The following is a 121,896-nucleotide window of genomic DNA, read 5'->3' as shown; positions in this document are numbered from 1 at the left end:
CAGACAGCTTCCGGGAAAAGGCTACTCCACGCCCCCAGTAGCCACCACAGACCTGCTCTGGCCCGTTCTTCTGGAGCATCCACGGCAGCAATCAAGCTCTGCGCAATGGCTCCTGTTCTGTTGCTGACAACGAGCTACTGCGCAGAGCTTGAATGCTGCCAGAGACGGGTCAGAGTGGGTAGAGGCAGGTTTGTACGTTGCGAGTCATGGAATAGCCATCGCCCTCAGAGCGGTCTTAGAAATTCATTTGCATATTTAAGCATTAAAACTTTATTTCTGCAGCAGCTGCATCCCTAAATTAGTAAACAAACCACAAATAAAAAGAGATGCTGCTGCTGCCCGGACAGGGAATCTCTCAGAAAGTAGATTTCCTTTTAAAGGAAATCTACCATTGGTAATCTACCACCAAGGATCTACCTATTAAGGTAGATCCAGTGGCAGGTTCCCTTTTGAGGGCCAATTCTTTTGTGGCCCAGAACTTCTATAAATTTTAATACCCCCAATATGCAAATATCCTGAAGAGGCTAGTGGGGCATGGAGTAACTGGAACTGAGGCTACACCACACCCCAGTAGTGTCCTGCGCTATGCCTACCAATCCATCTTCAGTGCGCAGCTACGAGGACCTGCGGGCGCACTTCTGTGGAGCTGGGTTCTGCGCATGTGCAGAACGCAGGCCGCCAGCACAGTCTCTGCTCTGAAGCCGGAGCTACTACACAAGCGTAGTACCCAGCTTCGCAGACGAGTGTGGGCAGTTCCTCGTAGCTGCGCACGGCTACTCCATGCCCTAAGTAGCCTCTTTAGGAAGTTTGCATATTGAGGGAATTAACCCTAGAATTAGCCCTAAAAACTTGTATACTGCTATACATTAGACGAACATGCCACCAGATCTACCTTGATAGGTAGATCCTTGGTGGTAAGTTTCCTTTAAGCAGTAACTATTGCTCCCTGCTTAGTTAAAGCTTTCAATTTAAAAATTCCTGCCTTAAGAAAGAAGATTACAATTGGTTGCTCAAAAGACTTTGCAACTTTTGTGCAATTCCCCATTGTCACTCAAATAAATAGACATAGTAACACATTGCTTTAAAAGGATCATTTTTTTTTTTAAGTTTCTTTAATTAACCAAAAGCAGAAATAAGGATACATACCGGATCAAAAGTCAGACAAATGACTTCAAACCAAATTTCTCAAAAGACAACTATTAGTAACCAATCACAAATGCAAACCAGATCAATTTAACAAATGTTCAAAAAAAAAATAAAAATAAAAAATTGTAATGTTACAAAGGCCTATAGGAAAAAAAAAAAAAAAAAAAAAAAGGTCTTTGAAATTGAGAATTCTAAATAAAAAGATTTAATTTCTATATTTTGTAAATATTATGGAGGTTTCATCCTTCACATTCACAATAACTAATGAAGCTGAGAATGCGACTAGTCAAAAAAAAAAACTAAGCAGTGGCTGTAAATAAAGGACCTCGATCTGTAACAATGACACCTAGCGGATGTAACATGCTCTATTATACACAAATTATTCTTTTTCATATATTCACTGAAACGTACATTTCTCTGGCAATAAACGCTTATTATAAAGAATAGGGCAGTGTGTGAGGTCAATGGATAGAGGAACTCGTAAATCTACATACATTTCTTAACTTAATTTATAAACAAGTCAGAAAAAAAATAAAAATAAAAAACAAAATAGACAAGTTTCACTCATCTACACAGTGAAATTCATGTCGACTAGGAAGGGTCACATTACTCCTGCCGATCTCTGGTCTAGGCAGAAGAGCCAGATCGCATATTTACAAAAAAAACAAAGCATTAGGCCACCTTTTTTTTTATGCCAGATTATTTTACAGGCGCTTTGGTTACATAAAACTGTGAAAACCTTTCAACCCCAGCAATAATCTTCTTCTTGGGGCACATAGCCTTCATTCATCATTTCTACATGTTACAGGTGACTTCTTAACCGCGGCTCTCTGCAGAACTGGATCGGGACTGGCGTTTGGGGGAGCTCTGGGAAGGTTCACCACTGCCAGATTTCTGACTGTATTTCTTCTCAGGTGTACGACTAGGAGAGCGGGACCTGCTTGCAGACCGGGAAGATCCGCGAGACTTGGACTTACTGCGGGATCTGGAGTAGCTTCTTGACCTGGACCTACTACAAGGAAGAAACCATACCAAATCACATCATGTTATACAGACATGCTTTGGCTGTGAGCTAGGCGTACAAACTTGCAGGTACAGACCCCTTGTCGCTCTGTCAGACTAATGGAGTAGGGCCTAACTTTAGTTAGTGGGAAAACCCTTTAAACCATTGCAATTTTGCCCATATCAATATTTTTCAGTTTAGATCTTCCAACACAGCAACATCTGCTGCCAAACACTGTTTATCCATGGACAATGGTCTTTTACAGATATATGATGTGTTGTCCACAGTGTGTTGTCTGTATACATACACGTCCTAATGTGGATGACAGCGCAGTGCTAGAACATTGTAGTGTGTATACATACACGTCCTAATATGGATGACAGCGCAGTCATAGAACATTGTGTGTGCACTGACCGGAACGTATTAAGTAAAAAAAACTTCACGGCTAATGCACAAATTAACATGTGAATGTTGTCTCTTCCATAAACAAAGATTGTGACAAAACTGCTGTCCCGCAGAGCACGTGTCACGTACCTGTGCTTTTTGCGATCCTCAATCAGCTTTATTTTTCGCCCGCTAAGTTCCATGCCGTCCAACTTCTCTAAAGCGCTCTTCATGTCACTGTAGGATGCAAATTCCACGACCCTTAAACATGGAAGAAAAAGATTAGCGCATCTTTAATACTTGGCTTGTTTAGGCTCCATTGTCAAGTTTTTTCCCCCATCAAGTTACAACCACGAGCTAAATGTCCCTTTCAGGCCTGAAGTTGGTTACGTGTCCCCAGTGTGTGCGGTTCGCTCATGCACAGATGATGGTAGAAAAGAATGGCTGAACACCAAACTTGACAATAGAACCTGCTCTGAATCTGGTGGCTCGGGCATTGGGATTGTGTGCAAGCCATAGAAACAATAGCTAGCACACGTCTCCTTACAGCATTTGTGTGCTTTACTGCGAGTGCTTACCCTTCATTCCTGTTACTCCTGTGTGCATCCACATAGGTCACCTCTCCGGCTTTTCTCATAAAGTCCTTCAGATCCTGAAACAAGTGACGTTGGTTAGCTCTTCACCAACACAGCTCTTTACACTGGGTGTAATTGTGCATAAAAGTATAACATATCGATACTGCCCTGAAAAGACCTGTGGCTTCGCTAAAAACTTATGATAAATCAGTGTTAGTGTCATGTATGGAAGCTGAGCTACGCAATATGCAGATACATTACGTGTGTAGACATGTTAAACGTTTCTTAGGCAAATCTACTTATGTTGCTGTCACATTAAGAACATAAGCATTTATGGTTATAGGATGCAAAATGGTATTACTCTATATGCAACATCTTCACTGCTACATATACTTAACTAGTCTGCGTTTATTACTTGGTGTTATATTATTTCAAACCCAAGTTACTTACCACGATATATAACCAGTGGTCGGAGGTACCTTAAGCAAACAGTCGCTGGTCCATAACCTAGATGACCTTGTGAGCAACTCACTTACATGACAAGGGTGGAAGGCGGCAGGGGAGCACCAGAGTCTCAGTAAGTGAGTGACGTTTAACCTGAAACCACTGGATGCAATCACTGGAAGTGGCTAGAGAACCTGAGGCTGACCTGAGCTAGCCACTCTTGCTCAAATCTGGGCAAACCAAGATCTACATCGGCAAAGCGGGAGGGTGATAGGAACCAAAAGGAAACTTCAGAACAGGCCCAGCCCTAGAATTTCAGCCATTAGCAAACCAAAAATTCTTGGGCTCTCCTCCACACAAGAGAAACGAGGCTTAACCCAAAGAAAGGCTGTTAAAAGAGGTTCAAAATGCACGTGGTTAGATATATGTCTGTGAAAAAAAATATTTACTACAACACAGGATGGAGCAATATCAGTTTAGTTCTAAATAATAATAATAATAAAAAAATAAAAAAAATAGATGTGCAACTTAAACACAAAAATATATATATAAAAAAACAGGCTTAAGATGTGTAACATTTCTGTACAGATCTCACACTGCGACAATCCTCAGGTCGCACTCTCTCTACTGTGATTTATAGTCATTTGTCAAACATTGGCACATTTTACAGTATAGGATTAAAAAAGCTAAAGAAAATAACGAAAAAAATAAAAAATTCCAGAGCTTATTCACTGAACATTTCCAAACCTCAGTGGACCGACAGACGCGGTCACGTTCTGACGTCTATGATCTGTCCGGGTATGTTCAGAGCACAGTATCAGTAAGAGTGAAAGAGGATTTTTATAAATGTGCACAATCCTGCAAATGAAACCGACAACTGCACGTAATATGTCATGCGTTTTATTGTACACCCCATGTACCAACTGGAAAACTGGCTCTGATAACCTACCTGCACTCACCTCTGACCTACCCAAGCTGGACACACAGCCCCATGCCTGGAAAAGCTGCCACAGCCATGACGCCATCACACTGAGGGATTCAGTAAGTGACAATACTAAATTGTGCCGGAAAGTGCATAAAGGACCAGTCTGGCCCTTTAAACACAAGTTCTACTGAATCCTTAAAACTATGAGAAGCGCTCAGTCCCTGGCTTCTCAGTAGGTCCTCTACCCCTACAGCAATAGCTACATTCAGACAGACTGTACCCCAATAGCTGCTCTGCTCTAAGAAAGAACTAAAAAAATAAATAAATAAAACACAAGAAAATAAAATTACGGTGATGTGTTTAGCAGCACGTTTTTAAAACAATGCAAAAAGCAGCTTCCCATTACCGGGTTAAAGCAATGAATGGTACCAGTCCCTGTGGTCCTTCCCGGTGCATTCCAAAAAGCAGGAATGGATTGGTAAATAATAGAGATATAGATATATATATTATATATATATCTATCTATCTATCTCTCTCTATCTTATTATCCATACCTGGTTTGGGTTTAAAAAATAATAATACTGCATGCACAGTTTCTAATGTGTAAATGCATCAGGATAGTGGTAACCATTCATTCACAAACTCCTTAATATTGCTCCACTACAACACAAAGCAGGAGACAGACCACAAAAAATTAGGGTATAGATTACATGTCCTTACACTTAGCAGTACAGTTACTTGTTGACCCACTAGCCAGGTAAAATGTCGGAGGCTGGCTGTATACTTTACCAGCTAACCATCATTAAAAACACCCTTGGCTGAGGGTGCATGTGTTCTGATAAAGGATCTCCGGAGACTGCTTACATTCCCTGGAATAACGATTCTGATGGGGGAAGAGCGATTGTCGGCTGATCCCACTCTAATTCCCAGTTCTGGAGGGCTACTAGCTTTGTGTGATATTAGGAGATCTAATAGATACCGTAATTTAGAGGGGTCTCTCCGTGTCAGATTCTCTACATGATAATCATCACATTAGCTTTACATAACGTTAGACACAGCCATGGAAAGGTATAACAAATAGATAGTTGAACCAATGCACATGTTACTGATGCTTTACTTAAAAAAAACATAGTAAATACCATCCTGCTGAATGACTGGGCGCATGGACTTAGATTACAGAGTACAATGGAAGCACTTTGTGAACGGGATGTGAATTATCAGGTACCAGAGTGACGGCACCCACTGTAGTAGTGACCATTTACAACATTAAAAAAAAAAACCAAAAACTAATCCTGCAGCAATGTAAGTAAGAACGAGAGATGCTCACCTGCCAGCTAACCCGTGACGAGAGGTTTTCCACTATTATTCTATGCTCGGTGCGTACTGGGGGTCCATACCTACTGCCAAAACAAACAGCCGAGTGACAACATGTTTGAAAAAAACATGACGGCAGAAACATAAGAAAGCCGCACAGACTAGTATTATGGTAAGAAGGGTACATCATTCATGTACACAGCAAAATCTGACTACGAGAAAGAATAAGAAAAATTGGCCAAAGGAAAAAAAAAAAAATTCTACAAATTATGCATGTCTAATAGCTATGAGCTTCATTTGTATGGAATATAAAGGTTACATGGTGGAACCCTCAGATATCAGACACGTATAACCTCTCTATCAGTATCTTTTCTCTCCAATGAAATCACACAGACTGAATGGGTGCAGCCAAGCTTTCACATACAACGGTGACCCAGAACGGAATTGCTGTTGGCCAAATAAACAATGAGCCAGTAACAATGAAATTTTATAATGTCCATATATTGTATAGAATGGTGGTCTGAGGTCAAATACATCTCCAATGTGAGGAAAAGAAAAAAGAGAATCCAAAGAGAATTTTGGGCAAATACACCAAGAAAATACACAGATTAAGAATATCATTACCTAGGTCCACCACTGTTTGACTGACGATAGCCAAAGCGCATTGGGTAACGGCCTCCGCCACCCATCATTCCGCCTCCTCTGCCTCTGCGGTTTCTTGCATGTTCAATTGTGACCCTGAATCAATAGGAATAAATACATTTTCTGTCTTTACCTTTTATAAAAAAAAAAAAAGTTCTGGCCGACTATCCTATTTTCATATACAGATTAAAAAAAATGTAATAAAAAAAAAATAAAAAATAGTATTTTGATGATTATTCTGTATATAAATAGTTCTCATTGGGATTTTCCCACGAACTTAAGTTAAGGCCTATCCTGTGGATAGGCCCTATCTTGCTGATCATTGGGGGTGCTCAGTGCGGAGACTCCCTCAGATTGCGAGAACGAGGGGTCCGTTAGAACCATATTTTGTGGGAAAACCCCCTTAAAGTTTTCTTATTTATACTATTAATAGCCAACGTAACTTCTGGAGCTCAGCTTTTCTGTCTTACAGATTTATGTTAAGAACGTGATCCTTTACCTTTCGTTACAAAGTTCTTTTCCATTCAGTTCATACACGGCATCATCTGCGTCTCTGTGGTCTTCAAATTCCTATAGCAAACAAAGTCAGGTAAGTGGATCATCATTGTGCACTGGTTATGCCCCTGGACATCTCAGAACCCCTTTGCGTCTCCCTATTGTCTAAGGCTACCCTGTAATCAGCATCGGTCATCTATTTGTTAGAACATTAGCCAAAAACACATCACCCAGCTGTTGCACCTTCAAAACAAATGTCCCCTACGATTATCAATAGTCATGGCAATCCTTCTTCACATGGTCTTTGGCCACCAATTGGGTTCCCATACTAAACGTTTTTCGTTTATGACTAAGGGCCTTTCAGACATCTGAGTTCACAAAGTAACTATTTTATACAGTGCAGAGACCCCCCACCAAGCAAAGTGCACTGTATAACAGCAAGTAATACTGGAGAGTTCATACCAACAGCCAGATAATGAGGAAATAAACTAAGCGTATCTCTAGAGCAGCCACAGGGAACCCGAATTCCCCTTAGTCAGCCAATCCTCTAGACAAGTAGCGGCAGTGCATGCCCCTTGCTCTCTTCTTACAAGTCTCTGCAGGTTACAGGTTAACAGTAATTGTTCCACTGCAGATTAACCTGCTGAGCTACACGACTGTTAACAAATAACAAGAAAAAGCGTAAAAAGAGAAAAACGCGGCAGCTAACAAGCTGTTCTATGGTGCCCTGACGTGAACCTTTGTTCTTGCTGCGGGCACATCTTCAGTGCGCTTGGCAGACAGTCCGGTAATGGATTATACAGGACAGAATGATCCTATTTGTTGTGTACACAAGGCAGAGCCTTCTTGGAGGTGCTGGAACAGCTGATCAATGCAAGGTCACCATCATCAAAAACGCATATAGTGCAAGAAAACCCCTTGTTATATGTGGAGCTAATAAAGATAACCAGCCACCAGAGAACCACTAAGACAAGAAGTTTGGACTATGTGATCTGATCTAACAATCTCGATAAAATATGCCCCCGACCCATAAGCACAAATCTTCTCCCATGTAGTGGAATCCCAATGACTGCATAAACCCTCCTATAATGTGATATAACAGACCATGAATCCCCCACAAGCAGGCGCTAGTACAGGCGAGGCTGTTGTTCTGATAACAAGTCTATTTTCCCTTCTCTCCTGGGAGCGTGGTCTATCATGGGGGACAATTATTCTACAAGACAGACAAGCAGGGATGATTCTTACCACAAAGCCAAAGCCACTTTTAAGGTTTATCTCGCGGATACGTCCGTACCCCTTGAAGAACTTCTCCACGTCTCTTTCACGAGCATGAGGACTAAGCCTCCCGATAAATACTCTGCAGCCGCTCATCTTATCTGGGGAGAAGAAACAGAAACGCCATGAATAAATGTGTAACTTTCTAGGGGACATCAGGCACATTAGAAATCTTTCTATGGCGCCATCATATTCCTCAGCGCGTTACAGATCATGGGGGAAATGTACCGACATAAGACTTCACAGGGTCAGAAAATGAAACAATACGAATGAGGTCCCTGCCCACAAGAGCTTACAATCTATGTGGCTCCTGGGCTTCCTCTACATGATGTACACCTTCTAGATCATCTATGTGTGCGGAAATGCCTGTGTATTTCATCTACCTTGATACTTTGCAGGTTTCCAGTGCCAGGCAGAATAATCCATGTCTTCTCTGCTCAGTGCCAAGGCCAGGAATAACCTGGTGTACTCCCAGTCTTGCCACAAAGGGGCTGCTAAGGAGGAGACAGAAACCCCAGGAGCTTTGCCTCTGCACATCAGGTATAAGCATCAGGAGCTACATCCAAGATGGCAGAGGGTTATTTTACATATTGTTCTTTCCATAGTAGTATATACAAGCGGAGAGAAGACCTGGCACGTAAATAGTCCTTCTTATGGTCTGAAGGCCTGCTCAGGTGGCTTAAAGGGAACCGGTCAGCAGAAATATACCTAAAAACCACTACCATTAATGTTGTCAAGCAGCTGAACGCCTTCCAGATGTTTCTTTCAAGGTGGTGGAATCATCTAGAAAATCAACTTTGAAGTGAGGTGTAAACTTGTTGTATAAAATCAAGAAGACGGAGAGTGTAGTACTGAAGTCAAGCTCTCCCTGCCTCAGAAAGCCCCCTATATTGTAATTAATGGTCCCTCACAGAGGAGAAATCACTAGCCAGATCTCCTTAAGTCTGGTACATGATGTAAGTCATGGAGGGAGAGTCTGACTTCACCGTTAAACTCTCCGCCTCCTTGACTATATACTACCAGTTTACATTTCACTTCACAGTTGATTTTCTGGGTGATGAAACCATGAGGGGCAGTAAAACAAGTAAAGCTGCTAGACAACATACTGGTAGTAGTTTTTGATGACAGGTTCCCTTTAAGGCTGGGAGCAGCAGATGCAGATGGCAAGACAAAGGGCCTAGGACCAGGCACACACAAAGCTGCACTAGAAGTGTGGACTAGTTTTTGCATCTAACCCACACAATTTGCATTTTTCCAAAACACACGCACAAATTTCCATAAACCACAATACATACAGCCTCAGCAAGGACAGAGCTTACTTAAAGGGAACCTGTCATCAGATTTTACCCCCCTCAGGTAGGAAGATGAAATGTTCTTTCTAGAATTCCCTCTAGAAGACAAGCATCTCCAGGTCTATAGCTCACAGCACTACAAGCCTGGGGCGATTCTTATCTTTACTATAACACCAAAAGCACATGGACAACAACTATGGGGGGCACGGATCATAGGCTGATGTATGATGAAACTCCAGCCCCTCCGGAAACCTAGTGCAGCATTAGAGGTCCTGCTGTCAGTGTACATTTCTATACCGGGTCCTACCTGCTGTAGAAATGCTCAATCAGGGAGCATTCAGCTTGAACGGTTGCTAATTGTAGCGAGTGCACAGGTCCTCTCCGCCGCCCCTTGGCATGGGGATGGGGGGAATAACTGTAATTGTTGGCAGTTCAATAGCGATTACAATTATTTTGGGACTTATATGGCAGCTTTCTGCCCTAGATTGTTTGTGTGCAGGGAGTCCAAGACCCTCTCAACCAACTTCTGCATTGCATCTAGCATCCGATTCATACAGTGTAAAACAGCGCCAGTGTCCTAATCCCGAATATGCCCTTGTAATTGGTTTTTTTAGGGTCTCCTTTTCCTAAAAATGACATTTAAAAATATGATAATGATCTGCAAGCGCTCCAGGGGTGTGTTAAACGACATGTGCCACCAGAATGAAGGGGGCTCCATAGGAGTTGGTGGAGCCCCTCAAGCTCAATTGCATACAGTCTCATCTTGGTGGTACTTGTCCTTTAAGGCCTGTACAGACAGAGCACTTCTTGTGACATCCCCTGGAGCACTTGCAGCTCATAAACATTTTTAGGAAAAAACTGAAAAAAAAAAAAAGACATAAAATACTAATACAAGGCCATTAGGGCGTAAAGAGGATTTGGTCAGTGATGCTACTTAATAGGATACCAATCAGAATGTAGATTTTCTATAAACAATTTCACAGGATTCTCTTTTTATGAGCAACCTACCCCATGTTAAAAATGGTGGACTATGACAGAAGCCCACGGGTCCAGCCTCGGATTTCTGACAGGACAGGTTTTCCTTCCATGTGAACATTTATTAGGAAGCAGAGTAGGGGTAATAAATGAGCAGAAACAGCAGTGGAGTCACAGAGGCCTAGAAGAGCGCAATAGCGGGAAGTTCTGGCCACATGTACACCAGACTGGAGAAACCTTACATTTCCCTATTTACTAATAGACAGTAATGTGTTTATAAGACTTTTCCGTGAAGGATGGGACGGCTGCAGGACATCACCCTCTTCACTTATCCCAGAAAAAAAATGGCTTCTGATTATAGGACCGGTAGCTCCGTAGCCGGTGCGGTGACACCCCCTATGGCACAGTCTGGCACGGCCGTCATATATTTATATCTCTGCTTGGCAAGTCTCTATTCACCCTTCCAGAAAGTTTTATGTTTTACTATGGTAACATGATCGATCATATGACGGACATCAACAGCATCTGACTGACTACAGGCACCGCTGGGCCCGGTCATAAGAAGACAGAATCTCAGCTGATACTGGACAGAGCCCAAACAGCCCAGCCTCACAATGTCTGTGGTACCGACCCCCTGAGCTACAGCTAATATTTACTAGCATCCCGCCTGTGTAACCCTGCAATCCTACGGTCCTGTATATCATCTGTCCACAGCCTCCATTAAAGGAAATCTACCATCAGAATCCATCATGATAAACCAGGCACACTTCCACATAGATCCAGGCCCTGTGACTGTGGTAATCTTCTTATATTTGTTATACATGACCTCCTGCCTTCTAAAATCAACTCTGGTGGGGCATTAAATCGCCTCCATGCCGCAGCTTCACGTGTTGTTACACTGTTCCCCCTCCCCACTGAAATGCTGAAGGAGCAGGGTAAGACACTGCAATAGCCTGTAGAGCTACAGCATAGAGGGGTTCTGGTAACACTCCCAGAGCTTTCAGTCAATTTTTATAAGGAAGGAGGCCATGGATAACATATATAAGACGATTACCACAGCCCCACTAGCTGGATGTATGAGTAATGTCCCTGGTTTATCATGATGGAAGATTTCCTATGAATAATAGAGGCTGAGCACATGCACCACATTTCCCCATATAACACATGAGCCTCCAGTGGCGGCCATATTGCTACCACAGCGCCGCACACTGGTCTAGTGGTTACACGCGGTATTGCATGGCAACAAATGAGCTTTTTCAGTTGCACACAATAATAATATTAATGTCGTCATGCAGACCCCAGCTCATACACAGAAGATATGGACAGATATATATCTGTGTGTGTATATATAAGACTAGATTGGTGTTTGCCATAGGCCCGGCCATGGAGGAGGCGGCGGCCTGGTGGTGCACATCCTGTATGGCGGCCTCCATACTGCACAATGGCCTCATACACTATACCTGCCGTGTTATGTCACCTGCACACCGGACTAACCATAACCTGCGCTCGGACTACAACTCCCAGCATGCACGGACAATCCCTCCACCTGAGTGCACGCTGGGAGTCGTAGTGTGTGCAGCCCCCTCTCCCATATGTTCCCGGGTCCCTCCATTACTACACACAGTAATGTCCCCGGCACAGCCCCGGAGCCGTGTCCTCCCCCCAGACATCGCCCAGGCTGAGGGAAGCTCCCGCCGACACCAACTCACCAACGCGATCGCTGTTTCCCGAGAATGAAATGGCGACCGAGAATCTCCGGATATGACTCCAAACAAGATGGCGGCGAGGGGGAGAGGCGTGTAGTCATGGGAACACTTGGCCTCTGGTGTCCGCTGAGTGTGTGTATTGTGTCACTATGGCGCCCCCTGCTGCTCCTGCTGCAGCTCCTCCTGTCCTGCACCAGTGTCTCTCCACTGGAGATGCCAGAATGTCCACCTACCTACAGGGGATACAGGTGTCATTATCTTTAAATAAAAGACTGACCTACAGTACCTGAGACTGAGGGCGCATTCACTCGATGCTTCACGTTTTTTGATGCGTTTTTGACGCATTCCAAAGGCTTCAGCCTTGATCACATACTGAGGTGACATTGCGTTTTAGCAGACGCAGTGCATCAAAAAACGTGACGCAACGCATCGTGTGAAAGCGTCCTGAATCTTAAATAACACCCCAAGGCTGCACACGTTGAAATGCGATGTGGGGACGCAGCCACCTGCAGACAACGTCTCAGTATTCGCGTTCTGTATGTGTTCAGTATCCAATCAGTAACCTATCCGTATGGATGGAAACACGTTCCGTGTAGCATCTGTATACTATCCGTTGTTACGGCTCTGCAAAAAAATTTAAAAAAGGCTGGTCAACCATGTAATTGGATAAAAATGTAGGCCTAGAAATTGGTCATGATATTTCCTAGCAACAGAGCGCAAAATCGGATTGCACACGGATTACACAGGCTTCGCAACTGAGTGCAGCCCGTATTCTACGGATTTCAATTAATTCCAATAGGACTGAACATGAAGACATCCATGTCTCATATCTGACGTTGCGTCAGAATGCGAAATAAAGATACGGTTGGCACCAGTTTAGGACATCTGTCAAATGTAAACAAAGCCCTTGACATCTGTCCCGAAAATCCCGGCATGTGCAGGAGGTCTTAGGACAGTGCAGACTGAGGAACCTGCTCCGTGCACTGAAGGGATTTCCCGTACTGAATCGCATATCACTGGTTCAGTCCAGCGGTTCATAGTTCGGTCCGGAAAATCCCTCCAGCGCATGGATTGAGATTGTCGGACCTGACTTGCTCATGGGCAACCAGCCGTAGGGCATAATCACACGTGGCGTAATCACATGCGTTTTCAAACGCATCACAACAGGGGAGAGATTTGCTTCATTACATTGCTGTCAACATTGTGTTAACACGTGTTAACATGACATTAATGCAGGCATATTTTTTAAGCCAGCACACCTCCTCATTTTCTTCTATAGGCACATGCACACATCTGTAAATTTCAGCCATGTGCATGAGGCGACTGCCCGAGACACAAAAGACAGAGCAGGTTCTATTCTTGCTCGTATTTGCGTCCCATTTTCATTGGTCATCGGTGCGTGAGAAGAACTCATGAATCTGTGTGAAAACTCAGCAGGTAATTTTCCTGAGGTCTATGCAGAGGTGTCGAATTCGACGGGACAGTTCCGTTTTTTGTGCGATTTCACACTGTCCCGGGCAGTTGGGAGAATGTCCTGGGTTGCCCCTCACTGCCTTGGGTTGTCCCACCTCCTGGTCCCCACTCCTGGACTCACCAGAGCTGCAGAGCTGAGACCGGAAGGCGGGATCAGCTGCTGCTGCTTCCACACATCTCTGCTCTATAGCAGAAATGTGTGGAGGTAGCTCCTCCCCTGGTTGGCTCCACCCCTTTCTCCGCCATCTGAGAGCCCCGGGGAGAGGAGGAAGCAGAACTGCGGGGGAATGAGGCAAAGGTAAGTATCAAAGTTTTTTTTTTAATACCCAGGAACAGTGGAGGACAGGGGGCACAATATAAGAGGGATAGAGGTCAGGAGTCTGCCTGAATAGGAATGTTAAAATATTGACCAATCTAATGTAATGTTTATCCCCTCTGTTACCAGGGCCGCATCTGCCATAAGGTGGGATGAAGTCCCGACCTCAGGTGTCAGATTGTGGACCCTTTTACAGGCACCTTTAAGGCTCCAATGTAATTGATAGGCACAGTGCGCCTGTGTGCACCTCTCTACAGTACACAGGCTGGTGGGCATGATGACGTCATCAGGCACACCGGCCTGTGTCACTATACAGGCAGGAGAACAAGAGGTAGCTGTGTGGAAGAGCCGGGGCTCTGAAGGTGAGTACAAGATTTTATTTGGAGTGTCAAGTCTGTGTATACTGGGGAGGCTGTGTATGCTTGGGGGAGGCTGTGTATGCTTGGGGGAGGCTGTGTATTACTATAATTTATCAGGGTGACTATATAAAGTATATTTAATGCGGGGAATAGTGTGTTCAGTCGTGTTGTGAGGATAATATATATTAAGAACACGCTCCATTATATTGTGAGTCACTGTGATATTTTTAGGGGCGCAGTGTGGAGTTGTGCTGCATAGAGCTGAAGACATTTGACTGTGAATTCAGCAGAGAAAAACTATGGCCGTGAGTAAATAGTAAAGAAGGCCTCTTCCTGATGGAGCGTCCGCACGGGTGAAGGAACAAGTGAGCACACGTTCTTGTGCAAGGGGCCTTATATGAAACAACAGTAGTGAGGTTTCTGCTCACAAGCACAAGCGAGGATGAGGGGGTGACACTAGAGGTATCATATAAATCCGGTGTATTAGGGTGATGTCAGACGTGGCGCTTTGTCTGCGCTTGCAAACGCAGACAAAGCCACGCCCGCGGGCCGATCGCATCAGCGTTTCTATGGAAACGCCTGCGATCGGTAATGAGCCGCCGGTGTTTTGCGTTAATTTTCCATAGAGACGCCGATGCAATCGGGCCGCGGCCCGCCCCGTGGGCAAGGCTTTGTCTGCGTTTGCAAGCGCAGACAAAGCGCCACGTCTGACATCACCCTTATATGTTAGTGTGAAAGATCCTGTCATCAGCCAACCTATAATTGAACACTTAATTTATGCAGCAGCAAATTACCATGAAAGATTCTTTATTTCCGCAATTTAGGTAACAAGGTGAGTAAGGTAATCGCTAACCAACTAAAGAGGAGAGTTGCGCGAAAAAGAATACCTTTCATTTTAAATGATAAGAATGAAAAAGTGTACGACCCCCAGAGTGTGGCTGAGGTTACGGCCAATTATTATTCACTTTACTACCTTAATAGAGATAATGACAAGACACAATCTTTAGCTTATGACATCATATGGTTGAGCCACCTTCACTGTCAGAGGAACAATCAGACTTCCTAGCAACCCCTATTACACCAGGTGAAGTATCAATGACTATTACGTTGCTGAAAACCAATAAAGCCCCTGGAACGGACAGGTTAACCAATGATTATTATAAAACCCATTGGTCCCATACCTGGTTGCAGGCTACATTCCAGATGAGATGCTGTTGGCTTCCATAACCACTCTTCAAAAACCAGGAAATACCCCTGACAGGTTGTCTAACTTTCAACCAATATCATTGTTGAATACAGATTTGAAATGGTATTCCAAGATCATGGCTGATCGTTTGGCTCTTCTCCTGCTGAAGCTCATACACCAAGATCAGGTGGGCTTCATCAGGGGAGGGTCTCACCAGATGGTGCCTGTAGATTTATAAACCTGCTGGATGTTGTGGGGCGAACTCGAGAGCCTTCTCTGCTCTTTCTTTGGATGCAGAGAAGACGTTCAACCACTGTTCCTTCAGAATTTGAGTTCTGGTTACTCTTCTCAACACCATAAGATTACAAAAGGAACCAGGCAGGGGTGCCCTCTGTCACCCCTAATATTTAAGCTAATTGTGGAACCCCTGGTGGAAGCAATTACAGTGTCCGATGACACTGCGATTTTAGAACAGCTGAAGTCGTGGCTTATTTTTGCAGGAGCAAAACACTTGGTATCTCCAAAAGAGTTGGTTACAGCAAAGCTTTGGGCTTCGGCCTTGGGTAAAACTGTTACACCCCCTCACTGATGGCAGCACAGGCCAGATACTGTGGGGGACATTTACTATGGTGTTTCCGCCAGTTTTGTGGCGCTCTCACCACATGTCCTGCTCTCCTACCTATTTATTAGCTGGCGGTGCCAGAAAAAATGACTTTTTCCGTCTGCTCCGACTCTTCTCCGAAAAGGGGCGTGGCTTTGGCGGAGTGGAAACTCAGACACAATTAATATGTGTCGCAGCCCTTTTTGGGCGCTGTAAACTGGCGTACAGTAGACCAAAAGAAAACTGGTCTAGCAGGGACTGTTGGACACATTTCTGGTGCTCGGGACAGATTTTGGTCCCAGGGACAGAAAATGGTCTCGGTGTCAGAAATGTCTCTGCACAGCTCCACAATATTAAATGTGTATCTTCTTTCCGAGAGCAGGTCGGTAACAAAGCCAATGCAGACACCGACACTTTAAGTAAATGTCCCCCTGTGTCTTGGTTAGAAATATGGTCACACCACCAATCTTCCAAAATCTTCCTAACTAGTTGGTCAACTTTGGGTATCCATTTAGTTGCAGATATATGGCAAAAAGACCATCTAATAGCATTCAAATAAATTTGCCATAAATTTAAGGTTTCTTACAGGGACTTTTATAACTATTTGAGGCCCAGACATTTTATGGCAGCGATTCCTAAATAAAAAGGTCCATTACTAAAACTGCTTTTGAACTGGCCTTTTTGCACCCTTCCCTTGTATATAGGGCAATTGAGCTATCCTTGGCAGTGGATACGGTATTTTTCAGACTATAAGGTGCACAAAAAATCCTTTGATTTTCTCAGAAATCAAAGGTGCGCCTTATAGTCCAGTGCGCCTTATATATGAACCGTACTTACAGACAACAGCTGCCTTGAACTGTGTACAGGTCTCCTGGTCATTCATCCCTAGAATCAGGTGCGCCTTATAATCCAATGCGCCTTATATATGAACCTAGACGTTTTAACAGGCATTTATTGATGGTGCGTCTTATAGTCCGAAAAATACTGTAAGTTACCTTGTGCTAAACATTGGGAAAAAGATTTAGGATTACATCCGGACACAGCAGAATGGGAGTTTATTTATGGAACCCAAATTGTCTTGTCTAAGTGTGCACTTCACTTGGAGACCAGGTGTAAACTATTGTACCACTGGTGTCACACCCCGTGTTGCCTATGTCTAGATATTTGTTACAGCTTTTGGTTATTCAATACTTACCATGCCCCTGATTTCGGGTTTTGTTATTGCCTGCTATATGGTTTTGTATGTTAGTATGTTACTGTAGCTTACTGATCTCTGTATATGTTTTTGTGGACATGTACTTTATTTACACTCACCGGCCACTTTATTAGGTACACCTGTCCAACTGCTCGTTAACACTTAATTTCTAATCAGCCAATCACATGGCGGCAACTCAGGGCATTTAGGCATGTAGACATGGTCAAGACAATCTCCTGCAGTTTAAACCGAGCATCAGTATGGGGAAGAAAGGTGATTTGAGTGCCTTTGAACGTGGCATGGTTGTTGGTGCCAGAAGGGCTGGTCTGAGTATTTCAGAAACTGCTGATCTACTGGGATTTTCACGCACAACCATCTCTAGGGTTTACAGAGAATGGTCCGAAAAAGAAAAAACATCCAGTGAGCGGCAGTTCTGTGGGCGGAAATGCCTTGTTGATGCCAGAGGTCAGAGGAGAATGGGCAGACTGGTTCGAGCTGATAGAAAGGCAACAGTGACTCAAATCGCCACCCGTTACAACCAAGGTAGGCAGAAGAGCATCTCTGAACGCACAGTACGTCGAACTTTGAGGCAGATGGGCTACAGCAGCAGAAGACCACACCGGGTGCCACTCCTTTCAGCTAAGAACAGGAAACTGAGGCTACAATTTGCACAAGCTCATCGAAATTGGACAGTAGAAGATTGGAAAAACGTTGCCTGGTCTGATGAGTCTCGATTTCTGCTGCGACATTCGGATGGTAGGGTCAGAATTTGGCGTCAACAACATGAAAACATGGATCCATCCTGCCTTGTATCAACGGTTCAGGCTGGTGGTGGTGGTGTCATGGTGTGGGGAATATTTTCTTGGCACTCTTTGGGTCCCTTGGTACCAATTGAGCATCGTTGCAACGCCACAGCCTACCTGAGTATTGTTGCTGACCATGTCCATCCCTTTATGACCACAATGTACCCAACATCTGATGGCTACTTTCAGCAGGATAATGCGCCATGTCATAAAGCTGGAAGCATCTCAGACTGGTTTCTTGAACATCACAATGAGGTCACTGTACTCAAATGGCCTCCACAGTCACCAGATCTCAATCCAATAGAGCATCTTTGGGATGTGGTGGAACGGGAGATTCGCATCATGGATGTGCAGCCGACAAATCTGCGGCAACTGTGTGATGCCATCATGTCAATATGGACCAAAATCTCTGAGGAGCTTCCAGCACCTTGTTGTATCTATGCCACGAAGAATTGAGGCAGTTCTGAAGGCAAAAGGGGGTCCAACCCGTTACTAGCATGGTGTACCTAATAAAGTGGCCAGTGAGTGTATATGTGCTTTTGTGGCCCTAATAAAAATTATGTTTTATTCCCATATGGATTTTCATTGGACCATGCTATGGACCTCAATAAGTGCTTATTGACTTCTATCATCGATCAGCAATCACTCCAGACCGAATTTAGGAGAGATCCCTACACAATACTCTATGCTTATTGACATTCATTTAAAACATATATGGCCAAGTTCACATTTCTATGGGACTTTCTGTTTTCTTCTTCTAAAAAGAAACTAAAATTTGAAAGTGAATGAAAGGTTTTCTGAACACCTTCCATTCCTTGCAGGAAAAAAAGGAAAGGGCTGCTGTGCTTTTCATCCGACTATTAAAGCACTTCATGATGTGCGCTGTAATGGTACGGGCAGGCGTTGGGAGCTAATGGATGGAGAGATCTCATGGGCTGAGCCCTCTCCATACCAGTTGGGTGTTTGCTGCATATTATAGCAAACACCCACCGGTAAAAGCCACAGTCGGTGGTTACTATGGCAGGCAGTCAGTCTATACTAGCCTGATCTTTAGGATCACTAACAGATCACCAGCAAAGCTGCCATATACTGCAAATTTGCAGTATTGCAGTATATGGTAGAATCGATAAAGCACCCAAGGGTTAAAGTACCCCTGGAGGTCTAGAAAAAAACCCCAAAACTGATAAAAAAAAAATAGAATCATATACATGTTAGGTATTGCCGCGTCCCAAAATGTCTATCAAACTATAAACCTATATAAGTTTGATATCCCCGTGGTTGTACGGACCCAAATAATAAAGAAGACATATCCTCTGGGGCGCACAGTGGTCTAATTTTATCTTCATGTTCAATACGGCATCTCATCGAGGTTGTGCCATCAGGGTACTGGAGACTAAGGTGCTGGAGACTAAGGTACCTCAAATGCTTTCTCCTAAACTGAACCCCATTGAAAACCTATGGCATTGCCTGAGTCACCATGTAGAGGATTATAACTCTGTAACCCCAGAACCTCAAGACCCAAGGGCCACATTTCAAGACGAGTGAGATATCTCCTCAACAGAGAATTAGTCTACTTGTAGGCAGCATGTAATAATCCTGAAGACCACATGACAAGTTATTGAGACGTAGACATGTTTGTTGGCTTTTGTTTCAATAAACAGTTTGAAAATTATCTTCTTTCTTTAGAGGTCAATGTAACATGAGCTTTTTACAAAAAGTATGGAATATTTGACTTTTGGGTAATATTTATGAAAATTGTAACTAGTGTATTGTGAGTTTGTTGGGTTTGATGCCTCCTTAGTTTTATATTTTGATTTACTCTATTGCCTGGTTTGCCTTATGGGTAAATCTTGGTATGACTGTAAGTAGCTGATGTAGCGCATATGTTACTAATGTTGGGGTTTTATCTCTCCTCCCCACCTTTAAAACTCCTGGCCCCTCAGCTGGGAGCAGCAGTCATAACATCTAGTCACCTACTGATAAAGCCTGTAGCCAGCGAGAGAAGAGAGTATAGACCTTTGCTGCTGGATAGTTTAAGTTTTTTTTTCATTCAACAACATCTCTATATATTATTTTTATAATTTTTCTTAATATGTGCTAACTTATCACATTGTGACTCTTTTTAATACAACTCCTGACAAAATTATATTTCTACTTCTTGAATTGCAGAATATATGTACAGTTGAATATCTACCATTGGGAAACAACTTTCTTAACGAGCACCTGTCACCAGACCCTGACCAACAGTGCCTGCTTATAAAGGGTTACAAGTCCTCCCCATATCACCTGAAAACAGTGAGCCACGCCCCATTATTCTGCCTGACAGCTCTGTGTCTCTTCAAATCCCTGCTCTGCCTCCTTGTACTTAGGGACCGTCTGTTAATATTCAACTACAGACATATAAAGCTCTATGTACAGATAGGAAATATTGTGTCCATTTTTTTTACACGGTGCTGTATATTACATTCATGGCATGTGACCAGTCACATCATCGCAGGTCCTTTAGCCTTCTAAGAATAGCAAACTGTACACAATGTATGTGATCACATGAAATCACAGCAGGCTACATGGAGGATGGAGTGAGGTAGAGGTCCATGGAGGCTGCTGTGACTTCATGAAATCACAGCAGACTCCATGGAGGATGGAGTAGAGTAGAGGTCCATGGAGGTTGCTTTGACTTCATGTGGTCAGATACATGTATGGGGCACAGTTTGCTATTTTTAAGAGGTTAAAGGACCTGAGATGTCACTGTGGTCAAATGACATGAACCGCTAAATAGTAAAGAGGCATAAGGCATTGGGAGGAGTAGATGGGAGTGGTCAGCAGAGCAAGACACGCCTATTCTGATGCCTGGTAATATAAGAGAAAAGGTTTTTTCTGTGGATGTAAGAGAAACTATTTTTAGCTAAAAGATGGGTGTTAGTAAGTGATTAGAGCTCTAAATGAACCTGTCACTGGCTGTATATGTGCAAATGTGATGACAGGTTCCCTTTAAGAAGGTTGTTTCCCAATGGTAGATTTCCTTTAGGTATCCAAATTATTCTTTGAATTCCCAACGGGAACGTTTACACTGATAAACATTGTCCCGATTAAGGCTTTGTTAACATATACAGAATGTTATAAAGGATTCTATTATGTTCTCGGTAGGAATAATCACAGTGGAAGGTTCCAGAACTGCTGATGGAGGAAACCCCTGAGGCAGATGTGAACATTCACTACCTGCCAATTGTGGTGGACCATAACATCCATATTATACATGACCAGAAGAAATGTCTGTCTGATTGTGTTTGTCAGGAGTTTTCCAAAGCGCAAATAATCCTTATCCTGCAAGTAATAAATGGGGACACTTCAATAATTACAACCCCCAAGTTTACTGTATTCTCCAACATAACACCAAGATCTACCTAGTCCGCTGCATCTTGAGTCACAGATTATTTTCTGCAGCTTTCATTGTGACAATTTGGCTTATATAAGACAGCATAGTCAAATATTATTGCTGCATTCTTGCTTTAGGAATAGATTCAATATAATTATGATATTCCCATTGTGTTGATACATGATGAGCACCATGCCTTTAAAGGGCATCTACCACCAGGATACTGTATGCAAATGAGCCTGAGGGGCTCCAGGCGGCTCCATTAACACCTATGAGCCCCTCAGGCTCATTTGCATACAACCTTGGTCCTGGTGGTAGATGCCCTTTAAATGCTGAATCCTGTCTCTCGCATTGTCTACCAACACTCCATGCTGGACTATTATTATCAGGGACCATGAAACCTGCTGCCACCATTGATACTTTTGGGACAGTTGAGCTTACAGACACTCGCCAGAGGACCCCTTTAATTAGAAAGGCTTCACCAAGCACAATATTTCATATAATACAAACATTGCATGCCCCAAGGATCTGTTCAAAATATTGATGACTGATAATGTTTATTAAACCTCAACATTAATTATTCCATATTTGGACTGCCATAATACAAAAAAAATTACAATTTCCATTGTAGACATTGTATTCTTTTTAAAAGGATACATAAGGGAGGAGTAGAAACTTGTGAATTAGAAAGGTATTCTCTGAACCTATGTAGCCGGGGCATATGACAGCAAATTATTTGGACTGGGCTACACTCCTGAAAACCTAAACATTTAAAAAAATATATCAAGCAATTTAAATAATTACCCCGAGGGAAAAATTTTGCATCTGTGTTGTGGTACAATGGGCCAAATATATCAAGTGCCACACAATAGTTGATCTTAAAGGGAACCAGTCAGCAGATTTTACCCCATTGCACACTCTTGAGGCAGGATATGAAATTCCCTCTTGTATGTGAACTCTTATCTATAAAAAATATCCTTCAAAGTCATTTGAAAATGAGCAGAGAAGAGTCATATTTGACCGAGATGTGTGAAGTTTAGAGGCTGCTGGGGAAGTGTCACATCATACATCCCCATCTTCAGTTCTATACAACCTAGAATCATGCTCGTGTCTCATCATTTAGACTGCATCAGACTTGTGGTTCTGTGATAATAACCTGATGGAGTGACTGATGGAGCGGCAGTATGAGCATGTGTCCCGCCAATCCATTCAATAGTATTCAAGCGTCAGGAATTGCTAAGCAAAACGCTGGGGTATCTCCGACACTCCATGCACTGTGAATGGGAGCGCAGGAGTTGAGATATCAGAATGTAGCAATTTCAAATGCTCCCATGGCATTGAATTGAACGGCAAACTGGGTACAACCCAGTAGCACTTCTGCCTTGCAGCGCTGGAGTCCTGGGTTCGAGCCCCACCCAGGACAACATCTGCAAAGAGTTTGTATGTTCTTTCCGTGTGGCTTCCACCGGGTACTCCGGCTTCATCCCACACTTCAAAACATACTGGTAGGTTGATTAGATTGTGAGCCCCATTGGGGACAGGGACTGATCTGACAAGCTCTGTGCAGCGCTGTGTAATCTGTGTGCACTATATAAATAAAGAATTATTATTATTATTATAGCTCTGATACATCTACTAATAAATAATTCCAAGCAACCAATAGAATAAATTGTATTATTAAATGTCATTTATTCGAAAGTAACCAATAACACAGATGATTAAAATTCAAAGAAGAATCTCTTTAATAAGATTTGTGACAAGCAGATATTGAGGACAACGTATTATCGAAGCTTCAGGTCTCAAAACAAACCGAGTTTTAGCGACATTAAAAATACGAGCTGGTGACGGGACGCTGCATTCCTTATATTACATTAAATATCGAAAACCATACTTAAATGTTCTTGCTTAGAAAAATATGGACACTTTCCATGAGGTCGTATTTTCCACCTTGATATACTTCACTTTAATGCAGTTTGTCAAAAAAATAGCATTCGGTGGATTGGGGGAAAAAAAAAAAAAAAATTCTGGCTATGCCACAGCTACTAAACAGTCATCGCTCCCAAAAAGAAGACGGGTGAAGGACCTTCACCTATACTTATCAGACAAAACTACAAAAGAAAAGGTAATTGCTCATTTGTGTTGGCAGAAAAATACATTTCACCTTTTTTTTTTCTTTTTTTAACTCTCATAATAAAATATGCATTTAAAGGTCTTTAGTAAAAACTTTATGTGTAAACCATTGCTTTAAGGTCAAAGATGGTTACCCTTCCTGCAGCAGCAGAGCGACCGCGGCTCTGAGCGCTAGAGGGGTGAAAGAGTGACTTTCATCTGGTGAGCTATGGAGACACAGAAAAGGCGTGAAAGCTGAAACCACATTGCGTACAGGAGTGGTGGACAGTCAGCGCTGCAGTGACATCGAGGTGAGGAGTGAGGGGTTAAAGGTCACTTTCACCATACAGCGCTGTAGAGAATGACATATAGTCCAGGGCTCCTGGGACGGCATCGTGTCCTATGTAGGGGGCCATCCTGGCAATGCAATACTCGGCTTGGTCTGGAGGAAGTTCCCGGCGCAGCTCATCTGCAGTAATGTAGTTCTGGAAGAAAATATTCAATAAAAACAATTATTAAAATACATAATCTTTTATTTTTCCAGTAGGTTTAGGGTTCACAACACAGACCGAATGCACACGCATGTTGGCCCGATCCCACGCACAGAACATCTTTGTACAGACTGGGGAGTCCTTGCATTATGCCAAAATATGATGCAAGGACTTTGTGTCTGCTGGCCAGACTTCAGTGCCAGCAATGCAACAGTTAATAGGGTTTTTCCACTAAACAAGTTAGGCCCTATACACAGATCCCGGGAACCTCCATCGGACCCCTCGTCGCTCCCCGAGATGAGCGGAGCAGTGAGCTATGCATGTCCGTTCTGCTCCATTCATCTCTATGGAGTTCGGCAATCTCTGTCAGCTTCATAGAGATGAATGGAGCAGAATGGACATGTGCGGCCTTCTTCTACGCATTTCTCGTGATCTGTGGGGGTCTCATCACCAAGACCCCAACCAATCAGAAAGTTTGACCCTATCTACAGGATGGAGCCTAACTTTTTTGGTAGGAAAAACCCTTTAAACACAGTGCCGACAGGAGGTCCTTGCATCGTATTTTGTATGTAGAATGCAATAACTCCCCTTCGATACAAGATTACAGACCGCAGGATTGGGCAGACATACAGGCCTGCTTCCATTGGCTGCACAGGATTGTGTGCATGCGGCCTAATGAAAGGGAATTCCTATATTCCAGCATATCCATTTTGCTAGAGAACTCCTGGTAAATGTAGCAGGCCAGACCATAATCCTTTCTCCAGGAATGTGTATGTAGAGGGGGACTGTTGGAAAGCCTTCTGGAAGTCTAAAAGAGGATATTTCACTACCTAGAACAGTGATGGCAAACCTTTTAGAGACCAAAACCCAATTATTTTTCACAAAGTGCCAAGACGGCATTTTAAGCAGGAGCTCCTATGCCATCTTCGCTCTTCCTGCAGTTCCATACAGTCCAGGAAGTGTTGCTTTAAAATGGTGCTGAATACAGCACATCCTGGGCTGCCTGGGACTGCACGAGGAGGCCTAAAGATCTATCTGGCGAACTCTACGCTGTGGTGACAGCCTGAGTGCACACGGAGAGGGCTGGGAGTGCCACCTCTGCAACCTGTGCCATTGGTTTGGCACCACTGACCTAGACCAACCCTAAGTTCTTGCATACTTCAATGGATTCTGGTATAGTTGGAAATATTCCTCTAGTCCCCTCAATTCCCGAGAAGTCAACGTTAATATTTCTGTCTTTCTATTGTCAAAGTAGGTGGCCTGCTACAGCCCTGGACTACTCATCTGAAAAAAAAAATTCTAATTTGCATAGTTCCAGGGAAGTTTATTTTCCAAATATGCTAACTAGCCTCTCTGTCACATGGATGGTTTTGGACCGAAGCTGACGGTCTGCTAATGCTCAGCTGACAGTAGAGAGGCAACAATAATGAAACGTCAGGGATAGGAAGTGGTGAAAGATCCTCTTTTACCCCTTCATGACTGCCATACAGCTATATACGCTATAATTTCGCATACTGCAGATAACATGAAGCACATACCAAAAACAGAGTTCTGGTGTCATATTAAAGAGGAGAACCTCCCCTTTAATTTTGGTTACTAGATGACACAGAACTGGAGTTTTCTACTTTAAAGTTGCAGCGTGAGAGAGGTAAAGGACCACATATATATTAAATGATAATACATATCAGTCCCATTCGGTGGATTCGGCAGGCCATCTTGAGTGTATGGGGCCAATTCTCATCCTAGGTCAGATCGGGGGAGATACCACAATAGGGTAAGTTGTCATTCAACTACTCGATCCTTTGCTTGGAGGAGACAAGTCCTTGCCCTTTGGCTTTCTTTATTCATTACACATGCACTTTCAGCCAAGCCACTAGTGTATGTCAATGAGGAAACTGGAAATTTTTAGGCATGTTCCTGTACCATGTGTCACCGACCCTAAAAGGTCTGCAATAAAATAACCATTGATCCCTTGTAAAACCAGTTTATGGACTTCATAATGTTAGTTCTATAGCACCTAGAAACATGATGCACGTGTCATGGAAAGCTCATCTTTCAGAGTGCATAAGGTTTCTGGTTCTGTGATATTTAGATATCTACACACTTATGCTACATTCACACTGGTGCATGGTGGATGTATATATGGCTGATATACGTCCCCCATAGACGGCAATGGGCGCCCGGTGCTCAACGGGAGCGGTACGGTGCCACACACGTGCAGCACCATACCCCGTAGAAAGATAGGACACGTCCTATCTTTCAATGGAATACGGCGCCGTGCGCCATATATTCCTATGGAGAGGGGCGGGGGTGAGCGGCGCTCTTTCCCCAGGCACTGCCGTGTGCCCGCCGTGCTACGGTACGGCGGGCAACGATAGTGTGAATGTAGATTTCGTTAGTTCTTGTGAGCAGGGCCCTCACTATTGTTCCATATGACTCAGTAATGTAATATTATATTTGTATATGTCCCCTATGATTTGTAAAGCGCTACGGATTATGATGGCACCATATAAATAAAGATCATTATGATTATTAGTGACCACAAAACACCAGGGAATTTAATATAATTTCCTACAAACCTTATCACCAGCAAGGACCTTGAAAGAAGCCATAACTTGGTCAGCGGTGTCTGTATCTGCAGTCTCACGGGACATGAAGTCAATGAAGGCTTGGAAGGTCACCACTCCTAGCCTGTTGGGATCCACAATTCCCATAATGCGGGCAAATTCTGCTTCACCCTAGAAAGTAATATAATAAGGATTAATGAATGCTGCAGATTTTAATAGGTCCAAAGAAGGACATTTACCCCGAAAGCACATGACCATGCTTGAGTTGTGAAAAAACAGCCTGTGTGCTGGTCATATTTCCATACGGAACAGGGACTCCTTGCATCATAGTGATATATAATATAAGGAGTCCCTTCTTCCCGGCTGAACAGCAGGTCCGAACTGTAATCATGGCTGTGTGCTGCCAGACTTACACTGGAGCTGCCCATACGATTAGATGAACATGTGTAGTACAGCAGATCAATAATACATTCAATCACAGGCCACCGATTTAAAGGCCGCCATAAGCAGATTATTCCATACAGGTAATGAATGTTCAGAAACAGAACCACATGGCCGATTACCTTCACAGCCGCCGCTATTGCAATCTGTAATAGTTTGGCCACTTCAGACAATTTCCATCTTATGTGTATGGGCAGTTCAAGATTGTAAACTGTTATGCATCGTTATTGTATTTGCAACATGTGTCATCTTATATGTTTTACCAAATACTTGCAATTCCCATAATATAAAAACGGTGAGACTGTCTGGATTGTGCTGTTCCACTGTAACCTCTCCTGTAAATGTATGTAAACTGGATGTATTTGTTAAAGCGGTCAATGCTGATCATGAAAGTAGAGGAAAATATTACGGAAATGCAAGATTTGAATAAAACAAATATAAGAAAAGAGCTTATGTGGATTACAGTTGAATGGATGTACATTTTTCTAGCTAGTTTATGGTAAATTACAGTACAAATAAAATGTAGTAGTCCCTTTTCAACTATTTTTGTTGCCATATATTCATTATTTGTAGGCTGATAATAGCAATTCTACTGTCCTTACAAATCTTCTGGCTGAGCATGCAAGTGTTCTTTATGGATAATTCACAATTAATAACCCAGGCCAAACAGATTGTAACTTTCTGTACATTGAAGTAATGGAGAATGAAAGACCTTCATCTTGCATTTTTAGTTTTTGTTAAGTTTCCCCAAAATGGAGATTGTAACAAAGTCAACGCAAGTATGAATGGAGCCTAAATTAGTTAGCTGGTTCTAGTGAAATCAGTGGGTTTGGGTCAACGGGGCTTTTTTACTATGAGAACTGTCAATCTGTGGAATAGCCTGCCTCAGGTGCTGGTCACAGCAGGGACAGCAGAGAGCTTCAAGAAGGGTTTAGATGCCTTTTTAAATTTAAATAACATTGATGGTTATGTTGTATAGAATTGTTTCCCCTAAATCCATTCCTCTTCCAATCCCTTCCCTTCCTCGGTTAAACTTGATGGACATTTGTGTCCTTTTTCAACCATATAAACTATGTAACTTCACTGAGGCTCTGGGGGTCAACAACTAAACCCAGCAATGATTTACTGTTCTTAGCAGGTGGCAGAACTTGGAAGCAGTAGTCACTCTCCACTGAACATTTGTGCCGGCCACTGAACCTTAGCCCTTATTCAGGTGGTCGGGAACAGGTCTTATTCCCACTGAGCAGCCATATACAATATCTAATGTACAGGCAGTCCCCTACTTAAGATCACCCGACTTACAGATGACCCCTAGATTTTGGCAATTTAATGTACTTTAGCCTTCGGCTACAATAAACAGCTAAAACAGTAATCAATGGTGTCTGCAATGAAGCTTTGGTGTTTACCCTGGTTCTTACGACAATCCAACATTTTTCAAATCCAATGGACACAGAAACCAAAATAATTTTGACTGGGATTACAATTATAAAATATACATTTCCGACTTACATACAAATTCAACTTAAGAACAAACCTACAGAACCTATCTTGTACGTAATACGGGGACCGCCCTTACAGTGCCCCCAGTTGACACATCCACCCACCACAGAATTGGGCAAAGCCAAGTTAGTAAAATACTTAGAAGCTCTGCCCTTTCTACCAAGTTTTAGATTCCTGTCAGCCTTCATGGCACCTTACAGGGGTTTTCCCACAAACTAAAGTTAGGCCCTATCCCGTGGTGCTGTGCATGAACGTTCTGCTCCATTTATTTCTATGTAGCTGATGGAGATCGGTGAGCGCGGCGCTCAGCAATTTCCTTCAGCTCCATATAGATTAATGGAGCAGAACGGTCATGCGCGGCCGTATGCTCCATTAGTCTGATGGAGCAGCAAAGGGTCCGATGGACCCTTGTTTTCCCTATCTATGGGGGTCTCTGCTATCTATAGGGCCTAGCTTCAGTTCGTGGGAAAACCCCTTTAAGCAGTTTCCTACTCTGTCTACTCATGTACCTGGGCATGGTTAATATACATTGATAAAAAATCATGTGGTTTTAATACAATTTTTCTCATGGCTTCCAACACTTTGAGCTGATGAGTGCACATCTGTCCAGTAGAATTTTTACACTATTGTAATTTTGCTCTATAATTACAGGAGCCAAAATTCCTTAAAGGGAAGCTGTCATCAGGTTTCACATTTTGACCTAATGACAGGTCATAGGCTGTTTAAAACAAATCACAAGAGACCCTGCCAGCAAACTGCATCGAGTCACAGAGGTGTCTGTCCCTGTGTCATCCCCGCTCTCCCCTTCAACCTCATGCAGATGTACAGCTCACCTCTGCAAGAGGGAACGGGAAAGCTACTAGAGCAATGATGATCAGGGACTTGATCGTCTTCGACAGCAGGGAGACAGGCATACAATTATTTACTTTCAAAACTGAACAGAACTAACAATGTTTATGATCATTAAGTAGATTTGTATTAAACAGCCTAAGGGAACCTGTCATTAGGAGGACATAATGTGAAATCTTGATGACGGTTTCCCATTAAAAACAAGCATCATTAATAAGTTGTAGCAAGGTTAACTATGTTCTTGGAGGAGGTCATACATTACCATGTTGTACCCCATGGAGATAAGACAGGCTCGGAAATCATCGCTATCCAGCATACCAGTCTTCTTCTGCAAAGTATCCAGTGAAGGGAAGGACAGAATACAGGAAAGTGCAGATCAGGACAGTCAGAGGAGCAAAGAAGGAAGAAGAACATAGTAAATACATAAAGGAATAAGTTTTAAGAGTTTCGAAAGTGAAATGAAGAGGAATTAGTGGAAAAGTGCAAGATGAGAGGAAGACACAACACAAAAAAATCAAGAAAAACAGACATTATTTTTTCTCAAAATTAAGAAACCCAATACTAGTCCGAAGTTCCTGGAAAGGGAATGCACAGTGTTATTCATCATTACAACACAGGAGAGTTTCAGTACCTGAGGATCGTTTCCAATATCGTAGCCCAAGCTGATGAGGCAGGCCTTAAACTCCTCTGGGCCAAGCGTGCCGGAGTGCTCCTTGTTATAGTAAGTGATAGTTCAGGTGTCCGGGACATGCCATGCCAGTGGTGGGCGACAGGGTGAAAGCACAGGGGTAAGGAGGGGGAGGGGGGTTGTGAATGGAAGGTCATGCAGAATAAGCAGAGGAAGACATGCACAGGGCAGAGAAGAAAAAAAGAACACAATTAATATTAATATTTGTGATCAGGATGCATTTTTACAGTGACTGTTTAAAAGGTTCATGCACATTGTGTAAATTCATCCCCCACGTACACACCGCGACTGTATAGACTCCTGTACAAGATCAATACACCGAGTAGATAACCTGTTATATTCTACAACATATAAAGTAGCAATAGTCAATATTTCCTAGACAGACTTTATTTGGGTGTTACTATTGTCCCTTTGCCACAACTGGCAACACCCAGTTGTCAATTAATTTGTAAAGGACGTCACATGCTGAAGGATTGTACAAGTCTGCAGAGGTGATGGTTCCCCTAAGCAGAGTCTGGTCATGGTTTCACCATTAAAGAACCAGTTATTTAGGGGTTTTGCGATTCCAATTTTCATACCCCTCCTTCCAGAAGACATAACTATTTTGATCGCTTTTATTAACAGGACAAATTGCACTTCAGAGCAGCACCATGTAAGTCAGTACGTACAGTCACGGATACCAAATTTATATAGTTGGTCTTAAAAACTAAAAAACAATTAAAAAATGTAGCAAATTCTGACGCCCATAAGTTTTTCATCTTTTGGTTTAGAGAGCAGGGTAAGATGTTTATTTGATAAGCCTACATTTAGTGTTCAAAAAAATGTGAATTTTCGTGGAATGTACCACGATGTTATGATAGAATTTTGGGAACCGCACGCCCTTTTGTTCACTTTTTACTCAAATTTTTATGGATGGCAAAATGGTGACTTTTTTATGATATAGTGTTCACTTCATGATAATTGTATTAACTTTTAATAGATTGGACATTTTGGGATTGGGGGGAGGGGGAGGGGGAGATATCCAACATTTTTATACATACATTTACAATAGAGAAATATGATGACTTTTAATATTTTTTTTTAATACTGTTTAGTAAAATCCTTTTTTTTTTATTTCAGACCCCCTAAGGTGCTTTAATTACTGTATTGCAGTGTATTGTGACTATACAATATTACAAAATTGGCAAATGAGGGCTTTGGGAGCTTCCTACAGGGAACCCAACAGCATCCTCCAATGTCATGGGTGGAGTCAGTATGGCAGCACCAGCACCGATTTAATGCAGACACCCGCTCTGTATGGGGAGGGCTCGATCTCCATATATACCTTGATGATCAGATGATGCAAGTTTACGTTGATCGGTCGTGAAAGGTTTAAAGTAATTTGTAAAGGTGCTGACTGATGGCAGATGTATTGTGACGTATTATATAGCGACTGTTCTTCCCAATACTACACTTTCAGTCCCTGCTGCCATGTCATTAGTCTCCATGCACTTACAGATAAACGTGTGCTGATTATAGGGGGCTCTTTCTTCTAACCTCTTGGTTGTGAGACGTTAAGTGCACTCCCGCTTTATATAGAGTTTCATGGGGATATAATAACCTCTCTCCTGTACATGGAAAGTGACTACACTCCCTAAAAATGTTCCTGGCATCAAGAAATTGGTTTTTACTTCAACTACATGTTAACAAAGTAACCAAGAATCCTTCCTATTCCATTCCAAAATACAAGACGGATTGAGTTTATCATGGATAATGTCTCTAATGTGAATAACTCACATTATTTTTTTTACACAAAAGAGCTGGAATTTCCTTAAAGCCACAAGTGGACATATAAAATATTGTGTATCAATACACCAGTGCAAATCATGGGAGAGAGAATTAGGACAGTGGTGTGGAGCTGCATGCACACTGTATGTGACACTTGGGATGCATGCATGTATCCTGCTCCCATGCACGCTTATCCTACATCACAGCCTATATACGGGCAGATGTGTGATAAGTAAGTCTGTATCCATCTAGCTCTACCTACAGCTCTAATTTTTACAGTAATTGATTGGGACCACATGGACCTAATTGCAGTGACCCTCCACCAGAAGACAGAATTTGACTACCTGTTAGCCATATATTGTCAATATAACCTTCGGATTATCCTCACTGCTTATAGGGCCACTTCATTATAGTCGGTCTTTGAAGTAACTGAACACTTCTAAGAGGAAGACATTTGTAAGTCATAGGGGGAGATTTATACATGACTGGGTGTAGGATGCACCTGTCTTGATATTCTCCAACCCAACACACAATGTGCCCCAATATACCAAGAGGCTCCGGCACCTGGGTGAAGCTATAGCACATATTCCAAGCTGGGGGCTCCTAGCCCTCTCCTTAACTACTTTGCGATGAGGAGGCTTGTACGTCAGAAAACAAGGGTACAAGCCATGATAGATAGCCCACCGCCGATAGACATATCATCCTCCATAATCTTGGGTCAGGGCATCTATGACTTGTAAATCACCATCCATCTCATCAAAGATCTGACAGAGGAGCAGCAGCTGTGTTGACTAATATTGTCAAATATTGTCTTCTGGGTGGCGAGTCACTAAGTCAATTGAGTCCATCAGGCTCCAATTGTGTTCATCACTTGACAGATCCAGGAGAGCTTGAATTCAGTATTTCTGCTCCGATGGAACAGGAAAGAAGACTTCCTGACATATACATGAGCTTGAAATCCAACATGGTCTGGGTATCCTTTGTATACTGTATTGCTACAGTCATTTTTACAATGGCAAAGTCTTATGCAATTCATAATTCTTATACACAAGTCTTATAGGTCAATTCATACACCTTAAAAGGGAAGCCGTCACCACAGATCCCCCCGATAAACCACAAACAGCACCTATATGTAGAGAACAATTGTGTTCCAATGATGCCCTTATGCATATTATTGCAGCCACCATTTGTAAAAAATAACATTTATTCCATCTCATTGTGTTCTGAAGATCCAGTGAAGGAGGCGGGGGAGCTCTGCCATGAAGTCAAGCTGCCCCGCCTCCCTTACCTTCAATGTACTCAAGTGACGCATGCGCAGTGTGCCCGTGAAGCAGGCCGGTAGCAAGCTAATGGGCAAACTGCGATACACTGAAGTGGCGCATATGCAGTGCGCCCAAGGTGAAGGCCAGCGCCAGCCATCCACGTCCTTGGACGGCAACATGCAGAGATGTGAATGACATGGCCGAAGAGTGGGTTGAGTAAGGATTGTGAGCGGATGAGAGGAGGTGGGGAAGCTTCACTTTATGGCGTAGCTGCCCTGCCTCCATGACTAGATCTTCAGGACGCAATGTGGGGAATTTATGAAGACACTTTGGACAGACGTCTGGAATAATTTGTGCCAAAAGACGCCTTCTGACACATTTATGAAGGCTTTTAGACCATTTTTTTTCACTTTCCCGACTTGTCTGACAAAGGGGGCATAGTTGGACAGAAAATAGTATATTAGGAGGACCAGCTAAAAGCAGGTCTAAAAGTAGAACTCAACAGTCTTAAACTGCGACAGATTAATCTCAATGATGAATCTCTAGCAGAAACCACATTAATGAATTTCACCCAATGAGATGCAATAAAAGTTGCTCCCCGAGTAGTGGAAGCAATAATATACATAAGGGCATCATTGGAACGCTATTAGACCCAACCACTGTTTGTGGTTTATGGGGGCGACCTTGGGTGAAAGGTTCCCTTTACCTTCTCAATATGCTGGTAAAATAATGAAACAAAATGGAATATCTAAAACATCTAGTAAAACTTTTAATATCGTACATGACTATTTTGGAGCAATTAAAAAAATGTCCGTTTAGTTTTAATTTAAAATTTTAATCTATTAAAAGAAACTCAAATTAAAAATCAAAAAGTATACACAGACTGCTTCCTTTATACAGGTGACCTAGCAATAAGTAGGTGAACTGAGTAAATTTGTCAGCAATAAAAATTATGACATGCCCATATGCTGCTGTTTTTGGGACCAGCTACTACATATGGTAAACTCGGCTGTACCAAAGAAATTTGCCCAAAAAATAATGTGCTCAGTTTGAAGTCACCTCTATAGAAGAATAGTATCTGATATAACACCACAAGACGATGAATTGTGAAGCAATTTGCTAATGTTCTTACCCGGTCAAAGTGGTTGAACGAGTTCCTGAATTCATTCATCTGCTCCTGGCTGATTCCTTTGGCGTCTCGTGTGAGAATCTGGTTTTCTACTTCATTGATGGTTCTGGCAATGGTGGTGAGGAGTTGTTCCCAGCCCACACGAATGTGCTAGAATAATGAATATGCATAAAATTACATCAAAATTCTCTGTAGGATAATTAACAAATGTGATGTTCCATTAAGAGAACCTTAAAGGCACAATACGACATATCCTTAATACACAGGATCATAGATAAATATATGACCACTGATGGTCCAACTGATGAGAATGAGACCCTTAAAATCTACTTCTGCTCCATTCACATCTATGAGGCTTTCAGGCTATCTGACCTGGACATGTAGACCTCTGCTCCGTTCCATGTGGGGTACTTCAGGAGACTTTCATTTCCATATTCTCTTGATCGCTATTGATCAGACCCTTATCTGTCAAAACTTGCAAGAACTTATTGTAACATAAAACTCAATGGAATTTGAATCAGACTTTCCAACTATCCATGTCAAAATTTGCAGTTGGAGAATTCATCTTCCATGCCCTATACTTATGGTGGGATCTGTCAAAATCTACTCAAAAATTGGGGCACTCACAAACCTGATCACAGGTGTGTTAAGTTTTTTAAGTTATCCACTATTAACAGGATAGGGAATAACAAGGTGATCAGTGAGGGTCTAACTGCGGGGACCCCACCAATCACAAGACCCCAAGCAGTCAATAATGAGCAGAGTTGCAGGACAAGTCTGTATCCTGTTGCTTCATTAAATACCACTGAAGGGTTGGAAATTGCTGAGCCGAGTGCTCGGCTATCTCCAGAACTCACATGGATAAGAATGGGAGAGCCGGAGATAGGCAAACACTGTGCTCAGCAATTTCCGTCACTCCCATGCTCTTCCTGCCTCTCCATCCATTAGTGATAATGGAGGTCTCATTCTCAATATGAATGGAGATCCCAGATGTTGGACCCTTACCGATCAGATTTTTATCCCCAATATACAGTAATAGACTTACCTCCATGGTGTAGTTGGTGTGCTTGTTATCAAATATAAGTGCCTCCTGTATCTGCTGGTGATCACTTTCCAACTGGTCAATCTTTGGTTTGTAGTTCACAATACTCTTCTCATACTGTCGCAGATGATTGATCTGATCTTCTAGCGTGCCATGCATTTCTATAGCAATGCGGCCAATTTCCTATGGAGAACCAACCACACAAATTAAATTTTTTTTTGCTTTGCTCCTTAAAACCTTCATCCATATTTTGTAGGTGGCAAAATTCAGTACCTGCATCTTAGTTTGTATCCAAGGACCAATGACATTAGCCTGCGCTGCAAACTGCTTCCTCAGCCGCTCGTTCTGCTGCTGTCGCGCATGTTCCTCCATTAACGCTTGGTCTCGCTTGGGAACCAGTTGTCTTACCTGTACAGGACAAACACATAATAATGGCTGGTTTATCTATGGTGACAAAACTATTGGTTTTACAAGACTGCATCTAAGATAGCTTCAATAGTACTGCACCCGACAATCTCCGTCATAGGAATGAATAGAGCAGCCGACACTGCTCTCTTCATCTCGGGCCACGAAGAGGGTACAACGTGTTCTCGTGATCTGTGGTCCCAGCACTGAGGCCCCCCCACCACCGATCAGCAAGTTAGCTCCTGCATAGTATGCAACCAATATCCTGCTACAGCTTCTATTCCTAGCAGAGGGGAGGGGCTTTAAAGCAGAAAGCTCTTCAGGCTGATAGACCCGCCCAGAGCCCTTGCAGGAGCTACAAATATGAATTTTAGCTTCACTTTTCACAGTCCTGTTACTATTAACAAGACACACAAAAAGTATGGCTACACAAAGATCTCCAATACTGAACACTGTCAGCAGTTTTGTATGGAGAAAACTGCTGAAAGATTCTTATTAAGTAGCTGCAATAATATTTATATAATGCCATTGTCTAAAAAGCCAGTTTTTGGAAACATGTAGATGAATTAATAGAATGCATAACTCTGAATGGAAAAATACATGAAGTGAATTAAACTCACACGATCCCACTTGCTGTTGATTTCTTGAGTTGAAATAGTAGAGTAGGGGTTGGTTCCAGACATGTTGACATGGTAGGTCTGAGCGATCTTCATCACCTCATTATGTATTCCAAGGATTGCTTGCCGTTCCTTATCCGCTTCTGGAAGCGTGGCTTTAAACTGTTCATGTGCCATGCTCAGTCCCTGGAAAGAGACGCGATAGCTTAGCGAAATGTTATATCAATTTTATTTATCAGCAATTTAAGAAATCCTGAGCTGCTCAAAAGGTACATGGCTAATACCTGAAGTGGGTGTATAAAAACACTCTAATTCTATATATTGGGGGTAATGTATTGTTAGGTAGGCTCCTTGCGACAGTTCTATGTCTGCCTTTGGAGCTCTGTTGCTGTTAGATTTACTAACGTGGCTTTGGCCCTTGATAAATCTGCTGGCAGTGGCTTATGCAACAGCAGTTGTCTGCAACAGTCGCATAAAAAGTCGCAGGACACACACCGGATGGGTGTGGGATATTGGGCTGGAGTTTGCACCACAACTTCCAACCAAACGGAAAGTCACAATTCATGAACTGTCAAAGCGACTTTGCACAGTCCTATGTTCATTTGGCGCAATCAAAAGTTGCAAAACGGCAACTGCACTATAACAAAGCCACACATGGACAAAAAACAATGATACATCACCCCCTGCTGTACATTAGTCAACAAAACAATGTGCATACCTGGATCTCCTCAATGGTGTGAACAATGAAGGTGTCCTGTAGATCTTCCATGGCTCCTTCCATCCAGTTGTTAAATGGTGCAGCTCTTTTGGCATATTCCAGGTAAAGCTGGTCAATGGTTTCCAATAACTTCTCGGTTTTCTGTGGCATTAACAGACAATGCAGCCATTAAATATAGAAAGGACTTTGCTTTCTTGAAGTCCTCAATTCCTTATAAATAATTTTCTGAAAATGTATGGCAGGAGGATAATCTTATGTGTTGAAGGTGGACTACCTTCACATGTTATTTTGGTGATACATTTTTTAAATTAATTCTGCAAAGAAAAAGTTTCCAGCCTATCCATAGAGAATTGCATGATAATTTAATCAAACCCATATAAAGTGACTAGATGTGTGCACAGATCAGTATGGAGGGGAATACAGATTACTACATTTTTGTTATCCAAGTTGCCTCAGTAATTGACAGAACAATCCTTTGGTTGGTGTACACCAGTATGAACAATGGTGGGGTACTCCTGCAAAATACAGGGTAAAAATACCCATTTTCCTGTACAACAATAAAGAAGGACTGTCATGCAAGGAGAAATAGGAGACCGATGAGGTGAAAATACGGTGATATGCTTTCTATGGCATCAATAAATCGCAGAGAGAAATCAGTTATACAGCAAGAATATTTACTCCTACAAATAAAAGTGTCTGATTTTATTGACTATATTAGACAAATGCACCAAAGTCCTACCTCCAAAGCTTCTCTACGCTTCTGGGTGAGTACACCGAGGTTATCCCACTGGTCACAGATTTTTTGGCACCTAGCATTCACACTTGGAGAGTCGTAGTAATCCAGCTCACTGCAAGAAAAAGAGCAGAGTTCAGAGCGTTCCGAAAAAAAAAAAAAAATCAATACAACATGAAACCACTAGAGCCCAGCACCGGCGAGCGACAAGCGGAGCAGATTACTGGGATTGTTTATTGACTTTTCCATTGACACATTTCTCTCCCACTACAACAATTCAATAAGTGCTGCCAGATAGGGACCATCAATTACCCCATAAACTCTGCAGATAGTCAGCACCTCGATTATTAGCAAATATCCTTCATTGTTAATACAATGTGGCATAAGAGAAAGATGGCACATACAGAACAGGTGCTAACTAATAATAATAATAATAATAGCGTGCATGATAATACATCACTTTATGCCTTCACCATACTACACAGAGCACATGAAGATTATTAACCCAGCTCTAGCCTGCGCTATGGAGAGAGAATTGGGATTTGTTAGGTTCAAAGCAATTTTCCCCCATAAATAGTGAATGGATGTTTGAATAAAGCGGTTGCACAGGATCAGAAAGTCTGTCCTCTGGATGGGTCTGTTTTTGCAGTTGAGCACCACTTCAATGAAAAGTTCTGACCTGCAATAACAGGGAGCGGAGAGGAGTATGCGGGGAGTGGGGGAAACTGGAACGGACAGGTGGGGATGCAATTTGGGCTTGGGCGGGAGGATGGACGTGACGGCCGGTGGGAGGGTGGATGACGCCGCCCCCTCGTCCACCAGGAGGCGCGCCGCCTGAGTCGAGATTCTCAACTCGCCTCGTGGCAGGTGCGCCCCTGCATGTACCTCACACGTGCTACATTGCATCTACAAGAAAAAAAAAGAAATTTTGAATAGTAAAGAAAGTGCCAGTCATACTTGAGTTCCTGGGCAATGGCAGCTATCTGCTCCACACGGTCTTGATGCGCTGCCAAATCGCTTTCAAAGGCCTCATGTTTCTTCAGCAAAGCCTTGATTTCTGACAGACTTGCCGTCTCATAGTCTCTCTTCTGCAGCATGCTTTCCTTTCCTGTTGACAAAGTAGAGGACATAAGTGCTAGCCCTGACAAACATAATGTCGGCCATTGGGTGGGGGTGGGGGTGGGGAAACCCTTCTTCCTATCCGGTCTTTTATTCCAACCGTAAAAGTTTAGCTTTAAACTTTATTGGTGTCCCGTGGATGCCTGATACAACTTTAAGGGGACCTGTAATCAGATTTTCACCATCAAACCTAATGACCGGTTTCCACAGTGGTCTTCTTATGTTTTCCATTCAGTTTTTCTTATAAAAATCCAAAGCTTAAATGTCTGTTTTAAAGGAGTTTTAAAAAAAAGTAGCCGGTACCTTGCCAGTAGACTCAACAAGTCACAAGGAGTGTTTCTCTTTAGAGTCTCCCTGAACTCGCTAATTTCCCCCTTCCTTAGTAATATTTCTTCAGCGGAGTCACTGTGTGACACAGCCAACATCTCCCTCAACACCCTCATTATCTCCTCCCTCATTTCTGGGGGATAGGGAATTGAAGGAGCTGAGGGAGAAGATTCCTGATGGAGGGGGATAAGGTGCTGAGGAAGACATTCACTGAATTACATGGCAACTCGGCCAAATAGAAAATATGTCTCTTGTGACTCGGTGAATCTGTTGAAAAGGTGGCAGCTACTTTTTTTGAACAATTTATTTTATAATAATAACTGAATGGGAAACCGTAAGAAACTTCCATAGAACAGGACATTAGGTTTAATTGTGAAAACCCTGATGACAGGTTCCCTTTAAAGCAGTCATGGAGAATGTGTTAGCATCTTGCTTCTCCCTTGTCCCCCGTTCCTCAGGAATTTCTCTTCAGCGGAGTCACTGTGTGACACAGCCAGCATGTCCCTCAGCGCCCTTATTTTCTTCTCACTCATTTCTGAGGGTTAGGGGATTGAAGGAGCTGTGGGAGACATTGGCAGAGTCACACAGGGACTCCACTGAATCGAATTCCTGATGTAGGGGGGGATGAGGGCGCTGAGGGAGACATTGCCCAAATTACATGGTGACTCGGCTGAAGAGAAGACATGCCTCTTGTGGCTCGGAGTCTGCTGGAAAGGTGGCGGCAACTTTTTTTATGATATATTTTATAATAATAACTGAAAGGGAAACCGTAAGAAAACATCTGTGGAACCTGACATTAGGTTTAATGGTGAAAACCTAATGACAGGTTTCCTTTAAAGCAGGCAGGCAGAATATTGCTTTTCCCTTGCCCCCCCCCCCCCTTCCTTCAACCCATTTGGGAAAATCTGTGTATCTCATCAATGTGTGGGGCACCCCTGATATATCTTATCGCTCCACAACAGCATACATATATTTCTAAACCTGCCCTCAGAGACAGACATACAGGGGTTTACAACAAACAAAACCTATGCGTAGCAGATATATATATATATATATATATTTATATTATGGTAAATAGCCTCACAATCTGCTCAATTTTATTTTGCAGACTTAGTACATAGCAAGTTGTAGGGCGTCTATCAGCTCCAAAGTTCCCCCACAACCGAAACCAGCATTGTAGATTTTATAAGCTTTGTAGCTTTAGAATTCCTATTTCATCTGACATTTCTATGCAAATTAGGCTGTCGGTGGTCCCATAGCGAGGTTGTAAATGCTGGAGCCCCTGTTAGCAATAGTCCATTGGGAAAAATATATGTAAATTAGGTAGTCAGCCACACCACAGTGGGTTCTCTTTCTTATGAAGGAGACTCTGGTTTGGCTGGCATAGTAAGCAGCCATTCTGTATGTAGATTCCCCTGATATGTTAGCTATAGTTCTACATCTCTGTAGATGCATGGTTGCTTCATCCTCTTCAAGAGCAGTAAACTAACCCAAAATATGAAAAATATGCAACAAGTCTGAGAAGAACCAGTGACAAGTCAGCGCTGGGATAGACAGTACGATCATATTACCATCAGTCCAGGATTCATGAATAGAGGCCTTTTGCCGAAACTTTTCCGCCAAGTGGTCTAGTCTTTCCAACCTCCGGATCTCATTCAGCAGCCACTCCTCATAGCCCTTCTCCGCTTGCTCCAAACCACCCCATGCATTGTTTATATCCTGGGAAGGAATGAAGAACACTATCAATCTTCCAGCAAAAGAATGAGAAAGGCTGCAAGCAATTAGAAGGAGAGAAAATACCGACAATGCACACAGTGATACATCCAAAGTATTATAGAAAGAGATCCCAGGACACAAACTATATCATTAATCATCCCAATTGTTGCATTGGTTCAAAAGTTATTGGAGAGGTTGCAATTGTTTTTCTACACAGAATGTTATTGGTTGGTGACAATTGGTTGGTAACAATCTGCTAATATTCTGTATGTGTTACCAGTGTTCCTAATGTTGGGATTTAGCACCAGCTAGAATTGAACAAAGATTTTCTTCTTTCCAAATCACTATGTCTAACTATATATTCAAAGTTTTAAAAAATCCTCTGCCCTTCTTTTGGCTCTGCCTTTCTTTCTTATTTAACCCCTTTGTGTAAATCAGCTTTCTATCCTGTATCCACCGACAGCTGATAGATAAAGAAACTAGATGAAGTGTCTAATGAGACATTTTTTCAGACATGCTAATGAGATATAAAAAAAAAAATAAAGGAGCCCTCTTATATATAAAATAATGCATCTAATGGCTGTATTGGATTTTTAAACTCTACAAAGCACTGGTGGTTAAGTTTAGCTGTCCATTTGGTATAACTCCTTCCACTGGATAGTCTAATCTCAGGGAGTGGAATTATCAAAGAAAAATCAGCAAGTATGGAAAGAGTTAATCATTAGCCTCCTTCTCTGTCTGAGGTGGATGGACTTCTGAATGCTTATATGCAAATACACTGCTCACTACAAAAGAAGTAAGCAGAAACCAGGCACAGAGGAGCGGTAATAAAAAAATTACATTTTTTCTCTTTTTTGTTGGTCCGAGTTTTACTCAATGGGGGTCATTTACTAAGGGCCTGATTCGCGTTTTCCCGACGTGTTACCCGAATATTTCCGATTTGCGCCGATTTTTCCTGTATTGCCCCGGGTTTTTGGTGCACGTGATCGGATTGTGGCGCATCGGCACTGGCATGCACGTGACGGAAATGGGGGGGGGGGGGCGCGTGGCCGAATGGAAACCCGACGGATTCAGAAAAATCGGCACATTTAAAAAACAAAAACTGTCGCGGAGCTTGCACTTACCTTCACCAGGAATAGGCCGGTGTACTTGAGTGCGTTCCGATGCTCTTCACCTGGTGGACGTCGGAGGAACTACCTTAATGAATCCCGGCCGGACCCGAATCCACCGCAGAGAACGCGTCGCTGCATCGCGAACGGACCGGGTAAGTAAATCTGCCCATTGTGTCATCCATGTCAAAGCTTCTCATCCTTCTTTCTATGCAAATTAAAACAAGTGTCTCCCCCTCCAGCCATAACTGCAGTTTATCAAACCATTCTTCTGCAATATGGTTTCACACATGATGCAAACATTATAACACATCACTTTGATACTGGAGGTCAAAAAGCAGAATTTCAGATGTAAATTTATTATAAAGTTTGATATTTTTGTGTATGAAAAATATCCAGCAACTGGAAAAAATTCCCAAATTACCATTTATATAATGGCACACTGCTGCAAACATCCATAAAACATTACTTTAATGTAGCTGGAGTGGCATTTTATGATGTGACAGGGGAGTGAGCACAACTCATGTTTATCTATGGTGTGGAGTATTATAGCACAATTTTTACAGGCCTGTCAAACACCTTCTTATTATAGTACATTACTGTGACCAGCAGGTGTTTATATCAACTAGATCGGAATAGAAAACTCCACCTTCAAACAAGATATATTTCACAGAATAAACTTGTAATGACCACTATCTTTCCAACAAATTTTGCACAAATCAATAGCATGTGAGTTCTTTCTCCATGCAACATGTTTTACGTGGCTCTGACCTGCCTGGTGTAGAATAGCGCTATAACCTGCACCAGGAGCTTGGAATAGGCTTTAGTTAAAGTGCCGGATCATCCCGGTCTCGGCAAACACCATGCCCACTTGGCATGGAGATGGCATAGGGGGGAGAAAAGTCACAATTCCTGGCTGTGGTGTGACAAATGCCTCCTATAGACTGCAAAAAGTGGTTAGAAAATGAAGATTACAAGTCACATATTGGTCACAAATTGGCCTGGTCCCACAAACTGCTCACATTAAACAGGAGTTCTCGCATTATACAGGAATATGCTGCAAGGACTCCCTGTCTGCCGGCCTAACTACAGCGCCATGAAAGTGTTACAGTTCCTACAGTATTTGTGCTGCATTTTGGCCGCCAGACAGGGAGTCCTTGCATCATATCTGGTGGAAGGTGTACAGTACGTGGGATCAGACCAATATACAGACCCGTTTCCATGGGCTGAACATGTTTATACGCAGGTAGCCTTACTATGGCTCTTATTATCTTCCAAGATGTATATACGGTAAGTTCACTGAGGTGGCAGATTACATAATAGCTCTAAGCAGCAGTGAGTAACAGCAGCTAGATCTTCATCCAACAGCTTTGAAAGAATTTATATACATAGAATTGGCGTTTATTATGCGACTATACCACTGCCACACCATGTGGGCGTAAAGGGGCATGGGCGCCGGTGGAGTGGGCGGGAACGGGTGTTCCTGCCCTGGGCCTGTGTAGGGTGTTGCATATCGAGTTGGTGGGGGGTGGTGGACGTGGACCCGGTCAGACACACAATGCACATGAGAGACAAGAGAGGCAAGTGCGCAGGGGCGAAAATTAGGCCAGCCGGCCTGGTGACGTAGTTGGGGAGGCGGTGGCTTACTACTACGGGAGTTGAGTAGGGAGCCGCTCAACTTGCCTGCGGAGGCCTAAAGCCACATTTTGGTTTTCTGTTGGCAAAAATCTATCTATTCTAGATTCTATAATAGGTTAAAACAAAAATGTATTGTGTTTTTTTAAATGGGTTTAATTACCGGTAGTCAAAAATACAAGTAGCAAAGTAACTGGAATTGTGCTTTTATAATGAAATTTCTAGAAAGTGTCTGTAAAACTGCAAACATACAAGAAAACGATTAGGCTCTTCATTCAGATGAAGCTTATGTAATGTAGTTTGTGTTCAGCATAATTACTTCTCTCTTGCTGTCTGCCCAGTAGGATTCAGCAATGTTCTGCACAATGTATATATTTAATTACACAGAGAATAGAGAATTATTTTATGGATATGTTCACTTCACTGTGCTGCATGTATAGGATTATATACATATTTTATGGACCATTACTCACCGAGACCATCTTTCCTTCGGACGGCATGAATGCTGGCCTGTTGCTAAGCCTTAGCTTGGTCTGCAGAGTATTAAAGTTGATCTCTAGCTGGCACTTTTCTTGGACCTTAGGGGGTTTGTGAAGACGTCTATAGTCTCTGAAGTCCTCAAGCTTCTGCTGCATGGCCTGCATAGTATTCTCGGGTGCACGGTTCTCCAGCCAAGGAATAGTCCGTCGGATCCATTCTAACAGCTACCGGAACAGAACAATGATCACGCACTGTACATTGTACATATGTAAGGACAAAAATCAGCTTGTTCCCAAAATGTATCAGAGGGTATTACCCAAGTCACTAAAGAAAGAGATTTCTGCAATATTAATATTTCTTATTTTATCATACACTGTGCTGCCATCATTATGTCACAGGTTTCCCAATTATATTTCTGCTTTTAACTTCCTACATTCGAAAAATGATAAGTGTAAAACATTAAATGTATAGATTTAAAGGAGCAGGGCCATCCATATGCCTAATGTGGGTAACACAGGGAAGGCAGATATGGCACAGCAATGATGTGGATCTCATTGATATAGAAAGAAACCTTATTTGAGGTCCCATAACATATACTAGGAATATAATAAAGGGGCTGGACAGGGGTTAACTTGCTGATCGGTGGGGGTCTCAGTAATTACACCCCCATGGATCACGAGAATGGGGGTCACGCATGGCACTGACGGAGATAGCCGAGGCTGTACTCTCTATCTCCACCAGTGCCATAGACCGTGAATGGAGCAGCAGTGCGCATGTGCGATTGACCGCTCCGTTCTATTGGGGTGCAACAGACCACAGGTCTAGTGATTCATAGAGGTCCCATCATGGAGACCCCCACCTATCAGCAAGTTATCCTGCGAATTGAGGCCAACTAATTGTGACCTCTTTAATAATATACTATGTTAACAATGGGTGACAAGGAGTTTATGGAGTCTTATGCCACGAGTATACATTTCTGGCCAACCCCTTTAAAAACTATTTTCAAGCCATAAAATAAGTTAGCTCTAGTTAAAATGTGAAATGAGGAGGCTACATCACTGAGACTCCCACCAATCAACAAGTTACCCCTTATACTGCAAATAAAGGCAAACTTGTTTTGACTGGACAATCCCTTTAATTATACACTACATTAACACTACATAATATTTAGAATGGGTGGCAGAGAGTTTATGGAGTTTTATGCCAGGAGTATAAATTCCTGGCCAACCCCTTTAAAGGTATCACTAATATTGTAAAATAAATGTATTCGTTGGAGCTTTACTGCAATTCCCTGCAGAACTGGGGGCCCCACGATGCAAGGAATGACTGAATGTCAGGGAGCCACATCACTGAATCAGTCTCAGGATCAGTAGAGGTCCAAGTGCCACCCCAAAACAGTTCATCTGTAAATGGCATAACCGATTAAATTAAGTCCCAAACACTACAAGTTTTCCCATTTCCACAACAAGGTTCCATCATTTGTCCCAAGACTTACATCACTTGCTAGTCTTTCATAGTCTTCCATAAGCTGCTCATTCTCCTGATTGACAGCTAGCACTTTACAGATACGATTGGCTGCCGTCTCCGCCTGCACAAAAAATAGTAAGAAAATCAAAATTGTAGAACAGTAGCATAAAACATTGTTAATATGGCCGAGAAAAAGCTATTTTCAAGCCATAGAATAAGTTAGTTACAGTTAAAATGTGAGAGGAGGGGGTTAGATCCCCCAAAATTAACAAAAGAATAAAAACCAATGACATGCTATACGGATTCCACCCTTCTACTCAGCACTTACTGGCACAAATGAGACTGTGGTTCTCTGCTAACTCGAATTCAATTTTGCTGTGTACAATTTTTTTCTAAAGCTTAGAGACTTATGCGGTTCTGAAAATGTACACACCAGGAAGTCTTGACATCCAAAAATCTCCACCACCACCATAAAGAATGAGGTGACTGGCAATTTCTAAAATTCCTTTAGATTCCATGCTCAACCTGCCTCTACTTTGGAGAAACCCCATTTCCACGACCGGTGGGGATTCCTATTGGTTGGCCCCCACCAATCACATGGAAGTGTACAAATGCATGGGGGTGTCAGGGAAATTATCTGACAGTTGTCTACCTTCTTACCGGTAGTATTTTATGGCCAAAATCTGCATGTTCGGTAGATCAGGACACCACGCTAGAAGTAAATTAAAGGGGCGAGATATTGCTGAAGACGACAACAGCAATATCATAGATCTGATCTATTATTGTCAAACCTAGATAACATCTACCATTGCTTGGATGTAACCTAAAAAGATAACTTTATCCAAAATAGCACTGCATTACACAACCGTCTAAATCGCCTGCATATGACGTGGCCAGTAATGCAGTATACGATAATATGGTTAAGAGACACCAACCCAGTGCAGCCAAATTACTGTTGCATATGGATAGGAAATGGAAAAATCATGCTCAGGTTCCATCAATATTAACAATAAGTATTCTCACACTGACTGCAAACCACACACATACATTAGTTTGGATTAATGTCAGATATATAAGATGTGAAGGAGGACAAGAATTAGTATACACAAGTCTATAAGGACTTAGCCTATACCTTTAACACTTAGAAGAGACAGGGTTGGTCAAGAGCCTGTAACCAGCATGAGAAAGTACAGGTATGAAAATGAATAGTATCTGCACGAGAAAGACATATTGGAAAACAGTCTTTAATGATGAATGCAAAAATACAAGAAGGATGATCAGGCTAGACGTTTATATAGAGGATCTCTGCCCAGCAATGGACTATGGAAACGCTGCATGGAGTACTACCAAGAATCCTGTCCCATTGTCTGCTTAAAATGGAATCCAGTTTGGACCATGCTAAACTGCAGACAGTTATAGGAATAGGCACTAGAGATCGGTCTACTCATACTTTTGAGTGTACAGAAAGTATCAGTAGGTTGGGAAAAGTCAACTCTTAATCCAGGTTTGAAGTTCCTCCAGTTCTCTAGACAAGTTTTTCAGCCTGAAGAGCTTTCTGCTCTTTGCAATGTACTGTTCCACAACTCCTCCACTCTGCTCTGACTGGCTGCTATAAGTATCCAACCAAAATTCATACCTCCTTCTGGTAGCAGAGGGGAGGTACTAGTGCAGAAAGCTCTTCAGGCTGAAAAACCTATGCAAAGCCATTGTTGGCCTGGATTATAATTACACTTTTCATAGTCCTGCCACTACTAACCACATTCACAACAATAAGGTTACACAGATCTCCAGGGCCAATAGCTTGCATTGTCTGCAGCTTTGTATTGTCACAACTGCTGGTAGATTCCATTTAAGCATTGAACAGTGCACAGAGCCTTCTATATGTCATAAGATATGGCTGCTGGGAGAGTGCATCTCTACATAGATCTCATCCACATGAACAGGATATATGTACTTAGATTCCGGGGTGTGAATCCCACATCCACAGACAAACGTATGTAAAGAAGATATACCAAACTTTTACAAATTGCCTTAGTATGTGAAGCCTAAGAGAATGATGCCCCATTATGGTTACGTTTCACACAAAGTCATGAACTTGTAAAACAAAGGAGAAGACTAATGACGGGTCATCATGTTACAAGGCATGGGGAATGTCTAAATCACTGGCAAATATTTGGACATCTTCACACATTCAATGTCACAACCTAGTGAGGGCCTTGATAAACACTGGAGCCATCAAGCTGGGGATTCAGTCCGCAGCATTGCTCCTTTTTAAGTTGTATTTTTTTTTTATTTCGTCCTTTCTATTTTACTAAATAAATAAAAAATAAGTAATTTTAACCAGGATAAAATAGAGCAACAAAAATTCCAAAATAACAATAAATTAAAAAAAAAATTAAAAAAATGAGTATGAGGATAGTAGTTTATTCTTCCAAGGAATACAAAGTAGGAGGGGGACAGGAGGGGGGGCGGCTAGGATTGTAGGCAAGACGGCAAAAAACTACAATAGGCACAGTTTTGCTATAGAACCAAAAAAAACTTTAGAATGGAATTTTTAAATTTTAATAACTCAACAGAAGAGGAAGTCAAATGACATGTATTGCTCAGTGAACTAGGGTGTTGCCTTAAAACTCAGTTGTGTTTTTAGTAAGTTTACTTATATACTACTGATACTGCAGTTGCCTGGTAACTATCACCTAAAATACATACTGGTATAATAGAAGCTGATAACGTGTGTAAATACAGTCTTGAATTTCAGTTCAGATTGTAAGAGGGCATATCATAAATATGATTGAGTTACTATTCAGAGATGTCAGTATTAGGGGCAGGGCTGTGACCACCTCTAACCGTTGCCTTTAGGCTACATGGACATGAATGTAGAATCTGTTTTGATTTGATTCAATTAATAGCAGATGGAAAAATGATTCCCATGGGCTGAATGCCCAAATTATAGAGTCCTATGGTCCGTGTTTGCAGCAGTCCTTTCTACTATCACCGAGCGTGAGACGACCTTACACACTGTAAAAACATAGGCCGCAAATAACGGAGAACAGGTTCTATAATACCTCAAAAGGCTTAGACCTCCTGGCATAACCGGTGGGTGGCTGTGGCTCTAGCCAAAACTACGCCAGCTGCTAGCTGGTGTATTTTTGAGCGCAACCCATGCTAACGTTCATATGGTCTAGGTATCGCACAGACTCGCCCCTTTCATGCCCACCTGCTGCGGAGAAAGCATGAAGAGGAAAATAATCACAATTATTTCAGGGCTTTCACTCCAGTTTTCTGGCATAGAAACCCTGATAAATATCCCCCTGTAGGTATGTGAACAAGAGCATATTAAAAAAATTAAAGCCATTAGGGCGTCCACACACATAGAAGATGTGCCGTGAGGCATAAATAAATCTGCAGCATAATACATAAGCAGTGCAGAAAAAAAATAAATAACAAAAAAAGAAAAAAATCAAACTTTATGATAGATGTCATCTAATTGCTATGGATTGGGGCGAGGAAATCAAAGTTTCGAAGAAAAATAAAGGTGTGCACTACACCTCTGATGCCCGTGAAATGGCCGCAAAATTAGCATGGAGGTAAATTCCACTGTCATTACACTACGTGTGCAGATACACTTAAACATTCTTCAGGGGTAGACTAGTCCCCGGGTTAGGTACATGATAGGGTCCTTAGGTTTGTACTTAAGTTGAATTTGTATGTAAGTCGGAACTGTATATTTTATAATTGTAGCTCCAGACAAAATGTTATTTTAGCCCCAGTAACAATTGGATTTTCTAATTTTTTTGCTGTAATGAGACCAAGAATTATCAATAAAGCTTCATTACAGGCACCTTACAGCTGATCATTACATCCTGGGACTAAAGTAACATCCAGAGACTTCACCAGAGGTCACAGTGGGCAGAGGGGTCCATCTGTACCTAGGGGTCGTCTGTAAGTCGGGTGTCCTTAAGTAGGGGACCACCTGTACTAGACAACACCTCCAAACCTGCACTGTAGATGTGGGCATAGCCTTACAGGTCACTGTTGCATCCTTTGTGTTGGTTTGATACAAGGTAAACTGGCAGAATATGTGATAAAGACGTTATATACTGAGATTAAAATATAACCTCTGCTATAAGTGATATATATAGAGAAGGAATTGCAAAGCTGATCTGAAGCAGCAGAAAATATGGAATGGACTAAAGCAGGAAGAAAGGGAAAGACTGATCATGAGGACCATAATATAATATTGGTAGTAATCCCGGTCAGTGTGATATGTACCATGTAATATGTAATATTGTAATATGTATATGTTTTAATGAATATCCTATACTGAAAGGAAATCTCAAAATATACAGTTTTAATATACAGACGGATTCTCCAGTAATACATCAATGAGGCTCATCCTTTGCCCTAAAGAATTAAATAGCTTTTTCTGGACCATTGACTTAGCATGCCATAAGAGTCAGGAGTACAGTAGATGGTGGCCAATGTAACCTCATGTGGATAATATAAGTAAGACCGCACTGGCTCTCACATATTCAACTGCATTATTTAGATACATTTATGATTGGGAATGGTGTAGGTGGGACATGTGGCCATCTCTAGAACTAAATGACCACTGCTAGTCCACCACCAACCAAGGGACTTCCAGGTTCCCTCTCGGCCAATGGATGATGGACAATGTCAGTGCAAAACAAATGCATTGACCTTAGTGATATCAGATAGGAAAGTGTCTTCCTTGTAACTACTATGGCATGCTGTAAAGCTATATGTCGGAAAACCCCTGCTTTTTTTTACTAATGGCCCCAAAGAACGTCACATTGTTGATTGAGCCTTATTTATGTATGCCTGGATAAATCCTTAATTTCCAATGGTGAACATGAGTGAGCACATAGTCCCAGTCTGCCGTTTAAGGCCAAATTATATAAAAATGGAAGCTTACGTGTACATAAGATATTGATATACCATATTTTTCGGACTATAAAAGGAGCACAAAAAATCCTTCGATTTTCTCAAAAATCAAAGGTGCGCCTTATAGTCCAGTGCGCCTTATATATGAACCGTACTTACAGACATCAGCTACCTTGAGCTGTGCACAGGTCTGCCACCTGCTGGTCATTCATCCTTATAATGACATTTAAGGAGGCATTTATTGATGGTTCGCCTTATAATCCGATGCGCTGTAAAGTCCAAAAAATATGGTAGATTCTTATATTAGGCTGATTAAATATACAAGGCTGGGGTTGAAGGAATACTGGGACTAGTAGCTATTCGGAGATTTTATAAAGTGTCCACTTCTGATATAAATGTTTGGTCACAGTGAATGCCCATTCAACAGGGATGTACAGGTGGGTGTTAAACATCTAACACTTAAATGGCATGTGAACAACGACATAGGGCACAGATGCACCATTTATATAGAGTGGTATAAAGGACCCTTGAATTATCACATAAGGTCCATGGTTGAAGATGGAAGATTATTGCGTATGATATCTCACCTTCTGAGCACCTGAGAAGGCGTGGTAATAACATGACACATAGGTCATTAAAGCCTTCATATCCGGCTTTAGCGTCCCTAAAATATCTGTACAGGAAAGGAAAAGAAGAGGTTTGAAAGGATAAAGAGAAGCAAAGTGCAAGAACAGTCACATGGAATGAGGAAAGCAGGGTTAAAAATGGGAAAAGGATTCACATAATGTGCTGCGGGGGAAGAATCGGAGTCATACTGTACAAAGGGGGTAGAAAGATGACCCACTACAGGCGGGCTAAGCAGTATGTTTGTGTGGTGTAAACCTTTACTGCCTCTCTCTAAGAATTGGTGGAGACAAAATATACTGGTATCTGGTCATTATAAAATAACAGTAAAAACATTGTTATGCAAAAAATATGCTAAATATCAAAATGTGGTCAACAGCTATCAATGCCCACCTTATAGTGATATTCTGGTAATCCCCTACATATATCCATAGCATAGGGCAGTGGTGGTGAACCTATGGCACGGGTGCCAGAGGTGGCACTCAGAGCCCTTTCTGTGGGCACCAAGGCCATCACCCCAGCACAAAATTTGGTAGGCATGAATCAAGGTTTCCTCCTGCGGTCCAAAGCTATTTTAAAGCAACACCTTCTTGGCTGCCAGGACAACACAAGAAGCGAGAAGGTGTGGTCAGATGGATTATGGTTGGAGCTCCTGCTCTGGGTTCCCCGATTCTTCCTCTTCAGGGGACACTGTAAGGAAGCTACAATCCAAATTTTCTTTCTATTGTATTGGTGTCCTCAGAACACCAATACGATTAAGACTTATGATACAGTTGGGATCAATAGGTTATTGCTTAAATTGTCATCTTGGCACTTTGCGACATAAAAGTAGGTTTTGGTTGTAGTTTAAGCACTCTGTCTCTAAAAGGGTCGCCATCACTGGCATAGGGGCTAACCTGCTACCTGCTTATTGGTAGAAGTGTGACTGCCACTTATAACTAGAATGCGAGTCCCTTATATTCCCAAATAATACAATGAGCGGTAACTCTATTCACATCTATATGTTGTCATTCCATAGATCGGCTCTTCATCAGACCACAACCAAGCAAATTGGAGGATAACTTGAAATTATATGAATACTCTAAAATTTGCTGAGATCTGCTGCTAATCTAAAGTCTAACTAAACCTCTAAAGCAATTCTTTTTTTTTTTATAACTTTCACAAATGAATAGAGCAGGTGATAATAGTAAACTTTGTAATATACTACAAAGTTTAAAGCTTCTTCTTAGTGCATTTTTTCATGACCATTATATAGGAAGTCCACTTCAGACAAATAAGAAGGCCAATGACTAAGGGTGATGGCACACGTAGCGTTTTGAACGCGTTTTGGCACGTTTTTAAGCAGTCCGTCAAAAAACGCATCCGTTTTTGACAGGTTTGACCAATTATCTTAAATCAAACTGGTTAAAAACGCATGCGGTTTTTGATGGACTGCTTAAAAATGTGCCAAAACGCGTTCAAAACACCACGTGTGTCATCACCCTAACTCTTTCCATATTGAGAGAACATTTCCCTTGATGACTCAGGGTGTGTTCACATGTGGCAATTGAATTGCGTTTTCAAAAGCAATGCAAACACCCAAGGGACTGAACTTGGCCCAATAGCATCTGCATTTGCAGTGAAGCGGCACACGCAATTAGTAACCAGCCCCCAGAGTTTTGTTTGTACACAATGTAAAACACCAGGTGCTTGTTGCTGATAGTTTCACTGGAAATGCAGATTCGCATTTCACATTGATTCACAATGCATTTGTAAACGCAATGCAAGCGCCACCTGTAAATCCACCCTCAGCTCTCTGAGGAGATTAGACTACCCAGCGACTGTCTTGTAAAGGGCACATTCATTAGACACTTCCTTTATCTCTCAGCAGTCTGAGTAAAACAACTTTCTGTCCTGTATCCACTGAAAACTTAATAGGGTTGGCCACTCTTTTTACATAAGTTGCCCATGAGCCTTTACTGTCTTTATAATAATTCCTGAATGTTCATCAAGTGATTCAGCAGTGCTGCTACTTACTTTAGAGCTAATCTAAAATGTTTGAGCTCCGATGAATATGAGGAGCTGCAACAGGAGATTATGACTCATCCTTCTCCCCCCTCCCCTCTTCCTGTGTCAATAAGATGGACAGTGAGAGAAATAGGCTCAAAGGGGTATGCCATCAGGACGGACTGAAGAGGGCTGCATGGTGAGAGCAGAGAAAGGCAAAGTTACAGGTACATATACATACAGAGACATGTCTAATGGAACAGATTTATTGAAAAGTGGCCAGCCCTCTTACATAAAGAAGAAAGGCGAGGGTAAAGGAAGGACACAGGGACATAGTGCTTTAATAAAGTATATTACAAAGTTTACTATTAACATCTGCACTATTCATTTATTATTATTTTGATGAAAGTTTAGTTATGCATTAACCTTTGACAGTGGAGTGGTGTGGTATTGAATTACCCTTTTGGCCTTATTTTGATATAATGAGGGCCTATTGATCTACATGTGTCAGGGGAATTTTTGTTGCATACAGTAGGTCTATACTACAAAAGCATTCTGACGAGTCCCTTATGAATACACTATAACAATACAGCAGTCTATATTATGTTCAACGGTAAGAAAGGAAACAATTGCTGTAACCAATGGTATATTAGTGAATAACAATGTACAGCTCTATAGCAAGAGCTTAAAGAGAACCTTTAGCAACCTCCACCAGCTCCTTTAATAGAGGCTGAGCATTGATTCAGTGGTAATTTTTTTCCCTAGCTTCACCATTCCTGAGCAATCAGTGCTGTTAGTCGACAATATGCCAATTTGGTTCTGTACCTTCAAGAGCGCGGGGTCAGACCTTTTTCTCCGGCCAGGACCTCTGACATGACAGTATGTAATACTGCAGTATGTAATAATGCTATATCAGGTACAAAAACTAAAAAAAAAAAAAAACCTATTCTGAGGATCAGTGGGGGCCTGCAAAAAGTCAGAATCAATAGAATGCAATCTATTAAAAGAAATCTGCCATCAAAAATAATAAAGAATAATAAACCAGGACACTTACTCATAGATCCAGGCACAGGCTGTGGTACCCTGCAGGCTCATTAGCATAATTTTGACCGTTGATTTCAGAAGGCGGCCATAGATACGAAATATAAGATTACCAGTCACGGTGCCTGGATTTATGAGTGACTGCACCTGGTTTATCATGATAGATATTGATGGTAGATTTCCTTTAAGGGGTAAAAAAAAAAGTTGGAGGTAGGAGAGGGTCAAAGGGTTCCTTTAGGCCGTGATGACACCTTCCGCTAGCGTTGAGTTCATAACGAGACGCTAGCACACATGGGGCGGGCCTCGGCCCCATCACATATGCGTTTCCAGGCAAAAGCATGCAATCAATAACCAGGCCCCGAAAACAATGCAAGATACCAGGGATTAGTTACTGATCGCATGGGTTTCACTGGAAACGTATATGCAATTGGGCTGAGGCCCGCCCCCTGTGCGCTAGCGTCGCGTTATGAAGGCAACGCATGACTGCGGCCTTAGACTGCATTCACATGATGTAAGCCCGTTGTACCGTAGTACGGCGGGCATACAATGGCACCAGGGAGAGGAGGAGGGGGAGAGCGCCGCTCACCGCGGGGCCGTATATACATCCCCCATACGTTCGTGTGAATGTAGACTTACAAGAACATCCCTTGAGACTTCCACCTGTACCTGTTATTCCAGTAGATTAGTAAAGCCAAAAACTGTAGTAATTATGTAGAAACACAAGGGGGAGATCCATCAGGGCTTGTACACCAGTTTTCCGTCTTACAGACCATGATATAATCGCTATTCCTAGCGAAATTTCAGGAATTGTGATTATTTTACCCTTTGCACCACCTCCACTGGTCGTTCCTGCCCCTGGCCTGCACACTAGCCATAGCCTGGTTACAGCCCCCTTTATGTGTGTTACTCAGCAGTATACCATCTTATCTTTTGGAGTGTTTTATACCTACAGAGGACATAGACATAAATGCAGGCTACAAAACAATGTACAAATCCAAAAGGAAGACGAAACCAGGTTCCTAGAAAAAACAGAGTAGTGTAGACGCGGGCATATGAGACACAAGCTGTAATGGTGTAACTACCCACTGGATGGAATAATGCAGCTGATAATATCTATATGTTCTTTTATAGCATCATCAATATGGGATATTTAAAGGGATCAAGATCATGATTAATATCCCTAAGAAGCTCTAATGCCTGCCAGCAAGAGGTTACAAAATCAGTCATTTCTTGGAAAGAACAGATAAAAGATCAGACAGACAAGCAATGGTATTTGTGTTGATCATGTGGAACGATGTGTGACCTACAGAAGACAACACTGATTCCTTCCCTAGACGCTGTCACGCCATATAATACTATGTAAAGGAAGAGTAATAACTATTTTCTACTCGGGCCGAGGAAAAGGGCAATGAGCATTGCCACACATGGCGTTTTTGGTCCGTTTTTAAGCATGCGTTTTCAGTCCATTTAATACATGTGTTTTTTACCGTTTTTTCCAATTCTCTTAATAGATAAACAGGTTTTAAGCAGCCAAACGTTTGGTAAATGGTCAAAAACGTATGCGTTCTTAAACGGCCTGAAAATACATGCTTAAAAACGGACCAAAAACGTCATGTGTGCAATCACCCTTATTAGATTAATGCTGGCCAGTGCCACCTATGGAGCTGCCCCACTATATATTGCGTCTAGGATGTTCCACATCTCCACTATTGGAGGATTTCCGGGAAGACGAAAATCAGGCAGCTGGATTTTGTTTTGAGCTCTGGCAGCAGATTACTCATAAACAATATCAGCTGAGTGTGCATGTGTCTGGGGGGCCTCAGGGTGCATTCACAACAGCTGAGAAGGGGAGATTTGCCCAATTACATTGCTGTCAACACTGTGTTTAAAAAAATTGCATGCATTAACACAGTTGTTAACATTGTGTTAACACATGCATTTCTTAATGCAATGCTGACATTGCATTAACGCACTTTTGTACACTCAATGTTGACACCAATGTAATTAGCTGAATATCCTCTTCTTAGCTGTTGTGACAATGTGTTCATCTCCCGTGTGAACGCACTTTCAGGGGGATAGATGTCAACTGAACAAAAGTTTACATGACAGCAATTTGGAGTCCATGGCCAATTTACAGAGGAGCTGTGTGATATTGGTTAAAAAAAAAAAAAAAGTCCTATCCATAAAGCCCAGATTAAACATATGTGAAGTAAGGAAGAGTCGTATCTATAGGTTAGAGCAGTGATACTGTGCAAGGAATTTTGCCTGCTGCTTTCCCTGATCAGTTGATGTTGCCCCAAAACACCCCAATATATTGGTACAATCATTCAGATATCAAAATCCAAATTTTTGGAATACAAATGCATTAACAGTTCTGAACTGACTACTTCATGTACTTGAAATGTAGTTTTCTAAAGGGGGTCTGTCACCATCATAATGCGGTCAGAGCTGAAAAGCACCATCTGCAGGCAAATATTAGGGTGCCGTCACACGGTGCCTTTGCCGTGCGTTTTTAAATACGGACCTGATTCAGTAGCTACGTTTGTACTATTTGCACACTTTTTTATGGAAGACCGTCCCTCACTGATAAGACCTCCCACTGGACTCCTAAACCCAGAAATCCATATAGACAAATGTTTAAAAGACAATTTATACTGAATCTTACCCAACAAAATTATATTTACATACACAGGTGCTGGAGCGGAGGAGGGTGTGTGTGTTATGATTAACCCTGAGACACATAACACAACACCCCTCTGCTCCAGCACCTCCTCTCCGACGGTGGAGAGGAATATAATGGTCAGATCCCGGGACTGATATCTTAGTAACCATGGGGGATAGAAAGAAAATTTCAAGTGGCCCCGAATCTGTGAAGCAACCCCTAAATTACGGTATGTTTGTGTAGGAGGTAGTGAAAGATCTTCTTAGTGATTGTTCAATATGTTTCAATAGAATATGAGCTAAGCTGCAGTTTCAGGCACCAGCCACTACACGAGATAGGGAGCTGAACTTCTAGTGTTCTTTTCGGTTGCAGATATCAGGTAACTGGAGTAAAAACTTTTACTGTTCTGAATCTGCACAGCCCTCTTCCAAAATGATATGGGGGCCTAAATAGAATGAATTATAGACTGGATACTAGCAAACATGAAGGGTAATTAATTGTTCCTTCTAAAACATTCACCATCTCTCACTTTAGCTTTTAGGGGTATCAAGACTAAGAGTTGAAATGTCACCAAAGTGGTTCACGAATGGTGTGTGATATGCATGTTCTAGCATGTATCATGTGACCTTTCAACCCAAATATTTGCTAGTAAAGCAAAGTTTCACCTATAGGCTAATATTAGAATGTAGCGTGGCGATAAAAAACAAACAATGGTGTATTGTAGAATATTATCATCAGCAAGAAGCCTTCCTGCGGCGAGCACTTACAGTCCTATCAGTTCTATGCAGCATTAGGGCGAGGGCCTGCACAGTGTAGCCTTTACTATTCTTTCTATTATACTGTCAATGGCTCATTGAAGCAATTTCCTTCATTTGATATTACTGTTCTTCAAATGGTGTAAAGAACTAGAATTTATAAGGTTCAATGATGTACCAGAAACAGCTCCAGGTGTTGGACAAATAATACTTCCATATAGTTATTTAAAAGGGACTTTTATCAAATGAAACTACTAACTCCTCAGGTAGGATATAAAATGTCCTTTCTAGAATTTCCTATATGTGAAATCTCACCAGTTTACCTATAAAAAAAACTCCTTCAAAGTCATATGAAAATGAGCAGAGGAGAGTCATTTTTTTCCCCTGCAGGGGGAGAGTCACGTTAGAACCCATCTTTGGTACTATTGTGACTAGTAACAAATGGGCACATTTATCATACCCTGGTGCTAAGTGTGGCATTGTATGATAGTGCCCCAGTCCGCCACAGGATCCATCAGGAGGCTCTGACCGCTCGATAGATCCCGGAAGGAATCAGGTCGGAGCTAGTGTAGAATTGCGCCCTGGCCTTCGCCTAAGAGGGTGCAGGCTATAGGCAGTGTGGAGGGACACCCCACGCGTCCCGCTGAACGAACCAGCATCGCCCCTTCCCTGCCAAATCAGTGTAGAGGTCACAGTTTTCAGGCATACAAGCCATGATAAATCTCCCCTATGGTGTCATATTAAAGATAATAATCTCATCTTTCAGATGCAACCTGTAAAGGCAGTAAAGGCAGTTTAGATATAGTTGGATATGACAGTTGCATATAAATATCCAGTTACCACCTATTCCTTTAAAGGACATCTACTACCAGGATGAAGCACTGTATGCAAATGAGCCTCAGGGGCTCCAGACTCCATTAACACTTATGGAGCCCCTCATACTCATTTGCATACAGTAGTGGAAGATGTCCTTTAACTGTGATATCTCACAAAACCAGAAGCCTGATGCAATCTGAAAAAGGAGATTGTCATCTTTAACATGACACCAAATCATGGTTCCACCACAGAACAAAAGATAGGGGAGTCTGAAATGTCACTCCCCTGCAGCCTCTAAACTTGACTCATCTCCGGCAAATCTGACTCTTCTCATTCTCACATGACTGTGGAGGAGATTTTTTTTATAGGTAAAAGGGGTGAGATTTCACACAAAAGGAGGGGATTCTAGAAAGGAGGGGACTAGTAGTTTAATGGGGGGAAAATCTGGTGACAGAATCCCTTTAAATAAAGAATGCATTACAATATTGCCACCACAGCCACCAAGATATATACTGATATATACTGTACAGTAGTGAAAGATAATAGTAAAATGTAGTGACTAAATAACAGATGTATAAAGAAACATAACAACACTATAGAAATTGCTCCCGATATTCCTCTGGGTATTCCCTCTAGGAATGAGCATATCCTACTAAAAAGTATGTGTTTAGTGGCTACAGGAGGATGATGAAAAGGAAAGTTTACTGAAAGAAGAACATTTACACTAGTGACTATCCCAAGGACTATAAAGGAAGGATATCCCGGTGCTAAAAACAGAGAAAGGGAGAGAGATTTGCACATTAGCCACAGGAACAATGTGAGGACTGGAGAGATACGGGAACCCTGGGATACCTTCTGGGCTCCTGAAAAGGCGTGATAGAAGCTAGAAACGTAGGTCATGATGGCCTTCTCATCAGGGCGAGCCGTCCCAACAATGTCTGTCAAGAAAAGGGTTAAAGCATGTTGATTCAGTAAATGAGATGGGAACAAATGTAAAACATACAGTAACACCATGCAGGGACTGCGAGGGACACATTATTATACAGACCATGGGTAAGGGTTAATGTTAGCTGCTGCAAAAAGTTTAGGGTCATAAAATATAACTTATAACCTAATATATAAGCTCCTTTCTCATCCTCTTATGTGAAGTCCTTGCTTTTCAGTTCCATTAAATATATATTATTTTTATTAGCATTAATATGTTTTTTTTCAATTTGTATTCATATGCATTTTTTGGTAATTTTTCAATTTTCCTCCGTATTCCAGCTTGACAGGCTGTTACACTGTGCCGCAGCACCCTACCCCCCAGTGTGTGCTGAAACGCCCTCTGCTGCCATGAGATTACATCAGGCACAGAGAGGGGTGAAATGTTGAGGGTGACAGGCTGTGAAGTTAAAGCATGGAGAGTTTTGGTAATGCCCCCAGGAGCCCTTATGCACAATTTTAAAAGTTGATTTTAGAAGGAAGGAGCACATGGATAACAAATATAATAGGAATACCACAGTTATTGTGCCTGGATCTATGAGTAAGTGCCACTGGTTTATTATAAACTGATGGCAAATTGCCTTTAAAAGGACATCTAACACCAGATCAAGAACACCAGATAAAATTATGCAAATGAGTCCGAGGGGCTCCAGGCTCCATAGGAGTTAATGGAGCTTGGAGCCCTTGAGCTTCATTTGCATAATATTTAAAGCCCTTTTTTTTTCTTATAAACCAGGGCATAAGAAGCTAAAAGAATAAACGATCCTGCCAGAGGGGGCACACACCAGTATGTCACTGTACTTGGTTTACAATCCATCATCCTGGTGGTAGATGTCCTTTAAAGAAAAATAATTAGAGTAAAGCTCTTTACCCATTAGTCAGTGTGGTTTGACCAATTTGCTCCGTGCCTTTTTTGGCATTTACCAGACATGTGTTCAGTTCAGTGATTCTAGGTTCCTTCCAATATATCCCATAAGTGGTCGGACCAAACTGGCTGGTGGGCAAAAGTCTTTACCTTAATAATGATACATTTGGACCAATAAAAAAAAAAGTTAAAAAGGTTTCACACAAGAGGATAACTCAGGGACTTCCAGGTTTTTTGGGGGGTATTTTAGAGGTAAAATGGTTTATGAAATATTATCTGTATCCACTAGTTCAACAAACATATGAAATACATATGATGCACTGCACACAAACATGACATGCATTATTTCCTACAGGACGCTGTTTGAATGGACAAAAAGGTGTTCTCATAATCACACAATCCTGGGATGGTGGCATACCCCTCATGGATGAGCATGAAACTCCTTAAAGTGGTTGCTGAATTTCTACAAATAAATGATTTTTGTTTGTATGATGAAAAGTTACACAATTTTCCAATTTACTTTCTGTATCAATTCCTCACTGTTTTCTAGATTTCTCTTTGCTGTCATTGTATAGGAGGCTTCATTGTTTACTTCCATGGATAGAAAACAGTCATGTGATGTCACACAGGTGCACAGCTTGTTATATATCCCTGGTCATGTGATGTCACACAGATGCATGGCTGGTCATATATCCCTGGTCATGTGATGTCACACAGGTACATGGTTCGTTAGATCACCGGTCATGTAATGTCACACAGGTGCACAGCTCGTTAGATCACCAGTCATGTGATGTCACACAGGTGCACGGATTGTTATATCCTTGGTCAAGCGATGTCACGCAGGTGCACGGCTTGTTATGTCCCTGGTCATGTGATGTCACACAGGTGAACAGCTTGTTATATCCCTGGTCAAGTGATGTCACACAGGTGAACAGCTTGTTAAAACCCTGGTCATGTTAAGTCACACAGGTACACGGCTCATGATAACTCTGGTCAAGTGATGTCATACAGATGCACGGCTCGTTATATCCCAGCAAATGTGATATCACACAGATGTACGGTTTGTTATGTTACACGGCTCAGATTACTCTTTGTGAAAAAATGAGCATGATCAGGGATATAAGGAGCTGTGCACCTGTGTGACATCACTTGACCAGGGATATACCATGACATGACTTTATCCATGGAGGTAACAATGAAGCCTCCTATACAATGACAGCAAGCAGAGATCTAAAAAACCGTAATAGATACAGAAAGTATATTGTAAAATTGTATAACTTTATATTATACAAACAATAATATTTATTTACTCAAATTGGACAATCCCTTTAAGCACAAATATTAATATTTTGACCTTTATTATTAAAATATTAATATTTTAACCTTTAGGACATGTTGGGAATGTTTATCCTGAGCCTCCGGATGCCACTGAGCACAAAAATTATACAGTGGGTAGATAATCTACTAAGCCATGTTGCATGTAACCTTCAATGCATCACCTATAATATATATATTATCCGATTGCAGGTTTATTTTTACTTCATCTATTGTGAATAGTAGGTTCCTGTGTTACTGTATCATTGAGGGTGTGGTGACATGTGGCATTTGTGATGTGTTTTTAAACGTATTGCAGAAACACACGCGTCTTACACGTTACCATGCGTTTGGCTGGTTTGAGAGTTCTTCTTCCTTGCTGGAAGTGTAAGCAGCTGTGAAAATTGTTACTTACACTTCCAGCAAAAAAGAAAAAAGCTTTCAAACCAACCAAACACATGGTAACATGTAAAAACCGCATGCGTTTCTGCAAAGCGCTTAAAAACGCCACACAAACGCCATGTGTGACCTGCCAGTGATAACGAAATGACCATCTCTTACAAAGTTTACTGATCCTAATGAAAACTGATAAATCATTTATGCAGTGAAATCAAAAATAAGTAAATTAAACAGAAATTCATAAAAAATATGTTGAGTAGAGATGAGCGAGTATACTGCTCGGTCGAGTATTAGCATACTCGGACCGGCTCGTTACTCGGACGAGTATTTCCCCTGCTCGCGATCGAGCATTAAATTAAGTGAAGAACAGTGTTTTTATTGTTTAATAAAATATTAGATGTTTCCTGATGTTTTGCTTGTAAGAACACATTGAAATAAAACTATTCTTCACTTTCCAGGTGTTCGCGCGTGTCTCCCACTAGGTTCGGAGATGTTCGGAACATCTGGAATGTGAAGAATAGTGTTCTTTCAATGTGTTCTGCATGTAAATGGTCCTGTATTCACTGTTTTTAATGTTCTAATTCTATTCTTCACTTTGCAGATGTGCGCGCGTGTCTTCCGATTCGGTTCGGAGATACGCGGGCACATCTGCAAAGTGAAGAATAGTGTTATTTCAATGTGTTCTAACAAGCAAAACATCAGGAATATTTAATTAAGCACTGTTCTTTTACTGTTCTGTTTTAGCAAAAAAATGCTCGGGTCTCCCATTGACTTCAATGGGGCTCGTTATTCGAGACGAGCACTCGAGCATCTGGAAAAGTTCGTCTCGAATAACGAGCACCCGAGCATTTTAGTGCTCGCTCATCTCTAAGCCTAAACAAAACAGGTAATATTCTGATGACACATGCCCTTTAATTACATGTCACTTTACGCATACACGACATTGAAGAGGTTTTGCAGTAACTTGTTATTGATATTATATATTATTATACGGTATATTAAATGTATTACATCATATCCCAATTGAGATAATTTACTCCCGTGTCATCTGTAATATAACCAAAGCTTATGCAAAGGCCTACCCTGAAGTTGTGCTAGACGCTTAAAATATTATTAGGAAAAATGTCGCAGTTATAAAGAGGAACAAATTACAATCGTAAATTCAATGTGGCATCCAGGTAAAAACAGAAAAATACGCTGCCTCAAAGTTCAAGAAGTATTCGGCTGTCTGCAAAATGTGGAATATCCACATAAAAATCTGTATCCAATACACGTTTTTTTTGTGTTGCATTTTTTTTAATGTGGAATTTCCTCCTTTTTTCCCCCATCCCTTTAGGCTGAGGGAATTCTGCATGAAAACTCTGCTTTGATGCAGATTTTTCTCTCCCATAGGCTTAAAGGGAACCTACCTATCTACCTATAAAGGAAGAAGGGGTGGTAGGTGGATGAATGGGACGTGAGGATAGCCCTTTTTAGAGCTAATCCTCATGTCCCCGATAGCGTTTCAGAAACTTTATTGCCCTAATATTTAAATTTTCTTAAGCAGCTACTGGGGCGTGGAGTAGCCAGACACGAGGCTACACGGCGCGGCTACTCCACGTCCCAGTAGCCGCTTTACCCCGCCTACCCTGTGATCTTCGGGGAGGATCAGGTGCGAGGAGCTGCGCACCCTCGTTCGAGAAGCCGGAGTTCTCGTTCCCGAGATCGCGCAGCCTCGGGCCTGCGCTCTGCATAGTCTACCTATGCAGAGCGCAGGAATCGTCAGATGTGAAGGTTCGCCCCACGGGATAGGTAAGTGCTATTGCTCACCAAGAATACTACCAACGATTCCCACTGCCACCAATGAATTCTGAAGTCACTGTAATTTTATATATATAAATGCGCAGAACTCCAGCTTCTCGGACGAGGCTGTGCGCTGAAGATCACAGGGTAGGCGGGGTAAAGCGGCTACTGGGGCTTGGAGTAGCCGCGCCGTGTAGCTTCGTGTCCGGCTACTTCACGCCCCAGTAGCCGCTTAAGAAAATTTAAATATTAGGGCACTAAAGTTTCTGAAACGCTAGCGGGGACGTGAGGATTAGCTCTAAAAAGGGCTATCCTCACGTCCCATTCATCCACCTACCACCCAATCTACCTTTATAGGTAGATTCGTGGTGGTAGGTTCCCTTTAAAAAAAAAAAAACACATGCAAAATCTGTGAAAAGGCACAATAAAAGTAACAAGATCATTATCTTATGTTTCGTATTGAGTAACAATTTCCGTGTGGAAAAAAAATTACTTTTCCCACACACATTCACTTTAATGGTATTGTATTACATTGCAGATGTTCCACACCAAAATCTGATGGTAAAATCCGCACAGAATCTGCAACGTGTGCGGATTGCCCTAGATTAGAGCGTTTATCTAGAATTTTCAATAAATGGTCTGTCCCTAGAATAAATTAATGTATGATCGAAGGAAGTCTGACCACTGTGATCGCCACAATCGTTTATATAGGCACAGCACTATAGAGAGGTATCTATAGTCACCGGTTATCTGGCACAGCAACTCAGGGCACACAAGTTAGACAATCTACTAAAGTAAATTGACAAGAGGGTATTGTCAGTTATAGGCAGGGACACACCTCTGACTGTGGTAGCACACTCACTTGTCATTATTGTTCATACATTTTTGCATGAATAACAGGAAAAATGCTTTCAACATATAAATATACTAGATATCTTATAAACCATGGCCCAACTAACAGCATCATGACAGTGAGAACGGTCAATCTTTGGAATAGCCTGCCTCAGGGGCTGGTCACAGCAGGGACAGCAGAGAGCTTCAAGAAGGGTCTAGATGCCTTTTTACACCTAAATAACATTGATGGTTATGTTATATACAATTTTCCCCTAAATCCCTTCCTCATCCAATCCCTTCCCTTCCTTAGTTGAAGTTGATGGACAAGTGTCTTTTTTCAACCGTATAAATGTATAAACTCGTACTCAGCAATTTAAGGACCTGTATAGTATCTTGCATGAAAATTAATACATCATCTTCCAAATAAAGACTTGGAGGACACATTGGAAGGGCTTCAAGTCACATTACTGAAGAGATCCTGGGTTTTGTAGGAATAAATTATACATGGCCTTTTGTAGGGTTGGTCATTCATATAAGAGGTTGTGCAGGGCTGTTACCCAATGAACAAAGTGAAAGTTTACTACAGGCTGCTAAAAACAGCCAAAACTAAACATCCATTACACGAAGGATGGAGATATCTTCAAGGCTTCAAGTGCCCTCACCTTGGAAACCCCCTTGAAAAACCTACTGTGGGGGGTTCTGCTCTATAGCTGAAAAGTTAAAAGCCAGCAAAGTGCTGGATCACCCAGGATACTACTAATAAATATACATTTTCACTTAATAAGGATACAAACTATTCAGACCACATTATTAGGATAAGAATGGCCTCCCACAGTATTGTTCCTTATACAACCTGCTTTGAAGAAAACCACAACCATTTCTTCAGATTTGATCCACCAAAAATAATTTGTAGACATACGGTAGTTAAAAAAATGAATATGAAATATCTTTTATCAAGGTGGGTCCTCAGAATCATATCCTATGATAGGCCTAATGAGCCCCAAATTCAATGGCATCTACACCTGAGGAATTATGATAACTTATTATGAAAGTTATGGAAAATAGAAAATTATCAAAATATCTACAGATGCTGGACTTCTTTGAACATATAGATAATTACCTTCAGCATCCAACATTTTGGGGATGTCCAGGAACCTCTCAGCAACATCAAATGCAGTGTTCAGGTTTGTGTAGGGATCATCCTGGAAAATCAAAACATTGCATTTTCAGTGAATGTTTCCCAAAAATTATTTATCGTATCATATATCAAATGTTCTGCAAATGTTTCAGCATTTTTTTGCACCCGTTTCTCCCCCAATGAAGAAAAACAAACAAAGCCTTAAAACAATTGATTCCAATTTACATGTTAAAACAGGATCCAAGAAAAAAAAAATCCTTCTTCTGCACCTGCCCTCGGCTGGGTGTAGAATTGAGCCAAAAGCGATACATAAGTGAATAGTCGCATGGAAAACCTGGAAAATAAAGTGCACACAAATGTGCACACAAAGATGTACTCAAGAAACAACAGAAAGTCGCAAAAAGGAAAGAAAAAAAAACAAACAAAAAATAAAAGATACATGTCCCCATTATATTATACCTTGTCCCAGGCATGAAGGGAGGAGCAGGACTCTAGGTTCTAGGAATACAATAAAATGAGTCCTGCTCCTCCCATCAGGCAATATTATATGAATTAGCTTTGACTGGAATGTTCCTTTAAAGTTTCACATGTCATAAAAAACTAAATTTGTTGTGACATGTAAAGCGGTTCCAAAGATATAGTCATATAGAGATGAGCAGAACAAAACTGCAGAAAATGACCCGGACATTCAGGGTTAGAACGGCTACCTACCTTCCGTAACTTGCCGTAGTCGATGAGCTCTGGACGATGCCTATGGATAAGAGCGCAGAATCCAAGACCATCTTTCCAGCTGCAATAGAAACATGAATGCAGGTCACTAGTGTTTTATCTGCTAAGAATGTACATAATGCAGACATCAAGCAGGAGAAGAAATGGCCTTATTATAGTTGTGGGTGTTGTTACTGACCTGATGTGGAAGTTTTGTATATTCACATTCTTATAGGGTGCAGTCTTCCTCTGACACCAAAGTAGTAGCCCTTCTTTGGCAGATGTTTCTAAAAGGGCAAATAAACATTTAGGATGAGAAACGAATGTAAAGATTTCAATTAGAAGCTGAAATTGTTTTGGTCATCGCAGCGAACAGATGTTTGGCACAACAGAAAGCAGTATAAACCAATTCCATACTAGAGAGTCCGAACCATATACTACTCCCATACTAGAGGGTCCAAACCATAAACTACTTCCATACTAGAGGGTCCGAACCATAAACTACTTCCATACTAGAGGGTCCGAACCATAAACTACTTCCATACTAGAGGGTCCGAACCATAAACTACTTCCATATTAGAGGGTCCGAACCATAAACTACTTCCATACTTGAGGGTCCGAACCATAAACTACTTCCATACTAGAGAGATTACCATAAGCTACTTCCATACTAGAGGGTCCGAACCATAAACTACTTCCATACTAGAGGGTCCGAACCATAAACTACTTCCATACTAGAGAGATTACCATAAGCTACTTCCATACTAGAGGGTCCGAACCATAAACTACTTCCATACTAGAGGGTCCGAACCATAAACTACTTCCATACTAGTTGGTCCGGACCATATACTACTTCCATACTAGAGAGATTACCATAAGCTACTTCCATACTAGAGGGTCCGAACCATAAACTACTTCCATACTAGAGGGTCCGAACCATAAACTACTTCCATACTAGTGGGTCCGGACCATATACTACTTCCATACTAGTAGATTCATATACAGGAAAAGGGTAAACTCTACACCACACTCCAAGATCTATGTCCATACCCAGCTGAAAGTAGCCTATATATACGTGTCAATATATGCTTCAATAAAAAAGGTAAATTACCTTCTACGGAAATGTCTTGAATTGCAAAACGGAGAATAATTGTCCAAATCATTCCTAGGGTCATTTTAGCATTGCCATCAACAATTTCTGAAAATAAGCAACAAAGGGTTAATCAAATATAAAGAACTTCATATAAAAATAAAATATTAAAAGTAATAGTGTCCCCCCACTCAGCAGTATGTAATGTAAGGGGGGTATTCTGATGGTTTCAAGTTATCATGTCAGTGGGCCATGTCACAAGGCAGTGGGAAATGCCTAATATGAAGGGTCCATTATACCTCACAATGAACACAATAAAAGGTTGTGCATGTTCCCTGACATTTCATTCATCTCTATGAGAATACCAGAGAAAAAGCAAGGGTAATCTTCTCTACTGTCCATTCATATATTTACACATGTTCAGCACCTATACATTAAAGAATATGGGCTTAGATTATCAATTTCAAACGGAATAAGCAGTAAATTTGATAACTTGTCCTTGGACTCTAATCCACCCCTTCTCTTAATGACCTTGACTGCCTCTTCTGCGCCGATTCAGAATGACTATTCCTATTCATAAGCGCTTAACTCTATATTCCTTTCTCAATCTGACTAGTCATATGCACAAAGGAAACACTATCTCCTTATCATGTATTCCTCCTATGATGAAACCCATATATTTATTTGCCTTGGCAGCAGCTGCCTGGCACTGGTTGTAAAAGTTAAGTTTGCTGCTCAACAAGTGACAAAAAGACAATACATGTAAAGGAAACCCTCACAGATATCTGGAGACTTCACTCAAGTATATCATAAAAATTCGATCAAGCTATAAATTGTATTATATTACTATATTGCTATAGGACAAATACAATCCCCAACCACAGCCGATCCTGAACTTCACTAATGGGAACAGAATAGAATCACTGAGGGGCAGGAAGGAGGAATGAGATGGGATTGGCCTGGTAGGATTTATCTACTGTTACCAGGCCGTTTCTACATCCTTTATTAGTACATAGTCAATCTTGATTGACTTAAAGGAAACCTACCACAGGAAATGGTAGGTGTAAGATGCAAATACCAAGCACTGAGCTGGTGCCGGAGCTTATTTTCGTTAGTGTCAGCTTCAGCGCACCATGCGCGCGACTGTGTGCGCGTGACGTCACCGGCTCTTCTTCACTTCCTATGTAGGCGCGCGGCATGGTGCGCCGAAGCTGCTTCAGCTATAAAGATTCAAAAGTGTTTAAACATCGGTTTATGACACTAATGAAAATATGCTCCGGCACCAGCTCACCCTGAGCTGGTGCTCGGTATTTGCAGCTTACACCTACCATTTCATGCGGTAGGTTTCCTTTAAAAGGATACCATCAGCAGAAATTGACCAAATATGCTATCAAGCAATTACATTCCATACAGATCATGTTTCTTTCATTGTCCATGTCAGAGGCATCATCCAGAAAATCAACTTTGAAGTGGGATATAAATAGGTTGTATTCAGCAATGACGTCAAGGGGGGGGGCGGGGCGGGGGGAGATCTATCATCAAGTTTCTGAGGTAAAACTATTCTAGCTGCCCAAGCTTTGCACTCTCGAGCCCCCTTTCTTGTATTTGATGCCCTTATGACAGGTGTTATCAACTAAGTGTCTCTCTCTGAAACCTAGTGTGAGGGGGCATTCAGGGGAGAGCTTGACATCAGCAACAACTCTCCACATCCATGACTCATTATAATCAATTTAAATCTCACTTAAAGGGGTTATCCGGGTTTTAAAAATTACTGAGGGCAGGGCTGGGGAGGGCTATTTAAAAATAATAAACATGTACTTGCCTCGTCCGGTGCTGCTGATGTCCCATGCCGCGGCTGGTCTTCTCTTTGCGCTGGTTTCATTACAAGGGCGCAGAGTGATCTTCCAGCCGCCCGGAAGCTCCCATCCGACACCATATCCCAGCGCTTACAATACAGAGATAGGGCCGGATGGGAGGAGCCGGCCACATCGCGGACCAGAAGCTCCCTGTGCGCAGCTTCTGTGCCCCTGTAAAAAAAAAAAAACAGGGGCACGGATCGAAGGGACCACGGCGCGGGACATCGGCGGCGCCGGAGGAGGTAAGTACAAGTTTATTATGTTTAACTAGCCCACCCCAGCCCGGCCCTCAGTAATTTTTAAAACGCGGATAACCCCTTTAAAACGAAGTCTACCATTTGTTTTATGCATTGAGAACCAAACATACTTTGAGAATGCTGTAGCGGCACGGATATAGAAACATATATTGTTTAATCCCTGAAATTAGTGGTTTTGCTCAAAAAAACATTTATTAAATTCAGGAGCTCGGGAGGCTGGCTGCTGTACACATTAGGCTGGCTTCCTTACATATTACTTCCACATACACAGGAGCTGCCTGAACTGTCCAGACAGGACTAATTGACCTGAGCTGGATGACTCATAGACAGCAGCTGGGGGATAATGCAGCGATTGATTACTTCTGCCTGTCAGGGACATCACAGTGATGAAGTATTCCCTACTTATGCTGGGCAGGACAATGCTGGAGCATATGTTTCTGCAGCAGTGTAGCCACAGGATTCTCATGGTTTGTTTGGTTCATCATGTATAAAAGCAGATGGTAGATTTCCTTTAACCCCGTCACGCCCTGCAACGGATATATCTGTCTCAGAGTTATGAAGGGTGTATAAAGAAGGCTCACGGGCAGAGCCCTCTTCATGCAGAAATAGGCTTTGCTGCATATTGCAGCGAAGACCAATCGCTATCACCGGCGGTCACTGCTTGCACCGATCGTGGGTGTCAACCTCTTCTCTGCCGCAGGCAAAGTCGCCAGTGGCACTTAAAAGGTGGCGGCGCGTGGGAGCCGCCATGTTTCTTCAGATCGTCGCTCACCTGAACATCATCGGGGGGCGGCAATTGGTTGCCATGACAGCTTTGGGTCTTCGTCAGACCCGAGGCTGCATGATTTCAGGAGATGCATTACAGTGATCCAGTGGCTCATTGTAATGAATCATATGCAAAAATGCCATATACTGGAATAAAAAGTTAAAAAAAAAAAGTAAAACATTTATAAAGTATAAAAAATTCAAATCACCCCCCTTTCCCTAAAACTGATATAAAACATAATAAACAGTAAAAATCACAAACACATCAGGTATCGCCGCGTCCCAAAATGCCTCATCTATCAAAATATAAAAACGGTTATTGCCAACGGTGATCTTCAAAACGGGAAATGGCGCCCAAATGTCCGAAATGCGACTTTTACACCTTTTTACATGACATAAAAAATGTAATAAAAAGTGATCAAAATATTGCACAGTCCTCAAAATGGTAGCAATGAAAACGTCCACTTATTTCACAAAAAATGACACATCGCAGAACTCTGTACCCCAAAGTATGAAAAAGTTATTAGCGTCAGAAGTTTTTAAAAAACATTTTTTTCTTTTTCGTACACATTCTTTTTCCTGCTTCCCAGTACACATCATGGAATAATACATAACATGACGCGAAAGTAAAATTTGTTACACACAAAATAAGCCCTCACACAGCTCTGTACACGGAAAAAGGTAAAAGTTATGAACTTTTGAAGGTGGAGAGCGAGAAATGAGTGAAAAACCCCTTCGTCCTTAAGGGGTTAAAGTAGATTCTCTGGATGATGCCACCACACTGGGCCACATAAGAAACATGATCTGGAAGGTGCTAAGCTGCTTTACAGCAAAACTGTTAGCGGTTTATTGGGTCAATTTCTGCCAACAGGTTCCCTTTAAACTGCAGTTTATAGGGCACACAGCCTAGAGGTGGCATCAGCTATTCCTTCCCACACACCCACATACATGCACTCTATGCTGACTGAGGTTCTAGTAGGGAATGGTGTCCTTCCTTAGGAGTACATGGGAAAATAAAACAAGTCATGCTATTTTTTCACCCCAGACGCGTGTAGTAGAGGAGTTGGCTGACACCAGACTGAACACATATACGGTACCGGAAATAGAAATAGCTATATAAAGGCTGTGACACATACATTGGTGATAAGGAATATAGCGCACTTTGCACTTTTACAGCGCACTATAATAGTTATCATATTACAAGAACAAATCACGTATCACGCAGAGAAGGCAATGAATTTCTTATCAGATTGTACTGCACGTGATAAAATATTTCTGCACAGTAAATCGCATGTCTGGAAAGGCTTCAGATTTGTGAGCAAACTGCTGAAACCACAGGTCCAGATAACTAACGCATCCAGTGTAACATCATGGGGGTCCAAAGATAAATCGCTCACCTTCTGCACCTATGGACACTAGTTTTACCCCTTTGCTGGCGATAAAATCCAGCGCTTTGTTGACATTGGAGATCCTGTGCACTCGCATTTTGCCTCGTTCAGGTTTAGGTAAACGTTCCCCTGTAGGAAGGTAAAAAAAATTTAATATTTATTAATTACAGAGTAATTTAATAAACCTAATTGTGTTTGGTACTTCGTTATTAATGGTCTATCTTTAGTATAGGTTATGAATATCAAATCACCATGTAACGTCTGTCTGTATGAGGGCGGCGGTGATTGCGCTAAAATTGTGCACCAGAAAGATGTGCATTTAGTGCTTTTTTATGCCAACTGTGGCTAGTACTTTGGCATTTACAGACAACCCCTTTAACGGAAGATATACATTGTGGAATTACTGTGGGTTGACTGTTAAAGGAAATCTACTATCAAAATCCATCCTGATAAACCAGGGGCACTTACACATAGAGCCAGGCACTGTGACTGTGGTATCTGCTTATATGTATTATCAATGGCCTCCATCCTTCTAAAATCAACTTTTAAAATAATTTTATTATTAGCATATTAGCATAATGCTAATAATAAGAGCTCCTAGGAGTGTTAATAGAGCCCCTCCGTGCTGTAGCTTCACAGGCTGTTACCGTTTAACCCTCCCCTGTGTTCCCTCTCTGGGCACTTCCCCACTCCCTCCGATTGACGCAATCTCATTGCAGTGGACGAAGTTTCAGCACACAGTGGGAGGGGGAAGTGCTCCTTACACACTATAATAGCCTTTGAAGTTACGGCACAGAGGGGCTCTGGAAAAGCCCCCAGGTGCCCTTCAGGTTCATAAGCTTAATTTTAAAAGTTGATTTTAAAAGGAAAGAGGCAATGGATATTAAATACTACTACCACAGTCACATGCTGGATTGTGATGGTACATTTCCTTTAATTTCAGAATTACAGTGGTAATCCATTGTAAGGCAATTATATTCATTGAAATGCTTATTGATTTCAATGGACTTTTAAAGTGCATCGCCCCTCCAATGCACTCTGGCTTCCTGACGTATTTGAGAAGACGGCTGCGCGTCCAATTCTGCATTAGGTTCTGCCGGATGTAAAATTGCACCGCAGCCTGTGAAAAATCACAGGCTGTAGCAAGTGCGCAGACAACCCTCCGTGCCAGCCCATTCCGCTGCCGATTGCGCCCCTTTCAAGCCCCTCCAGGCGCAGTAGGTGTACAGCTGGAGTAAAGGGGGAAATAATCGCAGTAAGGCTGGGTTCACATCACGTTTTCTGTATACACTCAGTGTATATGGCGGCAAAGCTTCCAACGGAGTGTATACATTGACATATAGTGGCAGACGGAGGCATAGTATACGTTGCATCCGGCGATAAAGTCAAGCTACGTCTCTCCTTCCTGCTAAGCCACGTATGTGCTCAGCGGAAGCAATACAAGCCAATGGAGAGCGGGTGTTTGCGTGGGTTTCCTCCGGGTTCTCCGGTTTCCTCACACACTCCAAAACATACTGGTAGGTTGATTAGATTGTGAGCCCCATTGAGGACAGGGACTGATTTGGAAAGCTCTGTATAAGTATACAGTGGGATACGTCTGTACCATACATTGTAAGGACACGTTGGGAATCCGCCTGACATGTTCTTACAATGTATGGCACAAACGTGATATGAATCAAGGCTTACTGGTGGTACACAAGTTTTTTCGATTAGATCATGACTTGTATGCCAAAAAAATGGTGTATGAGCCCAGATAAGAAATTTTTTTGTGATTTTACCAATTATTGTTGTATTTTTTGAATACACTTAATAAAATGAGTTAAAAATATATATATATATATATTCCTTACCTGAAATGACTTCAAGTAATAACATGAGTTTAAGGCCATCTCGGAAGTCTTCATCTATGTTCTCAATCTGGGTCCCGGCCTTCCGGAGATGTGAATTACACCAGGCTGTAAAGGTCTGTGGATCACAAGATAAGACTTGTAAATCTTATGATAATAGGCAGCTAATAACTAAATGTATATACCCCAAAATCCTGTCTACAAAATATTAAAAAATGGTCCTTATGTACACATTGGAGCTTGAGATAAAGGGTCAGCATATATATATACAGGTCTGCAGACCAGTGATAAGCGATTGTGACTGCACTATCGGATTTTTTTCTCCCTAATTTCCATTGTCATTGCAGATGCTGCAAGTTATATGCAAGTCTCTATGAATTCCCATGGGGCATAGACTGTCAAAGGCCAAAATGTGCTCAGGATTTATCTAGTCTCTCCAGAGTAATCAAGTAACACTGTAAAACTACTCACCCTCCCAGGGGATACTAAAAAAAAAAAAAAAAATCTGCTTATCCTGCTCCGAACATTAGAAGAGCGACACTGACGGCTTTACACTTACTTACTGGCATCAATGACTAGGACTTCTATACAGAGTGCTGAATTATTTATCATCTCTCAATCCTCGCTCTACACATCATTCATCATCATTACACGCCTTATCCTCATGGTTTTATAGCTCGTTGCCGTCAGCTATTGATCTGAGCATTTATCTTTACATTGAAGTCATACTTTGCCTGGATTCCATTCTACCGACGGACAATGTTAATGCCTCTTGGCATTTTCTACTTCCAGTATAAAACTTCTATTGCTTGTCACAGCTGTTCTAGTTGGAAATATTTATTTAAAATTAAAAATTTTTGGCTGTAACACACTGAGCATGCACAGCATCCCCAGGATAGGGCCTAACTTGCTGATCAGTGAGGGTCTCCGTGCAGAGACCCCCACAGATTGCGAGAACGAGGGGTCCGTTGGACCGCTTGCTGCTCCGTCAGATGGCCACGCATGACCGTTCTGCTCCATTTTTCTCTATGGAGCTGACGGAGAACTTGGAGCGCTGTGCTCAGCGATCTACGTCAGCTCCATAGAGATTAATGGAGCAGAACGGTCCGACAGACCCCTTGTTCTCGCGATCTGTTTCCCTGACATTCCCATTAATCAACTTTATGTTGTATTACATGGCATCAAAGGGGAGTGTCCTGTTTATCTGGCCCCTCCCATCTCTTCTACCTCATGTCCTATGCTTCTTCTCTGCATTTAGCACCATGTGATCAAACACACATGGGGTAAAAATACATGGGGTAAATGTTGCAAATGTAACTGGATAGAGGACCTTAGATGACATCACCTTGATCACATGACATGAACTGCCCTTTCTCTCTCTCATTGTGTCATACGGCAGCATGTCCCAGCAGTGAGGCCTGCCAATCAGGAACAGAGAGGCTGGGCAATGTAAGTAAAATATGTAGGACTCATTTAGTCTGATTGAACTCACAGCAGGCGAGTTGCATAAGTTTACAAACGGATTTTTTTTCAACATTGCAGCCACAAAAAGGAACCATGTAGGGCCATGCTCATTAATCCAAATTTTTTAATGAAGTATTTTTTTTGGGTGAGTAAATTTAAATGGCAGGTTCTCTTTTAACCAAGTCTTGCAAAGTAATTTTTTTTTTACACTCATCATTAATGTATTAGAATTACTTTTTTCCAAAAGACTATTATTTTAGCTATAGCTAAACCACACATCCATTTTTGGCACATATACAAAGCAAAGAACAATCACTTCTCTGTGTTTGTCTCAAGGATTAAGAAGAGATAAACAAGTCACAGTTGGACCAGTCATTTCCAAACTGTCACAGTCGGTGGTTAGGAACGGCCGCAGTCGCTCGGCGCGCTTGCTGGGTACGTGAAACATAACCCTGTTTATGGAAGGCGCACACTCTGCTTCCTGTACCAGGCAAGACTGGTTACCTGTAACATACCAGGATGCCACTAGCCTTCCCAAGCCAGCACAGAAAGTCCAACATCGCCTAAAATCAAGATGTGGTATCACAACCATGGGCAACATTTACTGCATGCAAAAAGATAAAAAGAAAAAAAAAATCATGCCCTATTTAATTAACATTAGTCATCTATGTGACACAAATAATTATTCCCATAATCAAAGTAGCAAATGACTTCACCTTACATAAATTAAGCTGTTTATTCCCGGTAAATATTTCACTGCTGCAGAAGGCTTATTTGTCCTTGTCACAAGAATTCAAAGGAGTATTCATAGAGGATGTCAAATAAAGGTAACTTAACATTTGAAGCTTTTTATACTTTACTTCGAAAATAAACAGAGTAGGTGACAACTGGAAACTTTGTAATGTATGTCATTAAAGAAATCAGCTTCTCTTTTTGTCTGCTTCTTTCTCCTGTAGTTATCAGTGTATCCGAAAGCCTCCTGAAATCTGTCCACTTAAAACAGATACGGAGGCTAATGATTAACTGCTTCCATACATAGAGAACATTTCCCTTGATGAATCAGCTCTCTTTAGGAGATTAGACTACGCAGGGACTGTCCATAAAGACAACAGTCATTAGACACTTTATCAGGTTCCTTTATCTCTCAGCTGTCAGTGGATACAGGACAGAAAGCGGATTTACACAAACTGCTTAAATAAGGAAGAAAGGCAGAGGAAAAAGAAGGACACAGAACAGATTTAAGCCGACCCAAGTATAAGCTGAGGCCCTTAATTTTACCACAAAACCTGGGAAAACCTATTGACTCGAGTATAAGCCGAGGGTGGGAAATGCATTGGTCACAGCCTCCCCATTATATAGGCTGCCGGACCCTGCCCCATAGTATATAGCCTGCCAGACCATATCCCCCAGTATATAGCCTGCCAGACCATATCCCCCAGTATATAGCCAGCCCCCTGCCCCACTATATAGCCAGCCCCCTGCCCCACTATATAGCCAGCCCCCTGCCCCACTATATAGCCAGCCCCCTGCCCCACTATATAGCCAGCCCCCTGCCCCACTATATAGCCAGCCCCCTGCCCCACTATATAGCCAGCCCCCTGCCCCACTATATAGCCAGCCCCCTGCCCCACTATATAGCCAGCCCCCTGCCCCACTATATAGCCAGCCCCCTGCCCCACTATATAGCCAGCCCCCTGCCCCACTATATAGCCAGCCCCCTGCCCCACTATATAGCCAGCCCCCTGCCCCACTATATAGCCAGCCCCCTGCCCCACTATATAGCCAGCCCCCTGCCCCACTATATAGCCAGCCCCCTGCCCCACTATATAGCCAGCCCCCTGCCCCACTATATAGCCAGCCCCCTGCCCCACTATATAGCCAGCCCCCTGCCCCACTATATAGCCAGCCCCCTGCCCCACTATATAGCCAGCAGCCGGGGAAGCCAAAAAGGTGAGTTTTGATATATTTTTTTACTCAAGTATAAGCCGAGTTTGGGTTTTCAGCACATTTTTTTGTGCTGAAAAACTAGGCTTATACTTGAGTATATATGGTATATTAAAATTTACTATTATCATCTGCACTTTTCATTTTTAAAAAGTTTAGTTAGTCTTTAAATGCATAATTACAGAATTCTGAAGGTTCCCCTATTCAGATGCTCGTCTATCAGTGTACACAGGATACAACCAACACCTCTGTATACGAATGACCCGCTATGTCTGTGAGGCCTGTTGATTTCAGTGTTATATTATATTTTAACTTTGGTAGGACTGAAATGGAAATAAAAGGACACCACTGGCAAACCTGCTACACAATTATGCATAGAGGGTTGAAGCTCGACATTGAGGGAACATAACCATTGATCTTCAGGCTAGATACAATCCAGGGTTTTCCAGCGTAGGAAAAGGAAAACAATGCCTCTTTTCACTACCTTCAAATGTAGCCCCCTTAACACCAAGTATGACTTACAAGAAGCCTAGTAACATGATGTGGGATTAAGCCAAACCAGTTTATCTATTCCCGAAGGAACAGACTCCCAAGTCTCGACAGCGACGTTTCGACTTGGTTGGCTCTTCTCAGTACAGCGTAGGGAACTGGTTTGGCTGGGTGAGAGGGAGCTGCCTTTCACGGCAGCGAAAAGAGTCATTGTTTTCCTATTCCCACTCTGGAAAACATATTTGCATATTTCCCAGAATGCCCTCATGGAGGATCATTGGCTATAAGACTCTAATCACCTATAAGGCTGGCCTTAATTAGCAAACTATACTTAAGGAGAACTCTTACTTCCTGGGATGTGATATAGTAATACATCAGCTATGACGGAAGTGTTACTTTAACCAGCGGATGCCTTGTTCTCCCACTCATACTTTAGTAAAACACCATGTTATCACAGTGGATATGTCCAAAATGGGAATAAAATTATACAGGGTAAAATTAAGTACCTGAATGTTAAATAAACTACCATCTATATACTTATATGGGTAGGAAATGTAACATCCCATTGACTTGCAAAAGAAAATCTCAGGAAAGCCGTACATAAACAGATTTCTCTTCCCTCCTGCCCACATACTGCTTTACAGAAGACATAGGATTATGTCATGGAAGACTACAAATATAGATCCGGTAACTCTATGTGCAGATGTGTTCCCAGAGAGACAGTCCCCAATGACTTCACCTCCTGATCAGACTGGAAATTATTCACTACCTACAGATTTCTAATCTCACATCCCATTATAGTATATTTCTAATACACATCACATATGCACACACATATAGACCATGTACATGTCACTCTATACAGACACATCCGGCACATACAAACCCAATACCGCAGATGCTTGGGCCCCTTGACACTGCAGTCCCCATAGCAGCTGCTAGGTCGTCTACCCCTGTAGTTATGCCACTGTATAGTTGGTTGCAAAAGTATTTATACCTCTTGAACAACCACAATGTAAACGTCAATTTGACCGAGCTATAGCTATATTGTAAAAAGGAATGTGAAAAAATTCCAGAATTCAGTAGAGATATATCACAACAGACTGGCAGCGAAAGGTGGTGCTGCAAAGTATTGATTCTGAGGGGCTGAATATGGGGTTGTAACTTGAGGGGATGCGGAGGTTGTGGTCGCACCCGGGCCCAAGAGGCTTAGAGGGCCAATAAGGTTTCACTTTCGCATATGAGAAGACTATTACTATAAACCATACATTATAGTCGGGGGCCTGGCACAGACTTTACACTGGGGCCCATCAGCTTCTAGTTACGCCACTGGCTGAATACATGGGTATGCTACAATTTTCAGCTTTATAAATAAAATATAAAATATTTCAGCCCATTGACACAAACAACCATAATTTCCCGTGAATATTTGGTTTTGGCATTTCTTTACCCAATTTCCTGAATATTTTTTTCCCTTTGCCTCTCCTGATTACAACCTGAACTTCTCCATGGAACTGATTTAATAGAATTGAAAATGAAGGCTGATGACTTCCACTAGAGCACTGGAGAGCCCCTCATCTACCAAATGAAAGGCAAACAGAGGAATAAAGCAGCCAAATGAGCAGAGCCATACAGTTGCTCAGCAACGTGAATGAACAATCACTAACATGATGGAAGTCAAGGTGAGGATCCCTCGTAAACGGATCTCACTGCGAGGGATGGTATAGAGCGAGGAACCGACACAAATAATTGTATTAGAAATTGTAATAACCCATAACCTTCCACATAAGAGATCTCTACATCAATGTAATCACAACTGCATGTATTACTCTATGGGAAAACAATAGGTTCAATATAGATATACTAAAAAAGGAAATTGGTGGTAGAGCCCTATAGCAAAGATTACAATGTGTCCACTTCTTGTGCCCTCCAAAGCCCGACCCCTTGTTATAACGGGCTCTGATTTATCCTCCTTTCCATGACCCAGTTATTTTATAGGAGGACGTCCTCCACAGGTTCTCATTGAACATTAAAATAAGTTATTCAGTCAATTTGGACTGTGCGGATTCAGTGTACGGTACCTTGTGAAGTGAAGTCAAAAATATGATAGTACCACATAATGCCACCAAAATCCATTCTAAGGCTGCATTCACACTGCCGTATGGGGGACGTATATACGGCCTATATACGTCCCCCATAGACGGCAATGGGCACACGGCACCCTAAGGCACCGTACTGCTTCATACCCCGTGAAAACATAGGACACGTCCTATCTTTTCTAGGCATACGGCCATATGGCGGGCAACGGCGGTGCGAGGCTACCTGCACATAACCGCGTGCAATATCAGAGACAATGGACCCGTGTTCTGCGGTTTGTGGCTTGTGCGTCATCTGTGTGTGAGGACGGCTCCTGCGCCAATGACCGCAGAAATGGACTATCTGAGCTGTAAACACAAGCGGGAAAGCAGCAAAAATTTGTTCTACGGGGAGTTGAGCCTGTGGAAACCGCAGTTGTGTGTATGAGCCCATAGAAATACATAGGGGCGTGTGGAAGCTGATGGAACAATGGCTAGCACATGTGTGTACAAAAGCCCTAGCAAAGAATCTGAAAAGTGTCCGAAAAATAATCTTCAATAAAGGGGGGAGCCCTCACGGCCGAGTAGGAAACTCTCCCAAGGGCTGCAGGAGCCACACAACACAATGATCATAAACTTCTTCTGCTCAGATGCTGCATCATCAGACTCTTAGCAGACACGTTCAGGAGGTGATGCTACGTCTGTATGAGCGAGGCATGGTCTATAAAAGGGTCACTGCGAAAAGCACATGTACGACAAAAAAAATTACAACTTAAAGGGCATCTACCACCATTAACAACTATGGAGCCTGGAGCCCCTCAGGCTAATTTGCATACAGTCTTTCATCCAGGTAGTAGATGTCCTTTAAGTCCCCATATATCAAAAGGACATTAAACTCATTAAACCAAAAACCAAAAGATTGGGGCATCAGAAGTGGCACCCCAAATGCTTCTAAACTTGATGCATCTCAGACAAATATGACTCTTCTCTGCTCATTTTCACATGGCACTGAAGGAGATTTTTTTGTAGGTTAAAAAGGTAAGATTTTACACAAAAGAGGGAATTCTAGAAAGGGCTATTAATGCCCTACCTCAGGAGGGATAGTAATGTACAGGCAATCCCCGGGTTACGTACAAGATAGGTTCTGTAGGTTAGTCGGAACTGTATACTTTATAAATGTAACCTCAGCCAAATTCTTTTTGGTTTCTGTGACAATTGGATTTTAAAAATGTTGGATTGTCATCAGAACCAGGATTAATAATAAATCTTAATTGCAGACACATTTGATAACCGTTATAGCTGTTTATTGTAGCCTAGGGGTTAAGTACAGTAAATTACCAATTACCAGAGGTCCGTTTGTAACTAGGGGTCGTCTGTAAGTCGGGTGTTCTTAAGCAGGGGACCGTAATGCGGTAAGATCTGGTGACAGGATCCCATTAAAAGCTATTAAAATTAAAATTTTATTTTTATTGTATTTTTTTAATTTATTTCCAGTGTATTTGCTGATCCCCTTGATTTAATAATTTCCTCTCTCATGGAGGGACCAGTACAATACTCCTTGCCACGGACATTCGTTAAGCTGTTCTCTAAATTTTGTATAATGCCATCCAGATTTAAAACACCAAAAAGGAAACAATAACCACTTTTATTCAGGACAGTCGGCATTATCCATAAATGTGGAAACTTCCTTAAAAAGACAAAAGCGAACCACATAGGATGTAAGTATCTGGCTTCAGAGGCCATGTTGGCACGACATACAAGCGGCATGGTGGGAGCGGATCCAAGAGTGAGTAAGTGAAAGGCTTTCCTTTCTACGTCTGTCTTCTGGAAGCCCTCATCCCTCTGCAGCAGATTTTACAGCAGAGCAGTGGCGGCAGAGTCACGCGTTTCGGAGCGTACGTGTTTTACATAGTGAGCGTTATCACCATCTGGAAGTTGTATCACTTACTATTACAGACTTCCCAGTGATACGGTCATTATTGCAGGCAGCATTTAACGGGGATGAACAGAATACGATCTTCCATCTTTAATATACATTACCCATATGTAACCGTAAAAAGGAAGGAAGGAAGGGAAGCCCAACTCTCACTATATTTTCTTAAAAGCTGACAGCTGGTTACCAGGCAACTACTGTACTTAAGATGAGGATTAAAAAGGTAGAACCAGACTGGGGGGTGGGGGGGGGGGGGGGACGAGACGGCAAAGAATAAGCGCAGCTGTTTAAGGAAATGCAAAAACAAGAGCATAATAAACATTTAATAGAGCCGTAAATGTCTACGCCACTACAGAGACGATAAAACAATGCCAGATGATTAGACGGTATTACATATAGTATAATGAAGACTGCTCGCTGTATAATGCGTGTAAATGGCGTTTTATGTGCCTAATGAGTAATCACAGGGAGAAATACGCTAATTTATTTTCTCATGAACCCTGCTAGAGCGCAGCAGAAACGCAGCCAACGCAACACACGCAATGTTAAGTGCGGATTACAGAACCTTCATTATCAGGGGAATTACTGCAATGCAGAGATCTAAGGGGTTCTCCTAATCCCCATTATTGCCCGTATTATCTATAGTCTCCAGAGATGGAAATAAAGTGTCCATCATTTGACATTGCAAGTTATGCTCCCCTATTTCTAATCCCCTCCCCTTTATTCTTATTTAAACATACAATAAAATATATATATCGCAAAAAGAAGGAAAAAGAAATCCCCCCCCCCCCCCACAGAATTTCCCACCCCCACCCATCTCGGCCAGTGGATAGTAACCTACCATCTATTCTCAATTACTGAAGAAACCATCTTTTCTTAAATTTCATTTATTTGCCTAGGTCCAGGTACCGTATTTAATTTTTTCATAGTTTTTTTTCTTTTCCATTTGATATTTCAAATCCCCTATTTCTATATTTTTTTACAAATATGACAGAATAATAACCAAGTCTTTGATGCAGTGGTGTAAATGAGAAACCCTATTTTACCATATTTTCCAGAATTCCCTAGTAGAGCATCAATGGCTATAAGTCTCAACACCCCTTCAAGGCGGCCTTAATTGGCAAACTCTCCATAAGGAGAACTTTTATTTCCTGGCCCTAATCAAAAACTGCCTACTCAGCCAAAACAGTTCCCTACACTGTACTGAAGAGACGCAACCATGTTAAAAACAGTACCGTCTACAGTTGGGAATCTGTTCCTTATGGAATAGAAATACTGGTTTGGCTTTAATCCTGCACCATGTCATTAGGCTTCTTGAAAGTTATGCTTGATGGTAAGGGGGCTGCCTTACAAGGTAGCTAAAGAGGCATGGTTTTCTTTTTCCCATCTAGGAAAACTTATTTCCCAGAATCCCCCTAGTGGAGCATCAATGGCTATAAGGCCCGTTCCACACTTGCGAGTGTGATGCGATGAACTTGCAACGCATGCTGCCGGGAACGCACGGCCCGAACGCTGCACCCCGGGAGTGAACTGGCATGCTGAGTTCACTCCTGCGGTGCAGCGTTCGGGCCGTGCGTTCCCTGCAGCATGCGTTGCGAGTGTGATGCGAGTTCATCGCATCATACTCGCAAGTGTGGAACGGGCCTAAGTCTCCACACGTCTGCAGGGCGTGTGAACTCTTACTTCATGACACAATACATGCTTCATTCATGTCTTCTGCAGGCAATAAGCACAAATCAGAGGTGGACACAGATAGTAGAAGGACCCTTGCACTGTATAAAATAAATAAATCTTTATCTATATAGAACTATCATATTCCACAGCATTTAACAGATCATTGCTACACATCAGACAAAAAGACGTCAGGTAGGGCCCTGCTCGCAAGAGCTTACAATCTATAAAGAAGGGGTGACATGGGAGGTACAAAACTCCATCCATTCTTTATATGAATGTGTGCTCGAAAATACATCCCCATCCACAAAAAAATATTTGCATGTCAAAAATTTTGCAGCACATCATTGTGTGTGTATTTGTGTGTAAATACACCAAAAATGAACTACCGGTACAATATTGTCCTGTCTACATTTCTAAGAGTTGTCCCAAGTTTAGAAGTTATCCCCTATGCATAGGATAGTGGACAGCAAGGTGATTGGTGGGGGTAATCATTCTTACAATCTATTAGCATTTATTAGTCTTTTAGTTCACTACCTAAGCAATTTACATAAAATCATACTAGTAGGGCCCCCCGCCCGATACCCACTGGGCCCCTACGCAGCCGCACAAGTTCCACCAATGGAAAGTCTGACCCTAGGAATAGTATATAGGCCCCTAGTTGTCCATATGTTATCATTGTCATTTACACAAGACAGTAGGACCCCTATACCCACTGGGACCCTATGCAAGTTGCACCAATGTATGTCTAACCCTGGACCAAGACATCTTTTTAAAGGCAAAAATCTCAATCGCGTATTTAAAGCAAAATCTACACATTATTGCCTTATTTCTACATTGGACAAGAATGCAGAACCAATTTGGACCACATAGAACGCATAAGGTTCTCCTGCTCAGATGGAGCCGGTGTGCAGACACTGGATCCGTCCTGTTCTGTGTCAATCTATCTCACTTATCCTAGTGATTTAGTGCCATATGATTGTAAACTCTCTACATCCTTCATGTTAAGTTCCAAAACATAACATAAAATATGTATATAAAAAAAGTACTGACTGTGCCAAAAGCAATTCACACCCCCTGGTGAAAAGCATAGCAGCTCCCGTGTAACCTAATAAGCACAAGTCATCATTTGGATCTTTTCGTTCTGGATACAGCCCAAGGAATGAACTCACTCCTCGAGCCGCTTCTTGGTTGTGTTACTCTTGTGGGTAATCATGTAAAGGTCACACATTGCTAAAACTACATGAGGTCTTCCGAGACACAGATATCTGTAGGGAGTCTAGTCCAAAGATTTGTTATCAAAGCTCAAGCAGTTATCTGCATCCTCATGAGTCATTTTACTACTCCAGGCCCAAATGTTTCCGGATTAACAACCTAATGAGTACTCAGCATGTATATAAAGCTATCTGTCACAACAGGCAGCGCCGTCACATTGTCACATCTGCATATAGAAACATAGGAGAGCCCAAATCATGCACCTCACACAGGCTACCCGGGCCTGCAATATGCCAGGGCTCATCCTATATCTTAATGTAGCAGTACAGGCAGTCCCCTACTTAAGGACACCCGACCCATAGTTAAAGACGGACCCCTCTGCCCACTGTGACCTCTGGTGAAGCTCTCTGGATGTTACTATAATCCCAGACTGCAATGATCAGCTGTAAGATGTCTGTAATGAAGCTTTATTAATAATCCTTGGTCCAATTACAGCAAAAATTTTGAAACTCCAATTGTCACTGGAACAAAAGAAAAAAAATTTGTCTAGAACTTCAATTATAAAATATACAGTTTCGACTTACATACAAATTCAACTTAAGAACAAACCTCCGGACCCTATCTTGTATGTAACCCGGGGACTGCCTGTAATGAGATTTACAATGCTCACTAAATAGTATAATGTCATCTGTATATTTTAGGCCGACTGCAGACGATTGTGTTCAGCCCGTAGAAATGGATCTGTATATGGGTTTTATCCCACAGACTAAACACATTTCATAGGATCGGCACTCAAGAGGGAACACGGGGACTCCTTACATCATATTTCTGTATCATGCAAGGACTCATGTCCACCGTGTTCAGTCCGTGTGATCAGAACAGCATATGAATACGATTCCATAGTCTGAAAGTGTTCATCCGCAGCAAGGCCCCTGTGTAAGAATAATGTATGGGCCGCCCCCTACCCATCCTCGCCCCCTACCCATCCTCGCCCCCTACCCATCCTCGCCCCCTACCCATCCTCGCCCCCTACCCATCCTCGCCCCCTACCCATCCCCGCCCCCTACCCATCCCCGCCCCCTACCCATCCCCGCCCCCTACCCATCCCCGCCCCCTACCCATCCTCAGAAGCTCCTTTGACAAAAAAGGTTCCAGAAAAAGGAAACCGTATAATACATAATAGTGGTTAATAGGCCCATCCATGGTGGGCAGGAGCACACTTGGATCAACAATTCCCTGGAACCAGAGTGGGTCCCCCTCCAGTGTCCAGGCATTGTGCGGCAGAACAGATTGCACATATCTTTATTTCTATAGCGCCGCCATATTAGCCAACGCTGTACCAATTGTAGACTACACAAAAAAACGAGCAATGATGGCAAACCTTTTAGACATCGAGTGCCCAAACTACAACCAAAACACACATATTTTTTGCAAAGTTTTGGCAGTAACTTATTACCCCCTGCTCTGTCACAGGTTTAAATCCTATAGTCACCAGAGGACACCAATACAGTAAAAAAAAGAAGTTCGGATCATCATTGTGGCTTCATTCCAGGGTCCTGGGCTGCCTGGGAGTACAAGAGGCCTTGAGTCCTGTTTGGCGAACTCTGCGCTGGGGTGAAGGCGTGGGTGCCCATAGAGAGGGCTCTGAGTGCCACCTCTGGCACTCGTGCCATAGGTTCGCCGCCACGGTTATAGAGCAATAACCTTGTCAGATGAAACTATAGGAATACTGTCATAATCTTACAATCCAGGAATATATGTAAGACCTGTTTGGCACAACTAGCTCTGATGTATGTTATTGCAGACGTACATTGATCTTTGACCTCATGTTTGGCTTTACAACGCACTATTCAGGCTTCTCTACCAATACAAAGTCAGTAAGTGGCATGTAAATACATGTATTGCGAAAAAAGTCCCCATCCTACCCCTATGTCTGGATATATCATACGTAAAATGCATTTTCCAGCTGGACCTGCGGAGATTTTGTGTCTGTGAGACGGCACCCTGTATTTATAGTCCGCTCCTGAACACTGAACATATCCGGTATTCGTAATGTAAAACGCAGCGCTGCTATAAAATATTACAATCATGGGCTGCAGGATGTGAAATACATTTAGACCCAAATCCCTGCAGCACATAGAAGCTGTTTATACAAGAGGATTACGTGGTCAGCAAGGAAAGCATAGTCTACATGATGTTTCATGGTATGCTGGATACAATGTATCACAAACGATATAAAACACAAAAAATACATCCTAACTAGTGATGAGAATTCCGGCTCTTCTGGCTCCTGAACGGCTCCCTATTAAATATATAATAGGGAGCCGCAGGCCAGTCAGTCACAGGACACCACACCACTTTTTACCCGATTGAATCGGGTTAAAGGGGGCGTGGTAAGCTGGTTACGGGCGGGGTTAAGTGAGCCATCGACTCACTGAGGGGAGCCGGCTCCAGTCGTTCACGAACTCTTTGTGCCGGCTCGTTCGCGAACGACCCATCACTAATCCTAACTAATGGGTGACTGCATGTAGAGAAAAGGATCTTTCCTTGTACATGGCTGTATAGGCGCTAATCTGGAGCACCTCAGGCTCATTTGCATAATTGTTAAAGCCTTTTTCTCTTAAAAACTTGGGCACAGGAAGCTTAAAGAAGAGCAAATCCTCAAGGTCAATCCAAAGAAGAGAAATCTACAGAAACAGAATATTGACAGGCTGAGGATTTTAAAAAATATGACAATTTCGCTGCACAAACATTCTGAATCGTGTTTAAAGTTTCTTTGTACAGGTACTCCCTGACCTAAGGACACCAGACTTACAGTTACAGACAGACACCGACCCCTGGTTACAGACAGACCCCTCTGCCCACTGTGACCTCTGGTAAAGCTCTCTGGATACATTACTATAGTCCCAGACTGCAATGATCAGCTGTAAGGTGTCTGTAATGAAGCTTTATTGATAATCCTTGGTCCAATTACAGCACAAAAGCTTTAAAATTCTATTGTCACGGGGACAAAATTTTTTGTTATCTGGAGCTACAATTATAAAATATATCAGTTCTGACTTACATACAAATTCAACTTACGAACAAACCTAACGAATCTATCCTGTACGTAAACGTGGACTGTATATCATCTCCAAGATATTGTTATCCAAACAAATAGAGGTTGTTTCCACCTACATTTCCCCAACAGAAACCTCTGTAACATAGATTACCCTTTGCACAACATATCCAAAATGATTGAAATCCACTGCCTCACATAAACGGTCCACTTTTTGTAACAACCAAAGTCAGCCCCAAGTTGCAGTAGGCCCCTGGGCGACAGAGCCTCAGTGGGCCCCTTTGCAGTGAACACACATGGCTGCATTAAAACTTAAGAAACTAAAACAGTCTGTTCCCTAAAATATTCCTTAGTTTATCATCCTAAACAGCCCCCTCATGGTTATTTTATATAAAGCCCTTTTGCCCCCTATGGATTCATTAGGTACAGCCCCCCTCACCCCATGGATTCCTTATGTAAAGCCATATGTGGGCCCCCCCCCCCAGCAGCTCTGGGCCCCGGCACTTTCCCTGGTATGCTGGCGTCGGCCCTGGTAACCATTCATTCTATTGAAAAATAGGTAAGAAGATCTGTTTGAACAGTGGCTTTCCCAGTGCCAGGACAGCACTGATCTATCAACCTTCCATCGGAAAAAATAAAATAAACCAAAAATCACAAAATTACAGTTAATTATTAAGCAAATTACTTATATGAATTAGAGCAGTGATTTTCAACCTTTTTTGAGCCGCGGCACACTTTTTATACTTAGAAAATCCTGGGGCACACCACCAACCAAAATAGCACAAAATGACACTAAAACAGTCATAAAAGGCCTCCCTTTACTAATTAAGAGCCCCTAGCGGCCTCCCTTTACTAATTAAGAGCCCCTAGCGGCCTCCCTTTACTAATTAAGAGCCCCTAGCGGCCTCCCTTTACTAATTAAGAGCCCCTAGCGGCCTCCCTTTACTAATTAAGAGCCCCTAGCGGCCTCCCTTTACTAATTAAGAGCCCCTAGCGGCCTCCCTTTACTAATTAAGAGCCCCTAGCGGCCTCCCTTTACTAATTAAAAGGCCCTAGAGGCCCCCCTTTACTAATTAAAAGGCCCTAGAGGCCCCCTTTACTAATTAAAAGGCCCTAGAGGCCCCCCTTTACTAATTAAAAGGCCCTAGAGGCCCCCCTTTACTAATTAAAAGGCCCTAGAGGCCCCCCTTTACTAATTAAAAGGCCCTAGAGGCCCCCCTTTACTAATTAAAAGGCCCTAGAGGCCCCCCTTTACTAATTAAAAGGCCCTAGAGGCCCCCCTTTACTAATTAAAAGGCCCTAGAGGCCCCCCTTTACTAATTAAAAGGCCCTAGAGGCCCCCCTTTACTAATTAAAAGGCCCTAGAGGCCCCCCTTTACTAATTAAAAGGCCCTAGAGGCCCCCCTTTACTAATTAAAAGGCCCTAGAGGCCCCCCTTTACTAATTAAAAGGCCATAGAGGCCCCCCTATACTAATTAAAAGGCCATAGAGGCCCCCCTATACTAATTAAAAGGCCCTAGAGGCCCCCCTATACTAATTAAAAGGCCCTAGAGGCCCCCCTATACTAATTAAAAGGCCCTAGAGGCCCCCCTATACTAATTAAAAGGCCCTAGAGGCCTCCCTTAACTAATAAAAAGCCCCAGCCTCCCTTTTAATAAAAAAGACCCTAGCTGCCTTCCCTATACAAATAATAACCTTATATACTTACCCTTGATGTCTTCTTCCGCGTACCTTCACTCCTAATGGCGATCCGCCCATCTTCTGTAGCTCCTGCACTGCGCGCCTCTGGTCACGTGACTAACGCGACATGACGTCAGGTCGCGTCAGTCACGTGACATGGGCCGCGCGGTGCAGGAGCTACAGAAGATGGGCGGATCGCAGACGCGGGGCTTGTAGGTAAGTATGGGGCAGAAACACGGGGGCACGGCGGCAGCGCTACACAGGGGCACCATAGTTCGGGGAACTTTCCCCGCGGCACACTCAACCATGTGTCACACAGGCACACAGGTTGAAAATCACTGAATTAGAGGACATGATTCTAAAGATGCTGTCACAGACATCTTGACCAACCTCTGAGGCCACTGACTTTATATAAAATAATTATTTCTACTATAACATATAATGAATTTACCGTAATAGTGTGCATTAGGCCCCCCTAAATTTCCCAATTAAGACACACAATAGCCCCTAGGACACTTCTGCCAGATGACATTGGGTATCTGGTGTGAGCGGCCTCCCTTTACTAATTAAGAGCCCCTAGCGGCCTCCCTTTACTAATTATACTAATCATATACTAATCATATTTTATCAATCAACCAGAAAACCCAAAAATGTAATTGAATTTTTGAGCAGTTTTTAAAAATCTTAAAATAATTTTTTTAAATTAGTGACCAATAATCTCCTTCCAACACACGGTTATTAGCAATACCCTCTATGTGATTTATACAAGACCCCACAAGTACGGAGCAATGTTTTACTAGATCATTCCACAGGGTAACCCTAAATCCCCCCACATTGTACACATCAGCTGTCTCATGTAAAGAATATTGTATTTGCATTTCAACCTAAACACATAAGGGAATAAAGTTAACAAGGAATGGATACAACAGCGGGAGCGCCTCAATGTGTTTATCTTCTCTTCAATCTTCTTTCCAATAGTGTAAACTTACATGTGGATATGTTTAAATGAAGCGGACAACAGCCATAAACAATGCTTTCCTACAAGACACGGCCTATAAGGAGCAATTATTTTGCCATAAATGGACAGAATGGCTTTATAGAGTTTATTGGCATACTATATCTTTTGTATTGCCAGGGTTATCAGACTCCAATAAACTCAGGGTAGAGGACCTTAGGGGTCCCCCTATATCAGTGATGGCGAACCTTTTAGAGACAGAGTGCCCAACCTACTACCAAAACCCACTTTTATGTGGCAAAGTGCCAACATGACAATTTAAGCAGTAACCTATTGATCCCTGCTGTATCACCAGTTTCAATCGTATTGGCGTCCTGAGGACACTAATACAATAGAAAGAAGATGGAAAAATTTGGATTATAGCTTCCTTCCAGGGTCCCCTGATAATCCAACGATAATCCATCTCTGTCCATACCTTCTCGTGTAGTCCTGGAAGCCAAGGATGTGCCTTTTAAAATAGCACTGAGCATGGCATATCCATGGCTGTCTTGGACCGCAGGAGGAAGCCTTGAGTCACGTCTAGCAAATTTTGTGCTAGGCTGAAGGCCTGGGTGCCCAAAGAAAGGGCTCTGAGTGCCACCTCTGGCACCCGTGCCATAGGTTCGCCACCACTGCCCTATATGATAAAACACTTCATTATAGCTGGAGCCTACAGATTTTCTATTGATGCAGAGCAGCTTTAACCTCTTAAAAAGGACGTCTTCCACCTGATCGCTGGCGCTAATAACTTTTTCGGTGTACGGAGCTTTGTAAGATGCCATTGTTTTGAGAGATGAGATCACGTTTTCGTTGCTATCATTTTGAGGACTGTGCGACCTTTTGATCACTTTTTACTACATTTTTTATGTGATGTAAAATGGCATGAAAGTGGCGTTTCGGACATTTGGGCGCTATATTCGTTATGGGGTTCACCACCGGGAATAACAGCTTTTATATTTTGATAGATCAGGCATTTCAGGACACGGCAATACCCAACAGGTTTATGATTTTTACTATTTAGTTTTATATCATTTCTAAGGAAAAAGGGAGGGGATGATTCGAATTTTTATGTTTTTTTAAAAAAATATTTTTTTTTTCTACAATTTTTTAGACTTTAACCCTAGACAGTCTGATCATTCCTACCATATACTACAATAGTACTGTAGTGCAGTATGCAGCTTTCTTATACATGTGCCAGTGGCACATTGTAACGAATTTGCAGAAACCATACAGCTTTGGTTGTTTGTGATGGCAACCGATTGCCACTCCCTGATGGCATCACAGGGAGCAACGATCAAACAAAGATGGTGGCGCCCACGGATCACAGTCTTTTAAAATGCTGCTGGCGGCAATCAAATGGTTAAAAGGGGGTGTTTGCTGCAATATGCAGCAAATCCCACCTCTGCATGATGACGAGGGCTTACCCCGTGATCCCTCTTCATACATCGTTAACAGCTTTGCGCCATACTATTACGGTGCGGAGTATTAAGTGGTTAAAGGGGTTGGCCATTTTACCTTATGTTTTTTGCGTTTAAGTGTGAGTGGGAAGGATATTAGATAATTTACCAATGTACATCTATTAATAGTTTGGAATTGATTTCTTGATATGTAAAGTGACGCCAAAAAAAAAGGCACTCAAAGCCCCACAGACCACTATACATTGGCTGTAATTCTAAATCTCTCCTATTAAAATTGAGCAGACATTTATTCGCCTGCCTGCTATCTAGAGATGCCAATAGAAAGCACCAAAGTTTCTGGCTATTTTTTATTAACTATTCCTGCAGAACCTGGTGCATTTAATGTATAGAACAAAACAATAGGCAATAAGAAGGAATTCTAGTAAAAAAAAAAAACCTTTAGAATCATATGATACAATACTCATATAAAAGTCATAACCACTGAAATAGATATATCTGCCAACTTAAGGCCATTTATCCAGGATATTAATCTTAATCACTTATTAATAAACTTGTATTAACACCTGTAAGGTCCACAGACTCTTAGCTGTAAACAATTACACCATACAGTCAGATCCCCTACGTATAAGTAAAAAAATTGGCTACATTCACATCTTGTTTCTAGTATACGCTCATATGCCATGAAAGCTGTATCCCATAGGTTGGAAAGATGTAGCAAGTTATGTCTCTCTCATAGCCGAGCGCTATATGCACTCAGTGGAGGCTGTGGGAACCTATGGAATGGGCAGATGCAACGTATTGCATCCATCCCCACCCTCCACCAAGTGTACACTCTGGGATGTCCCTGATGACATAACGGTGCGTATAAAAACAGGGACATTACTGGGGAAAGACCCCGATGTTCAACTTCTCCACCTGCTACTAGGCAGGAGGGGTGGAATAGGATATCGTATGCTACTTTATATACACACAGTGGGATATGTCTTCACCCTCCATCCTAAGAGTAGGGCCTCATGCACACAACCGTTATGGGTGGCCGTAATCTGGCAGGCAGATCACTGCCCCCACAGAGGTCTATGGCACTTGGTGATGGTGCGGTGAGCACACAGAGCCTGACCATGACCTGGCCAAGTGACGCCATGCAATATAAGGGACATCTCCTATATTTTACTGTTTAGAGGTGGGAGGTGCTTGTTTTCTAGGGAGAGGGGAGGCGTGAGGAGTGTTCACCCCTCAGTTCTCCTGCACCCAGCTGCATACTCACCCGGGTTACAGCCTGGGCGAGCACACGTTTGTGTACATTCATCATACCGTACTAGGAAAAAGAGTATGTCCTATTCCTTTAAGTACCGTTGGGCACCAGGTGTCCCTAAGTAGAGGGGAGGGGTGAGCAGCCGGCCCAGGTGTAACACACGTTCCTGTGCCTTAGTTGGGAATCCACACAACATATTCTTACACAGGGCTGAAACATGATGTGAAACCAGCCTCAAAGAGAGCTTTTTGGGCCATCTTCTTTTATTAGAACTTTGTTATTGCGCTGTGTAATCCCTCCTAGAAATTCTCTAATAAAGTGGAAACTGAGTGTTATCATTCTGACATGGTCCAAAAGTGTTACAGTAAAGGACTAAGTATTGTCATCAACCTTGGTCAAAAGATAGGGTAATGCCCAATTTATGTCAAGGAGGAATAACACAGGAATGGCAGCTTGTGTAGCTGAATCCCAGCCACAAGCATCAGAAAGCTAAGGCTGCATTCACACTCAGTATTGATTAAAGCGTAAACAAAGTGCAACGGTTTTTACAGTGTGTTAACATTGCAATGTAAAACTTTTTTTGGTAACTTTTTACGTATTCAGCTTATAATCCATTTATGAGCCATATGTCTGCAAAAATGGGGTCATCCATTATGGGGGTCCACAAAATGAACAGCAGGGTGGCAAATGATGTCAATAGTTGTCCCGACCCCTTGAACATTCACATAATTGTATCAACTAGCAATTTATCCGCAGACGTCTGTGCCACGTCCATCATCCATATTTCTTACATTCCCTTGGACTTCTAGATGAAGGTTTGGGCCACAAACATGGACAGGAATAGGACCTGCCCTACATCCCCCACTCATTCACGTGCATGGGTCCACTGAAACTAAATGTGTTTGTATGCCGAAAAATATGGATAGTGCAAGGTCGAATTTGCATGTAGTCCGAGGTCAGGGACACAACAGTTCTCGGTCCGTGAAAAGCGGATCCATGTGCTGTCTGGATTCCACATAGAGAGCACAGTCCTGGGGACCACAGTTTTTCCATCAAAGTTATATATGATGTAAGGAAATGAACCGAGATCAGAAAGTAATGCAGAGACCATACTGCCTCATTAGGAGATTCTCAGCAGCAGAAAAAGAATGAATGAAATGAATAGTTTCATATTATGACTAACAGTACATCATCAGCGCTTTCTGGATTCCAGAGGGTGATCTAATGCAGGATTCCTTTGGCTTTGTAATTGAAAGAAAACTCCTCCTAAACTCCGTCCCCTCTAGTTTAATAGGAATAAGAAAAAAAAAAAAAAAAAAGATGAACATTTCCATTTTTGGACATGAGGGAGCTCTTGCTGAATAGTCCTAGACCACAAGCTCAGACAGGGACATAAACTGAGGCTGGCTGTGATCAGCTGAGAGGAAATGATGGGAGGTAAAGTCTACTCCACTGCAGGCACCAGGAATTAAAGGAACATTACATACTTGTACGGCTGTGTGTAACAAAGTAACTAAAGAGATCATGCAGAGCAGAACATACAGTGTAAAAAATAACCAAAAGAAAGCTTTAGACCAGTGATGGCGAACCATTTAGCGGCCGAGTGCCCAAACTGCAACCCAAAACCCCCCTTATTTATTGCGAGGTGCCAACCAAAAATTAAAGCAGTAAGTTATTGCTCCCTGTTCTTCAACAACTTTCAATCAGATTAGCCTCCTGAGGACAGCAACACAATAGAAAGATGGAAACATTTTTTATCATTTTAGCTTCTTTCCATAGTCCCTCTGTACACAGAGAATCGTGGGGCCAGCAGAAGGTCCTCCAAAGATAATTCGGCCCTGTCTACTCATTCTCCCTCTTCCTACAGTTCTAAGTAGAGAAGCAAGTATCAAAATATGTCTGAAAGCAGCGTCTCTTAAGTGGCTTGCAACTGCAGGAAGATTCTTTGAGTTCTGTCCGGTGTGCTGGGGCGATGGCCCGGGTGCCCACGCACCCGTGCCATAGGTTCGCCACCACTGCTATAGACAATTCCACACTTCAGCTCCAGAATATTAGATACAACACTAAAAGAATACTGCAAGGATAAAAGGTAAAGAATCGCCCTGATTAATTTAATCTCCCTTTTTTGTCTTAAGATATTACCTCAATATGTACGGTATATGGAAATGCGCTAATATTATTCTATATGCGGGGAGGAGTAATTTAGGATACAGGCAGTCCCGTGTTATGTACAGAATAGGTTCTGTAGGTTTGTTCTTAAGTTGAATTTGTATGTATGGCGGAACTGTATAGTTTAGAATTGTAACCCCAGCCAGAATTTTTTTGGTCTCTGTGACAATGAGTTTTTAAAAATGTTGGGTTGTCAAAAGAACCAGAATTAACAATAAAGCTTCATTACAGACACCTGTGATAACTGTTACAGCTGATCATTGTAGCCGAAGGCTAAAGTACAGTAAATTACCAACATCCAGAGGTCCGTTTGTAACTAGGGGCCATCTGTAAGTCAGGTTTCCTTAAGTAGGGGACCGCCTGTAAGTATCTCTGTGTTACCGCCCCTTGATTATTATGAGCTAATTCGCATATAAAGTTTTGATCATTCCTAATCCTAATTTTGTTTTTAATTTGCCAACTTTAAAAAACTTTTTTTGTATAGAGAGGACAATTCATCCCGGTTCAGTTTCAAAAACCCAAGAATTTCCTCATACATTCTCGCCTTCATACATTCCGTAATGTGACCAATAAGGGGTTTATATCGAGGCTAAATGCTTGTGATTGAGAACAAGATAAATAAATGCTTAGGACGCCAATCTCATCCTGCGGTGGACCTGAATTTGGGAGGTACCCAGCCTGAATTTGGCAAAATACCCAGCCAAGGAAATTCTGCACATATTACAATTGGTTTCCATCCAAAACTCATAAAATGACTGCAGCATTTACAGGTTATGGAGACAAAGAGAAAACAGGATTTTCTAATTACGGTATTCAGACTTAAGTTGAATTTGGGAGGTAGTGTCAGACAGTAAAAAAATATGCGAAAATGGAATAGAAATTGTTCTGGCACAACCACTTCCCTTGATTTGTGTTATTTTTATTGAAAATTTTTTTTATTTTTATGTTAATGTTTTATTAATGTTATTTCTATGACAAATTGTACAATAAGGTTAATGAAAACATTTTTAAAAAACCCACAAAAATCAAGGGAACAATGCAAAACGTGTGTTGCTCGTCCCAAATGATGAGCGTTTAGGTCCAAACGCATCTGCAATCAGGATTGGCTGCTTCTCGTTTCACTTGAATTGCGTTTTTACGCACAATTCAAGTGTAACGTGTGAACGCAGCCCTACAGAGAGGAATGGGAAGCAGCCTGTGTTAGAACCAGAATGGGAAAGGAGATTCCAGAATCAGAAAGGGGATGTTTGAAATATGATGGTCCCTATAGATTTGGTACAAAAAGTTCAATAGATTTTTCTAGTGCTGGACGACCCATTCAAATATTGGATGAAAAATTTCCCTTTCTACTGATTCAATGCAATCTGCTTTGCTGACAACTGCAAAATACCCAGCCAAGGAAATTCTGCACATATTACAATTGGTTTCCATCCAAAACCCATAAAATGACTGCAGCATTTACAGGTTATGGAGACAAAGAGAAAAAAGGATTTTCTAATTATTCAGACTTACTAATGAATATTACTTTAGGCAAACTCTTTTTAATCAGGAGTTAGGCTGGTTCTTGTAATGGGGCTGCTGGGCCTGCATGTCTTTTGGAGATCATGGGATATTCCTAATCATAGGGATAATGGCACACCTTTATACACAAGGCCAAAATATCAGCAAGATAATGGAATCTGGAATCTGAATTGGTTTGCGATGACCTAAGCAGGGCAAAAGCAGCACAGACTGGCGGCAGATATTTGGACCCCATTTATGGGGTTCTTTTTAAAGTAAATACTTTTTCCAATATTGCCCCATTATATCTGTGAACTACTCTCCACGTCCCAGTGTCCAAAGTTTATTGGAAAATATTCTAATGCAGACCATACACATTAGATTAATGTCAGCCAAACATCTGGATTTTGGTGGGACTGGATAAACATTTACTGTTATGCGCCGCCGTCTGCTCCATTAATCTGACGGAGCAACAAGGGTTCTGACGGAGTTACGTGGGACCCCATTGGATAGCTAGTTTTCGTGATCTGTGGGGGTCTCCGCACTTAAACCCCCATCATCAGCAAGTTAGGCCCTATTCATGGGATAGGGCCTAACTTTTCTTCATGGGAAACCCCTTTAAGCAGCCATCATAAAAGTCCTCTCTGATTCTAACCATTGTAGTGAGAAAGGATGATCTCTAGGAACTTCCAAGTTGTTGCAATAAAGGGGTATTCCAGTTATAGGCGATAACTTGCTGATCAGTGGTAGTCCCAGTGGTTGGACCCCCATTAATAACAAGAATGTGAGTCCATTATACCCCAAATGAATGGAGGGCCAGGTCAGACATGTGTGCCGCTGCTCCATGCACGGTCTATGGCACCAACAGAAGTATCAGAGTACTGCACTGAGCACCATAGAGATGAATATTGTCAGCACCATAGAGATGAATACTGCAGCAAGCGCATGTGCAACCAGCTGCTCTGTTCATCTGGGGGTACAACAGACCTCGTAGATAGAGGAAAACTTGATATAGCTCTAGATTTAAAGGGGTTGTCCAGCATCATCAAATCTAATCAGTCATTGCTATTTGCATCCAAAAGTGAATTCCCTGATACTGTGTAAGCCTTGGACTGTAATTACCTCCTCACACCACACACACCGGCCGTGGTTGTAAGGTATTTAAGAGGGATTAAAGGCGCTGGGGTCTGCTCATGTGGTCACGAGCCAGGCTGCAGCAGATCTTTCCAGGAGTGTCGCCAAACAATGAAAGCTCTATAGAAATGTCCAACTCCAAACAAGGACAGCGTTACCTCCAGGGCCACTCGCTAATTTTCCACCCCCTCCCTGCTGTGTAGATTTAATATCCCGCAGATTGTGCTTCCGCTTTCCCTAGAAGAACAGAGGTAAGGGGGGCTGCACACGTGCTACAAGTGGTCTGCTATGTTCATCTGGTTCCTGCCAAATATGTATCCATTTCAATCCCTGGATTCTATCATTAAAAGGATGGATTACTCCTGGACATGCGATGGACCTGTACAATTTACTATACTGCCCAGGGGATCCACCATGAAGACGGGCCAGTGGCTATATTTAGTGGAGACATACATCATTACCAGACAACTGAAGGCTCTTCTACCACTTCATGTCAACCAAAAATTACACAGTGGAGGCAAAAGTGTAACAGAACAGACAAGGTGATCACACATTTTCTACAAGACTTTCTTAAATCCTCGTTATTTTAAGATCTCCAATACATCTCATAGCTGAGGGTTCAGTACACTGTACACAGTCAGGTCAATCATTTCAGAGATAGATACCAAAAACAATATTCGTGTGCATGAGCAACTACTTGGTTTACCAGTAACAAGAAATTTTGGGAAGCATAAATTTTTATATTAATTTCATTTTAAAAAGTTAAGCTTTCCTGTAGCAGTGAGAGCATGTGAAAAAAGGCATGACTGCATAAACCCATTGACTATAACGGGACCATGTCCAATATCAGTCCCATGCATTGCAAATGTGGACTGAACTTGCATGTGAAAAAAGACCCTGGGACTTAAAAATATGATTAATTCGACTAATGTTACTCTTACTCTAATTAAACTCTCTCCTCTCCAATCTATTCTTAAAGCAGCAGCCCTTGCTCATGTTTCAGACCAAATGCTACACGGATGCCTCCAGTCTGTGCCAGTCACTGGACTGGTTGCCCCTCTCCTTCCAAATACAGTTTAAAATAATCACCCTCATCCACAAAGCTCTGCATAATGCTGCACCTACATCTCCTCTCTCATCTCAGTCTATCGCCCAACCTCTTCTATCTGCCAGTGATCTTAGATAATTCTCTACCTTAATTTGAACCTCTCATGCACACCTCCAGGACTTCTTTCGAGATGCACCAATTCTTTGGAAAGCCCTTCCCCGGACTATTAGACGAATACCCAACCTCCAAAGTTTCAAACTTGCTCTTAAAACCCATCTCTTTAGACAAGCCTATCACACTCACTAACTGCACTAGACTAACTCTATCCTTACCAATCCATCCTATTTCCTCCTCCAGTCTGTTATCCGGCAAACACCAGATATCAAGCTCCCGGATTCTCTGCAGTCCCATTGGCCTGGGACTCTGTATATAATATGGCGACTGCTCCCTTATAAAGAATGTCTGGACCATTATACAAGCTCTTATACCTCTTGGGTCACCCTCTCATCCTCATAGACTGTAAGCTCTTGCGTCGCCCCCTCGTCCTCATAGACTGTAAGCTCTTGCGTCGCCCCCTCGTCCTCATAGACTGTAAGCTCTTGCGTCGCCCCCTCGTCCTCATAGACTGTAAGCTCTTGCGTCGCCCCCTCGTCCTCATAGACTGTAAGCTCTTGCGTCGCCCCCTCGTCCTCATAGACTCTAAGCTCTTGCGTCGCCCCCTCGTCCTCATAGACTGTAAGCTCTTGTGTCACCCCCTCGTCCTCATAGACTGTAAGCTCTTGTGTCGCCCCCTCGTCCTCATAGACTGTAAGCTCTTGTGTCGCCCCCTCGTCCTCATAGACTGTAAGCTCTTGTGTCACCCCCTCGTCCTCATAGACTGTAAGCTCTTGTGTCACCCCCTCGTCCTCATAGACTGTAAGCTCTTGTGTCACCCCCTCGTCCTCATAGACTGTAAGCTCTTGTGTCGCCCCCTCGTCCTCATAGACTGTAAGCTCTTGTGTCGCCCCCTCGTCCCTATAGACTGTAAGCTCTTGTGTCACCCCCTCGTCCTCATAGACTGTAAGCTCTTGTATCGCCCCCTCGCCCTCATAGACTGTAAGCTCTAGTGTCACCCCCTCGTCCTCATAGACTGTAAGCTCTTGTGTCGCCCCCTCGTCCCTATAGACTGTAAGCTCTTGTCCCCTATGATTTGTAAGAGCTATGGAATATGTTGGCGCTATAAAAAAAACAAGGTTATTATATATTTTAACAATGTTGCCAAGAATTTCATTAATTTGGCACAAATCAGGGCAACATAGACTCCAGTAAAACAGACGTATGATAAATGGAGTATTATAATAATTCTGTAATCATTAATGGAAATGTCGTTACTTAGAGATGGAAATTTATGTTTTTTATTCCTTAGGGGAACAAACTTTGCCTAAATGAGAAGATGTCATCCGACTTTATTTATGATCAATATAGAGGATAATTTATTACATGCCATATATAAGGCAGACTATACTCCCCCACTAGTGTGACAAGCTCCTGACATAGGTGCACATAGGTCAGCATACCATGCAAGCCTCGGAGAAGCCTTACAAGAGCCAACTTGTAGGCGAGCTACAGCCGACCCTACTGACAATACTGAGACGAAGGTTTCTTACTTTATCTACATATGTTTCCCAGTAATATGTGGCAGATGGAAAGAAGGAGATGGGAGGATACTTCAGGATGTGAAACGGAAATACTGCAGGGATGAAAAGGCAGCGGACGACTATTAGGTCATGGGAGGCTGGTGGGAATCTAATGGGGGGTGGGGGGAGATTTCACAACATCCTATAAGGTACCATATGGGTTTTAAACTAGGTTATAAACAGCAGTTCATACCAGTATTGTCTCATTGTCCATTAATAAAATTATTTACCTCATAAATGTAAGAGAAAGTTTTGCTAAAAACTTACATTTTGTGAAAAATATAATGGCATATTAACATACTGGAAAACATCCTAAACGGATCAAAGTCATGAGAATACCGAATAAATGTGAAATGTAGAAATGTTGGGCAAAAATTCGGGCGAAAACATTTATGGGGCAGAATCTTCTGCAAATAAAATGAACCAGAATTGGACAATGAGCACATGGTGGAGCCTGATGCCTCCATAAAAATGCCCATAATGAACGACACGTTGGAATACAAAGGGATTAGACATCTGAAGGCCACAGGACACTGGAATTATAAGCCCCATACCTCCAACATAACTCTATAGTTAATACTTTACAGATATCCAAGTTATTCCCACAAAGACAAGTTTCTTAAATATACTCAGGATAACAAAATAACACACATTCTCTAATTCACTGATATTAACAAAAATACAGCATTTCACAAATATAATTCTAACCTGTCTCCATCAGTCCTGGTGTTTACAATTTTTGTTGTCCCTGGATACAACCATAGATCTTCTGACTTGAATCTTGATTCTTCTCATGAATAGCTTCTCATGTCTGCACAATGCAGTGCTTTCTCCCTCCTGCCCCTCCCTGCTGCATTACAGGACTAGCTCAGACACAGGCACTTCCTGCCGGCAAGCAGCAGTGTGAAGAAACTTACTCTACAAGCTACAGACAGATCAGGTCAGGCAAAGCTGACTGTGTTTTATTGATAAGGCGAGTTAACAGTGCTAAGAGTGTCATTATGTTTGTTATCAATCTCTCTTTTTCTATGTGTCATATACTAATAGAATGTTCAGAAGATAAATAAAAGTGTAAATAAACCCTAAATTATGATAATCTAAGCACACTGTCAGCACACAGCATCTCACATCACTAGATGGATCATAATGTGTCTGCTTAGAGAGTCCCTGAACACACACTGGAATTTTCTGAACTGAGTGATAGGAGCTAAAAAAGCAATAAAACTGAGTAAAATAAAAGTGGGGTTAAAAATGATCTTTATTGTATTAACATCACTAGGGGATTCAAATTTAAGTATTTTCTTTCATAGGCCTTCAAAGCAGATTCCATCTTATTTGACAAAAAGAATAGTGCTACTATTTTATGTGTCAGTTTATTCTCTGCAGTGCTAAAATGGTCATTTATAATAATCTTCATTTCTACAGCGCTATCATATACCGTAGCGCTTTACAAATCATATTCCATGCAAAGGTATAAAATTAGAAAATAAAAGAAACCAGGGATAATTATTATATGTTTGGGACCAAGACGTATTAATGCTGGAGCATCTCCATGTAAATTACATACAGAATGTCTAAATTGGTAGATGTGAAAAATGTACTATTGTTGCTAAACTTCTTTGTTTTCTCTTCTGTAGGCACATGATCTATTTATTCCCTGCTGTCCCCCTATCACTGATAAAAGTGACAGCCAATATGTCATTGTCACCAGCAGCTCGTGTCATCTGTTCCTGCCTTATAGACCCTTCTGCACTGGGAATCCCATCTCTTTTCTACCAATACCGGAATTCAGAAGCAGCTTTTCCAAATTTGGGGCCACACCATTTAATAGAGTTTAGGGTTAAGTCATGGGTGATGCGATGCAGTCCCATCAGCTTGTGAACACATAGGCTACTGGTACCCCGCACATGCCATGGAATATTCATGTGGGTAGATGAGGATTTTTCCCTGTAACGCTTTAGCCACAATGGCACACAATAATATTTCTCCTACTAAACATGGTCTTATTATGGACTGGATGTGTTCAGGAATGGGACAACTTTTCCCCACCTCCTCCAGCCCCCATTACCTTGGACCACATGTGGGTCATAATATAGGCAATTTGGGCGGTAGCCCGGGGCCCTAGCTTTTAGGGCCAGATTTAAACCCAAATTTTCACACTCATTCATCTGCTCATGCTCACAATACAGATGAACACAAGAGCCATTTTAGGACTTTTGAAGCTCCTCCAAAGGTCATGAAATGCAGATTGAAAGCGGGCAAAAGGGACACATCCTCCGTTCCCCAAGAAGCTTGATTCTAATACCACATGTAGGAAGCGATTCTGGACTTGTAGGGGCTATAATATTCATATAGCCCAGAGCACAAAGCAGTCTCATCTGGCCCTGCCTTAGACTAGGGCTCATTCACATGGCGTCTGGGGGGAGGTACATGCGGCCGCATATACGTCCCCATAAACGTCAATGGCGGCCCAGCGGCGGTACAATGCCGCACACGTCTGGCACCAATCCGCGGCGTACACCGCAAAAAGACAGAGCATGCGCTTCCTTTTTGAGAGTGTGCGGCCGCGCGCTGCTGTTTTCTATGGAGGGAGGAGGGGTCACCTCCTCCTCCTCTCTTGCACATAGTGGTACGCCCGCGTCTCAGGCATGCCGCGTTTGAATGCTCCCTAATGGTTAACCTGTATGTATACAGAAACATGGAAGTCACCACTAACCGACAGTGGGTGGTACTAGGTCCAAACTGAAATACTGAAGTATTTTTGTGTGGAAAATCGGCAGAATTTTATCCAAGGTAGAATTCACAGGACCTCTCGAGGTGTCCATTACTGTTTTCCATTATGAGATAAAATAACAGACACGTAGATCTGATGGTAAATGGAAAACCTTCTGTTTACCATCTGTTCCCACTGACTTGCACATAAGTACGTTTTCTGACCATTATGCATCAATTATTTATAACAGTAAAATTGAAACTTTATTTTTGCTTGTGTGAACAAGGCCTTACCTGCAGAGATTATTATAGGTCTCACTCACAAATCACCCACAACAGTGACCCACAGAACCGTTTCTAAATCTACAGCACGTCAATTATATGCTGCAGATTTTCACCAAGAATTTCAAAAATGTCTACAGAATTTTATTTTTTTCGGATCCATATTTCCAGCAACATTTCTGCAGATATAGTGCCAGGTGGGTATGTAACAGACCACTTTGCTGATGAGATTCCTACATAAATGTAGCATTTGTAGCAACTTTCAGCATCTGAAAAATTAGTTTGAATCGCCAAAATCTTTACTTTCTGCCAGAAGGAATCTGCTTCATGTGAATATCCTCTTAATGCAGGTAGCAAATATAGGAATCAAAGGTGCACAAGGAGCCTTTATCAGCTTCCCATCAGGGTCTATAAATCAATTTCCTTCCAAACAACCCTTCTTTTTATAAGAATAGGGGCCATACGGTAAGTCAATACCCTACCTTTATCTACAATGCAAACAATGAGACTGACAAAGAGAGAAAGCTATGCAGACCAAACAAGAAGAGGGTGAAGGAACCAAAGGAGAATGTGCAGCTACTATCGGAGCTCTCACCTATATATTTACTTTTATCGCCCCGTGCTAAGCAATCAGTGTCCCTCCAACAGGTGTGAGAGAATGCTGGGAGTTGTAGTTTCATAAACACACTCAAGTCTGGGTAATAGATCACTGTTCACAGTTCACTATAGGTCACCACAAGTGAACTACACCCATCCCTGCTCATATATTCATATATATATATATATATATATATATATATATATATATATTTTACTACTGCACACCTATTTATACCCTGCAGATAAGTAAATCTCATAGGGCGTGACGTATCTAGATGTGATATACCATCATATTCTCTCACTACATGTATAGAAACACGTTTGAGAGTGCGATATATGTTTACTGTATTGGACCCCTCAAACATGACGGTGTTTAGCAGCAATATGTGATCCGGTCCCTAGTAAAAGGGCTGCAGCACAGCACAAGATGACATAATAACATTTCGACTACAACGTATTCTTTGTCTAGCACTTTGTAGTCGAAGCGTTGCTGCGTGGTGAATATAACGCACCATGGAGTTTCACTTCGTCTTGTGTTGCAGTCCTATTACTGGTTATTGGATTACATTTGGATCATCACCAAGGTCAACAAACTGCGGGCACCCTCCTCATCTGAGGGATACACTGGAGGGTATGCCGTCTACATTTTCCTTCTCCTGTGGGATATTGTGGGTAGGCCACCGCTGTCAACAGCAAATTTTAGATCCTGTTCTGTTTTTGCGGCTCAGACGTCTATGGACAATACATGGAAGGAGTCGATACAAGACAAATGCATAGTTTTACAGCTTTAATCCTTACAAAGTTCCTCACAGACGTAACATTTAAACCTTTACTAGATGTCGGCTTTTTCAATAGGGAGAAAGGAATAGGCCGCTGCCATACATTTTTTTGGTGTCTAAAAGGAATGCACAACCGAGGGGCCGCCGCACACGGGCCACAACCGAGGGGCCGCCGCACACGGGCCACAACCGAGGGGCCGCCGCACACGGGCCTCAACCGAGGGGCCGCCGCACACGGGCCTCAACCGAGGGGCCGCCGCACACGGGCCTCAACCGAGGGGCCGCCGCACACGGGCCTCAACCGAGGGGCCGCCGCACACGGGCCTCAACCGAGGGGCCGCCGCACACGGGCCTCAACCGAGGGGCCGCCGCACACGGGCCTCAACCGAGGGGCCGCCGCACACGGGCCTCAACCGAGGGGCCGCCGCACACCGGCCACAACCGAGGGGCCGCCGCACACCGGCCACAACCGAGGGGCCGCCGCACACCGGCCACAACCGAGGGGCCGCCGCACACCGGCCACAACCGAGGGGCCGCCGCACACCGGCCACAACCGAGGGGCCGCCGCACACCGGCCACAACCGAGGGGCCGCCGCACATCCACATCTCCACTACATCTCATTCCACTATATACAAATCTCCATCCAGATGCATTGGATTCCCCACCGATTAGACCAGGGCTACATTGTATCTAAAGAAATTAACAAATTTCCTTGACTTGCAGAAAGATAATCTTGAAAATTCAGATAGGATTTCTGCTAACAGTGTGTAGCCATAAACAGTCCGTATTATTTAATAAAATATTCTCTGTGATCTTTGGCTATTAAACGGATGTTGCAGCCAAAGTTTCTGTGTTACCCTAGTTTTATGTCTGGATGTTAAAATGTGCAGTTATAGTAAGTCTATATTAAAGGCTGTATATATTTTAATTCATGAATATAACCTAGATCTCAAATACCTGTTGACAGCTATCCCTCCTAAACGCCCCCATACACATTTGGTTCAGCCAAGTGTGCAGGTATTTTCAAAAGGAGAAAGGTATTAAGATGCTTTTAGACACCTTTAACAGTGGGTATTCTCCCTTTATGACATAAGAGTCAGACAATCATGCTGAAATCAATGGGTTCAGATAACTTCACAGTTATGTTTGCGGTTTTCTGCCCAAAAAAACTAATTCTGCAACAGATAAATATGTACATTTACGGGTTCCTCCTAGTTTTTAGCGCAGGCCCTTCTGCTCCCATTAGACCAGAAGTGATGTCATCCTGTACAATGTACACACTGGCTAAGCCATCGCAGGCCACAGTGGTCACATGTCATTCTTTCTCACGTGACTACCAAGGGCAGGGATTGGCTCACATGCTCAATGTTTGTCATCACTTCTGTTCTGATTAGACTTTTTAGTACAAAGCCCTCACAAAAGTTTTTTCCCCCATACATTTATTTATTTTTATTTTTTTTTAACCCTTGTAACAGCTAGAATAGACAAAGTGCTAACTATGGCATAGTAACCGATCAGACTGATATGGCCTTCACTGTAAAGTAGAAAGTGATCTCACTGACAACTGTTGACAGCCGCTCCTAACTTTATTTACATGGACAAGGGGGCGGGGCTGTTTCACATAGACACCCGTGGCCTATCCGAGAAACATGGACACAACTCATTCGTTGTCAGCCAAAATCAGAAACCACCTAGAGTTTAAGAGGACAACCCCTGAAAATATAAAGAACCCCACTGTTTATGGTGCGTCACTGATTGCCTAGAGCTGATAACCACAAATTATTTTATTCTGCACATCTGGTACGACGCTCCGGTATAGGTTTCTGCTCTACATATAATAAAGTGATTACATTTCTACACGTCATCAATAACTAACCAGCGTACCGTATATTTACATCATCCGAGACCACGTCTAAGTACTTAATAATAGATAAAGTCACTGGTCTCAGTGTCAGCCCTGCCCGCAGACCAGCTGCTCTGTAGCCGAGGCCTTGGCTGGAGATCTGCAGGTAAATACTACAGCCGGCTGCGCCTCTGGGGCTGAATGATAGTAAATCCAGACTAGAGTCTTGAGTAATCTCATAGTACCAAACCGAGGAATGAGGATAGGATTGGGATTGCGTCAATGCGATCCCACCAATCTGATTCCATGTACGTGGATACAGTATATAGTCAAAAATGTTACATTTATTATAAAAAAAATAACTTTACAGCAAGCCCCAGCCCAAGGTGATGCTTCCTACTAGGATCATTTCTACATCTACACATTACCCAATCGTAAAAAGTTCCCCGCCGATACCCCACCACCTATAGGGTCACATTCTATCCTTCGGATCAGATCCTTACGCCAAGGGGCCAGATAGCATGTGTGGTGCAGAGGGCTAGGTGTGCACAGAGGAAGGAGTGGTGACATCAGCCATGGGTTCCGGTGTAGTAGTGCCAGCACCCCGCCATCTACCTGGATTATAACTGGATGTCTACATTAGGTCTGGATTACTGTAACTGAGCTCTGCAAATTGTGTTAACCCTTTCACAGCCCTGCACCTGGATTGCAGCATATGATACATGGCTGATGACTGGCATCCCTGGCATATTGGGGGGAAAAAACTTGTGAGTGGCATGGCAGGGCTCACCTTCCTCTGCTGCTTCTCCCAGGCTGGATCTAATAGCAGGTCCCTGTCCCAGTCGTCCTCCGGCTGCATATAGTCATTAGTGTGATGAGAGTCATAATGATCCATCCCTGCTGCTGCTGGCTGGGGCTCTTGTGCGATGCTTGGACTTGTAGTGCTCCTGGGGATCCCCCTGTACAGAAGCAGGCGGCAGCAGATCCGAGCGTGCAGCCAGCTCTGCGATGTAACCCAGGGAGGAAAGCGGAGGGACTGCCCGGGAGAGGGGGAGGGTGCACGGCCTCCTCCTCCTCCAGCTCTCACATTGGTCTCTCCCCTGGCCTGGGGCTGGGAGATCTGCTACTGGCAGCAGGACCCATCAATCAGGGACTACACATCCCTCGTTACCCTCACTTCACCAAAATCCTCACTAAATGACATGGAGAGCGGAGTAGTTCTCTATCACCTTCTATTACACCCACTACAATGAAGGAGGCATAAAGCCAAAGCTCCATTAGGTTATTCTATGGAATCCCAACACTGCAACAAAGTATCTTTCTGTGTTATACTTTCATAGTAAGGCTAAGAATGGAGGTTTAACGTATCAATTAAAAACGTATCAATAAAAAATTCCATTGACATCCGTGTAAATTTCATGTCATCCGTTATGGTCATATAGGCGCCTGCGTTATGCGTTATGCATGTGGAGAAAAAGTACTGCGGCCTCCATCATTTTTTTACCATCAAAAAACAGATACCTGCATAACTGACCGTGACAGATTGTATAAAATTTAGATTGATGTCAATGGGGTTTTTAATTGATATGTTAAACCCAGTGGCGTAACTTGAAGCTGATGGGCCCCAGTGCAAAGTCTGTTCCAGGCCCCCGACTTTGATGTATTGTTTATAGCACTAGTCTTCTCATATGGGAAAGTGACACTTTATGGGCCCCCTAAGCCACTTGGGCCTGGTTGCGACCGCACCCTCTGCACCCCCTCAAGTTACGCCCCTGGTTAAAACTCCGTTTGTTACTTTTTTTTTAACAGAGGTTTGTATGGAAGTGTGAACTTAGCCTTAGCCTATGACACCTAGGCACAATGCTGGGCATACAGCAAGTGCAGTCTGTTCAGCCCTATACGGTTCCATGCAAGTTTCCACCTTCTGCTCACACTCTTGACCACCAGGGATGTTCTTATCAACCCATTTACACTATGCATTTTTATTGCGTTTTGAGACGTTATCCAAAGGCTCCAACTAGGGTCGCAACTACAGGGGTAACAGCCATAGCAGCTGCTATAGGGCCCGTAGTGTCAAGTGGCTGCGGCATCTGTGGTATTGGGTGTGTATATGCTAGATGTTTGTGTGTATGTCTGTGTATGGTGATGTGTACATGCTCTATATTTGTGTGCATATGTGATGTGCATATGCTGTATGTCAGAGTATATGCTGCATGGGTATGTGTGGTATTGTTTGTATGTGTGTATATGCTGTATGTATGTATATATGCTAGGTATATACTGTATGTATGTTTATGCTGTATGTATAAAAGTATATAAACGTGTGCATATATGAGTGTATAAATGTGTGTGTTTATAATTCACATGTATACAAATTTGTGAAGGGGAAGGGGGGTGGCCCATTCAGAAGTCAGCTATAGGGCCCTGCCTCTCCTGGTTACACCACTGCCTCCCACCATGATCACATACTGAGGTAACTTTTTGTTTCTATCAGGTTTAGCACGGTTGGAATATTTGGATTGTGTCTCAAAAAGCAATCAAATCACATTGGGACACAATTACTAAGGGTCTTGCGCCAGTTTTCTGTTGGACTTTGCACGTTCTTTTAGGTGCAAACTGCTTGCACAGGTATTTAAGAAGTACCTGCACCAAATTTCTGCACTGAAGGGGGCGTTCCTGGCTCCATTGGATGGTGCGCCTAAAAAATGTTGGTGCACTCTGTTGGAGCAGTGCAGGTGGCGCCAGATTCATGAAGAACGGGCGCCACAAATCAGGAATCTGGCGCCCTCTGCACTATACACAGGCAAACTACACATTGTACACACTGCACTGTTCTTAGTAAATGTGCCCTTTGGAGTGAACGCGGCCTCAGGCAATTTTCTCCTATGAGCAGGGTCGCATTTGCCATAAGGCAGCTCAGGAGGCAGATTGCAGACCCCTGTTGGGAGCGGTGGATTGCCAGTAGTACGGACTTGCCACCCCGCCCCTCTCCATAGTAATATATGGCGCTGTATTCCGGCGAAAAATAGGACATGTCCTATCTTTCTCCGGGCTACGGAAAGGTACGGTGCCGCACGTGTGCAGTACTGTAGAGCTCCCATGTATGGGGGACGTATATACGCCGTATATATGTTGGCTGTATATATACGTCCCCCATACGTTCGTGTGAATATAGCCTAACACTGCAGATTTACAGGATGGAGATCTGCACATAATACATTACATGCACCCGAAAGGTTCATGCACATGAAATTTAACCAGCTATAATTTTGCAGCAATTGCAAGTTGTTAGTGTACGGGATTTATTAGACACATTCATAAATACCTTTAAGTTTATTTTTTTAGTATAAACAATAGCCCGGTGGCTACGTGGCACATGCAAGCCAGTTATACAATCACTGATCACTTCATGAGTACAGGAACACCTGCTCTCCTGATGTGTCTTCTCCTAGGATGAATTGTATGGAGCTTACATATGCCTTCAATTTTATTTTATGTATTGATGCTTAGGCATGCGGCAGACTACCATGCTCAGCCATTGAATTATGGACTGTGTGCTTGCTGGATTTCAATGACTGCTCACAGTGCAGAGCAGGTGCTCTGAGCATCATAGTGATATATGATAAAAGGAGTCCCTGCTTCCCTGCATAAGAGCAGCAGCTGTTATGATTATAGCAGAGAAGCAGGGACTCCTTGTATTTTATATCACAATGCTGCTCAGAGTCCCATCCTCTGCACTGTCTTTGGTTTTTGTTCTGCCATCTTCAGGGTTGTATGGAGCTGCTATATGGCTGTGTGCATGTAGCTCTATCTTAATATGCCTTTTAGTTAAATTCCAACCCTGCAGATTTGTTACCATCATATTTGAATTCTTAATTCAGATGGACAGTGGCAGAATATGTGCTGGATTTACATGACTGGTGCGCTATTACATTACTGATACGAAAAACCACACTGAAAATCTGCATGTAATACGGACTGTGTGCATTGACCCTTCAAGCAGATGATCCATCATTATTAAATACATTAATGTCTGTTGCTTAGTAACTATTCATATCTTTTTTGGGCGCTACGTAGTACAAGTTCTGGAGGATTCCTAAGAAGTTACACTGGGAAGATTTATTTTCTTAGGCGTTTCCCTTTATCGCCGGTTATAATCTTTAGATTATGGCCCTTTCAGCTTTCAACTATTTATATCAACTTTCCCCAACCATATCCATGCAACATAGATGTCTGTGCATGTGTATTGAATGGGGAAACAGGAATAAGGAATAAGCTTCTGGCAAAAAGCTATGGTGGTAACTTAGCTCCAAACAAGAGGGATCGGACATGTTGAAGTCCAATAACCCAAGTCATCATCTGCCTTTGGATGAATCTAAGTACAGGTTCAATGGCTGTAGGTTTCAAGAGGACCTATTACCTTCACCATCCCCAACTCTCTGCATAGACATTGTTCCACTAAATCTGGTAGAGCTGGAAACTAGTAATGTGTAATTATCTTCATATTTCTGCTGTCAGATGGGCGGTCTATTTCATTTCAGACTGGAATGCATACAACAGAACACCTTATGTAAACCACCTTTAAGGGCACTTTAATAAATTACCCATAACACAAATGTCAGTAAACTTTAACCGAATTAGTGAACTTCCAAAATATGACAGACACTACTTAGGTCACAGCTTTATTTTTTATATATTAACCCGTAATATCCAAAAGTCAGGCACCAAATTCAGCTCTGGAAACTGTATGCCCAGATGGACTCCCAGCTGGCAAGTCGGGCTACCGAGCAACCACCATCTCAAATCTTCAATCATTCCGCCTGCTGTGACTTGAAATTAATTATAAAATACAAAGGTAAAACATTACAATAAAACATAAAATCTCAATAGCATAGGGAGGGAGGGACACCTTGAGTGTCATCTTAAAGAGGGAGTCATCAGCCATACAAACCCCCACGTCCTGTAAGAGGGGAGGATGTCATGAGGTAAGCAACAAGGATTTTGCACCTAATAATGTCATCCCCCAGTCTAGGGGTACCTTTCTTAAAGAGAACCCGTCAGGCAAAATAACCCCCTAAACTAAATATATTTTCATAAACTGCCATTAGAGAGCATTGCCTCTATCCCTTCATTGTCCCTCTACATGCCTGTAAACCTAAGAAATTAGGTCCTAAAGCTGTATGCAAATGACCTGTGAGATGTCCAATGAGTCATTAGCATATTCAAGCTGTCCAGCTTATTCATGAGTGGGAGGTACAGCCACACCCCCAGTGCATGACTGACAGCCTGTATAATGGGGTGAGGCTGTATAATGATGTGCTTGCTGGTGGCCACGCCCCCTGCAGCCTGTGTGTGTGTGTATGTGTGTGTGTATAGGAGAGATACAACAGCTCCAGGCTGCAGCCATGTTATAACAGAACATGTCAGGTACTTGTGTAGCTGATGTCTGTGTCTCTGTGTATTAGGAGGATGCAGCATGTCAGCAGATGCAGCACAGACACCAGCAATGCTTTACTATACATTGCACACAGACATGAGCAGGGGGAGGAGAGGGGAGGGGTGACAGGGGTGACATCACTTGCCTCTGACCATGTGACCAGCCTCATTTACATAATAAAGAATAGATGATTTTGCAATGATTAATGTATGAATTGACTAGATAAAGGCTGGGATAGGATCCTTGTGACCTGTTCCAACAGGTAGTAGTGACAGGACAAGTGACACAGACCTGATGACAGGTGTCTTTTAAACATTCAGGTGTACCCAACAGCACAGTAGAGAACCTAATTAGCATAGTTTCACTATAGTTTCAGCATTAAGCTATTTAGAGTCAATAAACATTTATTGAAACATACAAAATACAGTAAACCAAAACATAGTTTGTCATAAAATGGAAGCAAATGCAATACGAATTGTACATATAGTTGACGGCCCGGAATCATATAAGCAGTGGAATGACACGCCACCTGAGCCAGAGATTGATTACATAGAGTCAATAAACATGCAAAGTTTAATCAAGGCCATGATGCTTCCAAGGAACAAGCATTACGCTATTTAGACGTGCTACTGTCATATGGGCGGTCCTGGAGTAGAGCAGACTTCCAGCCCATTTGGCAAAGAAATTTCAACAGTACTGGAGGCACAGAGTTGGAGTTGGTAAAAAGTCCTCCTTTTCCAATGTTCTGGAAAAATCCTCCATGTTGTGTAAAAAAAAGAGTTTTCAATGTTGTATATTTAATTCTTGAAAACCTGTGGCGTGTAGTGACCTGTTTTGTCAGTTCTTTGCAGAGGCGGCTTTTAGACAAACTCGCAGCTGAAGTTCCATGACCCATCTGGACATTCCCCGAGGGTATACAGTATTCACATGTGGACGACTTGTTACAGATATTTCTTGTTATTTTATTTGAATGGGGATTTGCAGAAATACCTGATTTAGAAAAATGACTGTATATCTATATAAGGATAGAATGGAAAAGCCTTAAAGGGTTTGTAATACAGCAGACATGCCCGGCCCGCTGTGGTTACCAGCTTTTCAGCATTACATGACCCAGTCTCACGCTTCCTTCATACACAGACAGTGTCACTGACGGTTAAACCACAGACTGAAATAAAGGAAGCGCAGTCCTCCTCCAGGTTACACATTGCCATTTACAGAAACATCCATAGCCAGTAATAGACACTGTCCTCGTGAGAAGGATTTTCACTTATTATTACTCAGGGCCATATACTACGTTCTGTCACGTTTCTGTCACATTTCGTTGTGTTTAGAAATGTATTGCACTGGGAAAATGCATAGGATGCTTATTTCTTAATGTGTTTCAGATGCAATTTAAAATTTAGAAAAAACACCATGGGGCTTATTAACTATGGGTCCGCGGATCGCACTTTCGTCACATTTTAGAAATTTTCGGGATTTGCACCGCTGTGACAGGTATTTAACTGGGGATTGTGTCGCCCACGATCGGATTGTAGCACATTAGCGGCTTTCATGCAACAGAAATGGGGGGGGGTGCTGTCGGGCGATCCGAAAGATTCGGACTGAGCACGGGATTTAATATTCAAATTTTGTCACAACCATTGCACTTGCATACAGCGGGAAGAAGATGGTGAACTCCAGCGGACCTGAGCGGGGAAGTGACACATGCAGGATATCGGGCGCACAATCTTTGTGAATTGCGGCACAGTGCATTGTAGTTGGACAACGCACATCGGGGAACGCGCCAGGGACGGGTAAGTAAATTTTCCCCCCTTGTGTGAACTTGACCTCAATGGGGGCTGTGCCAAGGTTGCATGTTTTCCCCTATCCACAGGATAAGGGATAACAAACTGATCGATGAGGGTCCGACTGCTGAGACTTCCATCAATCACAAATATAGACCTCCAGAGATTCGGAGAACAGTAGAGCATGCTTCCTGTGGAAGTATTAGAAATAGTCAAGTACATCGTTCAGCTATTTGCTTCCCTTAAATTTACTTAGTAGTTTTAACAGGGCTTTTTTGGAAGCTTTTCTGGCCCTGAAAAAATCGTAATTACTGACATATCACCAGTAAGTACAATGATTTCCCCCTTTATGGCACCTTCGCAAGAAGGTGGGGGGGCATGAAGGGGGGCGTGGCAAGTGGCAGAGTGGGCGGCGTTCCTGTGGAGGCGCAGGGCGTGGCCTGTGTGGCAGGACACCTATGACTTGCTGATGGTGTTCGACAGGTGTCCTGTTATTGTAATTAACTTCAGGTGAGATTTTCCCATTTCATATTTTTGTTAGCAGTTTGCGAATTTACCCCTGAGTAAGCCACACATATTTGGCGATAAACGTGGGGCCTTGGATTTTGTTCTACTGCATTTTGTGATGAATTCTTAGTGCTGACTGTTGGATTGGAGTTATATGTACCTGACATTTTCACTTTATCCACACCAGTAGTCTGAGACGTAATTATTGAAGTAAATAACTCACAGTCTCTTTAATGGCACACAGTCCAAAACAGCTGCAGGTAACAAGTTGGGAAACAATCCTTCGTGCAGGCACACACAAGGTTTGCTGTGGATCAGCAAGTTGAGAGTACCTCAGCGCGTCCCATAGTCAGAACGCTCACTAGCTGGAGCCAAATTGGCAGTTTGGCAGTCTCTGTGGTATCAGCATACCGAGCCGCAGACTAAGAAATTACCAACTCACTCCCACTGACTAAGGCTACATTCACACGATGTATGCCCGCCGTACCGTAGTACGGCGGGCATACATCGGCGCTGCGGAGAGGAGCAGGGGATGAGCGCTGCTCACCCCCGCCCCTCTCCATAGGGAGATACAGCGCACGGCGCCGTATCATGGGAAAAGATAGGACATGTCCTATCTTTTCCCGTGCTACGGAGCGGTAGGGTGCCGCACGTGTGCTGCACCGTACCGCTCCCGTACAGGGCCGTGAGCCCATAGAAATGTATGGGGGACGAATATCGGCCGTACATACGTCGGCCGTATATACGTCCCCCATACTTGTGTGTGAATGTAGCCTTAGACTGAGCAGCAACACCCAGCAGCTTGGAATGAGGTTCTGTTTATAAACTTTTGTAGAGCTAGTTCCACAGAATGCTGAGCTACCAACCAATCACAAGCCTGGGATTCTGCAAGGAAGATAACAAATGTTGCAATATCACATAAACATCACATCTTAACCCTTCAGTAGTAGGAATAATGTACTGCATGTGTCAATACTAAATTTGGCAGTAGGTGACAGCAAAGGATAACTATTAGATAGATGTCAAATCAGGGGTACTTCAGTTTTAAAAAGGGAGTTTAAAGGTGGCATAGGAGAGCTGACCAGAGATAGTTCCACAGCATGCTGAGCCACCAACCAATCACCAGCCTGGGATTCTGCAAGGAAGATAACAAATGTTGCAACATCACATAAACATTACATCTTAACCCTTCAGTAGTAGGCATAATGCACTACATACGTCAATACTATATTTGGAAGTAGGTGGCAGCAAATGATAGCTATTGGATATCAGGGGAACTTCAGTTTTAAAAAGGAAAGAAGTTTTAAAGGAGGCATAGGAGAGCTGGCCAGAACCTCTCCAGCTGACCAGGTAACAAACAGGAGCTAAATTTAGTGATGACCCTTCCAGCGGGACATTACACATTGAAAAGAGAGCTCAGGATCCCTTTTCTTGTGCCAACATTCATGTGGTTCCGTGATAAATGATTTTAACCCCTTTTAATGTTATATCTAAAAGAAGTTGCAGTTAATTGATAACTACTTTAGGAACCCTCATGAGGATTTGCCATGTTTTCTATGTGAATGTATTGGATGAAGTAATAATCGGAAAAGCTGGTACAAGATTCCTCTGGCACCTCTTATCTTCTTGGGCATCATGGCTTGTCTAGTAATTGAGGATGTTAATGCTAGCGTTACATATCCCCATACATGCACTGCTTACATGTACAAGTATGACTGTCTGGTCCTAGAGCTCCATCAGACTTTGATGTGTCTAGATTGAATAACAAGCACTTACACTATGGGATATCACCAAATACATAATGGTAACATTATGACTGACAAGCATTGATCCTGCAGTGTTCACAAAATACCTTTCCATATGAAATAGCCGTGTGGTAAACATATATACCCTGTGGCAAGTTCACTAAGTTGTGTCTGATTGACATCGTAATCCTTCCTGGCGTTATGCCCAAATCCTTTGTTACTACAATACGCCATAAGTGGAGATCTAACATTCCATTTTTCATGGTCCGTGATAAGTAATAAAGGTTTTGATACAATACAGTATGTCAATGAACGATCCTTATTCTTGCTTCTTCTCATCCTTCTTCCATAGTTTATACTAATGTAACCAGGATTAGGCAATCCTTTACTTCTCAATGTTTTCTCAAATTTGTTCACAGCCCTTGGGCAAGACAATGAGTATTTGAAAATTAGTTCTAGTAATCTAATTGTAATTCAGAAAATGGTTCAATATTCATAATACGACAATCAAAGTGGAGAAAACTCAGTTAAAGGAAATCGATCATCAAAATCCATCATGATAAACGAGGGACACTGTGACTGTGATAATCTACTTATGTTTGTTATCCATAATAATTCCTTTATTTATATAGCACACACAGATTACTCAGCGCTACACAGAGCTCGCCAAATCAGTCCATGGACCCCTTCCTTCTAAAATCAACTTTTAAAATTATGATAATTAGCTACTAGGGAGCATTACTAGAGACCCTCTCTACCCTGATTTCACAGGTTTTTAGAATGCCTCACCCTCCCCCCTGTTCCCTCAGTACTTCCCCCTCCCTCTGTCTGATCTAATCTCACACAGTGGGAGGGGGTAGTGTTCCTGCACAATGTAACAGCCTATGAAGCTACAGCACAAAGCAGCTCTGGTATCACCCCCTAGCCTGGATCTATGAGTAAGTGTCTATAGTTTATCATACTTGATTTTGATGGTAGGTTTTCCTCTAAAGTACAACTGTAAATTATAAAAACTTTTCCCTAGCTCTGCACTAAGCTAAAATAAGCAATTCTCTAATTTACACACATTAGCTATTTGCAGCCGTTTGCAAGCTAGCACGGGTGTTACTGTGTCCCTCCCTCTGGCTGTCTTTGTTTGGTTGGTTGCCATGGGAATCCATATCTAGACAGAGGAGAGGAGAGTGGGTGGGTGTTGTTGGGAAGGGTTACTAGAACATGCAAGCTCATGATCAGTAGGTGCTGGGTGCAGGAGAATATAAGTCCTGGTGACATGTGAGAAACTCCAGTACCTTGAATGATGTCATAAGCATGTGACTGATATACTGTGACATACTTCAGGTCATCCAATTACATACCAGGAATGGTATGTAGCAGGGCTGTTTGTGTTTGAAAGTTTGTATAGTAGTAGTAGAAATGTGTATGTATAGAAGAAAGTTTGAATGCACAAATAAAGACAGGTAGCACAGGCTCCCCATAAAAAAAACAGTCTTTTACAGAGGTGGTTTTCCAAAAAAGATTCACTGTGTATATATGTGCACATACTGTGATGCTGCCATGTTTTCATCTTTTTATTCCTATATAGGTGTTTTATATTGTAGCTGGACATGTTTTAATATATATTTTTGTCTGTGATAGTAGATTACTGTATGATGCAGAGCTCCAGGTCTCTGTCTCCCCTGAATCTCCGCACAAGCAGTAACACTGATTCTGTATACTAATTGTCTGGGTTTGTGCACGTTCACATGAATGCCCTCACTGCTCTGGCATCACTGCCCATAGCTGATGTCACAGCCAAAAAGTCCCACCCACTTCAGGAAAGGCTGAGAGGATATTTACAATTTTTAGCCTCATATGTCTATTAGCCCTATATCTCAGGATAGGAAGAAGTCTGAAGCATGATACAGGTATCGTTGGAATTGTTGTCAAAGGCTCCCTCCAGCTGTGCAAAAACTATTTTTTGTCAAGTAACATATATTTATTATAATTATAACTGATATATCCTAATGATTTGTCCTTATTATTAGATAGGCGGGAGTTCAACACCCAGCACTGCCAAAGATCAGCTAATCTCAGCCACTGGTAAACAGGAGAAAGCTCTATTCTCATTATAGTGGGTAAGAAAAATCTCTGTAGATTAGCTCCCATTGAAAGGAATGGGATCTGATCTACAATAAACGGGTCTGACCAGCATGTGTAAAAGGCAGCAGTCTGGTGCCTGTTCCATTTTCTGTTTATGAGCTGATCGCAGGGGGGTGGCAAACCGGGCATTTGCCCAGGGCGCCCTATCCTAAAGGGACCCCCTACATGTGGGCTTTTGTGTGCAGAGGATGTATTGCTCATTTAATATAATATAAGGTGGAGATTCTTATCATCTATCTGTCTGTATTTGTTTGTCTGTCTGTATTCTTTCTGTATTTATAAATCTATCATCTATCTATCTATAAATGTATATAATCCTTCATATTTATCTTCTGTCAGCAATCTCCCTATGATCTGTCTCTGTGATCGCCTATAAAATTCTCCTACAGTCCCATATTACAGATTGCCTTACCATACTACTGCATGTAAACTACAAAGTGTTGTCTTACTGACTGTGACTGTTCTTAAAATAGTTTTATTGTAGTTATACCCACGGCTCAACTTTGTCTAACTTTGTCAGCCTTGCTTAGGATAAGTCATCGATATTTACAGATCAGGAAAAACACATTAAAGGGGTTGTCCCAAGTTTAAAGGTTTCCCCTATCCACAGAATAGTTGCATTCTCAACCTGCCCCTTCATCGATGTCATGGGTGCTCCCACGATCCTTGTCGCGGATCGCAGGTGCACCCGTGCTCCGCTGCCTGACGGTCCCCGTCCCCCTGCCCTCACTTACCCCTCGTGGCTCCTGTCTGTGCTCCGGGTCCCGGCGTGTTTCTCAAACCTTAAAGGGCCAGCGTCCTCCTGATTGGCTCCTGCTAATCCGGCTCGCCCTTATAATCCGTCACCTCCCTTCACTCCCTGCCAGATCTTCTCCTAGGATCTTCTATGGTTTCCATTCCAGGCTTCCCTGTGCCTTTTTCTGTAGAAGAGAAAGCCCATTAGCGTTTCCAGGCGACTTCCTGTGTTCCTGTCTCCAGCGTTCCCATACGCTCCTGGTGTTCCTGTCTCCAGCGTTACCAGTGTTCCTCCATGTTCCTGTCTCCAGCATTAGCAGGGTACCTCCGTGTGCTCCTGCCATCCTGTCTCAAGTCTCCAGTCTGCCTCCGTGCTTCCTGCTGTGCCTCCCAGGGTTCCAGTCCAGCGGTGTCGGCAGTCCGTGCCAGCGTTACCAGTGTTCCTCTGTGTTGCTGCGGTCATCCCTGGCTTGGACTGTTTGCTGCACATCCCTGTACCTTGGCTGCCACCGCGGGCCTCATACCATCTCCCGCTGTGGTCCAGAGGGTCCACTGGTCCACAGACTCCTCCCTCCGGACTCTTCCCAAAGATACTTTCAGTTCTGTTGTCTGTGTGACCCGTTACAATCGATTAATGATAATGGAACCCTCGTTCTCTGGATTGCTGGGGGTCCTATTCACTGGATCGCAGAGGTCTGTTTCGCTTGATAGGTGGGAGATCACCTTGTTATCTGCTATCCTAACTTCTAAACTTGGCACAACCCCTTTAAGTGTATCCCATAGGCTGGTCCAAAATTATTTCACATGTCCTATGAACAGATCTGTGATGGTCCGAGTGAGTCCAAAAGACCTATTTTCAAGGCTTTGTGCACAAGGCTTCATTAATGCTCCATTGCATAAAAACAAATAATATGACCCAAAGAAATGTATATATGAACATGAAACCATAACATAGCTACTTCATCAAAGATGGGAGTTTACTACACTAGTACCCAGTCTATGAAATGCCTATGCAAGTAATAGTCCATAAAAAGAAACTAGTCTGACTCCATTGGTAGACAATAGCAGATTTACTATATTTACTTTACGTGCTGGGATTCTTTGGTGTGGTGATTGTAATGCTATTGCTTCTCTGGTTTGCAAACTCCCACTTTGTTATCTTGTCTGCCGCTATAAGCACTATATAAGCATGACTTGATTGTGAGCTATTCCAAATATGATGTAGGAAATTTCATGAAAATGTTACAATACTTGACTGTACATGTATTGCTAGTAGTGATTCACTGTATGCTGTGCAGTGATAGGATTCCAGGATCCTGGTGCTTGGGAAACTATTGGCTTCCGAGCTTTCTTCTTTTAAGTTACATTCGGGAGAAAAGTTTTATTTTCACCTACATGTGTGTAGCCTGTTTTACACATTTTTAGTTATCTCTTCAAGCCATAGGCATGTCACTTTAAAAAAGCCCTGATCATGACACATCCTGGGTAGCTTGGTACTGCAGCAGGAGTTCTTTAAAGAAACCTAACATCATGGATCTACCTATTAATGTAGATACGGTGGTAAGTGCTTGTAATGTATGTAAGGATAGCCCTTTTTAGGGCTTATCCTTTACTCCACTATATATTTTATTATCTTTAATCTGGGAATATGCAAATTTTCTAAAGAGGCTACTGGGGCGTGGAGTAGCGGGAGCTGAGGCCTCTTTGATCCTCCTACCAGATAGCTTCAGCGTGCAGCTACGAGGAGCTGTGCTCCCTTGTCCGCTAAGCCAGGTTCTGCGCATGTGCAGTAGCTCAAGCTTCGGAGCCAAGATTGTGCAGTCGCCGGCCTGCATTCTGCACATGCGCAGAACTCCGGTTTCGTGGACTGCGTAGCTGCGCGCTGAAGATATCTTGGTAGGAGGATCAAAGAGGCTACTAGGGCGTGGAGCAGCCACGCCGTGTATCCTCAGCTCCGGCTACTCCACGGCCCAGTAGCCTCTTTAGAAAATTTGCATATTCCCTGATTAAAGATAATAAAATATATAGTGGAGTAAAGGATTAGCTCTAAAAAGAGCTATCCTTACATATATTAGATGCAACTACCACCGGATCGACCTTATCAGGTAGATCCATGGTGGTAGGTTTCCTTTAGTCTTGTCTTGTGAACTCTGCGCCTGGGTGCCAACAGGGAGGGCTCTGAATGCCACCTCCAGCACCCATGCCAAATGTTTGCCAACACTGCTCTAGCTGGAAAACGCTAGGCTTTTACTGCACCAGACTTACTGTGATGATGAATTCTGGTGCAGAATAAGTCTGTTGGTACCTACTTATAGTTGGTCTAAACTGTGTGCCAGAATTTTGTGAGCACAGACGATTTCCTGAAAGTCATGCTCCTTCTTGTGAGGCCACACCCCTTTTCTTGAAGATCACACCCCCTTAGTCAGGCAAGTTCGTAAATTGCCAAAAAAAGGTCTAAAAGCCTTAATAGATGTGGTGCAAGGCATTTAGACACAAAACTTTTTTTAGCACAAAACCACCAGAATTGTGGCACAAGTGTTTTCATAAATTCCCCCCAATGTGTCACTATACTGATTACATAGTATCGATGTGAGTCTCATAGAATTGCAAAGAGAAAATTACCTATGTTCCTCCCACCAGATGCTGTCTGATCTGATCACGACTCTTAAAGAATTTGTGACAAGTTGCCAAGAAATGTCACTCTCAATGAAGCACATCCAGGCACACCACAGGATAGTTGACTTCACAAAAATAATTTACTTTCATTCAAACATAGAGCAGCTACAATCCAAAAAGTAGCAAAAATGTAAAAATCTGCCTAAAAACACTCAGAAATTCTGACTAAAATCTATTCTAGCTCTTCCTCCCCCTGTTACATTGATTTACACAAAATATAGAAGTGTATTACAGGATTTCTTAAGTGTGAAACTTTGAATTTAT

General features: G+C 42.4%; 2 protein-coding genes across 8 annotated transcripts; both read right to left on the bottom strand.

Moving 5' to 3' along the window:
- Positions 1-1,080: 1,080 nt before the first annotated feature.
- Positions 1,081-12,322, bottom strand: LOC140069607 (serine/arginine-rich splicing factor 5-like). Of its 3 annotated transcripts, none has more exons than XM_072115502.1 (8): positions 12,180-12,322; positions 8,174-8,304; positions 6,933-7,003; positions 6,416-6,529; positions 5,805-5,877; positions 3,112-3,185; positions 2,684-2,794; positions 1,081-2,158 (listed from the first exon to the last, which is right to left on the bottom strand). In XM_072115502.1, exons 2-8 carry the CDS (start codon positions 8,297-8,299, stop codon positions 1,963-1,965), a joined length of 765 nt encoding a protein of 254 aa, XP_071971603.1. In that variant the 5' UTR covers positions 8,300-8,304; positions 12,180-12,322; the 3' UTR covers positions 1,081-1,962. The 3 variants fall into 3 exon arrangements, with proteins under 3 accessions (XP_071971603.1, XP_071971601.1, XP_071971602.1); XM_072115500.1 differs by lacking the exon at positions 12,180-12,322 and adding an exon at positions 10,504-10,645; XM_072115501.1 differs by lacking the exon at positions 12,180-12,322 and adding an exon at positions 10,504-10,645 and having other exon boundaries at positions 5,805-5,874.
- A 10,828-nt stretch (positions 12,323-23,150) lies between these two features.
- Positions 23,151-107,689, bottom strand: ACTN1 (actinin alpha 1). Of its 5 annotated transcripts, none has more exons than XM_072115496.1 (22): positions 107,400-107,689; positions 73,676-73,790; positions 71,835-71,954; positions 67,581-67,667; positions 66,669-66,756; positions 66,473-66,551; positions 65,744-65,825; positions 51,149-51,234; positions 45,685-45,777; positions 44,183-44,413; positions 40,821-40,968; positions 38,761-38,911; positions 37,810-37,918; positions 37,071-37,211; positions 36,356-36,538; positions 35,604-35,738; positions 35,334-35,513; positions 34,292-34,438; positions 30,074-30,154; positions 29,705-29,770; positions 26,665-26,823; positions 23,151-24,079 (listed from the first exon to the last, which is right to left on the bottom strand). In XM_072115496.1, the coding sequence occupies exons 1-22, from the start codon at positions 107,502-107,504 to the stop codon at positions 23,921-23,923; spliced, it is 2,745 nt and encodes a 914-aa protein (XP_071971597.1). In that variant the 5' UTR covers positions 107,505-107,689; the 3' UTR covers positions 23,151-23,920. The 5 variants fall into 5 exon arrangements, with proteins under 5 accessions (XP_071971597.1, XP_071971596.1, XP_071971600.1 ...); XM_072115495.1 differs by lacking the exon at positions 51,149-51,234 and adding an exon at positions 59,298-59,383 and having other exon boundaries at positions 107,400-107,688; XM_072115499.1 differs by lacking the exon at positions 30,074-30,154.
- Positions 107,690-121,896: the final 14,207 nt, after the last annotated feature.

The sequence above is a fragment of the Engystomops pustulosus genome, chromosome 7 (assembly GCF_040894005.1).
Source record: "Engystomops pustulosus chromosome 7, aEngPut4.maternal, whole genome shotgun sequence".
In the NCBI taxonomy this organism is placed as follows: domain Eukaryota; kingdom Metazoa; phylum Chordata; class Amphibia; order Anura; family Leptodactylidae; genus Engystomops; species Engystomops pustulosus.
The sequence above is the reverse complement of the archived record's forward strand: the minus strand, read 5'-3'. Positions and strand labels throughout refer to the sequence as shown.

Bases quoted from the DNA above. Each gene is read 5' to 3' on its own strand.
- ACTN1 (XM_072115496.1), bottom strand. From the start codon at position 107,504: ATGGATCATTATGACTCTCATCACACTAATGACTATATGCAGCCGGAG. The intron at 51,235-65,743 runs GTAATTATCTAT...TTTCCTGTACAG, and splicing joins CAAAATGTTGGATGCTGAAG to ATATTTTAGGGACGCTAAAG. The intron at 36,539-37,070 runs GTATGCACATTG...GTCTCTTTCCAG, and splicing joins ACACCATTGAGGAGATCCAG to GGACTGAGCATGGCACATGA.
- LOC140069607 (XM_072115500.1), bottom strand. From the start codon at position 10,591: ATGTTCACATGGAAGGAAAACCTGTCCTGTCAGAAATCCGAGGCTGGA. The intron at 5,878-6,415 runs GTAATGATATTC...TTGTTTTGGCAG, and splicing joins TCAAACAGTGGTGGACCTAG to TAGGTATGGACCCCCAGTAC. The intron at 2,159-2,683 runs GTACGTGACACG...TCTTCCTTGTAG, and splicing joins GAGGATCGCAAAAAGCACAG to TAGGTCCAGGTCAAGAAGCT.